Consider the following 140,637-nt stretch of genomic DNA (forward strand, 5'->3'; position numbering starts at 1 on the left):
CTAGGGCGCTGTCTGTATTGTGGTCAAGGAGGGCTCCAGCGGTGTCCGGCACTTCCTAATCCGGGATCCACAAGAGCAGAGGGACGGTCACGTGATCTTCCACCTCTTGGGGCAGGAGTGAGTATTCCATCTTCATCACTTTCTGCAAAGCTTTTTTTGGTGTCTATCACACTAGTTGACTGTCCCTAATGTACTGTGTCTATAGCGTTAGTGGATTCTGGTGCCGCGGGGAACTTTATTCACCAGACCCTTGCCTCTCTTAATTCTTAGGGCTAGGCGTCCCGTCAGCGGGACACCTGTCGACAACTTCCGATGAAATTGGAGGGCGCGCAATTCAAATAAATAATCATACAAATTATGGATATTAAACATTTAGGTACATACAAGTGTCTTATATCGGTTAAACACTTAGTCTTGTTCATCTAACGGCATTGTCCGATTTTATAATAGGCTTTACAGCAAAAGCACACCATGCGATTGTTTGAGGACGGCTCCCCACATAAAAAATATTTTTCAACCAGCACAAGCTTTATGAAATCACAAATAGCGATAAAATATTCACTTACTTTTTGAACATCTTCTTCTGATTTGCAATCCAAAGGGTCCCAGCTACAACATGCATGGTCATTTTGTTAGATAAAATCCTTCTTTATATACCAAAAAGTCTGTTTAGTTGGCGCCATCGATTTGAGTAATCCACTCATTCAACATGCAGAGAAAGGAATCCAAAAAGCGACCGCTAAACTTTGTTAAAACAAGTCAAAATATGTTTCTATGTAATCCTCAGGTACCCTAAACTGTAATTAAACTATAATATTTCATGCGGAAAGAAGTATGTTCAATCGAAAAGCAAAATAAGCAGGTGCGCGTCCTCTTCATCGCACACTGACTGCCAGTACCAAAACTCTAAATTCTTGTTTGGGAAGAAACAAGCCTGAAACCTTGAACAAAGACTGTTGACATCAATCAATCAATCAATTTTATTTTATATAGCCCTTCGTACATCAGCTAATATCTCGAAGTGCTGTACAGACACCCAGCCTAAAACCCCAAACAGCTAGTAATGCAGGTGTAGAAGCACGGTGGCTAGGAAAAACTCCCTAGAAAGGCCAAAACCTAGGAAGAAACCTAGAGAGGAACCAGGCTATGAGGGGTGGCCAGTCCTCTTCTGGCTGTGCCGGGTGGAGATTATAACAGAACTATGCCAAGATGTTCAAAAATGTTCATAAGTGACAAGCATGGTCAAATAATAATCATGAATAATTTTCAGTTGGCTTTTCATAGCCGATCATCAAGAGTTGAAAAACAACAGGTCTGGGACAGGTGGCGGTTCCATAACCGCAGGCAGAACAGCTGAAACTGGAATAGCAGCAAGGCCAGGCGGACTGGGGACAGCAAGGAGTCACCACGGGCGGCAGTCCCGACGCATGGTCCTAGGGCCCAGGTCCTCCGAGAGAAAGAAAGAGAGAAGGAGAAAATTAGAGAGAGCCAAGATTTTCAAAATTTCCATAAATGACAAGCATGGTCAAATAATAATCAGGAATAAATCTCAGTTGGCTTTTCATAGCCGATCATTAAGAGTTGAAAACAGCAGGTCTGGGACAGGTAGGGGTTCCATGACCGCAGGCAGAACAGTTGAAACTGGAATAGCAGCAAGGCCAGGCGGACTGGGGACAGCAAGGAGTCACCACGGCCGGTAGTCCCGACGTATGGTCCTAGGGCTCAGGTCCTCCGAGAGAAAGAAAGAGAGAAGGAGAAAATTAGAGAGAGCCAAGATTTTCAAAATGTTCATAAATGACAAGCATGGTCAAATAATAATCAGGAATAAATCTCAGTTGGCTTTTCATAGCATCTAGTGGAAGCCATAGGAATTTCAATCTGGGAGCTGGAATATGACCCATAGCTTTCAAATGTTTTTTTCTGGTTGGTTTTTCTTTGGATTTTCTCCTATAGTCTCATGCATTATTTCTACAAACTTCAAAGGGTTTTCTATCCAATGGTACCAATTATATGCATATCAAGGCTTCTGGGCCTGAGTAACAGGCAGTTTACTTTGGGCACGTCAGTCAGACAGGAAGTGGAGAAAAGTAGACCTCATACCCGCTCTCCTCTCCTTTCCCGGTTCAAGCCCTCAATAATCGGCCACTAGGATCCAGAACCATCACCCAACCACTCACCCTCACTGTGGAGTCCATTCATCAGGAGAACATCTCCTTCATCACCAGTTCACTAGATCATCCTTGGCCTCTTGGCTTCAACGCCATAAACCCACCATCTCATGGTCGATGATGAGAATCGCAGACTTGTCATCCGAATGCCGGAGGACCTGCTTCCCCATCTGCTGTGGTTCCACGTCAGTTGAGAGTCCTGTGGTTGCCCTCCAGCCAAACATCCCGGAGGAATATCAGGATCTGAGGGAGGTATTCTCCAACACCCGTGCCACCTGTCTTCCTCCTCATCGCCCCTGGGTCTGTACCATCAACCTGCTGGCAGGGTCTGCGCTTCCGCTGAGACCCAAGCCACGGAGGATTACATCCAAGCGGTGCTCCAACAAGGTTTCATCCGCACGTCTACTTCTGTGTCGGCTGGTTTCTTGTTCGTCGCCAAGAAGGATGGAGGGTTACATCCATGTATTGATTACAGAGGACTCGATGACATCACCACGAAGTACCGTTAACCTCTCCCGTTGGTGCCGGCAGCCATCGAACAGCACTGCGGGGCCCGGTTCTTTACCAAACTGGCCCTGCGGAGTGCATACAATCTCATCCGCATCTGGGAGGGGGATGAATGGAAGACTGCGTTTAGCATGATGTCTGGCATTTGGCTTAGCCAATGCTCCGTCAGTGTTCCAGGCATTCATTAACGAGGTGTTCAGAGACATGCTCGGACGCCAGGTGGTCGTGTATATCGATCCTGGAGGATCACATCACTCACGTTCGAGCAGTCCTGGAACGCCTCCTGGCTAACCACGTGTTCGTCAAGGCTGAGAGTGACACTTTCATCTGAAGGCTGTCTCCTTAGGCTACCAAATCAGCCCGCAGGGAGTGAGGAGGGATGACAAGAAGGTAGATGCCAACTTCTACCTCCGTTTCATCAGGAAATTCATCTCCGTCACCGCCTCTCCTCAAGGGTGGTCCCCGTAGGTTGGTGTGGATCCCAGCAGCTAAAGAGACCTTACGTCTACTCTAGGGACGTTTCACCTCCACCCCATTGCTCAAACACCCAGATCCCACAATATCGTTTGTGGTGGAGGTGGACGCTTCAGAGGTGAGCGTGGGGGCAATTCTGTCTCAGAAATTGTATCCATGTGCATATTACTCTAACTGTCCCCTGCAGAGAGGAATTACGACTTCGGTGATTGAGAGCTCTTGGCAGTGAAGTTGTCATTAGAGGAATGGATACACTGGCTGGAGGGCACCAAGAAACCATTCGTCATCCTCACCGACCATTGGAACCTGGAGTACATGCGGACAGCGAGGAGGCTGAATCCTCGCCAAGCAAGGTGAGCCCTTTTCTTCAAGGTTTGACTCCCTCAGACATATCGCCCAGGTTAAAAAAACACCAAGGCCGATGTCCCATCTCTACGATTCAGGAGAGGGTACTGTCCAGAATTCACCTATAATCCCATCCTCCCGAGTCGCAGCTCCTGTGGTCTGGGATGTAGATGTGGACGTTCGCCAGGCTTTGGAGAGGGAGCCCGCACCCACTAACTGTCCTCCTGAGCACATCTACAGTTGAAGTCAGAAGTTTACATACACCTTAGCCAAATACATTTAAACTCAGTTTTTCACAATTCCTGACATTTAATCCTAGTAAAAATTCCCTGTCTTAGGTCAGTTAGGATCACCACTTTATTTTAAGAATGTGAAATGTCAGAATAATAGTAGAGAACGATTTATTTCAGATTTTCTTTCTTTCATCACATTCCCAGTGGGTCAGAAGTTTACATACACTCTTGGGTCAAATGTTTCGGGTAGTCTTCAACAAGCTTCCCACAATAAATTGGGTGAATTCTGGCCCATTCCTCCTGACAGAGCTGGTGTAACTGAGTCAGGTTTGTAGGCCTCCTTGCTCGCACACGCTTTTTCAGTTCTGCCCACACATTTTCTACAGGATTGAGGTCAGGGCTTTGTGATGGCCACTTGTGATGGCCACTTTACTTTGTCCTTAAGCCATTTTGCCACAACTTTGGAAGTATGCTTGGGGTCATTGTCCATTTGGAAGTCCCATTTGCGACCAAGCTTTAACTTCCTGACTGATGTCTTGAGATGTTGCTTCAATATATCCACATAATTTTCCTCCTCATGATGCCTTCTATTTTGGGAAGTGCACCAGTCCCTCCTGCAGCAAAGCACCCCCACCACATGATGCTGCCACCCCCGTGCTTCACGGATGGTGTTCTTCGGCTTGCAAGCATCCCCCTTTTTCCTCCAAACATAACGATGGTCATTATGGCCAAACAGTTCTATTTTTGTTTCATCAGACTAGAGGACATTTCTCCAAAAGTACGATCTTTGTCCCCATGTGCAGTTGCAAACCGTAGTCTGGCTTTTTTATGGCGGTTTTGGAGCAGTGGCTTCTTCCTTGCTGAGCGGCCTTTCAGGTTATGTCGATATAGGACCCGTTTGACTGTGGATATAGCTACTTTTGTACCTGTTTCCTCCAGCATCTTCACAAGGGACTTTGCTCTTCTGGGATTGATTTGCACTTCTCGCACCAAAGTGCGTTCATCTCTAGGAGACAGAACACGTCTCCTTCCTGAGCGGTATGGCGGCTGCGTGGTCCCATGGTGTTTATACTTGCGTACTATTGTTTGTACAGATGAACGTGGTACTTTCAGGCGTTTGGAAAATGCTCCCAAGGATGAGCCAGACTTGTGGAGGTCTACAATTAATTTTTTTATTTTCTGAGGTCTTGGTTGATTAAAAAAAATATAAATTAACATGTTTTTTTTGGAGGGGGGGGGGGGCGGGTTCCCATGATGTCAAGCAAAGAGGCACTGAATTTGAAGGTAGGCCTTGAAATATATCCAGAGCTACCCCTCCAATTGACTCAAATTATATCAATTAGCCTATCAGAAGCTTCTAAAGCCATCGCATCATTTTCTGGAATTTTCCAAGCTGTTTAATAGCACAGTCAACTTAGTGTATGTGAACTTCTGACCCACTGGAATTGTGATACAGTGAAATAATCTGTCTGTAAACAATTGTTGGAAAAATTACTTGTGTCATGCACAAAGTAGCTGTCCTAACCGACTTGCCAAAACTATAGTTTGTTAACAAGAAATTTGTGGAGTGGTTGAAAAACGAGTTTTAATGACTCCAACCTAAGTGTATGTAAACTTCAACTGTACGTTCCCACTGGGATAAGGGATCGGTTGCTGACCTGGGCACACACAGCTATCGTTGCTGGACATCCAGGTATTTCTCGCAATACCTTACCTCTGAAAAGTAGTGGTGGCCCACCTTGGCGCAGGATGTCACTCGCTACGCCAACTCCTGTTCCTCTCCAGCAGGGAAACTCCTTCCCGTGCCTCAACGTCTCTGGTCCCATCTTTCCATTGACTTTGTTACTGATCTCCCCTCTGACGGTTTCACCACCATTTTGGTGGTTGTGGATAGATATTTTAAATCCTGTCGTTTTAATCCCTCTTTCTGGTCTCCCTACTGCTCTCCAGGTCACTGAGGCACTATTCCAGCAGGTCTACTGGCATTATGGCTTTCTGGAGGACATCGTCTCCGACCGTGGCCACCAATTCACATAATGGGTATTGAGAGCCTTTATGGAAAAGCTGGGGGTCACGGTCATCCTCACTTCCGGGTATAGGCCTCAGTCCAACGGGCAGGTGGCGAGGATGAACCAGGAGCTGGGGAGGTTCCTGAGGAGTCACTGTCAGGACCGGCAGGGAGAGTACCACCCTGGGGATCGTGTCTGGCTCTCTACCAAGAACCTCCCACTCCGCCTGCCCTGCAAGAAGCTGAGCCCCTGTGTTTGTGGGGCCGTTCAACGTACTCCGGAGGGTCAACGAGGTGACGTATAGGTTACAGCTTCCCAGTGACTACTGTATCTCCCTTCTCAGGCCAGTGGTTCCTGGTCCCCTAGCTGATGCTGTCCCCCACAGCACCCCTCCGCACCCTCTGGACATCCGGGGGTCCAGCCTATGCCATCAGATCTCTACTGGACTCCCGACGTCATGGGGGTCGGCTCCAGTACCTGGTGTACTGGGAGGTGTATGGCCCAGAGGAGCGTTGTTGGGTTCCAGTGGAGGACGTTCTGGATCCCAACATTTGTGATTTCCATTACCGACCGGGCCGTCCCTCTGGTCGGCGTTGCGCCGTGCAATCGGGGGGGGGGGGGGGGGGGGGGGGTTGTGTACTGTCACGTCTACTCCCGCTCCTCCCCTCCAGCGTTCGACGTCGCCGGTATACTAACCACCGGTCCTGGGATCAATCATCACGCACACCTGGCATCAATCATTACGCGCACCTGCACTCTAATGAGGTACACCTGGACTCCATTACCTCACTTACCTCCACTTTATGTGGCACTCCATTAGGTTCTTTCCCAAGTCAGTATTGTTCCTGTGTTTATACTGTTATGTTTCGTTCCATGTTTCATTCAACGTTTCACCTGCACCTCGACTCTCAGCGTCTCCGTTACACTTACAACCCAGTAAGCACGAGCTGATGTCTTTCTTTTGGTCCAGACCAGACATCTTTTTTTTTGTTTTACAAATGGTAAGCTTACCACATAGATGGGCATTCATAACATTTTTTGGTGTAGTTCAGACTGGCCTTGATTTCCACATCCACTGACATTGGTTCAGATTTGGTGCGGACCAAAAACCAATCATAGACATCTGTTTGCTTCAAGTTTTGTACGGTCTGGACCAGCCTTGATTTGGCCCAAATATAGATAAATAGAAAAGACATAATTTATAGACTTTTTTCTTTCTATTTTCATTCAGAACCAAAAATGTGCCTGATTTCAACATCCGGAAAATACGTATTATAGACATCTTTTCAAAGTCATTTTGCTTACTGAAATTATTCCAGTTTTGCAGGGTGGTATTTTTTGTCTCTCCTAGGGTGGCAGAACGGCAAGGACCGGCCCTGGTCTGATTATCAATGTAAATATGTTTTAGATGTTATGTAAATATTCTGACTTACTACAACTTAACCTGGAACCACTTTTACACTTAATAAAATGAACTCTATTTAGCACTTGATCCTGCTGCCTCCTGATACTACTCCAACAAACAGTCCCTACGACAGATCGATGTTTATCAGTCGGAGAACCCCATAGCATTAAAATACTGAGGGAGTGGTCTCCCTCAGTCTCATACATTATAGTGGTAATTTGCATTTCATTGGGAGTCACTAGGTCAAATATGTGATACTGCAGGTATAGGCTCATTTTTACTGGATACCTCATAGTATCAATCTCTTTATAAACTTTGTTCTCTCCAACCAGCAGTCAGTGAATTATTTGAATGTATTTGAAAAAAAAAGTGGACCTCTAGAATGATGGTAATAGTTACCATAGTTACTCATGGAATAATGTTGTCAACAACTTTTAAATAAATAATGGCGGGTTGGAATTTACAGTAATAACAAAATCATCATGCATTATTACAAATGGATTAAAGAGCAACGAGAGGACAAGAAGGAAAAATAGCATGACACTGGGCTACACACTTAAAGAGTTGGTGAGGCTGGTGGTAAAGTTCAGAAGCATCTGAAATGGTTTAGCAGGCAAGCCATGTGGGCTAGTGAAGAAGCATGGTGATTGATGGGCCATGAGAAGGCTGTGTGAGTTAAATCATTTCAAGATCGCCACGCGTGTTACTCTTTGATCTCTTGTGAAGAAAAGTTAGTACACCATGAAATCAGGAAGATAGAACTGTTTTGAAAGCCATGATGTGTTTTCAGTGTCACTAAATTGATTAAAACTACACAGTAGGCAAAAGGTTGCAAGGACATCTTCATGGTCAAGTTGTATACTGATTGTTAGAGGATATTTTGTCTGACTTTTTAGCAACCACAACATATTTCTTCATCTGGTTTTAACCTGGATATCTGACGAGAACATAGTATGACATCTTGATATTATCACAAAAAATATTCTCAAAAGCTGGAGAGAGGATTCAGCATGGCCTATCTATAATGTAGAATTGGAAATCCTATGGTTATTTAGAATTGATTTATTAATTTATTGAGAAAAGATGCACTGAGTACAAACCAGAGGATTCCACTTGTTTCCAATGGATGGAATACACACAATACAGACAAAATAATGATTCTAACCTGATCTATTCTATGGACCTCATTGGTTGCATTTACACAGGATGCCCAAATCTGATGTTTGGACCAATTATTGTTAAAAGATCTGATTGGTCATCAAAAGACCAATAATTGGGCAAAAGATCAGAATTGGGCTGCCTGTGAAAAGGCAGCCATAGAGATCATGGTAATTGTCAGAATTACATAAAGGGGATAAAATCAGCATTCAAAGCCCCACGCCTTCCTGGTTCTACACACTAATCGTTATCAGAAGGAAATCGCTCAGTTTTGACGAATTCCCAGGAATTCCAAACAGGAAAAGCACAGACGGGGAAGCTCAATGTTTTTTTTCTCTGAGTGTGTATTCCAAATATGTTAAAGATTCTTCATCCTGTTCCCACACGTTCCATATACATATTTCAGTGGGACAGGGACCTTGAAAAATACTCCTGAAATTCCTCAACAAGCATGTAAAGTGCGAAGCTGTACCTAGACACTGATCTTGGGTAAATTTTGCATTTCCCCCACTAATGGTTAAGGTTAAGTTGGGGGAGGGGAAGCTGATCCTAGATCTGTATCTAGTGGAATCTTCACCCCGGAGCCAACAAGCATCAATGTTTCTGAGAGTGAGGCTATTGCCATTAAAAAGACGCTGAAAAGACGTCACGTTAAAAAAAAGTCACGTTCATTTTCAGTTCTAAGTGAAAGTTGAAAATACATATTTTACGTATGTTGAAAAGATGACATTTAAAAACATGTATTTGTCTGACATTGAAGACAAGTTAATTTTCAGTTCTAAGTGAAAGTTGAAAAGTCAACATATGAACGTTGAAAATAAGTCTTTTTTGGTCGTTATTTCTACGGCTACATTTCAACCATACATCATTTCACTTACATCTATATGTACATTGAAAAGTCATTATGTTACATTCATACATTTTATTTTCAAATAAAATATACAATTAGAGTAAAATGGAGAACAGTTATTATTGCTACCATCTGTCACTTGCACTTACCTTAGCCTTTTCAAAAGCTTTAGAATTGGCAGTGAACATGTTCAAAGTTTTCTGACACCACCAACTGAACTCTTTAACTTCTCAGTATGGGTTACAGAAACATTTTACTTCCTACACTCTAAAAAGAAAAAGGTTCCTGGAGTGTCCTTTAGGGGTTCTTCAAATTAAAACTGTGGGAGTGCATGACTGTGATATGTAGTTGTTTAGCTACCTTAGTTGTATGGACTGTAAGTGGCTCTGGATAAGTGTCTGCTAAATGACCAAATTGTAAATGTAAAAATTAACACTTGCAAAGCACCCTGGGTATTATTCCAATGAGCTCTGCCCCCAAACCAGACCAAATTTGGCAGGTCCGGATTGACCTAATGTAGCACGGGTAAAAGAAACGCCTGAAACTAAATTACCCACATTCTGGTCAAATGTCGGGGAAGGTTCTCTTCTGCACTGTTCAACCAATCCAGTAAATGTGGAGGAGGAGTTAAGATGGAGTGTCGCCTTGTTACTATTCAGGATGGAAACAACTTCAGAGAGCAAATAGCAAGCGTGCCATAGCTAGCTGCTGGCCAGATATTAGCTAGCGTTATCTAGCATTAATGGAATCTCCGCCAAAGACGACATCAACAAAATTGGTATGTGGTGTCTGTTGACTTTGTGTCAAGAATTTCATCTCAAAGAAAAACAGGCAATATTATATTATATCAAGTTATATCTTTCATCTTTTCACAAATCCAAAAGCGGAAGTCGTTTCATAGTCTCTCTTCCTTTTCCACTGAAAACCATATGTCTCCAATTTTTGCCAAATGCTGAGGCTGGGTCCGGACTGGACCAAATTTGAACCAATCATAGTCTATGTTTGGGCTAAATAAAGACCGGTCCAGGTGGACCAAAAATCTAAGTCTGTAGACATTGAAATCAAGGCCATGGCGGACGGAACAAACATAAACCAATAGTCAATGTCCATGGATGTCCTGCGGCAGTCAGTGCTCACTGGGGTATATCATTTGGCCAAATCAAATAATTTTTGGGGCCAAACCTAGGCCGGTCCAGACAAGACTAAAAATCTAAGTCTGTGGACTTTGAAATCAAGGCTAGGGCGGACGAAACAAATATCAACCAATAATGCTCACTGGGGGTACGTCATTGTCTTTTTGTCTATCAAAAGTAGGCTATAACTCAAGTCAACTATTGTCTGATGAGTTCCATTTGTGAAAAGACAGAATGTTAGGCCAGGGTTTCCCAAACTCTGTCCTCGAGACCCCAAGGGGTGCATGTTTTGGTTTTCGCCCTAAAACTACACAGCTGGTTGAAATGCTCAAAGCTTGACGATTAGTTGATTATTTGAATCAACTGTGTAGTGCTAGGGCAAAAACCAAAACGTGCACCCTTTGGGGTCCCGAGGACCGAGTTTGGAAAACCCTGCTTTAGGCGATAGTAGGATAGCACCCTCCTCTTCGGAAGTGACTTAGTTTAATCACGACCACTTAATTCGAGACACAGGTCCTTTTAAGTCAACATTTGGGAAAGGACAGAAGTGGAATTTTTGATTTTAGGTCATAAGTCATTGACAAGTTGCCAACCATTACACAAACCACTACCAAACCAAACATGAAGCTTAAACTCTTTAAGGAATGAGCCAGTGAAAAATTGTGGGACCGTGACGTCTGATTTAAGATGTTTATGTTAAAGGGTCCTATGATAATCCATCATTTGAAGACTGTGAGAACTAAAAATGCTTCTATTCTAGTTTGGTTTGCGAAGTATAGGATATGTTAGACTTGTGAGAGAGCCAGTATCCACAATAATCCTTTTTATCTTGTCACTGTGTCGTGCCTGAATTCCAATGTCAGGCAAATTAGTACATGGAGATGTGTTAAGTACAGTCAGGTCCAAAATAATGGCAACCTTGATAAAGATGAGCAAAAAAGACTGTATAAAATAAACAATACAAATACTGAACCCTATTGTATGAAGGAAAAAAAATCGAATCATTATTTTATACTAATACAACTACTCAGAGAAAGACCTTTTTTTTGTAAAAAAACACATTTAAAAAAAGATAGGGGTCAAAATTATTGGCACTCCTGTTATCAATACTCCGGCGCCCTCGGCACTGAGCCTTTTTCTAAAATGTTTTATGAGATTGGTGAACACGTTTGGTGGGATCTTAGACTATTCCTCCATACAGCATCTTTCCAGAACATTGATATCCTCTGTCTGCGCTTATAGACTGCCTTCTTCAATTGTATTAATTTATTTTAGACAGTCTTTTTTGCTCATCTAGGCAACCTGCCTAAATGACTACAGACCCGTAGCACTCATGTCCGTAGCCATGAAGTGCTTTGAAAGGCTGGTATTGGCTCACATCAACACCATTATCCCAGAAACCCTAGACCCACTCCAATTTGCATACTGCCCAAACAGATCCACAGATGATGCAATCTCTATTGCACTCCACACTGCCCTTTCCCACCTAGACAAAAGGAACACTTATGTGAGAATGCTATTCGTTGACTACAGCTCAGCGTTCAACACCACAGTACCCTCAAAGCTCATCACTAAGCTAAGGATTCTGGGACTAAACACCTCCCTCTGCAACTCGATCCTGGACTTCCTGACGAGCCACCCCCAGGTGGTGAAGGTAGGTGGCAACACATCTGCCACGCTGATCCTCAACATTGGAGCCCCCCAGGGGTGCGTGCTCAGTCCCCTCCTGTACTCCCTGTTCACCTGAGAGCTTCAAGTTCCTTGGTGTCCACATCACCAACAAACTGGAATGGTCCAAACACACCAAGACAGTTGTGAAGAGGGCATGACAAAGCCTATTCCCCCTCAGGAAACTAAAAAGATTTGGCATGGGTCCTGAGATCCTCAAAGGTTCTACAGCTGCAACGTCGAGAGCATCCTGACTGGTTGCATCACTGCCTGGTATGGCAATTGCTCAGCCTCCGACCGCAAGGCACTACCAGAGGGTAGTGCGTACGGCCCAGTACATCACTGGGGCTAAGCTGCCTGCCATCCAGGACCTCTACACCAGGCGGTGTCAGAGGAAGGCCCTAAAAATTGTCAAAAACCCCAGCCACCCCAGTCAAAGACTGTTCTCTCTGCTACCGCATGGCAAGCGTTACCGGAGTGCCAAGTCTAGGACAAAAAGGCTTCTCAACAGTTTTTACCCCCAAGCCATAAGACTCCTGAACAGGTAATCGAATGGCTACCCCAACCCCTCTTTTTTACGCTGCTGCTACTCTCTGTTTATCATATATGCATAGTCACTTTAACTATACATTCATGTACACATGCACATACTACCTCAATTGGCACAACCAACCAGTGCTCCCGCACATTGGCTAACCGGGCTATCTGCATTGTGTCCCGCCACCCCCCACCCGCCAACCCCTCTTTACGCTACTGCTACTCTCTGTTCATCATATATGCATAGTCACTTTAACCATATCTACATGTACATACTACCTCAATCAGCCTGACTAACCGGTGTCTGTATGTAGCCTAGCTACTTTTATAGCCTCACTACTGTTTTTCACTGTCTTTTTACTGTTGTTTTTATTTCTTTACTTACCTATTGTTCACCTAATACCTTTTTTGCACTATTGGTTAGAGCCTGTAAGTAAGCATTTCACTGTAAGGTGAAACATTTTTGATTTGATTTGATCTCTATCAAGGGTAGCAATCATTTTGGACCTGATGGTATGTTATCTTATACTCACACACGCATGAACACACATTCACACACAGATATGTAATGGCTCATGTAAAATAATACAATTGTGAAAAGTACTTCTGGAAAAAGGTTTAAAAATCTTCACCCAATTCAAAAAGCAATGAGTAGTCACATTGAAATTTCAGCAATTGATGCAGTGCTCATCAGTCAGTCATAAGTACTATTGTATGTACTCATTATACTGTAAGTCACTTTGGAGAAAAGTGTTGGCTAAATGGCATACACAATATATATATATATACAAAAATATGTGGACACCCCTTCAAATTAGTGGATTCTGATATTTCAGCCACACTCATTGCTGACAGGTGTATAAAATCAGGCACACAGCCATGCAATCTCCATAAACAAACATTTGCAGCAGAATGGCCTTACTGTAGGGCTCAGTGACTTTCAACGTGGCACCGTCATAGTATGCCACCTTTCCAACAAGTCAGTTCGTCAAATGTCCGCCCTGCTAGAGCTGCCCCGGTCAACTGTAAGTGCTGTTATTGTGAAGTGGAAATGTCTAGGAGCAACAACGGCTCAGCCGCGAAGTGGTAGGCCACAAAAGCTCACAGAACAGGACCACCAAGTGCTGAAGCGCATAGCTCGTAAAAATCATCTGTCCTTGGTTGCAACACTCGCTACCGAGTTCCAAACTGCCTCTGGAAGCAACGTCAGCACAAGAACTGTTCGTCGGGAGCTTCATGAAATGCATTTCCATGGCCGGGCAGCCACACACAAGCCTAAGATCACCATGCGCAATGCCAAGCGTCTGCTGGCGTGGTGTTAAGCTCGCCGCCATTGGACTCTGGAGCAGTGGAGACGCGTTCTCTGGAGTGATGAATCACGCTTCACCATCGAGCAGTCCGACAGACAAATCTGGGTTAGGCCAATGCCAGGATAACACTACCTGCCCGAATGTACAGTTGATGTCGGAAGTTTACATACACCTTAGCCAAATACATTTAAACTCGGTTTTTCACAATTCCTGACATTTAATCTTAGTAAAAATTCCCTCTTAGGTCAGTTAAGATCACCACTTTATTTTAAGAATGCGAAATGTCAGAATAATAGTAGAGAGAATTATTTATTTCAGCTTTTATTTTTTTTCATCACATTCCCAGTGGGTCAGAAGTTTACCTACACTCAATTAGTATTTGGTAGCATTGCCTTTAAATTGTTTAACTTGTCAAACGTTTCAGGTAGCCTTCCACAAGCTTCCCACAATAAGTTGGGTGAATTTTGGCCCATTCCTCCTGACAAAGCTGGTGCAACTGAGTCAGGTTCGTAGGCCTCCTTGCTCGCACACGCTTTTTCAGTTCTGCCCACATATTTTCTATAGGATTGAGGTCAGGGCTTTGTGATGGCCACTCCAAGAACCTTGACTTTGTTGTCAATTTTGTAAGCCATTTTGCCACAACTTTGGAAGTATGCTTGGGGTCATTGTCCATTTGGAAGACCCATTTGCGACCAAGCTTTAACTTCCTGACTGATGTCTTGAGATGTTGCTTCAATATATCTACATCATTTTCCATCCTCATGATGCCATCTATTTTGTGAAGTGCACCAGTCTCTCCTGCAGCAAAGCACCCCCACAACATGATGCTGCCATTATGGCCAAACAGTTCTATTTTTGTTTCATCAGACCAGAGGACATTTCTCCAAAAAGTACAATCTTTGTCCCCATGTGCAATTGCAAACCGAAGTCTGGCTTTTTTATGACTGTTTTGGAGCAGTGGCTTCTCCCTTGCTGAGAGGCCTTTCAGGTTATGTCAATATAGGACTCGTTTTACTGTGGATATAGATACTTTTGTACCTGTTTCCTCCAACATCTTCACAAGGTCCTTTGCTGTTGTTCTGGGATTGATTTGCACTTTTCGCACCAAAGTACGTTCATCTCTAGGAGACAGAATGCGTCTCCTTCCTGAGTTGTATGATGGCTGCGTGGTCCGATGGTGTTTATATTTGCGTACTATTGTTTGTACAGATGAACGTGGTACCTTCAGGCGTTTGGAAATTGCTGCCAAGGATGAACCAGACTTGTGGAGGTCTACAATTATTTTTCTGAGGTCTTGGCTGATTTCTTTTCATTTACCCATGATGTCAAGGAAAGAGGCACTGAGTTTGGAGGTAGGCCTTGAAATACATCCACAGGTACGCCTCCAAATGACTCAAATTATGTCAATTAGCCTATCAGAAGCTAAAGCCATGACATAATTTTCGGGAATTTTCCAAGCTGTTTAAAGGCACAGTCAACTTAGTGTATGTAAACTTCTGACCCACTGGAATTGTGAAACAGTGAATGATAAGTGAAATAATCTGTCTATAAACAATTGTTGGAAAAATTACTTGTGTCATGCACAAAGTAGATGTCCTAACCGACTTGCCAAAACTATAATTTGTTAACAAGTTTTAATGAGTTTTAATGACTCCAACCTAAGTGTATGTAAACTTCTATAGTGCCAACTGTAGAGTTTATTGGAGGAGGAATATGGGTCAGGGGCTGTTTTTCATGGTTCGGGCTAGACCCCTTTGTACCATTGAAGGGAAATCTTAACGCTATAGCATACAATTACATTCTAGACGATTCTGTTCTTCCAAATTTGTGGCAACAGTTTGGGGAAGACCCTTTCCTGTTTCAGCATGACAATGCCCTCGTGCACAAAGCGAGGTCCATACAGAAATGGTTTGTCGTGGTCGGTGTGGAAGAACTTCCCTGGCCTGCACAGAGCCCTGACCTCAACCCCGTCCAACACCTTTGGGATGAATTGGAATACCGACTGCGAGTAAGGACTAATCGCCCAACATCAGTGCCAACTCCATATTAATGCCCATGATTTTGGAATGAGATGTTCGACGAGAAGGTTTCCACATTCTTTTAGTCATGTAGTGTATTAAGAATACAATGAAATGGCCTCTCGAGTGGCACAGCGATCTAAGAAACTGAATCGCAGTGATGCGGCATCACTACAGCCTGGGGTCATTACCGGTTGTAACCAGGAGTCCCATAGGGTAGCGTCGTCCGGGTTAGGGGAAGGTTTGGCCACGGGGGCTTTACTTGGCTCATCGCTCTCTAGCAACTCCTTGTGGTGGGCCAGGCGCCTGCAGGCCTACTTCCGGTTGTCAGTTGAACAGTGTTTCCTCCGACACATTGGTGCGGCTGGCTTCCGGGTTAAGCGAGCGGATGTTAAGAGGCGCGGTTTGGTGAGTCATGTTTCAGAGGACGCATGATTCAACCTTCGCCTCTCCCGAGCCCGTTGGGGAGTTTCAGCGATGAGACAAGATCGTAATCACGAAATTGGGGAGGAAAATGATGGCAAATTTTTTTTAATAAAAAATAATAGGATGTAGTACAATATCTACACATTTCTTGCTTTTAATTGGAAGTCATCCATACTCCCTCCATACTCCCTGCTCCCTAATACTGGTGTGGCAGCAGAGGCAAGTTGTGCCTCTCTTCCAGCAGGTCGCGGGGCTGCAGCATGTTGCGGCAGCCACTCCAGCTCCAGCTGTAGGTGGAAAATGTGTCAGAGAAGGCATTGTGGCCCAGAGAGGTGTGGTAGCTCTGCAGCGAGCCCCAGGAGTCCCAGGTGTCCCGCTGCTTGTACTGGCTCAGCGTCTCCAGGTAGGTGTTCAAGCCCTCTTTGGACTGGGGTGAGAGAGGGACGGAGGGAGGAGAGAGAGGGAAGTAGAGAGTAACTCACTTTAATCAGGCCTTTCCAAGCAGAGATATTGTTTGTACAGTAGCCCTACGTTGTAGTCACACGTATTACATAGCACATTGTTACATAAAAATGGCAGGGATGGAGAGAAGAGAGAGGCATCTTTGCTGAGAAGATTTGGAATAGATGGAAGGGGGATACAGAGACAGGAGGAAAGACGGGAAGACTCAAACATGGCCATTTCTAACTGAAATACTGCAAAGGTATTGACTAAAATGGCAAATGCATGATGTTGTTGTTATAGTGTGAGCTGGAGCACCTTGCGGTGTATTTGGTTGATGTTGTCATAGGTGAGATGTTCTCGGTCCTTCACTTGCAGGTCCACCTTGATCTTGACCGGAGTGATCATGTCCTTAGTCTCCTTTCCTGGGTACTTGATTGATAACTGTGGGAGGGACGGAAGGAAGTGGAGAGAGTGAGCCAGAGAGAGAGAGAGAGAGAGAGATAGAGAGATGAGTAACCCACAATCTCCTCCCTATAGGCTGTGTCATTGTCATCGGTGATTAGGCCTACCAGCATCGTGTCGTCGGCAAACTTAATGATGGTGTTGGAGTCTTGCGCGGCCACAGAGTAGTGGGTGAACAGGGAGTACAGGAGGGGACTAAGCACGCACCCCTGAAGGGCCCCCGTGTTGAGGGTAAGCATGGCGAATGTGTTGTTGCCTACCCTCACCACCTGGGGGCGGCCTGTCATGAAGTCCAGGATCCAGTTGCAGAGGGAGGTGATCAGTCCCAAGGACCTTAGCTTAGTGATGAGCTTCGAGGGCACTATGGTGTTGAATGCTGAGCTGTAGTCAATGAACAGCATTCTCACATAGGGACTATGGTTGTCTGCTGAAACATGTAGGTATTACAGACTGGGTCAGGGAGAGGTTGAAAATGTCAATGAAGTCACTTGCCAGCTGGTTAGCGCATGCTCTTAGTATGCGTCCTGCTAATCCATCTGGCTCTGCGGCCTTGTGAATGTTAACCTGTTTAAAGGTCTTACTCACATCGGCTAAGGAGAGCATGATTCCACATTCGTCCGGAACAGCTGGTGCTCTTATGCGTGGTTCACTGTTGCTTGCCTCGAAGCGAGCATAGAAGGCATTTAGCTCGTCTAGTAGGCTCGTGTCACTAGGTAGCTCGTGTTTGGGTTTCCCGTGTTTGGGTTTCCCTTTGTAATCCGTGATAGTTTGCAAGCCCTGACAAGCGTCAGACCGGTGTAGTAGGATTGGATCTTAGTCCTGTAGTGATACTTTTTGATGGTTCGTCGGAGGGTGTAGCCGGATTTCTTATAAGCGTTTGGATTAGTGTCCCACTTCTTGAAAATGGCAGCTCAAGCCTTTAGCTCAGTGCAGATGTTGACTGTAATCCATGGCTTCTGGTTGGAATATGTATGTCCGGTCTCTGTGGGGACAATGTCGTCAATGCACTTAATTAAGCCGATGACTCATGTGGTAAACTCCTCAATGCCATTGGATGAATCCCAGAACATATTCCAGCAAAACAGTCCTGTAGAGTAGCATCCGCTTCATCGGACCACTTCCTAATTGAGCGTGTCACTGGTACTTCCTGTTTGTTCTTGCTTGTAAGCAGGAATCAGGAGCATAGAGTAATGGTCAGATTTGCCAAATAGAGGGCGAGGGAGAGTGTTGTATGTGTCTCTTTGTGGAGTAAATGTGATCTAGAGTTTTTCCCCCCGCTAGTTGCATAGGTGACATGCTGGTAGAAACAAGGTAGAACGGATTTCAGTTTTCCTGCATTAATATCACCGGCCACTAGAAGTGCTACCTCTGGAGGAGTATTTTCTTGTTGGCTTATGGTCCTATATAGCTCATTGAGTGCGGTCTTAGTGCCAGCATCGGTTTGTGGTGGTAAATAGACAGCTACGAAAAATATAGATAAACTCTCTTGGTAAATAGTATGGTCTACACAGTGTATCATAAGGTATTCTAACTCAGGTGAGAAGAATTTCGAGACTTCCTTAATATTAGAGATTGCACACCAGCTGTTGTTAACAGAGAGACACGCCCTTGAGTTTACGAGACGCTGCCGTTCTGTCCTACTGATGCATAGAAAAATAATGTTGAATTTACATAAACCATGTCCTCGTTCAGCCATGACTCCGTGAAGCAGGATATTACAGTTCTTCAGGTCCCGTTGATAGGATAGTCTCGAACGGAGCTCGTCTAGTTTGTTCTTCAGTCATTGTACATTCGCCAATAGAACAGAGGGTAGAGGAGGTTTATTTAATCACTCCCGTAGTTTCGTCAGGGTGCCCCCACGTCGGCTTTTATATCGCCGTCTTTTCATATTTGGGGAAAATGTACTAAACTTCCCCTGCTATTATCCTTGTATTTTTAGATTCATAAATAGGGATAATAATTAATGAATTGCTGATTCAGAACTGAATTAAGATAAGAAGCCAGGGAAGACAACATCTAGATAAAGTTTGGTTACATAAATGAAAAAAGCTGTATACTTGACAATATTCAACACAGCATGCAATACAGCGGTGATCCAGATGCATTTTCAGTCAATTCAGGTCGTTATTGTAAAATATAATTGATTTATTCTCGATGACTTACCTGGCTAAATAAAGGCGCAAGTAAATAAAATAAAGTAAACCGAATTGGCTGAATTTACTGAATTTAAATGGAATTGTCTCCAACCCTTCTGTCATTTTAGCTCATACCTGTCTGATGCGCTCCTCGATCTCCACGGTCTTCCAGGTCTTGGCAGAGGGGACACTTCCCTGTGTCGCCACCCGCTTGCCCACCATGACCTTTGACTTGACGTTCAGGCTGGGCCGCTTAGAATATGGGCTGGTACTGGGAGCTGAGAGAGTCACACACACAACGCAGTGACTCGGATTCAATTCAATTCAGTAATCCAATGTTGCCAAAGAAGACAAAGGTTTGGGGTCACTTAGAAATGTGTTTGTTTTTGAAAGAAAAGCAAATTTTTTGTCCATTGAAATATCATAATTTTGATCAGAAATACAGTGTAGACATTGTTAACGTTGTAAATGACTATTGTAGCTGGAAACGGCAGATTTTTTTATGGAATATCTACACAGGTGTACAGAGGCCCATTATTAGCAACCATCACTCATGTGTTCCAATGACACGTTGAGTTAGCTAATCCAACTTTTTCATTTTAAAAGGCTAATTGATCCTTAGAAAACCCTTTTGCAATTATGTTAGCACAGCTGAAAACTGTTGTTTTGATTAAAGAAGCAATAAAATAGGCCTTCTTAAGACTAGTTGAGTATCTGGAGCATCCTCATTTGTGGGTTCAATTACAGGCTCAAAATGGCCAGAAACAAAGCACTTTCTTCTGAAACTCGTCAGTCTATTCTTGTTCTGAGAAATGAAGGCTATTCCATGTGAGAAATTGCCAAGAAACTGAAGATCTCGTACAACGCTGTGTACTACTCCCTTCACAGAACAGCACAAACTGGCTCTAACCAGAATAGAAAGAGGAGTGGGAGGCCCCGGTGCACAACTGAGCAAGAGGACAAGTACATTAGAGTGTCTAGTTTGAGAAACAGACGCTTCACAAGTCCTCAACTGGCAGCTTCATTAAATAGTACCCGCAAAACACCAGTCTCAACGTCAACAGTGAAGAGGCGACTCTGGGATGCTGGCCTTCTAGGCAAAGATACTCTGTCCAGTGTCTTAATCTTTTCTTTTTATTGGCCAGTCTGAGATATGGATTTTTCTTTGCAACTCTGCCTAGAAGGCCAGCATCCCGGAGTCGCCTCTTCACTGTTGAAGAGGCAACTATTCACATTAACAATGTCTACACTGTATTTCTGATCAATTTGATGTTATTTTAATAGACAAAAAAAATTGCTTTTCTTTCAAAAACAAGGAAATGTCTAAGTGACCCCAAACTTTTGAACGGTAGTGTACAGTGTAAAATTGAAAGATAGGTAAGGAGCACAGGAGGTTGCTGAGGGGAGGACGGCTCATAATAATGGTGGAACGGAGAAAATGGAATGGCTTCAAACACATGGAAACTATGTGTTTGATGTAGTTGATTCCGCTCCAGCCATTACCACGAGCCCGTCTTCCCCAATTAAGGTGCCACCAACCTCCTGTGCTTAGGAGGGGAAGTAATATACACAAAATTAAACCAGGAACTGAAATTATGTAGTTTAGATGTGTTTCTCAAACACTGGTCAAACGTTGTTGTTCAGACGTTACACAGACATTGCCCATACGTTGCTCACCGTTGGGTTTGATGTACTTCATCAGCTGCTTGGGCTGCAGGCCCACCAGATGGGCCCCCTTGGCGTAGTAGGTGATCACATGACCCCTGCTCTTGTCCTGATGCGGCGCCACCAGCAACACATGACGCAGCGACTTCTTATGGTAATAGCTGGGTGGAGACAGAAAGACTCAAAGAACGAGAACTTAAGCTGACAACATTTTATTTTGGGGGCTTTGTTCTTCATATTTTGTCATGAGCAACAGTTTACTCAAATGATTTACTCTAATATTTATTCTCATAATAAACCTCACAATTCTTGGGACCCCCCGAGGGGCGGCGCAGCTGTGTAGGGCACTACATTGCGGTGCTTGAGGCGTCACTACAGATCCCAGGCTGTGTCACAACCGGCCGTGACCGGGAGTCCCATAGGGCGGCGCAAAATTGTCCCAGCGTTGTATGGGTTAGGGGAGGGTTTGGCCAGGGGGGCTTTACTTGCCTCATCACGCTCTAGCGACTCCTTGTGGCGGGCCGGGCGCCTGCAGGCTGACTCTGGTCGTCAGTTGAACAGTGTTACCTCTGACACATTGGTGCGGCTGGCTTCCGGGTTAAGTGGGTGGGTGTTAAGGAGGGCGGTTTGGCGGGTCATGTTTCGGAGGACACATGACTCGACCTTCGCATCTCCTGAGCCTGTTGAGGAGTTGCAGCGAAGAGACGAGATAGTAATTGGATCGTAATTGGATATCACGAAATTGGGGAGAAAAGGGGGCTATATCTTTTTTAAATATATATAAAAAAAGAAAGAAAAGAATCTTGCATACATGTAGTGCCTGACCAGAAGTACTGCGAGTGTATATTTTCAGAGAAGGAACGTTTGTATTTTACCGAACTATCTCCCCAGTGGCACTGCTGGGAATGAGGCCCGCATTCAGCATCTGATTCAAGGCTTTGTAGAATACAGAGTCTGACTGATCCACACTCTGAGATGGGTCAGGGGACTCCGCTACAGGGAGAGAGAGGGAGGTTTGATGGAGAGGGAAATGGGAAGAACAGAGGGTGACAATGGAGAGAAATAGAAAGGGAGAGATTGAGGGAGGAGGAGTCGAGGGAGCAGTTGGCACCTGTTTCATGGCTTGAAAAAATAATGTAATTGTGAACATGTGCATGCCATCTAAAATCTGTCAAAACACACTTTTCTCTCTTACAGGCTTTTTACCTTTTATACACCTGGCGAACTTCTGGCTGTCTGTCATCACACACAGAAAGTCTTGAAAACCTACCTCACCATCTCCTAGAAACAAATCACATTTTAATTATTGTTCCTTACAATAAAATTACAGATAGCTTTCATATGTTCTACTAGGGATGGGCATTTGAAAGAACGTCTGTGTTGGAGTACTCTCATCGAAATAATTTTGAGTAATCAAGTTATTGCATGTTAGCGTGAAACGGGGCTGATGGCAAAAAAGTATCCCATTGGATCTTCCAATTAAGCCTGTGGTTGTTCTGATACACAACTGAAAATGTAATTTAACATAATTACTGCACTTGACATACTCCACACACATTTAAAAGTTTGAAATGTTCTCTGTGCTTATACATTTTACCTGATAAATAGCTGCATTTGTACATTTTGAGTATTTGTTAATAAGCAATTGAGTACAAACCTTGAATCGACTACTCACACCCACCCCATATTCTACCCGTCTTTGATTTCACAAACATCTGAAAGGCTAGTTTGGAGTTAATTTTTAGTTCCTAAATACATTTAAAATGTATTGGAAGCAGGTTATAAAGGCTTTTCACATTCAGTGGAACATGTTAGAATTGCAAACGGAATGTTTTCATCTTGTGAAATTTCCAATAGCGTAATTCCTTGATCCTGCATTGGGATACATTGCATGTGTATGTCCTTGTGAGTGACCTCACCGTCATAGTCGGCCCTATGTAGGGCAGCCTCAGTCTGCTCGGGGCTGAGTCTCATGTTTACTGTGTCCAATAGGGAGGAGAGACCCACTACGTCGATGCAGCCATGACTATCGGTGGCAAACAGCTCAAAGACAGCCTGGAACGCTATGGGATAGGATAGAACAGGAAAGGATTAACTTGATTGTCCCCGAGGAGAAAATAAAAACTCCTTCTGGTTGAAAATGGCTGGTTTGTACACTGATGAAGGTCCTATGACCAAAACTTAAGCTTGAGATCCCTTAAATACACCATTTGTCAAATTGTATTATTTTTCTCTTTGTGCTACTGGAAGTAACTAACCTTCTTTTCATTTTAAATTCTTCGACAGGCATGCATAGCGATTGACACTCATTTAAAGTATAGAAATGACAAGGTAATGTCATGTCACCTTCAACTTGAGCGTCCGATAGTGGCTCCTCTGCAACCATGGTTGCCAAGTCCTTGAGCTGACCCACACCCCTGTTGGTCAGAGCCATGGTGTGACATTGGTAAGAAGGGACATTGTCATCAAACAGTTCTAAAATTCTAAAACCTCTTTATATTCAATAATACTGACTCAGCACTGTTGGCATACTTGCTCAATTAATCTCTTCTAGATTCCTCGCCTCCTCTCTCCTCGTCGCCTTGTCAAAACGCTTTGGAGGAGAAGGTGCGAGAGGAGGTACCTTGGACCTTCTCCTCCAATACAATTGACAAGGAGGTGAGGAAATAGGATGTGGAAATTGCGGTAAGAGATGTAGTTTCAAAATCTTGGAATGATAAAACAGACTGCACTTTACACTAAGTGTACAAAACATTAAGGACACCGTCCTAATATTAAGGACACCTTCCTAATATTTTGTTCCCCCCCAGAAACTCCAGAAAGTTGAGTGAAATTCAGTCTCGTGCTTTTCTATGCGGGCTGATATTTCTTCAGCGCTACAGCTTAGAGGGAACATTGATGCTGGCCCATGTTGACTCCAATGCTTCCCACAGTTGTGTCAAGTTGGCTGGATGTCCTTTGGGTAGTGGACCATTCTTGATACACACAGGAAACTGTTGAGTGTGAAAACCCCAGCAGAGTTGCAGTTCTTGACACAAACCGGTGTACCTGGCACCTACTACCATACCCCGTTCAAAGGCACTTAAATATTTTGTCTTGCCTATTCACCCTCTGAATGGCACACATACACAATCCATGTCTCAAGGCTTAAAAATCCTACTTTAACATGCCTCCTCAACTTCATCTACACTGATTGAAGTGGATTGACATTGATAAGGGATCATAGCTTTCACCTGGATTCACCTGGTCAGTCTGTCATGAAAAGAGCAGGTGTCCTTAATGTTTTGTACGATCCATTAGGGGGGGGTAGGCCTAGTAGCATATAATGCTTGTCTGATTCATGTTGTTCTGATCAAACATCTGAAGAAGAAAACAACGCGTACTCACAGAGAATCTAGGACTTCCTTCAAGTCTGAGGTTATCCCGTTGGGGTCCATGTGTCTGCTGCCCTGACCCACAGGGTTTTGGGTGCCCTAGAAATACAAGTGATAGGTGAATTATTTAGGAAACGTTTTTTTATGAAAAATTTTGTAATTATTATTATATCAATAACCTATCTTTGTCTTACTTTTTACTTTTTCACCGATATAATAAAAAGGCTAAATAGTAGGAAATGTATGCTACTAGCCTAACCTTCATCCCGCCTGCTGGGGTCTCTCTCATTGTGACAGGTATGGGATGGTCCATGCTTCTCAGATAAGCTCACATAGGGTGTTGACCCTGCAGGAAGCACAATTGGAGAGTTTTAGTGCAGTGATGGGAGTATAAAATGACATCAAAACCATGATGTCACAACCAGACCTACATCATAGAGGTCCTATTAAATGATGTATTCTTGATCCTAATTCTATTACATAAAAAAATACGTTCAAAATAAGCTTACCATCTAAAATGAAAACGCTGAAATAAACGCTGAAATTATCCCATTGGTTACTTATAGGCCTTCTAAAGTTAACGATCAGAATTGCCCATTTTGTGTTCTCACGTTGAGAGTAAAAGGAATTGTTTCCAACATCAGTTCCCAAAGCACCTCTTATAGAAACGATCGATGGGACTCAGGTTCTCACAGCCATTTCATTTGCACTAATTTTGGGGACACACGTGTCATGGGTTACCTATGACGTACGCATCAGTGACGTTTCTTATTTATTCGACAAAGTTGTAGAAATCCCAATGACTCTGTCTCGCACCTGCCGTTTGATCTTGAACATATATTTCCTCAACAACAACAAAAAGTGTTACAAAAGCATAATACTGTATCTAATGTAGGTTCATTGTCCTGTCATGATAAAAGTCATTTTTTATAAAAACATTTTTTAACTAGGCTATAACACTTCATCGCTGTAGAACAAGTATCTCAGAGACCTTTGCATAAACCTTGTTCAATACCATTCATCAGATGCATAATTTGTTTAGGTCTGGCTCACAATTTCAGAAAAGGGGAATAGGATAATTCTCTATATTCAGTGGAGACATCACCATTTTCATCCTTTGTTGGCCGCTTATGCCCTTACATTTGGAATAATAATTTAGCCTACGGGGTAAGACTGCCTGAAATGAGACGCTTTCAATAGGCTATTTATTTTTACATTTCAGTTATTGATCAGAATTGAATAACCTTTTTTTGTGTCACCAAAATTATAAGAATAGGCTGCATTAAGTTCCTTTTCATTTTCTTCAATATGTTGTTCTGGGTAAGTAGAAAAGTATATTTGATTTTACAGTCTGTATATCAGAAGAATTGTACATATAGCCTACCATTAGTCTTTACCATTAATCTTAATAAAGCTGGTGAAAATGTTCTAATAACTCACCAAAAACGTAATTGAGAAATAATTTATTTACTGTACATATATGTAAGCCTATGTGTTATGGCATGAAGGATATATCATTTTACAGAGCACATTGCAAGGGCTAAATGGCAGATTGTTATGCCAAGGTAATTGCTCATTCATTGTAACAAAATGTAGCCTATACGTTTTATGATACACTCCATTTAAAAATAAAAAAGTTCCAAACACTTTGATAGGATATTTTGATATGATGATATGTCTTAAATATTGTCTTGCCAGAACTGAACGAAATGTATTGACTTTCATCACATCTTTCTTTTGAGGGTCAAAATATTAATATAGGCCTACACTCAACTATACTTAGACTTGTGTCTCAAATCACTTTTAAATGTTTTAATACAACATCTATTTGCAGTAATACTCACAGCTTTATTTCTAGGTGTCTGGCATTGCCTTTATTGCCATTGGGTCAATGTCGCTCACGACATACACAGAGATAGCGACTTTCACGGGTAGGGCTCTGTCCCGCACCTCCATGTTGCTTATTGCAGAGGGCATCATCGTAGTGGGCATCACCGTCTCGGTCATCTCCTTCCTTGGGTGCTTCGGGGCGCGGACCGACAGTCGCTCCCTTCGGGCCTCAGTGAGTAACATCCAATTCATTAGACCTACTGCATTTTTTGCCCTGTAACCCATGTTAGCATTATAGCCCCTTAAAGGTCCAGTGCAGTCAAACTTGATTTTCCTGTGTTTTATATATATTTCCACGCAATGAGGTTGGATTAATACTTTGGAATTGTGAAAATTATGATAATGCCGTTTTAGTGTAAGAGCTGTTAGAAAATACCTCGTAAAATTTCTGCCTGTTTTGGTGGGAGGGACTTTTGGCCTTTCACGATGACATCACCATGTGGTAAATTAGTTAATTGACCAATAAGAAAAAAAGTTCCAAACCTCTCTACCCATAACAGCAAATGTTCAGTTTCCCCTCCACAGTCAAACCCATCCCAGACAGTCCTAGCAAAATTCTTGATTGGGAAATAGCTTTTTGCTAAGAAGCTATTTAAAAAAAATTTTTGACTACTTTAATTGAAAGCAATCACAGTATGGTACTTAATTGTTACCCAGAAATAAATTGAGATTGAGATTTAAAAAAAGGCTGCATTGGACCGTTAAAGCTTATTCTTTTGGATGCCATGAGTGCAGGCTGAATCAGGTTGGAATTAACGCCTTCACACCTTGTGGTCACCAGGACCAGAATTAAAGAAAGCCCCATGAGCTTGCAATACTTATAAATACTTTGCAATAACACATTTTCTTTGCTCTGCCATTTAATAATGCATTTCACTTAGATCCTTGTCATGATCCTGACCATGGAGATTGTAGCAGGGATTTCCCTGTATGTCCTTCGAAGTAAGGTGAGACATGTCAATTGTGTGTTGTATTTTGCAAATGCTTTTCAGTATTGAAGATAAATATTTCACAATAAACAGCAGTGCTTCTCGAGTTCCTATGCATTTTGTTGGGCAGAAAGCTACGCCCCTCTGCCTAGCTCTGTTGCCCCCTACTTCAAAGCCCACAATAGTTTCAATGGGAAAGGTTACGGAATAGTGGGGAACTGATGAGCTGTTTTGGTGAATGTGCTGTATAATTGCAAATGTAATTAATTATGTCCTATACTGCCCTCTGCAGGTGGATGAGATAATCAAAAAGAAAGCACGCTCCGTGATCTCAGAGTACAGCGTGAAGAACAGACCTGTCATAGATGATGTTCAGGATGAGGTGACCCAGTTACCACAGCTTTATTCAACTATTGGCCTATCACTATTGACAATAACAATGATCACCTGTTGTATCCGTCAGTAACTTGCTGTGATGCATTATGAAAATGGAAATCCATCCATTGGAAGTTGTATATTACACCTAACTGCTGTAGTATAGTCTGACATTGGCTTGACCTGTGTGTGTGTGTGTGTGTGTGTGTGTGTGTGTGTGTGTGTGTGTGTGTGTGTGTGTGTGTGTGTGTGTGTGTGTGTGTGTGTGTGTGTGTGTCTGTTTTGCACATGTGTGTGTGTACTTCATATGTTGTCCTGTATGTTGCTCTGTTGCAGTTCCACTGCTGTGGTGCAGAGAACTACACCAACTGGTTCCGCAGTAAGGGCTGGGGCAACAGAAGCTCAGTACCAGACTCATGCTGCCTGGTGGAGTATGATTTCTGTGGCCACGTCATCAGTAAAACCACTGTATAACTGAAGGTCAGCAAACACACACACACACACACACACACACACACACACACACACACACACACACACACACACACACACACACACACACACACACACACACACACACACACACACACACACACACACACACACACACACACACAAATGCATGTCCCTTTACAAATAGACAGACTACACACATGTGCAGAACACACACACACACACACACACACACACACACACACACACACACACACACACACACACACACACACACACACACACACACACACACAGAGAGAACGAGAGAGCCATCATAGTGTCATCATATTGATTGATGATAGTGACTGTATGATCCGTAGAGTTGTGTCCAAACCATCAGACAATACCCGGGGAAGAACCTGGTATGGGTGGCTGCTGCCTGTATTGGTCTGGGGGTTGTGGAGGTAAACAAATGGCAATCTGTCCATCATGTTCTATTTTGACAGGATAAGACATGCATTATTGTGTCACATTCACACAAACAAGAGGCATATGTAGAACGTGTGTGTCAATACATTCACAGCTAACTGACTCATTTGTGGTGTCCTTTAGGTCTTTGGAGCCTTGCTTGGGATGTGTCTATTTCAAGACTTGAGACGAAGAAGCTACGAAAAAATGTACTTAAAATGATACTATCATGACAAATTCCACACACCTGCTACTGTTAGTAAGATGTTGATACTGTGTTTGCTTGGTGTGCTTTCTGGCCACATGTATTTTACCCTGTCATTGGAAGAAAAAAAATAGCTTGAAATGTATTATTTATTTAGGAATAAAGTTTATTTGATGATGTCATGCTTTATTTTTGTTTATTTACAGCCAACAACATAAACATAAACATAAAAAATATAAGTTAAAGCTGCCTAAAATACTGACCAATGAGTGTCAAAAATGAACTGCAACTCCCAGAAACCCTTACAGGAAATAAGTCCGTCTAGAATTTGCGTCTGATTCAGAACGAACTGAAGCGTTAATTCCGAGGTTGAGGCACGAGTTGAAGCATGCATTGTAACGTTTTACGAAAGTGTCTTGATAGGGAATGATAACCTTACTCATCAAAGCTACACGTCAAAGTAAAGGTAAAATATGTTGATATTATTGTGTCGTTTGTGCTGATGCAAGCTGAAACTATTTTCACTGTTGCCTCGTTCTTAGAATAAAGCTAGCTAACTAGCTAGCTAGCACTCGAAACCCTTTTTCTTATGCAGAAGGTTGGTGGCACCTTAATTGGGGAGGACGGGCTCGAGGTAATGGCTGGAGCGAAATAGGTGGAATGGTATCAAATACATCAAACACATTGGTTTCCATGTGTTTGATTCCATTCCAGCCATTATTATGGGCCGTCCTCCCCTCAGCAGCCTCCAACTGGGAAGCTAGGGTTTTCAGCCGTTACATTCGCCTGCATTTGGCTCCACATAAACTACAATTCCGACGCTGTGTTTTTACGTTTAGAAAAGTAAATCTTCGCTTTCAAACCGGTTTTCGGTTTGAACATATGCTGATATGCCTCATATCAGCGAGAAAATATTTCAAATAAAAATAGTTACTGTAGCAGTTTTGAACAGATACTCATGCCTTGTGTTCTTCCAGTTGACGAACCACATTATCACCCCAGTTATGCTTACACACAGGTGTTCAGAGCAGTTAGATAACGAATTAGCACATATGGCTACCTATGTCTTCCATCTGTCTAAAGTAAACAAGCAATGTAACATGGAGATATGGCAGTGTGGGAACAGTAAACCTAACCTTATAAAGGTGTGTAGTAACCTTTTGAAATTTAATTTTATTTGATCATTTCTTGCTGATATGAAAGATGTCTTCCTTATGTTTCCAAAAACGTATGTAGTGGAAATTCTAATCCAATAATGAGAGACAAGGTCAATCACCAATCGGGATATGACTTTATTCAAAACGTATTAATAAGGAAAGCATAGAGTAAGGAATTGCTTCTATAATAATGAGGCTGGTTGTCTCAACACTCCCAAGTGTTGTGGCGAGCAATTCTGACGTACAAAGAATACAAATATATTTTATAGTAAAGATAAGCTCTTTTAGTCTACATGAAAAACAGATGTATGGAATGGGTCACAAGGTGAAACTTGATATATAAGAAAGGAGTATCCCGGAGCCAGAGAGCATTTGCTATGAAGACTGTTCTTTTTGTTCAGTTTGACCCCTAAGACGAGGCTCTGATCTCATCCCTGTTACTTCATAACACAAACACAAACTCATTCTATGGCATAAATCCAATTGTCAACTCCAGATACTCCTATCTCAAGTAAAACCACTTCTTGACCACACGCCTGGACAAGCTCACTGAGGGGAGTCAGCCTCTAGGTCATACACTATCCCAGGATAGGTGCAACATCCGAGATGACATACAATGGTTCGAGACACTACCCCACACATCTTGTCTCAAACCTTATCTCCCCCAAGGCCAAAGGAGGGAGTGACTGGCGCACAGACATTGTGGAGACAAGTAATTGGTTCCCTATTAATTACACCATCCCTTCACATGGTTTAAAATAGTTAGACACATTCACATATGAAGACAATGTTCCCTCCTGTCCAGCTCTTTCTGATATTCTGCATAGCACCAGGGACATGTGATAGACAAGCCTGACTTCTCCCCTCTGGGCCCCAGGTGACTGAGGACCAGCTGAGGTAGGAAGTGCAACTGCTAACACCAGAGTCCGAAGGGATACATTCTAATAACGAGTTCAACCGTTCAATTATATGAGCATATGTAGTTAAGACATCTTAATTATCTATGTTACTTAACTAATTCTGATTCTTCCGCCACATGTACTGCCAGTAATCCGTGTTAATGTTTAGAGCAAGCGCCAGGGCTCTTAACAAAACTCCTCCGGTCAGAAGATACTATTGTCAATAGGCGCTAAAGCAGTTAGCATCTATGAATGGGGTAGCTAGCTAGCTAACATGCTAACTACATCTGAATCTAGGCTAGACGAATCAAATGTATCTATCTTTATACAGCTAGCAAGCTGACCTTCTGCAGCAGACACTTGTGTAGGTTAAGTTCGTATGTTAGATTTTTCACTCTCTGGTGACTAACTAAATCAGAAATACTCTAAAAAGGAATGTCTTAGTTACTAGCTACATTCAAACACAGTCCAACTCTTTGTCATTCTAACTTACTTTCCAGATAAGTTATTTTGCCGTTTGCAAAGCAACATGTCTGAGGAATTACTACAGAGAGTGAGAGACCTGGAAGGAGAGGTGGGGAGACTGAAAGCACAGCTGAGAGAGAAGGTCAAGGAAGGAACTGGGGATGAGATGGCGGTGTCAACCAACTCTGATGGAAAGAAGGATACCAGCAAGCCTGATGCTGGTGGCAGGAAAAAGGGCAAAAGAGTGAGTCGGGACCGACCGTTTGATTTCTCTGCCCATCCTCGGCGCCATGTTGCGCTACGCTTAGCCTACCTGGGCTGGGCCTATCAGGGCTTTGCTGTCCAGGAGAACACAGACAACACTGTGGAAGCCCGGCTCTTCGAGGCTCTTCTGAAGACTCGACTGATCCAGGATCGCCAGAGTTCTAACTATCACCGTTGTGGCCGCACTGACAAAGGAGTCAGTGCCTTTTCCCAGGTCAGATAACTTGGCCTACTACACCTCCAACAATAACATGCTAATAGTTCTTGAAAACATTGGAGCAATAGCGGGCAACCTCTCCCAACCCAACTATGTTACTTCAAATAATATGGACAAGTTTGTTATGCCTTAGATTAAGCTAGCAAGGCTATATGGTTGCTAGCTGTCCATGCATGGACATAAACATCTATATTGTAACAAATTCCCAACTCCCATTTGTTTTTTGCCCTCATGTAGCCTTAACAGTATATCTTTTTTTTTCTTGACATAGGTCATGTCCATAGACTTGCGCTCCACTCAGTTTTGTGAAGGCCTAGGAGTGACTCTCCCGTCCAATGTCGACGCTGGTGTCAAGAACAAAGTGGACGTGGCGGAGCTACCTTATGTGAAGATGCTGAACAGAGTCCTGCCCCAGGACATCAGGATTCTCGACTGGTCACCTGCTCCGCAGGGCTTCAGTGCGCGCTTCGACTGTCAGTCTAGAACCTACCGGTACTACTTCCCACGCGGGGCTCTGGATGTGACGTTGATGGCAGAGGCTGCCAAACGGTGAGTGGTGCCAAATTATCCGGCATGTAATTTGAAGACTGGTCAAATAAACAACAAGCCATATTGTCTTGTTTACCCTAGATTCTTTCTAGGGCAGATTGCAAAGCTTAGGCCTTCTAAACAATATTGGCTATTGAATCTAAAAATGTCAAATGATGCTGACAACCTAAATTATTTAGTCAGGTTGGCAGCAGCAGGGGTAAGCTGGGACAACCTGCCCTGCTAGATTAAAAAGCAGGGGAAACGCTTCCTGTATGTTCTCACCACCACAGTTTGAAACAATAGTCATTTTAGAAGCTGAACTGAAAGCCCCGCATCTTCTCCTTACTCATTGGTCTACAGCTACGAGGGCACTCACGACTTCCGCAACCTCTGCAAGATGGACGTGGGCAACGGTGTGCTGCAGTTCCAGAGGACCATCCTGTCTGCCACGGTCCAGCCTGTCCATCAAACTCCCCCTACTGCGCCCACTACCACAGACCCATACGACCTCTTCATATTTGAGATCAAAGGACTGGCCTTCCTCTATCACCAGGTCAGAGAATGCTCCCTGACTCATTGGACATACATGTTTTCATCTGTGGCTTATTGCATATGGATGTTTTGTCACTTGTTTTAGCACTTTGGGTTTTTGAACAGCGCGTTACAAATAAAATGTATTATTATATCACCCAGTACTACCTCCATGCTATGTTGTCTGTTGTTCTTCCCACCAGGTGCGGTGCATAATGGCAGTGCTGCTGCTGATTGGCCAGAAGCTGGAGCCCCCAGAGATAGTGGATCAACTCTTGGATGTGAAGAAGAATCCCAGGAAACCCCAATACAGGTGAGTTGGTCTAGGCATTGCTATCCAGAGACTCTTCCAAACACTCATTAGAAAAGCAAATAACATCTATTTTGGACAAGACAAGTCATTAGAAAAAATGTCCACCATAGTGCTTTGTCGTGTTCATTAGGCACCAAACGGAAGAAAACACTCAAACAGGGAGGTAATATCTGAACATGTCCAAAACTTGTCATTTATCCATTGTAAAAAAGAAAATGGCCTTAGTGTGCCCTAATGAACACAACCCAGTACAAAAGCGAGTGGTCTTTCTATTTTTCAATCAGCATGGCGGTGGACTTTCCCCTGGTGCTGTTCGACTGCCATTTTGAGGGGTTGAGCTGGCGCAGGGAGGCTGAGGAGTTGGAACACGCCCTTGCCACGCTGCAGCAACACTGGACCCAGACAGCAGTCAAGACCCAGGTCATCCACGGCATGATCCAAGGCCTAGACAGCACAGGTCTGTCAATCCTTTATTGAAATCAAATCCAACTTTATTTATCCCTATCCTATTGTCTACCACTGCATAGAGGGAGACTGTGTGGTCAAGAAGGAAACGCCAATATAGTGTCTTTAATAGGGCGTTGGGCCACCACGAGACAGAACGGCTTCAATGCATCTTGTCATAGATTCTACAAGTGTCTGGAACTCTATTGGAGGGATGCTTAACCATTCTTCATTGGGAAATTCCAGTGGTGGAGAACGCTGTCTCAGGCGCCACTTCTAAATCCTCCGTAAGTCTTCAATTGGATTGAGATCTGGTGAATGAGACTCCCATGGCATATGGTTTGCATCGTTTTCATGCTCATCAAACCATTCCGGGACCATTCATGCCCTGTGGATGGCGGCATAGCCATGGTATCCAAAATAATGGCCTGCCCAGCACTTTTTATCAGTGGAGGCTCATAATAATGGCCGGAGCGGAGCAAATGGAATGGCATCAAACACCTGGAACACGTGTGTTCTGATGTATTTGATACCATTCCACTGATTCCGCTCCAGTCAATACCACGAACCTGTATTCCCCAATTAAGGTGCCACCAACCTCCTGTGATTTTTATACATGACCCTAATCATGATGGAATGTTAATTAACTCAGGAACCATACCTGTGTGGAAGCACCCGCTTTCAATATGCTTTGTATCTCTCAGTTCCTCAAGACTTACCATTATTTTGGCAGTTGCCTGTATGATCACGTGCTAGTTGTATTATACTCGGGTTACATTGGGGTTTTGTATGGGGATGTGTAATGGAACAACCCATTTTCTCCATCAACAGGTGGGACCTCCTCTCCCCATTGCTGGCTGATGGAAGGTACCAAACAGCGGACCTATCGGCCCTTGCTTGAGCGTCCACGCTGCGAGAGCCTGGAGTCCAGGATAGAACACTTTGTTAAAAGAGGCAGGCTTGAACGAGAAGAAGGGGAAAATGGTGGCGAAACGGTACACAAGGGCAAAAGGTCAAAGCACTTGCACAATACCTCCATTTCGTCTGTCCTCCCCGATGTGTCGCCGTCCTTCTGACCCCAGGGCCAATCAGAAACCACAAGATTGACACCTGCTCGAGAAATTGGACTAATCATATAATATTGACTGAATTCTTAATGCTGTTATTTTACTTTTTAGATTTTTTTTAATGGAATGGAGAAACAATTGTAGGTTTTTGTTATTCTCTGGAATAAATCTATTTGAGATTCATCCGAAAGGGTTTAAAGTCTATTGGAGAACTTGGATAGGGGTTTAAAATAACCTTTCATCATTGAAGATTTGTCAAGTTACGTGGCCCACCCATATAATTAGAATTAATTATAGTAATTTAGTAGGATCTCTATGTTCCCACCAAGGAAGCTGAAGTCGAAACATTTGTCACAATCAGGCGGAACCTTTCGTAGAATTTGAGTGAATACCGGGAGCTTATTATCGATGCACTGAGCTAAACTAGCTAGTAAGCTAAAGAAAGTTGACTAGCTAACTTAGATGTTTCTTACCTAACCACAGATGGAACAATGAACTAGATGTTTCACCGGATGTATAAATCTGAAGCATCCGGTTGGCATTTCCAATCACCACCAAATATGTTGTTGAGAGGAAGCCCAGTGGCCGGCATTGGGAGAAGATGGCGCAAGATGGATTTTGGCCAACATTCTGCAAGTTTTCTCATCTATTAAACACTTGATTGCAATAGCTCTGCCTCCTTTCAACGCAGATGCGGAAGTGCGACATCGGCGGATGCAGTGGATTGAGACGCATCCAATGCAAAACCCAGATATCTCTAGCTTAAATTGACAGATTCTGATGGATTTTTTTCAAAATTATGTTATATAGATTGACACACCGGTAACATTCTCAAAACACCACCAATTGTGTGCTATTCTAGGTACCCAAGGCAGAACATCTATCCTCTCAGAACAAAGATGATGTAATTGTTGGCTTACAAAAGAAGCAGGGCACATCAACACAAAGTGATCCTCGAAATGAGATTTTACAAGTTCAAGGTACACATCAATTATGTTATCACTGAACCAATTTCCATTGCTTATTTTATCAATATTCTCAGCTGTGAATGAAGACCGTTTCCTCTGAGTTGGCTTAGTCGACTAACCTGTACCCCTGCACATTGACTCTGTATTTATTTTTATTTAACCAGGTAGGCTAGTTGAGAACAAGTTCTCATTTACAACTGCGACCTGGCCAAGATAAAGCAAAGCAGTGCGACACAAACAACAACATAGTTACACATGGAATAAACAAGCATACAGTCAATAACACAATAGAAAAAAAGAAAGTATATACAGTGTGTGTGTAAATGGCGTGAGGAGGTAAGGCAATAAATAGGCCGTAGTAGCGAAGTAATTACAATTTAGCTAGTGCAAGTAGAAATACTGGTGTGCAAAAGAGCAGAAGAGTAAATAAAAACAATATGGGGATGAGGTAGGTAGATTGGATGGTCTATTTACAGATGGGCTATGTACAGCTGCAGTGATCAGTTAGCTGCTCTGATAGCTGATGTTTAAAGTTAGTGAGGGAATATAAGTCTCCAGCTTCAGCGATATCTTTAAAATTGTATTATTAGTTTTTTTGGGGGGGGGCAATTCGTTCCAGTCATTGGCAGCAGAAAACTGGAAGGAAAGGCGGCCAAAGTATGTGTTGGCTTTGGGGATGACCAGTGAGATATACCTTCTGGAGCGCGTGCTACGGGTGGGTGTTGTTATCGTGACCAGTGAGCTGAGAAAAGGCGGAGCTTTACCTAGCATAGACTTATAGATGACCTGGAGCCAGTGGGTCTGGCGACAAATATGTAGCGAGTGCCAGCCAACTAGAGCATACAGGTCGCAGTGGTGGGTGGTATATGGGTACCGGTTCCCCCTGTATATAGCCTCGTTAATGTTATTTTATTGTTACATTTTATTTAGTAAATATTTTCTTAACTCTATTTCTTGAACTGCATTGTTGGTTAAGGGCTTGCAAGTAAGCATTTCACGGTAAGGTTGTATTCGGCGCATGTGACTTGAATGCCTTTTATGTTAAAGAATCACATTCCTTGCAGTTGACAGTGCATAAGTGAATGACTTCTTTCAGACCAAAGTGGAGAACCTCTACACTACTTATGTGGTCCCTTGTGGCTCAGTTTGTAGAGCATGGCATTTGCAATGCCAGGGTTGTGGGTTTGAATCCCACGGGGACCAGTACGATGGAAAATGTATGCACTCACTACTCTAAGTCGCTCTGGTTAAGAGTGTCTGTGCTACATTATCAAAATGTCAATTGCAACGAGACAACGTGTCTTTGTGCAGCTATTTGTTGAGTGATTCAAATCTATAGTCCACTGATGACTTATGTCTCAGTGCAGTTTACTTGCCAAAGATGGCGGTGACATGTATACAATTTCACAAATGGGTATTCATCTGAAAATGTGACTACTGGAAAAATTCTATGTATGTTTGCTAAATATGCAAGGTAGAGGAAAGCTACTAGGTAATTTGATCCTAGCCATGTCTGTTTTTACAAGCAAAGTCTGTGGGGCATGGGTTTCATAAAAGCTTGATTGTTGAGAGCCTTTTGAATTCTTAGATATATGACATGCTCTTTCTTCTCTGTTGATTTGAACCAACAAGGTACTTCTTGCTGCAGAAATGTCCCTGGGTTCTATCAGTTTTGTAGTCTGGCCATACACTGCCTGGGTATCACACTTACTGGAAGTGTTTAGACTGTGAATTTAGAACAGATCATTTGCGGGTGGAATTTCCTGAACACTAATGTTCAACTATGTCCTTTACACCACTGTAATGCAGTTGTTCTTGAACCGTGGGTTGTGAAAGTGTCGCTGAATTCAATGCTTCAAACTGGGAAATTTAGACTTTTTGAAGTGAGGAGACGGTTTCCCTTGGTTAGCTCTAAGTAATCTATTATGGCATCCAGAGAATTCTGATGCCGTATTGAGAACGATATAAATGGGTAAAATTATATCTACTGTGTGACTGGAAAGTATCCATACTGTGGAATTACAGAAATATATCATTCTGAATCAAGTTTTGTTTGTGTCTGAGGCTCATTTAAGTACTTCATAGAAATATATATAACCCTTCTGTACTCATGCCAACCCCTTCCCTAGTCGTGCCAACAGAAATGTGTACGTAAGTCATTTGCCTGTATCTTAAGTGTCCAAATCTAGCTCTGACCAGAAATGCCCCCTTGTTGATTTTGTGCCTGTGTGAAATATTACAGAACTCAATCTGTACATCTGTTTCTTGTTGCCAACAACTTGGATTTCAATTGTACTGGATGGAAACTGTAACATTTTCTGCTACACGGGTACAACAAGAACAATAGTATCTGGTGTGGTGATCCACTACACTGTAAATTCTGATCATTGTTCATCCCGGTCTTTTTATTAAGACTGAATGATTTAGAATGTATAGCTGGAGGAATTTGAAAATACCTTTGGAGATGCTTTATTTTCCTTTTCTCACAGCTTTCCTCAGGTTGGCAGCTTTGCGTTTTTGGGGGATTGGGAAGTTTGATTTTCCTCACGTCTCTGGCCAGCTTTTTGCACAGTATACCATTTGACATTACAATAGTCAATTCTATGTTTTTCATCAAGAAATAACACTTTGCATTTTATTTTTTACATTCCCTCACTAATTGCTGTACTTATTCTGTCTTGGATTTGACTTGTATAAGGCTGAAAACATCTGTAAATCTTCTGCCAAAAGGACAGATCAAATTGGTATTACAAGGAGAACGTTTTTTGAAAAGTATGTCCAACAGCCCTTGCTTACTTAACTTACTTGATCTGTGCATTGGACACTACTACTATTGTCTTTGATGCTCAATGAAAGGTGATTTTTGTTTCTTTCAGAACTTTGCCCAGTTGCTCAGATAATCTGCACCGCAGTTCATCCTTTGCATTGCATGGTTCACTTTTAGAATGGCTGTTTGACTGTCCTGCTTGGCTATTCACATTGACAAGGCTCTGCTCTACCAATGTGGAATTAGTTCTGCTCCCCAGGACAATGCAAATGTCATAGACTAAAGCGCAAATTTCCTGGCGATTTTTGTAATTCAACAACAACTGAACATGTACATGCCAACTACATCATCTTTACCACCAAATAGTTTTTTTTATGGAGTTCACTAGCCTGTCACATTAAGTAACTTTTACATGCTCGTATGATACAGAAGTCCAGATCTTTGCCGTGGCTTGTCCTGTGACTATTTTCCAGCAGCGCCGCAAATACGTCAACATACTGTCGCTATTGAACATTTTCATAGCTGTATTCAACAACACTATGGACCTACCACTATTCATTTGTACAGGTACCGTTTTACTGTCATGCACCAGCCTTTGTCGTTAATTGCATTAAAAAACTGCTCTATTACAATCTGTGTATGATCCTCGCTTACCATAACTACTACTGGGGCATAGTTGTTTGGTGCAGAAAGGCAAGCTACAACTATCATAGAGCAAAATCCTTATTTTTATTGACTCTAGACTTGATCCCACCACCAGTGGCTTCCCAGAAGGCTGCACTGTGCTTGGTCATATCATGCCAGAGTCTGATTTCCCCCCCCCCCTCAGTAAAACAAATAACCTTTTAATAGGATATACTTGTAAAACAAATAAACCCCTTGATAACTGTATTTTGGTCAACTTCATCTTCTTTCAGTAATTGCAGTGATTTGATTCCATCAGAATCCCAAAAGTTTTTTTGTGTGCGTTCAGATGTTATGTTTGTCAACACTGATGTATCTAATCCAATGCCATTTCTGTTCTGAGCGGCAAACATCTGAAGTCGGCATTGGCTATTAAATTCCTGTGCGCCTTATATCTGGCAGTATTATGTAATGACAATGTAAGTCGATCCCTCTGGAGCTCGAAATGGTCTTCATATCATCTTCATCTGAATGTATGATATCTCCTGAATATAAGACAAGGAAATCGAGTGCATTCGCAGTGTACACAACACATTTTAGCTCGCATGACGAAAGGCCACAGTATCCGTTTATAAAAAAAAATATATATATCCTTTTCTGAGCGACTGAAAATTGATATTGAAAATGCACTACATAGTAAGGATTTTAATCTTTCCTGGAAATAGGCCTATCCATGAGAACTTGTGGTAAAATTCATTTTAAGGGGGTCTTATTACACTAACAAGTATTGTAATAATTGTAATTATTCATAGTTACACTGTAATAACACAATGTAATTACGGGTGAAACAGCGAATGCTTGTTACAAATGTTAATGATTCCGATAGCATCCCAATGCACCATAAACAGGTCAACATTCACAAGGCTGCAGGGCCAGACGGATAACCAGGATGTGTACTCAGAGCATTCGCTGACCAACTGGCAAGTGTCTTCACTGACATTTTCAACCTGTCCCTGATCGAGTCTGTAATACCTACATGTTTCAAGCAGACCACCATAGTCCCTGTGCCCAAGAACGCCAATGTAACCTGCCTGAATGACTACCGACCCTTAGCACTTATGTCTGTAGCCATGAAGTGCTTCAAGGCATCATGTCAAGATCTGCCCATCTGCACAACACGCTTGAAATAAAGATGACCTCAAACATGTAACACAATGTTTTGGGTTTATTTTGTTGTGTGACCTATTCCTCACCATATTTATGTGTCGCCTCATTTCTCCTTCCCACTCTGTGTTTTTATGCCAATTAGTGTACTGTCTTTGACTGTGTTGCTCTGACTTAAGTTTATCTCCCATCTCCTTACATATGTGTGACAGGCTCAAAGGGTTGGTGAACTTAATCTGATTAAGAAGACTTTGAATGTTACTTCTATTCTTGTTCCACATATTCCTAAAAATGTTGACACTATTAGTGACAATGGTTGTTCCTGTTGGCTATTGCAAAGCTTTGGCGACTTCCTTCCAAAATTGGAAATCAAATATTTCATTATACTGCCATTGAAATAGCATGATAATCCAAACATGTATTTTTTCCCCTTTTCTTGGGCAAGTCTTAACTTTCTGGTGCTCCTCAACATCACGACCACCCCCATACAATGTATTTGTCAAATTTGTTTCAGCTGCGTTTTATAATCTGTTGTGTCAAATTATTCTGATCAATGGTCAAATTATCAGTACTGTCAACTCCACAGTTAAGTCTATCACCACAGACAACAGCATCACTATCCGTACAGTCTCCTACTATAGAACTAGGTCCACCCTTTACTACTCCTTCCTGTGACTCAATTAATTCAAGCACTTGATTACACCAGTGTTCGGCACAGACTCTGTACATAGTTCTTGCCTCACCACCTTACTCTGCTTAATCCTTCCTTTAGCTGCATAACACGAGCGCATGTATCACCATTCTCATCTTTCCACAGCCACTTAAGCTACCTGACACTAACCGTTTCTGTGTTTTTTGTAGCAGTTGGCCATTGCAGAATTTGGGAAACCTCCTTCCAAAATGCATTATCAATGTTTTCATTGTGCTGCAGAACAGAATGAATTGCAAATGAAATAGCAGGATTATCCATAGGTCTCTTGGTCCTCTCTTTCAGTGTCTGAGCATTCCCTGACCTGCTGCCTGCCCCCTTCTCCCCCTGACCACTCCCTGATCTTACCTGCTGCCTGCCCCCTTCTCCTCCTGACCACTCCCTGACCTTACCCTGCTGCCTGCCCCTTCTTCCCCTGACCTTACCCTGCTGCCTGCCCCTTCTCCCCCTGACCACTCCCTGACCTTACCCTGCTGCCTGCCCCTTCTCCCCCTGACCTTACTCTGCTGCCTGCCCCTTCTCCCCCTGACCACTCCCTGGGTTGGGTCTCTCTCTGAGGTTCCTTCTGAACTCTGTAGGACTTTGTGAAGCACAGAATGTCCACCTTTCAGGGTCAGCGTTTTTGCAATGATTAGGTTTTGCAGTGATTATTATACTTTCTAACATATGCACTTAAAAAAATGTGGATGAAATCTCAGCCAATAACAACAGTAAAAAACATACCCTATAGATGTCCTGAAAGTACTTTTTTGCACGCCACTTTTGCACAAAAAAACATCTTGCATCCACATGGCTGAACTGATGGAGAAGCAACAGGAGCATGTGGGCCATCAGGTGAGGCTCTACGCAGGGGTCCTAATGGGTGTCCTCTAGAAGAGGGGGCCCTGGAGATCTGGACAACCTTGCCTCCATCCCATCATGAAATCCTTAATTTTTATTTTATTTAACCTTTATTTAACTAGGCAAGTCGGTTAAGAACAAATTCTTATTTACAATGACGGCCTACCAAAAGGCAAAAGGCCTCCTGCGGGGACGGGACTGGGATTTAGATAAATATATACAATATAAATATAGGACAAAACACACATCACAACAACACAACACTACATGAAGAGAGACCTAAGACAACAACATAGCAAGGCAGCAACACATGACAACAACGCATTGTAGCAACACAACATAACAACATGGTACAAACATTATTGGGCACAGTCAACAGCACAAAGGTCAAGAAGGTATAGGATCATTGTGCTGGATTTAAAAACGTAATTTGGGATCTGGACAGTGCTGAGAAAATAAGGAAACGCTCTGTATTATTCAGAGCCCCATGAAATGACAGCATGTATACATTCTATAGGCCCTACTGAGTATTGCCTACTAGAATAGTGTTTGTTCTATAAGCCAATATGTATTTCATATACAGTGATTTGGATTGTGGCCAATGGAATGGGTGGAGTAAATGGCCAGCAACACTCCATATTATTCAGAGCCTCATGAAATGACACCATATACATTCTACAGACCCTATGGAGTATTTCCTACAATAATTAAACCAATATGTATTCCATATACAGTGATTTGCTTTGGGGGCATTCATTTGACCTTGGAACATGTTTAAAAACCCACATTTAATTCAAATGTCACTTAAATATGAAGAAATATGAATCATTGTTAATGTTTAGACAATTATTTTTCATTTATCATGAATACATACAGGCTATTGACACTTTTCTACTATTACGTGGGGGACTTTTATTTTGAATATTTTCTCAATTCTGTGACCCGGACGTACTTTTTTAGTGCTGCTGATGAGACAGCGATCTGATGTGGTCTATCGTGGGATAGTTATACAAATCTTTGACCTAACGTGACCAAACACTGTCAACTTTCGTCAAGCTGGGCTTATATTGCACTGAAATCGTCGACAACGGTATGCGTAATATCTGTGGCCGAGACGGCAGTGACTGTGCAGACTTATTGGAGCAAATAGGTATGGTTTTGAAAACGTGTTATCCAACAAGAACAAGACTAGTCAACAACTGACGTCAGCTAGCGAGCTAACGTTATAGCTAGCTGCAGTGCAGTCTCTTGGACCTGATTGCCCTAACGTTACCCCTGCATACCTTTTAATTGAAAGAAAGGACTCTTGAGGTCAGAAGTAAGTTAATAAAACATATGTTTACTGATTAATCAGGGTTATCACAAGTTGCCACAAAGTAATAGACCCCGCCTATTTCTACAATTGATCTTAAAGTGTGATTTTTAAACCTAACCACACTGCAAACCTTATGCCTAACTACTTGTATTTGTGAGAATTATTGACATGTTGAATACACCGAGCTGTCTGTTTGAACTACTGCCACAGCTCAGACACCCATGCATCCCCCACAAGACATGCCACCAGAGGTCTCTTCACAGTCCTCAAGAACAGACGATGGGAGGCGCACAGTACCACACGGAACTCTATGCTGATCCAAGCAGTAGAATCAGATTTTTTTTTTTTAAGATAAAAATGCACCTTATAGAACAGCGGGGACTGTGAAGAGTCACAGGCGCAGGCACAGACACATGCATACACACGATAACACACATACCAAACAGACAGTACACATGGATTTTGTGTTGTAGATATGTGGTAGTAGATTAGCGGCCTGAGGGCACACTTAATGTGTTGTGAAATCTGTTGTGAATGTATTGTAAGGTTTTTAAAATGGTATAACTTTCCTCAACTTTGCTGGACCCCAGGAAGAGTAGCTGATGCCTTGGCAGCAGCTAATGGGGATCCATAATAAGTACAAATACCTACTCTGACCTATCTTCGTGTTTCTGTAGGATGTTTTTGGTGGGGTTGACGGGAGGAATCGCCTCAGGGAAGAGCACTGTGTCCTCTCTGCTGCGAGAGCTTGGCTGCCCCATTATCGATGCCGATGTGGTGGCTAGAAAAGGTACAGGCTATGGGACTAAACGGGATTTTTCCCCCCCCTCTCTCGCGCACACACACACACACACACAAACACATACAATGTTGGGTCCATTTTGACATTCCACGCTCTTGTATTTGCATTCATTTTAAAACCATGGTGCAGTTTAAAGTCATTGCAAAATTTACTTGAGCGTGCCCCAATTATTTGTATTGATCACTATGCCATGCAGAGGAGGTTGGTGGGAGGAGATATGAGTATGGGCTCATTGTAAAGACTTGAATGGAATCAATGGAACGGTATGAAACATGGAAACCACATATTTGGCTCCGTTCCATTAATGCCATTCCAGCCAATCTTTCTATACAGTGGGTATAGAAAGTCACCACCCCCTTTCAAAATGTTCACCTTTTGTTGCCTTACAGTCTGAAATGAAAACGCATCAAATCTGACTTTATTTACACACAGTAATCCACAATATCCAAGTGAATTGTTTTAATACAAAAAAATCTGAAAATGAATTCAAACAGTAAAATAACATATTTGGATAAGTGAACACCACCCTGAGTTAATACTTGGTGGAACCGCCGTTTGCTTGAATTACAGCCATGAGTCTCTTTGAATACGTTTCTACTAACTTTGTACATATAGACTGTGCAATATTTGCCAGTTCTTCCTTACAGAATTGTTCAAGCTCAGTCAAATTGCATGGTGACCGCTCATGGACTGCACTCTTCAAGTCAGTCCACAGATTCTTGATGGGATTTAGGTTGGGGTTCTGACTAGGCCACTCAAGGACATTCACCTTCTTGTCCTTCAACCACTGTCAAATCTAATTTTATTTGTCACATACACATGGTTAGCAGATGTTAATGCGAGTGTAGTGAAATGCTTGTGCTTCTAGTTCCGACCATGCAGTAATATCTAACAAGTAATCTAACCTAACAATTTCACAACAACTACCTCATACACACAAGTGTAAAGGAATTAATAAGAATATGTACATAAAAATATATGAATGAGTGATGGCCGAACGGCATAGGCAAGATGCAGTAGATGGTGTAGAGTACAGTATATACAGTGGGGAGAACAAGTATTTGATACACTGCCGATTTTGCAGGATTTCCTACTTACAAAGCATGTAGAGGTCTGTAATTGTTATCATAGGTACACTTAAACTGTGAGAAACGGAATCTAAAACAAAAATCCAGAAAATCACATTGTATGATTTTTAAGTAATTAATTTGCATTTTATTGCATGACATAAGTATTTGATCACCTACCAACCAGTAAGAATTCCGGCTCTCACAGACCTGTTAGTTTTTCTTTAAGAAGCCCTCCTGTTCTCCACTCATTACCTGTATTAACTGCACCTGTTTGAACTCGTTACCTATATAAAAGACACCTGTCCACACACTCAATCAAACAGACTCCAACCTCTCCACAATGGCCAAGACCAGAGAGCTGTGTAAGGACATCAGGGATAAAATTGTAGACCTGCACAAGGCTGGGATGGGCTACAGGACAATAGGCAAGCAGCTTGGTGAGAAGGCAACAACTGTTGGCGCAATTATTAGAAAATGGAAGAAGTTGAAGATGACGGTCAATCACCCTCGGTCTGGGGCTCCATGCAAGATCTCACCTCGTGGGGCATCAATGATCATGAGGAAGGTGAGGGATCAGCCCAGAACTACACGGCAGGACCTGGTCAATGGCCTGAAGAGAGCTGGGACCACAGTCTCAAAGAAAACCATTAGTAACACACTACGCCGTCATGGATTAAAATCCTGTAGCGCACGCAAGGTCCCCCTGCTCAAGCCAGCGCATGTCCAAGCCCATCTGAAGTTTGCCAATGACCATCTGGATGATCCAGAGGAGGAATGGGAGAAGGTCATGTGGTCTGATGAGACAAAAATAGAGCTTTTTGGTCTAAACTCCACTCGCCGTGTTTGGAGGAAGAAGAAGGATGAGTACAACCCCAAGAACACCATCCCAACCGTGAAGCATGGAGGTGGAAACATCATTCTTTGGGGATGCTTTTCTGCAAAGGTGACAGGACGACTGCACCGTATTGAGGGGAGGATGGATGGGGCCATGTACCGCGAGATCTTGGCCAATAACCTTCCCTCAGTAAGAGCATTGAAGATGGGTCGTGGCTGGGTCTTCCAGCATGACAACGACCCGAAACACACAGCCAGGGCAACTAAGGAGTGGCTCCGTAAGAAGCATCTCAAGGTCCTGGAGTGGCCTAGCCAGTCTCCAGACCTGAACCCAATAGAAAATCTTTGGAGGGAGCTGAAAGTCCGTATTGCCCAGCAACAGCCCCGAAACCTGAATGATCTGGAGAAGGTCTGTATGAGGAGTGGGCCAAAATCCCTGCTGCAGTGTGTGCAAACCTGGTCAAGAACTACAGGAAACGTATGATCTCTGTAATTGCAAACAAAGGTTTCTGTACCAAATATTAAGTTCTGCTTTTCTGATGTATCAAATACTTATGTCATGCAATAAAATGCTAATTAATTACTTAAAAATCATACAATGTGATTTTCTGGATTTTTGTGTACCTATGATAAAAATTACAGACTTCTACATGCTTTGTAAGTAGGAAAACCTGCAAAATCGGCAGTGTATCAAATACTTGTTCTCTCCACTGTACATATGAGATGAGTAATGTAGGGTATGTAAATATTATATAAATTGTCATTGTTTAAAGTGGCTAGTGATACATTTATTACATCAATTGTTTTATTATTACAGTGGTTAGAGTTGAGTCAGTATGTTGGCAGCAGCCACTCAATGTTAGTGATGGCTGTTTAACAGTCTGATGGCCTTGAGATAGAAGCTGTTTTTCAGTCTCTTGGTCCCCGCTTTGATGCACCTGTACTGACCTCGCCTTCTGGATGATAGCGGGGTGAACAGGCAGTGGCTCGGGTGGTTGTTGTCCTTGATGATCTTTTTGGCCTTCCTGTGACATCGGGTGGTGTAGGTGTCCTGGGCGGCAGGTAGTTTGCCCCCGGTGATGCGTTGTGCAGACCTCACTACCCTCTGGAGAGCCTTACGGTTGTGGGCAGAGCAGTACCAGGCGGTGATACAGCCTGACAGGATGCTCTCGATTGTGCATCTGTAAAAGTTTGTGAGGGTTTTGCACTGTCCATTTTCCCTTCTTTCCTGACAAGTGCTCCTGTCCCTGCTGAAGAGAAACACCCCCACAACAGGATGCTGCCATGGACATACTTTACTGTAGACATGGTGTTCTTTGGGTGGAAAGATGTATTGGGTTTTCGCCAGACATATCTTTTTACGTTCAGCCCAAAAAGTTCAATTTTGGTCTCATCTGACCACAGCACCTTTTGCCACTTGGCCTTGGGAATCTTTTTGGCAAAGCTCAAACGAGACTTGATGTGTTTTTTTCCTTCTTTCTTTTCTTCTTGCCTCTCTGATCAGTTTCCTCCTTGCCCGGTCATCCAGTTTGGAGGGATGGCTTGATCTTTGCATGGTCTGGGTGGTGCCATTCGCCTTCCACTTCTTATTAATGGTCTTAACTGTGCTCCGAGGGATAGACAAAGCCTTTGGAATATTTTATATTCATCCCCTGACTTGTGCCTTTCCACAACTTTATCTCTTAGATCTTTTGAAATTACCTTTCCGCCCATAGTGGATTCTTTTCTTTGAATTTTTGAAAGGGGTGGTGACTTTCTATACCCGCTGTAGCTCCTCCCACCAGCTTTTTCTGATATGCCATCATGAATCCGGTCGTATTTAATCCAGACTCATTTTGAAAAAACTGTCCTGTTGACATATTTTAAGGGATTCCGTCTGTTTTGAGAACACTAGGGTTGAATAGCGGGAACCGGGTTACCGAGAATTACTGAGATTTACAGCCCAAACCCACTCCCTTTTCCCGGGATAAGTAACTGTGAGAAACTGGTATATTACACTGAACAAAAACCAACGCAACATGTAAAGTGTTGGTCCCATGTTTCACGAGCTGAAATAAAATATCCCCGAAATGTTCCATATGCACAAAAAGCTTATTTCTCAAAAATTTTGTGCACAAATTTGTTTACATTCCTGTTAGTGAGCATTTCTCCTTTGCCCAAATAATCCATCCATCTGACAGGTGTGGCATATCAAGAAGCTGATTAAACAGCATGATCATTACACAGGTGCACCTTGCGCTAGGGACAATAAAAGGCCACTCTAAAATGTGCAGTTTTGTCACACAAGTGAAGCACGGGGGTGGCAGCATCATGTTGTCGGGGTGCTTTGCTGCAGGAGGGACTGGTGCACTTCACAAAATAGATGACATCATGAGGTAGGATAATTATGTGGATATATTGAAGCAACATCTCAAGACATCAGTCAGAAAGTTAAAGCTTGGTCGCAAATGGGTCTTCCAAATGGACAATGACCCCAAACATATTTCCAAAGTTGTGGCAAAATGGCTTAAGGACAACAATGTCAAGGTATTGGAGTTCCCATCACAAAGCCCTGATCTCAATCCTATAGAAAATTTGTGGGCAGAACTGAAAAAGCGTGTGCGAGCAAGGAGGCGTACAAATCTGACTCAGTTATTCCAGCTCTGTCAGGAGGAATGGGCCAAAATTCACCCAACTTATTGTGGGAAGCTTGTGGAAGGCTAACCGAAATGTTTGACCCAAGTTAAACAATTTAAAGGCAATGCTACCAAATACTAATTGAGTGTATGTAAACTTCTGACCCACTGGGAATGTGATGAAAGAAAGAAAAGCTGAATTAAATAATTCTCTCTACTATTATTCTGACATTTCACATTCTTAAAATAAAGTGGTGATCCTAACTGACCTAAAACAGGGAATTTTTACTAGGATTAAATGTCAGGAACTGTGAAAAACTGATTTTAAATGTATTTGGCTAAGGTGTATGTAAACTTCCGACTTCAACTGTATATGCTTAAAATAAGCTCTATTATATTTCCCAATTTTAAATCAAATTCGCTAGCCTTTGTAGGCTGCATGTCCTGCACCAGCATCACATGGTTTGAACGCGGTGTGTAATTCCAGTCCATGTAATACAGCATAATACAGTCCACACTCAAAAAGATTAGCTTACTGGATGGAGCTTGTTTCATTCATTTACCCAAGAGAGCATAACTACGTCTATGGGCCTTTATGTTCTTCTGTCGTGCATAATGTGCTGTAGTCTATTTATCATGTAAATCATTGGTTAACGGCGAAATCGCTTGGGCTTTTTTAGGCATGGGCTCATAAAATATCCTTAATGTATGGGTCATCAGGCTCAGGTATCATCAGGCTTGAATTTTCTTGCCGTTAAAAGCTCTAATCAAATCCAGACATATTTATATGCTTTAGATTGAGACTTCCTGTTTTGGCGGGAAATACTGGGGTACCCAGAGAAAAATAGTTAAATCTTGGGATGGAACAACTATTCAACCCTAGACAACACAGGCGTCTTTATATTGGATGGCTGTGAGAAAGCCGCGACAAGGGTCGTCGTGTTCATTAGGCACCAAATAGGGGGAAGAATGTGACTGAAACAGAGAGGTACTACATGGACTTGTCAATTAAGAAATGCTCATTTTTGTTTTCCCGACGCAAATGTTTGAGGACACATTCTGTTGCATGCCTTAATGAACATGAACCATGTCTTTAATCAGGCTAACCTAACCGTGTCCTGTGTCTTTGCCAGTGGTGGAGCCCCACAGTCCGGCCTACTGCCGGATCGTGAAGCACTTTGGCCCCGAGATCCTGCTGGAAAATGGGGAGATCGACCGGCAGAAGCTGGGTGAGCTCATCTTCGCCAGCGAGGACAAGCGGCGCCTGCTTAACTCCATCACCCACCCCGAGATCCACAAGGCAATGCTCAAACAGATCGTCGTCTTCTTCCTCCGAGGTTAGCTAACTAAGTGTAAAAAATACAATTACAACAGTATGTTTTATTTAATTTTTTTTCTGGGGTGGTCTCCCCGTCTACAGTAAATGTATCATATATTGTAAAGCCACTGAATTACATATGTCATAATAATCAAATGAAAAAGTGTAAGGAATTCTTAATGGGACATATGGAGATTAAACCATGGAATACCTAACATTGTGGATTGGTAGGAGCCACAGTACAGTAGAGCAGTCCACGGCTCTGGTGTGAGGGCTCTGTTGTAGTGCTACTGCTCTTTCCCCTCCAGGTTATCGCTACGTGGTGCTAGATGTGCCCCTGCTCTTCGAGACGCGGCGTCTAACCCGTTTCCTCAACCACACTGTGGTGGTGTACTGGTAAGACCAACTACGGCTCTCCGACCTTTCATTTCTAAAAGTTTGAACCTGCTTTAAGATTTCAACCTAAAATACGATGTACTCTAGCTTGGAAAATAAACGTGACAATATCTGTTTGCTTGCTACCTTAGGACTGTTTTCCTCAAGAAATAGGTTCTGCCTCATGTTGACTTTCCTTCCCATGATACTTTGAGTTTCGTGATACTGAGTAACATGACAACTATTGCAGCACAGCGCTTTGGGGTAGTGCGCTGTGCTCAGAATTCAGGTAAATTGAATGATGACCTTGCGCTGCACACGACCAACCGGCACCTTATAGCTTTCCTAAACCTAGACCAGAGATAAGTTCAACAAGGGCAAGTACTGTTTCCAAGATACCATTTCCAAAGAGACCATTGTCAAACAGAACTTAACCAGAACGTGGTCACCATGACCTCAGAATATTCTATTTTAATGTTCTAAGACACGTTTCGTGAGAACGTTGCAAGAACATTTCTGTGTCCAGTTTTCCAAGGGTTATGAGAATATTCCGTCAAAGAATATTCCATGGATACAGTTCTTGCAGCCTTCCAATGAAACGTGTCTAGAACATTAATATAGAATATTCTGAGGTCACGGTGACCACGTTCTGGGTAAGTTCTGTTTAATATTTAGGGAATATTCTCCTAACTCTAATGCCAGAACTTGCTAAATAGGTTTCAGGAGGTGTTTGCTAACATACTTAGAATGTTCCCCTAACTAACTGAAAACTGAACACTCAAACATCTGGGGAACATTATGGGTCAAATAAAATGTTATTTGTCACATCCGCCTAATACAACAGGTGTAGACCATGAAATGCTTACTTACAAGCCCTTAACAAACAGTGCAGAGTGAGAAAATATTTTCTAAATAAACTAAAGTAAAATAACAATAATGAGGCTATATACAGGGGGTACCAGTACCGAGTCAATGTATGGGTTACTGGGCCATACGCACTACCCTCTGTAGCGCCTTGCGGTCGGATGCCGAGCAGTTTCCATACCAGGTGGTGATGCAACCAGTCAGGATGCTCTCGATGGTGCAGCTGTAGAACTTTTTGAGGATCTGGCGACCCATTTCGGCTCTTTTCAGTCTCCTGAGGGGGAATAGGCGTTGTCGTGACATCTTCAAAACTGTCTTGGTGTGTTTGGACCATGATAGTTTGTTGGTACATATGAGATGAGTAATGTAGGGTATGTAAACATTATATAAATTGGCATTGTTTAAAGTGGCTAGTGATACATTTATTACATTTTTTTTTTTATTATTACAGTGGTTAGAGTTGAGTCAGTATGTTGGCAGCAGCCACTCAATGTTAGTGATGGCTGTTTAACAGTCTGATGGCCTTGAGATAGAAGCAATTTTTCAGTCTCTCGGTCCCAGCTTTGATGCACCTGTACTGACTTCGCCTTCTGGATGGTAGCGGTGTGAACAGGCCGTGGCTCGGGTGGTTGATGTCCTTGATGATCTATTTGGCCTTCCTGTGACATCGGGTGCTGTTGGTGTCCTGGACGGCAGGCAGTGTGCCCCCTCTGGAGAGCCCTAAGGTTGCAGGCGGTTCAGTTGCCGTACCAGGCGGTGATACAACCCGACAGGATGCTCTCAATTGTGCATCTGTAAACGTTTGTGAGGGTTTTAGGGGCCAAGACAAATTTATTCAGCCTCCTGAGGTTGAAGAGGTACTGTTGCGCCTTCATCACCACACTGTCTGTGGGTGGACATTTTCAGATTGTCAGTGATGTGTATGCCAAGAAACTTGAACCTCTCCTCCTTCTCCACTGCGGTCCCGTCGATGTGGATAGAGGCGTGCTCCCTCTACTGTCGCCTGTAGTCCATGATCAGCTCCTTCGTTTTGTTGACATTGAGGGAGAGTTTTTTTCCCCTTTCACCACTCCGCCAGGGCCCTCACCACCTCCCTGTAGGCTGTCTCGTCATTGTTGGTAATCAGGTCTACTACTGTTGTGTCGTCTGCAACCTTGATGATTGAATTGGAGGCTTGCGTGGCCACGCAGTCATTGGTGAACAGGGAGTACAGGAGGGGTCTGAGCACGCACCCTTGTGGGGCCCCTGTGTTGAAGATCAGCGAAGTGGAGGTGTTGTTTCCAACAACGGTCCATTATAAATCGTAATCTGGGTCAGGTGGGCATACTTGTAAAGCTTGTTCTATTGCTAACATTACTAGCTAAATTATGAAATACTATTATAGAGTCAGGCTTTCACAAGGAAATTCACAGAAGCAGATCGTAATTTTGGTGGCCATAAAACGGAGTCACGAGTGCATTGTATGACATCAAATCAGTATTTATTATATTCCTCAAGTCTCATTTTTGTAATTTACAGCATTTTCCCTCACCCAGAGAACAAAAAAATTGCCAACGTTGCCCAATTAGCTGGAGGGATGGGTGCAACTTATTCTCCTGCAGTGCTCAAGTTTAGAACGGCTGTCAGTCAAAACCCTCTGATGTCATGTATATCATGTTACTGTACAGCCACTGCATTCCAATTTAGGCTCTTATCATTGTCCAAATCTGCCAGTGTAAAGGGTTAAGCATGTTCTCTTTTCCTGATCCAGTGACCCGGCCACCCAGCTGTCGCGCCTCATGAACCGGGACGGGCTGACCCAGGAGCAGGCGGAGCAGCGTGTGGCCGCCCAGATGCCCCTAAACGAGAAGCGGGGATTGGCCAGTCACGTGGTGGAAAACTCGGGCAGCCGCGAGGACACCCAGCGCCAGGTGCTGCGGCTGCACACCAAGCTCGAGGACTCTATGGAGTTCCTGCTGGCCAGGGCCATCGCCATAGCGACCGCTGCCGGCCTGGGCGGACTACTTCTATACGCCGCCAAATTGCTGGCGTCTTAGCGAATGGAGAGAGAGTTTGGCGAGAGTCGTCTTCCTATGGCAATGCAGTGTTGAATTGTGATTGAGACTGCGGCACTTTGAACTTAAGCCATAGCACATAACCGACCACTGGGCCCAGCACGTGTGGTGAGAGGTCCAATGGTCGGTTATGTGTTATGGCTTGAGTTGAAAGTTCGCAAGCAGTTTGTACTTAGAAAGTGGTCAAGTAACGTGAGATTGTTTCTTGTGTAAATTCCTTGTTGCTCTTTGAATGCTACAGGAAACAGTGAACACCTAGGTTTCCTTGGTTTGCGTTTTAAAAGCCAAGAAGTTATTTGGGGAAATATTTTTGGAGTCACTAGATTGCTTTTTTTTTAAGCAAGTATCTTTTCTGTATGAGATATCTGGACAGAATAGTTCAGCATGGGCTGAGAAGCAATGCTGGTGGTGTAAGAATGTTTTTAGCTCATTGTGCCGATTTGTTTTACATTTTAAAGGGATAGTTCACTAAAATTGCATATTTACCTTTAGTGAGTGGTCTATGGACCTGGAGAGTCAGCGCCTGAAGATTTTGATTTCTTAAAATGAAATGTTATTGGTTGCGTACACAGTTTAACAAGTGCTATAGTGGGTGCAGCGATATGCTTATGTTCCTATCGATCAGTGCAGTAAATTTCAACAAGCACACAATAATCGCAAATGTATTTTTTAAATGTTTTATGTAGTACAACAGTGGATGTATAAATAGTATGTAAATGTTATTAAAGTGACCAGTGGTCATTGACTATGTAGTAGTCCTTAAGGTGCAGGCTTGAGTACCCGGTGGTGGCCAGCTAGTGATAGTGACTGAGGGGCAGTGTAGGGTAGTGGGCAGATGGCACAGTACTGGGTGGAGGCCGTCTAGTGGTGGCTATTTAACAGTCTGATGGCCTGGGGATATAAGCTGTTTATCAGTCTCTCGGTCCCAGCTTTGATGTACTGTCTCTTCTAGATGGTAGCGGGGTGAACAGGCCGTGGCTCGGGTGGCTGAGGTCCTTGATGATGATCTTGGCCTTCCTGTGACACCGGGTGCTGTAGATATCCTGGAGGGCAGGCAGTGTGCCCCCGATGATGCGTTGGGCTGACCGTACCACCCTCTAGAGTGCCCTGCTGTTGCGGATGGTACAATTGCCATACCAGGCGGTAATACTGTCTGACAGGATGCTCTCAAGGGTACATCTGTACACGTTTGTGAGGGACTTAGGGGTTGAAGAGGCGCTGTTGCGCCTTCTTCACCACATTGTTGGTGTGAAGGGATCATTTCAGGTCTCTGTCAATTTGGATGGGGGTGTGCTCTCTCTGCTGTCTCCTGTAGTCCACGATCAGCTCCTTCGTTTTGTTGATGTTGAGGAAGAGGTATGGTCAGATTTCCCCAAAGGGAGGTCAGGGCCATGTAGCCATCCCGGAAGGGAGAGTAGCAATGAACAAGAAATTTCGCACCATGAGTAGCAAATATGTTGATAGCATTTTGGTAGTGTGTTCCTCAAATTTTCTTTATTAAAGTCCCCAGCTACAATAAATGTGCCTTCAGGATATGTGGTTTCTTGAGCTCCGTCGCAGTGTCGGCTTCTGAGGGAATGTATATGGCAGTGACTATAACCGAAGACAATTATCTTGGGAGGTAATGTGGTCGGCATTTGATGGAGGTATTCCAGATCGGGAGAACCAAAGGACTTGAGTTCCTGTACGTTACCCATAACACCATGAGTTGTTTGTCATGAAACATGCTCCTTACCTTTGTGTTTCCTGGATAGTTTATTGTTCCTGCCCTCACAATGAACGGAGGACCACGCTGGTTCTATGGACGGGGACAATGTATCCGGAGAGAGCCACGATTCTGTAAAGCAGAATATGTCTCTGTCTGGAAGATCCTTGCCCTGAGCTCATCTATTTTATTGTCCCCACTTCTCCTCCTTCGGCGGTTGTTTTGGAGTATCACCCGGGATGAATGGAGTTGCCTCGGCAGTTTAAACAAAGGGTCCAGGAGTGAATTTATGGTGAGTGACCGCCAATCTAATATCCCAAAGTGATTTTCGCCTGTAGGTAATAGAGAAAATAATGTAAGAAATAATACAAAAAAACTATAATACTGCAAAGTTGTCTAGGAGCTAGAAGCAGGGCGACCATGTCTGGTTGGCGCGATGTTGAAAGTTGTTTACTTAGTGTTAACGGTGTTGGATACTGTTAGATTCTGGGTTAAACTTGGAACATTGTTATACTCAGAAGTATAGTATCTAAGGAGTGAAAGAGACTGGTTTTTACATCCGAAGTTAATGGTTATCTGTAGGAGCCAGATGGCTTTGGAATGTCTTGGATGGACGGGAGGAAGTCACATGCTATAGGGGATACGGATGGACATCTGAGGATTAGGCAAATGAGGGGTTGAGGTCAGGTCAGATCCCCTTAAGGGAGAAATTATGGTTTATTACCCTATTACTTAGTCTTCCTGTTGAACCATAAAATATGTAAGGATTTGAGAGAAGGAGGAGTGGCTAAACTGGAGTTTATATACTTGTGGTGGTAGAAACATGTTTTGTCTGAATGCAGCTGTATTGACCCTCTGGGCTTTCATAATGTGTGTTTTACTCTGAGAATTAGAACCTAGCAACACAAAGCAATGGGAATGATAGGGAATTGGAATGAAGTGACTGAGTTGATTTGGGAATGCTTCGATCATGCAACCATGGCTCCTATAAGTCTTATTGTATTGCATGCAACAATGCTAATGCTAATCTGTGAGAAAGTGAACTCCCAGGTTCCATAGATTACGTCCTGTTTATCAATAAAATTAGGTACATTTGTAATTTAGGATAAATATATTTTAAGGATGGGGTAACTATGTAATATGGGTAAACTAATCAGTTTAAAAAATATTTGATTGACTGTGATGTCGCTAGAATGAAGACATAGGTGATGTATTTGACAATCCACTTTTCAAACTAAAGAGTTTTCTAAAAGGTCGAAGGAATGAAGATGAAGATTTCCTTGATGCCACTGTGTCTTTTCTAACACTTGAAGCTACAGTATCCTCTGTACTTTTTCAGTCAACTCTAGTTTTTTTTTTTTTTACATCTGCGCACACATGAGGAACTAAAAGATTTTATCTGTTTTATCAGCTGCTATAAAAAAAAGTCCAAGAAGAATATCAATGATCTCTTATCCATGTCTGAAAAAAAACACAGAACTATATACTACAATGTCCCAATCTACATTGTGTTTTGCATCCTTTCATAATATTGCATTCTCATACTCTTAAAGGGATACTTTGGGATTTTGGCAGTGAGGCCCTTTATCTACTTCTCCAGAGTCGGATGAACTTGTGGATAACATTTTTTATTTCTCTGCTTGCCATTTGAAGGAAGTTGCTAACTAGCGTTAGCGCAATGACCTGCTTTCAGATGACTATAGACTTCCAGTCATTGCGCTAATGCTAATTAGCTCATGAAACTTCCTTCATACTGGACACAGAGACATAAAAATGGTATCCAGAAGTAAATGTTTTATTTATTTAACCTTTATTTAACCAGGAGTTCATCTGACTCGGGAAGTAAAGAAAGGGCCATTATCCGGAAGTATCCCTTTAACATACTCACCTTCTTATGTAGGTATACTACATACTGTCATACTATTAGTCCTGTTTGAAAATCAACATGGAACTGCATACAACTTCCCATCCTTTGTAATATTGCATTCTCATACTCTCAAGATACTAACATTTTTATAGAGGCATACTACATTCTGTCATACTATAACAATAGTCCCATAAAGATAGTTCTAATAAAGTTAACGTTGCAGTTATTTGGTGGGCCAAGTAAACACAAAGTCTTTCTTTGACCGATTCACTTTAAAATAACTTAGAAAATATAAGGGCACCTCACAGACTTGTCGGACCTAATTATTTCATTTTGGGATGCAATGAGGATGACTAACTTGCCGACATTTATTGTTCACAGCCTTGAGAGGGGAGACCTCCGTTGGTCTGATCTTGCTGCCTGGCTGGGCCTTGTCTGTTTGTGTGTTGGCAGCAGTCAGGCTAGTGGGAGGGCGGCAGGGAATGACATCATCCACATGTGTCTGGTGCTGTGTGTCGTGGGTAATGGGTGTGGTGGGTACCAATTTTGTGTGTGTATACCAAGCACATGTGTGTGTAGTGGGTAGCAATTGTGTGTGTGTGTCACCCTTGCACTGCACTGGGTCTCTCCTCTGTATCAGGGGACTTGGGGTGGCCTGAGTGTACTGGCTACTTGGATTCCTTCGTACATCGCTGCTGGCCGACGCTCCTCTTTTATCAAGTGACTGCAGATTAATGCAAAGTGAAGGGGCTAAAGGGCAGTGAGCCACTGGGGACCCACAGTCACACACACACACACAAACAAAATATGCAGACACGCACACACACACACACTTGGTTCTGACACACACTCACTCATACGCAGACACGCACGCATACACATACACAGGCTGTACCAGAAATCACCTCTGAGCTGTCCGGTCCGTCGGCCACAGTAGAGGAATGAAGCACAGTCTATTTTTAATAGTGGTTTTCAGCTGTCAGTCCACAGGCCACTGTACTTACTGGTCTGGTCAGCCAGCTGTTTAGGGGAGATTATAAGTGTCCCCTTGTCAGTCCTCTGAAAGACAGACAAGGACCTGATGTAGAACTGATGAGGTTTTCGAGATGAGGTCTCTCTATCGGGAATCTGGACGCCAAAGTATCAACTCCTCAGGCAGAGCAGGGTGGAATTGAGCTCCCTTTAAAATTCTAATTCAGTAACTTTGCCACCAAGTGACAAGTTTATTTGACTAGAACCCATGCATAGTGCATATATGTGCGCCTACACACAGTGCACACACACAAACAATGTATACGTGTGCAGAACATGCACACGCACACAAATGCACGCATGTACAAACACAATTCACACACTTTTTTGTGTGAATTATAGAGGGGAAGATAGCGGATAATTGTTTCTTGGCAGGGGTTAGAGAGTTTACGGTGTCTTGTTGTTTTCATTTAGAGATTAGCCTCAGGCTCCACCAAAGTGTGGCGACATTTTGGAATCTCTTGTCCGAGTGATTTCCTATCTGTCTGCCACCCACTGTTGTCAGAGGAAGTCAAAGAGAGAGAAATACAAACACTTTGAATGCAATATATATTATATATATATATATTTTTTTTACCAACCATACTATGTTTCTTGTATTTCATATGGGATATTTAGTATGCACCTATACAAACAAACTCGGAGTGTGGCGTCTCACTCAATATCAACAAAACAAAGGAGATGATCATGGACTTAAGGAAACAGCAGAGGGAGCACCCCCCTATCCACATCGACGGGACAGCAGTGGAGAAGGTGGAAAGTTTTAAGTTCCTCGGCATAAACATCACAGACAAACTGAAATGGTCCACCCACACAGACAGTGTGGTGAAGAAGGCGCAACAGCGCCTCTTCAACCTCAGTAGGCTGAAGAAATGTGTCTTGTCACCTAAAACCCTCACAAACTTTTACAGATGCAAAATTGAGAGCATCCTGTCGGGTTGTATCACCGCCTGATACGGCAACTGCACCGCCCATAACCACAGGGCTTTCCAGAGGGTGGTGCGGGCTGCACAACGCATCACCGGGGGCAAACTACCTGTCCTCCAGGACACCTACAGCACCCGATGTCACAGGAAGGCCAAAAAGATCATCAAGGACAACAACCACCCGAGCCACTGCCTGTTCACCCTGCTACCATCCAGGAGGCGAGGTCAGTACAGGTGCGTCAAAGCTGGGACCAAGAGTCAGAAGCTATTTTTCAGTCTCAAGGCCATCAGACTGTTAAACATCCATCACTATCACAGTGAGGCTGCTGCCTTCATACAGACTTGAAATCAATGGCCACTTTAATAAATGGATCACTAGTCACTTTAATGCCACTTTAATAATGTTTACATATCTTGCATTACTCATCTCATATGTACAGTTGAAGTCAGAAGTTTACATACACCTTAGCCAAATTCATTTAAAATCAGTTTTTCACAATTCCTGACATTTAATCCTAGTAAAAATTCCCTGTCTTAGGTCAGTTAGGATCACCACTTTAAAGAATGTGAAATGTCAGAATAATAGTACAGAGACTGATTTATTTCAGCTTTTATTTCTTTCATCACTTTCCCAGTGGGTCAGAAGTTTACATACACTCAATTAGTATTTGGTAGCATTGCCTTTAAATTGTTTAACTTGGGTCAAACATTTCGGGGCCTCCCACAAGCAATAAGTTGGGTGGATTTTGGCCCATTCTTCCTGACAGAGCTGGTGTAACTGAGTCAGGTTTGTAGGCCTCCTTGCTCGCACACATTTTTACTGTTCTGCCCACACATTTTCTATGGAATTGAGGTCAAGGGGTTGTGATGGCCACTCCAATACCTTGACTTTGTTGTCCTTAAGCCATTTTGCCACAACTTTGGAAGTATGCTTGGGCTCATTATCCATTTGGAAGACCCATTTGCAACCAAGTTTTAACTTCCTGACTGATGTCTTCAAATGTTGCTTCAATATATCCACATAATTATCCTACCTCATGATGCCATCTATTTTGTGAAGTGCACCAGTCCCTCCTGCAGCAAAGCACCCCCACAACATGATGCTGCCACCCCCGTGCTTCACGGTTGGGATGGTGTTCTTCGGCTTACAAGCCTCCCCCTTTTTCCTCCAAACATAGCAATGGTTATATGGCCAAACAGTTCTATTTTTGTTTCATCAGACCAGAGGACATTTCTCCAAAAAGTATGATCTTTGTCCCCATGTGCAGTTGCAAACCGTAGTCTGGCTTTTTTATGGCGGTTTTGGAGCAGTGGCTTCTTCCTTGCTGAGCGGCCTTTTAGGTTGATATAGGACTCGTTTTACTGTGGATATAGCTACTTTTGTACCTGTTTCCTGCAGCATCTTCACAAGGTCCGTTGCTGTTGTTCTGGGATTGATTTGCACTTTTCGCACCAAAGTACGTTTATCTCTAGGAGACAGAGCGATACGACGGCTCCTTCCTGAGCGGTTTGACGGCTGCGTGGTCCCATGGTGTTTATACTTGTGTACTATTGTTTGTACAGATGAACGTGGTACCTTCAGGCATTTGGAAATTGCTTCCAAGGATGAACCAGACTTGTGGAGGTCTACAATTATTTTCTGAGGTCTTGGCTTATTTCTTTTGATTTTCGCATGATGTCAAGCAAAGAGGCACTGAGTTTGTCGGTAGGCCTTGAAATACATCCACAGGTACACCTCCAATTGACTCAAATTATGTCAATTAGCCTATCAGAAGCTTCTAAAGCCATGACATCATTTTCTGGAATTTTCCAAGCTGTTTAAAGGCACAGTCAACTTAGTGTATGTAAACTTCTGACCCACTGGAATTGTGATACAGTGAATTATAAGTGAAATAATCTGTCTGTAAACAATTGTTGACTTGTGTCTTGCACAAAGTAGATGTCCTAACCGACTTGCCAAAACTATAGTTTGTTAACAAGAAATTTGTGGAGTGGTTGAAAAACGAGTTTTAATGACTGCAACGTAAGTGTATGTAAACTTCTGACTTCAACTGTATATACACTCATTTTATACCATCTATTGCATCTTGCCTATGCTGCTCGGTCATTGCTCATCCATATATGTAGATATTATTATTCCATTCCTTTACTTATATTTGTGTGTATTAGGTAGTTGTTGTGGAATTGATAGATGACTTGTTAGATATTGCTGCACTGTCAGAACTAGCATTTAGCTACACTCACAATAACACCTGCTAAACATGTATACGTGACCAATAAAATGTGATTTGATTTACTGTCTGGCACCTAGCGGGTCACATATAGGCGCTGATAATGGTCTGGTCATTAAACATTACCAACACATTCACCCCAAACCTCAATTTCAATTCCCAACCCATGCTCATTATACTACAATAATCCAGCGTACTAGTGTAAATAGCTCTTCTTTGCTCCAGGTTTTTTTGTACTGTTTTTACAGAGAGTAAATTCACCATGGTAACAAATTAAACCCCATGTGTCTTCACGCGGTCAAAGGTTCTAATGTCAGCCCGAGGACAGTGGGTTTGCAGGGGCGAAAGAATATTGCTCAGAAGTCCTTTGACGGCCCATAGACACAACACGTGACTGTTGCGGGGGTGAGGAGACAGCCAACAAGGCAGCCTGTCCCACCCGATGACTCAAACTGTCCTTGCTCATTAGCCTGGGATGGGTCAGGGCTGTGGGAAAAAGCCTGTTAGGGTCTAGTCACTGACACACCGACCACCCCGGAGAAATCATGCATGTCAAAGGTATGTTATGGTCACTGACTCGAAAACGAAACGAGTGCATTGATCAGGTGGAAAGTAGGCTAGAGAGAGAGTGTGAGAGAAAACGGGATGGGGTACGCTGTGTGTGTGTTTGTGTGTGTGACTAAGAGAGAGAGTGAGCATGTGATTTAAAAGTAAGAGACAGTCAAATCATAGAACTGTGATTTGGGATCTTTATCTGTTGCCTGATGGGAAGGATACGTTGCTGTATGCTGAAGATATGATGCTGTATGCTGAAGATAACATATAAAGGCGCCATTGACATTGCATCAGACCTTTGAGTAGGACAGCTCTCACTAAGCCTATACTGGGAAACTGAGCTCCACTTACACCTCACACACAGTGCTATCCTGATAAGACCCAAGCCTCACCAGTTGCCAAGCCTCAAGATTTGGTAGCTGCAAATGTTAGCCCTATGCACTTGAGCGTTCTAAGCCTAAGGCATGGTAGCGAGAAGATAGTCGTTAGCATTGCTAATGCTAACTAGGGTTATTCGTGACCTTGCTAATGAGTTGGGATATACATTCCCACTGCAGTCTGATGGTTAAAGGATTGACCATGGTGTGATCCTCGGGGGATATCGTTGTGCTATTCACTGCCCCATAGTAAGGCACTGTATGGTCGGTATTTCAAGGAGTCCGGCTGTTGTCTATTAGCCATAGCAATAAAGCTATGTTCGCTGACGCAATGTCTGCACAACATCATAAGGTAAAATGCGGCATTGTACGAGATTTGTTCTGCGGGCGTTTTTACAGCGTAAAGACAACTCGATGTTAAATCTTGACAAGATTGGCTTCTAAGCCTAGCCGGACTTCCGACGTAGCTTCTTTCTAATCACGGCTCACAATTTAGCGCAGTGGAAGTTGTGAAAGTTAAAAGAGTTTTAAAAAGTACAGATGTTGCCACTTGCCACTGATGTTCAGTTCAGCGTGTTTGTAGAACAGAAGCTAGTTCTCTCAGAAGACGGAGGGGCTTTTGCCTTTGACATGGTGACATGAAGTCACTAATTTGACGATGTGCTCATATGCCCCCCCCCTCGCCCCCGGGATAAGTGACCTCTGCCTTGGAAAAGGACACTCAGTTCTAATTGTGTCCAGGGGATTTCTGCTGTCTCTGAGACTCTAAAGAGAAGCTGAAGCTTTGAACCTGGAGGCCTCTAAGCTCTCGGGAATCTCTGAGCGTACTGCAGTTGGGTAGACATGGAGAGAGCTGAAGCACAAGCATGGTATGCTAGTGGGCCACCCGCTTTCCAAGAATAGTGAATAATAAGGTTGAATTTTAATGTAGATGTATGTGTGCTTTTCACAATTCTTGAATTTATTCACTTATTCATTTTCAAGCAAACTGTAATTTAATATCCATCACTTTCATATCTATCATAAACGATGCTGCTTGAACAGTGTATTCAATTTTACATTTGAATAATCTAAATCTTTATATAAAATTACATTAGGTCAGTTGCATTTAATTGACTGTATTATGATTCATGCAGGATTCATGTTTTTCGTTGTTGTGTTTTGGTAGTCACCAGCAAGATAATCATATTTCAAACAAAGAAATATTACACCAAAGCAAACTCCTCACGCAAATGATTTGTCCAGTTAACAGCTATGTTGTCTTAACAACATACAGTATGGTCCTGTGTGGCTTAGTTGGTTGTGCATTGCGCTTGCAACATCAGAGACAGGTTCGAATCCCGCTGGGGCCACGCATGCGAAATTGTTTACACGCACTACTGTAAGTCGTTTTTCATAAAAGCGCCCACAAAATGGCATATATAAATAAGCCATTTGTATGCGCTTGGTTTTGTTATTGCGGAACCTAATTTCCCACTCCACCAGGCCTGATCTGATCTCGACCAGGATTTTTGTTCAAACAACACCCGTCCCTCCCTCTTCTTCCCCACTGTGCCTCCCGGCAACTCAACACGTATCTTCCTCACCCATTAGGAAAGGAACGATAGCTTCCCTTTGATTGTGATAGGCAATTATGTCTTTAGTTGTTTGGCATTTAACACAGCTGTGAGCTCCCCTCGCTTTCTCTCTCTCTTTATCTCTCTTTTGATCAGACTCTCGCTGTGCTGTTTTGATATGACTCAATCTCATCCTTCACCTTCTAGAGTGTGAGAATGCCAACAGCCGAGGTCTGCATGGGTTCTTGGAAGTGGGAAGCTGATCGGACGGACCAATTTCTGATAGATGAAAAAGGAGGAGAGCGTGAATAAAAGGAGTGACATTAACCAGGGGACGTGAGAGGAGAAGCAAAAAATCCCATTTATTACCAAAAGTCATGAACGATTAAAGCATGAAATAGAAAAAGCACACAAAAATCCCTTCCACTCCCTGCCATCAATTGCATTGCCATTGGCAGACATCTTAGCTAGCTTTCATTGGTTGAAACGGATAACATTGACTAGAAAACAAAACATGCATGCACTATCAGAATCAATGGCTTTTGGTAGATGGATGTGGTGAACATCAAAATGCAAGTACCACTCACTTGTGACATTTTACATCAATATCCTAAATGGCTGTATCATTTATTAGCCTGGGTACCAGTCTATTTGTACTATCATGCCTCTCCTTGTCACTCCTTTTCATGCCAAACAAGGAGTTGGCATGATACCACAAACAGATCTGGGAACAGGCGAATCATGTAATAAGGATATTTATATACACTGAGTGTACAAAACATTACATTTCCACGACATAGACTGACCAGGTGAAAGCTATGTTCCCTTATTGATATCACTTGTTAAATCTACTTCAATCAGTGTAGATGAAGGGGAGGAGACAGTTTAAAGAAGAATTTTTAAGCCTTGAGACAATTGAGAGATGGATTGTGTATGTGTGCCATTCAGAGCAAGACAATGGGCAAGACAAAATATTTAAGTGCCTTTGAACGGGGGTATGGTAGTAAGTGCCAGGTGCACCGGTTTGAGTGTGTCAAGAACTGCAACTCTGCTGGGTTTTTCACACTCAACAATTTGCCGTGTGTATCAAGAATGGTAGAATGTTCCACCACCCAAGGAACATCCAGCCAACTTGACACAACTGTGGGAAGCATTGGAGTCAACATGGGCCAAAATCCCTGTGGAACCCTTGACGCCATGTAAAGTCCATGCCCCGACGAATCGAAGCTGTTCTGAGAGCAAAAGGGGTTGTGACAAAATATTAGGAAGGTGTATGTCAAATACAGTGGGGTCCATAATTATTGACACCTTTGATAAAATTATGGGAAAAAAGACAGGGTAACGTAAATAATACAACTACTGAGCTATATTGTGTGCAAAAAAAGGACAATAATATTATTTTATACTAATACAATTTATCAGAGATTTTGCTTAAAAAGAGCTCTTTGGCCACAAGTGGTGGGTTTGGCATTTACAAACAGAAGCATATGCAGAAAAGTACCTCATTCCTACAAAAATAAATATGGTGGTGGATCTTTGATTTTAAGGGGCTAGTTAGCTTTTACTGTTCCTAAGGCCCTTGTTAAGGTCAAAGGCATCATGAACTTTACCAGAGAGGAAGAGACGAAGGTCAATGAGAGAGTGTCAAATTTGGTCAACAAAACATTGAATTGCTAATTTGCTAAGTGAGGCTTATTTGATCGAATAGAAATTAAGTAATGGTTAGGTTATTTACGAATGCACAAAATATAAGTGGATGTGGCATTTCGGCAACTTACCCAAATACGACTTTAAAATCGAACTTGTGCCTGTTGTCATATAGATAGATAGAGGATATAACCTATTTATAACCTAGGATATATATCATCATGGATATAACCTATTTTAGCATGAACATTGCCATTGAGGGCTTTCACCATTTTAAAGTAGTCAACTGGGTGGGGATTCCTATGAGTGAGCAAGCGGCCAATGAAGAAGAAAGCCTCTGCTGTCACAGATGCTATAATGGCACAGATACAAAGATGAGTCCTCTATCTATCTCAATGGCCTGTTATTCACACTCATATCTGCCCTGTCATTGGCTAGAATGGTCCCACCTGAGCACGCCTCCTACCGCCTGCCTTCCATCTTTGAGGACATGTATTTCCATTGTTTGAGCGGTCACTAGAATATTTTGTCAATGTAAAAGCAATCTTTGACTTTACCAAGTACTAGGACATTTTAGTCAAAATCCTGTTTGCATCTGCCAGGAGGCTGACACTAGGCCACAAGTGGATCTTCCAGCAAGACAATAAACTGAAGCACTAATCAAATTCCACAAATACATCATTAAAATGTACACAAAATCAACATTTTGCATTTCAGAAAAAGGCTCAGTGTCGTTATCGTCACAAGTGTATTGAGTTTTGAAGAGTATTGAAAACAGGTGCGTCAAAGAAATGTTACGCCTATCTTTTTCTATATTACTTGTTAAACAAAATCTCATTCTCTGAGCAATTGTATAAGTATAAAATAATGTAATTGTTCTCTTTTTTTTGGCATACAATATAGCTCAGTATTTGTATTAATAATTTTTTACAGTCTTTTTTGCTAATTTTTATCAAGGGTGTCAATAATTATGGACCCCAGTGTATATTGCATGCACTGAGTGTACAAACCAATAGGAACACCTTCCTAATATTGAGTTGCACCCCCTTTTGCCCTCAGAACAGCCTCAATTCGTTGGGGCATGGATTTACAAGGTGTCGAATGCGTTCTACAGGGATGCTGGCAAATGTTGACTCCAATGCTTTCCACAGTTGTATCAAGTTGGGTGGATATCCTTTTGGTGGTGGACCATTCTTGATACACATGAGAAACTGTTGAGCGTGAAAAACCCAGCAGCGTTACAGTTCTTAACACTCAAACCAGTGATTCTGGAAACTACTACCATACCTCGTTCAAAGGCACTTAAATATTTTGTCTTGCCCATTCACCCTCTGAATGGCACATATACACAATCCATATCTCAATGCTCTCAAAACTTAAAAATCCTTCTTTAACCTGTCTCCTCTCTTTCATCTACATTGACTGAAGTGGATTTAACAGGTGACATCAATAAGGGATCAGAACTTTCACCTGGATTCACCTGGTCTGTCTATGTACACTATAATTGAATTTATATACACACAGGGTTATAAGTGCAGTACAGGCACTGCTCCAATCAGTGTTGGGGTCAATTCGAATTGAAGGCACTCAATTCAGGAAGTGATTTGAATAAACAATTCTAGAACTTAATAACCACTTATGGAATAAATAGCTTCTACTTTTTAGTTTATTGAGAATTCAGTAAAAATAGAGGCCCTTTTTTCAATTATTGAATGGGAATTTCAGTTTAGTTTCTGTATCGAATGCCTTCAATTTGAATTGACCCGAACCCTGGCTCCAATGGTGTTTGCACATTGATATTTATTTACATAGAAATAAATGAATAATATTTAAAAATGTACTGGGTAATATTACAAGATCTCTTCTTCATCAGACAACACTGGGTTCAAAAACTCAGTCAGTTTAATGACACGTGTCTTAATTCCAAAATCGCTCGGACATAAAGAGACACAATGGACCTCAATTTTGACAACGTGAAAAAGCAATGCTAGTGTCAAAAAATACTATTTGTTTTTACCAAGCTAGCAGCATAATTCACCCAAAATATAAACGTGACTCCCTTACCCTGTAAACAGTCGTTGATTTGGATGATTTGGGCATGAAGTGTAAAACGTGCTAATTTGGCGGATTTTGACATGACATTAATTTGACATGTTTTTTTGGGACAAAAATACTAAAGGTAGCAATTGGTGATCGCAGCCTGGTAAACAAAACCAAAGCATGGATTGCTGTCTCCAGAGACTGCTTACAGGGAAAGGAAAAACATATGTATTTTGTAATTTGGTTGAACTATCCCTTTAATGTGGATTTACCATGTAACAATACCAGACCAGGGTTTAATTAATATTAGTATCTTTTGAAAAACTTTGAGCATTTGATTGAGACTGTCTTTAGTGACAGATTCACTTTTAGGATTATTCAATTCATTCCACTGTGCCAGGGGAGCTCAGGTTTTTGAAGGAAAACAGTACTATTTGAACCCAGGTCTGAACGATGGAGATTATTGATACACAATACAGTCACATAACCAACCATTGAATTCCAGACGTACATTTGAAGTGATGCAGGTTTAGGTTGACAACAGCGCTGCTTTTCTGCACTGTCAAAATGTCACCCTTACATCAGCGTCATAACTGAAAGAACAACCATAAGTGAACCAATATTGTTGATAGACCTCCCTGCATCTTCACAATGATAATAGGCACCCCATTTTTAAAAATGTAGCTATATATGGAGAATGAATGAGAGCGAGGAGTGAAAGACAGGAAGTGAATGCCCTGTAAACCATGACCTACGACCCCCTAATCAGTCAGCATAGAGGATGAACCCTGAGAAGGTGCTGTATTTGTTGCTGTTGCCCCCGTGGGCCTTGCCCCCGTCCAGTTTGATGAAGACCTCATCCCCGGCATCCAAATGAAGGATGACACTATTGCTGGCGTAGTCATAACTCTGGTCCTGGTCTTGGGCTATGGCACTGGCCCTGACCTGAAAAAGATACAGCGCATGTGTGAGAGAGGGGGAAAGAAAGAGAGAGAGTGAAGGAAGGAAGGAAGGAGAGAGTAGGAGAGAGAGGGGGAAAAGAGAGTGAAGGAGAGAGTAGGAGAGTAGGAGAGAGAGAAAGCAAGATTTTAACAATGACACAAACAGATCACATTCAATTGCACAAAAGAAGTCCTGGGTGTATTTAGTTTTGCTGTACTTTACAGGAGTAAAAAAAAAAGGTATCCATTGCCAAAAACGAATAACAATGACGTGCATGTAATTCAAACACCATTTATCAACAACAAACAACGAATTAGAAACGGCAAAAACAATGGTGGCATTGGTTTCCCAGTGAAGAACATCCAATGAAAAGTAATTAACTGACTGAAGCACGTCGACTAACGCCACACCTATTTACAATGAATGTCTTTACCAAGGACTACTACATAGTTTTGGGGAAGGGGTGGACTGATTGAATAAGAAGTCAAGTCATCAAGATGTTTGTGTAAAACTGTCCCCCACAGCAAATCCCTTGTTTTTATCCACCGTGAATAAGGCCTATGACTCAACTGGACAAATGTGCCCTATTTTCTCTACTATTACCCAGATTTACAGTCAGACCTCCGATATTTCAAGGTTGAAAGCAGAAAATTAGTGTCCGGTGCTCGAGAGAGAGAGTTTCAAAAGCAGCCTTGGAGATATTGCTCTTTGCTAAGAAGATATTTTTTTGGGACCAGTCACAGTAAGGTACTTAATTGTTACCCAGAAATGATCTAATATTGAGATAGAAATGTCTGCATTGGACCTTTAAATCACAACTGCGCTAAATCGGGAGCGAAGTGTGAACCGCTTTCACACATTTTGAGTCGACGTCGGAAAAATAGTGACACTGTGTGACTTCAAGGCGCTTTTCCAACACGGAAGAACATACAACTATTTTTTTTTTTAAAGCTATTAGCTAAGAGTTGGTGTTGCCAGGTTGGAGTGCGCTAAGATCTGCAACACTGTAGGCTAGGCAAGATAACTTCTCTGGACTGTTTTGCACTGTCTAATCCAACTAACCCTCCGGGTGCGACTGTCTTGCTGCCTGTTTCAGAGCGAGGACCAAAACAAAAGCATGGGGTTGTAATTAGTGCTGGCTGAACGAGGACGTAAAAAGCAAAATATCATGAGCCCTGGAGGCTCCTGGGAGATGGCTTGGTCAGAGTGACAGGACGATGACGGATGTCAGTGCATGGATGATTGGTGACATGACATGGCTGTACCCTTCCCTCCCTGTCATCAAGAATATAAACACTTGGCAAGATAATCTACTGCAAGGTTCCAAACTGGCGGCCCATGAGCCGAATTTGTCCCGCGGGTGGTTTTATTTGGCCCCTCAAGTTTTCTGAGCAAACAATGATATATGGTTGGACATAAAATACTGTAAAAACACCAGGAAATCAGCTCCAATTTCTTTTAATTTGGGAAATCTGTTCCCAGGTATTCACACACATAATAGAGACGTGAGGCTTGAAATGATTATAATTTAGTCAAATATTATATCTGTTTGGGCTTCTTGAGGTCAATTTGCAGTCTACAGATTATTATTCAGCCCACGGCTGAATCTAGTTGATGATCCCTGATATACAGTACTGTATTACGATAAGGTTTGTGTAATATAAAAGGCTCCTTACAATATTTTCCAAAGGAAGTAAACCTATTGGAGTAGTGGTTAGCAAGTTTGCCTATGGGCTGGGAGACCAAGGTTTGTGATCTGCAAGGGGAATTGCACTGTCTCTGTCCACTACAATGTATTTATGTTCTTCACAATAATGAATCATCATAAGGACTCTGGCAACAGCAGTAACACATAATTACACAATTAATGATACATTGTAAAAGTATGACAATTACATAAGAACGATTGGCCTAGCTATAATAAAAAATATTAGAATAATTTTGTAAATGGGCTCCCGAGTGGCGTAGCGGTCTAAGGCACTGCATCTCAGTGCAAGAGGTGTCACTAGAGTACCTGTTTCGAATCCGGCCGTGATTGGGAGTCCCATAGGGCGGCGCACAATTGGCCCTGTGTCGTCGGGGTTTTGCTGGAGTAGGCCGTCATTGTAAATAAGAATTTGTTCTTAATTGACTTGCCTAGTTTAAATAAAGGTTTAAATAAAAATAAATTAAAAGTATGACAATTACATAAGAAATATTGGCCTAGCTATATATATGTGCCCTTGAGCAAGTCACTTAACCCTCATTTTTCCTGTAAATCGCTCTGGATATGAGCGTCCGCTAAATTACTCAAATGTAATGCTAATCTATAATATAAAGTGTGTCCTATAAAGCTTATGGTGGACTGCACCGGCAAGGTTTCCCTCTGTGTCAGTTACATTTACAATGTCAATGTCTGTGACATGTCTGCACTCAGAGCAATAAAAACAGAACATTATCAGGTAACTTATACAAGCAGTAAAATCAGACTTGAAAAAACTACACCATGTGGAACAGTGCGGACTGTGAAGAGACACACAGGCGCAGACACACACATACACAAACACATGCTAAAACACACACTACACACACGTACATATAGATTTTGTGTTGTAGATATGTTGCAATAGTGTGTAATAATGTGTTGTGAAGTGTAATGTTTAATTGTATGCAAATTGCCTTAATATTGCTGAACGCCAGGAAGCAGATCCGTAAAATAATACAAATACAAAACACTCATCTAAAAGCCCATGTTCAATATCTACTAGCCTACACGTTGAACGGGTTGATATACAACATAACAGTTATGCACACTGGCAATGCATCATTGATTATGGTCTGTTTTAATTGAACTATGTCCAGGGGCTGTATTTTTGTGTGTGTGTGTGTGTGTGTGTGTGTGTGTGTGTGTGTGTGTGTGTGTGTGTGTGTGTGTGTGTGTGTGTGTGTGTGTGTGTGTGTGTGTGTGTGTGTGTGTGTGTGTGTGTGTGTGTGTGTGTGTGTGTGTGTGTGTGTGTGTGTGGAACTGAGATATTTATATCCTGTTGACATGTCTCAGGAAGCATCATTCAACGATAATCATGTTCCTACAGCTCTGGGGTGAAGTTTAGGATCAGCTGATCTGGGATCAGCTTCCTCTCCCCTATTATTACTTTAACCATTAATGGCAGAAATGCAACTGACCCAAGATCAGCGTCTAGGGGCAACTTCACCCAATACTCCGTTCCTACAGTACATGAAGATACACACGCTCTCTTTCACAATTTCCCACCGCGGTTTCCCACCCTCTTCTAGTGATTAACGGACCATGCCACTGCCAGCCTATGATCACGACACCCATGTAGATCAATTCATCATATTAGGCACTGAGACCCCCATTAAACTGCAAGTAAATGCGAGGCCCATGTTCGGAATGTAATCTGATCATGGCTGTTCCGATAGGGATAATGAAAGGTGCGAGCAATTTTGCGAGCAATTTTGTTAGGCTACATTGTATCGTTGTTTCTTCTTCAGAGCTCACTGTTGAGCAAGTTGACGCGTTTTTAAGTTTAGCACTGTATCCACACATTGTTCTGGTGTTCCTAAATGTTGTATGATACAATTGGAATCACCTTCACAATTATTTAATAAATTAACTGTATTTTCTCGAGATTTGTATAAAAAAAATGACGTGTAGGCTACACTAGATGTCATTGGAGCGCTATACATTTGTCTTATGTGAACTGTTTTGCATTTTCCTTCATCCCTTTGACCGTCATTATTCAAATACATTGATTCAAATACATTACATTCAATGCATCATCTTATTTTGGAAAGAACATGCTGATATTTTTTGTTGGCATAAATTCTGCACAGTTTTGTTGCATGTTATGATGAGTGTGAATGGGCTAGCTGATATGGAAGGTAGGCGCAGTGCACAGCTGATGGTGCTGGAATAGCAAGGCTCCGCTGCTGTTTTCTTTGCGCCGACTTGCGTAACAGTTCGTGTTCCTGAAACCATACTGGTGGGCACCGTTTTAAGGGTTACCACAGGTTAGTGAAAAGCATGAGCTCGCGCACACCCCAAAATGGTTAGTAGAGGTGCTGGCTAAAGGAGCGTAAACTGTACACTATAAACTACTGGGCGCTTATATATGTTATAGATAGAGTGTAGGACTCGCTTTATTTTATATAGTATATGGTTACATCAGGCTAACGTCAGTATTATGGGGCCTTCTCCCTATTTTTAGCTTACAATATGTCAAAGTTGAAGTGCATTGCGGTTGTATTCCCCATTATTGTAATCTTGCTGCTTCAGAAACATTTTAGTGAGGACTAGGCCTATTATACAAGTTGAGCAAACCGAGAGTGACATTTTGACCAACTAACATGAACTTTCATTTGATCATGCTGTGTGGGTAATGTAACAGTTACATTCAAAATGTGTTTTGTGGTTTTAGGCTAGCTAGCCTATGTGGCCTACCAATTGTCTTCTGGAAATGTGTATGTTAAACAATGTATGGCTACAGTGGCGTATGAACGCAATTATAACGGGTTATAGGCCTAGAGCAAACAAAGCCATTATCACAACATACAGTTGTAGTTTGTAATATGGCTTTTTCCTGGTTTGGCGCCCCTAGTGATTTTACCCACGCACGCTACTGCCTTCAAAACGCAGGGCTCACGGTTATTCAAATGACATATTCACTGCAGTTTACAGACTAGAGTTTTGTACTCACTTGAAAACAAAAATACAATTCATTGTATTGTTGGATAGGGCGTATACTTGGAGAGTCTGGAGAGCGCACACAGTGCACCTGTCTTTTGATAATCTGATGTTTTTTTTAAATTTGCGAATAGATTCTCTGCAATAGCCTCGTCTACCGTATGTAGGCCCACTTTTTCAAAAAGATATAGCAAAATAGCCTATCTCAAATAACATGTAGCCTACCGGATAATGTGAAGACACAATGTATGAAATGAATTGAAGAAGAAAGTCTGAAGTGATGATATGCCATCTGTCCTGTAGCCTATAAATAATGATCCGCCATTTATACATTTTTGTAAAGCAGGTGGTTAAATGCTGACACCATTTGATTGCGATAGTATGCTCTGCCCTCGCTCTTAATCTTTTTTTTTAACATTTAATTTGTGGAACGTGGAAGCAGAGTTTAAATAACGCGGGAATATTTTTAGGAGAAGGACTGATAATGTTTCCCACTGAATTTGGTCAGGCTGACCTGATTGCATTTACATGGAGCTGGAACACAATGCAAATCTGCTTACATTCTGAACACGCGCATTGTGCGCATATAGACCTGGCATTAACATGTGTTTCTTGTTATGCGAATACAAATGCGCATACAGCTTGCATTTTTTATGCAAGGTTTAAATGGGGTGTGAGTGTGCGCACACTTGTGATTATTTCATGTGCATGTCCACATGAATCATACTTTTAATCGTGCCTACTGTAACCAGCCCCTCGTGGAGAACACCGAATGTCTGACACCCTCACACCTACCAGTCTGTTTGAGTTATACTGTCACTCCTTGTCATGGTAAACATATTGTGTACAGGGAATGGAATGTTAGCAAAACAGGTTCTGGATTTCACACTACACCAGGGTTAGGGTGAATTTGAATAGAAGTCAGTCAATGAAGGAAGTTATTTGAATAAAACATTAAAAAGTGGAAAAACATATACTTAAATAAATAGCTTCCCCTTTTCAGTTTATTGAAAAGTCATTGAAAATGGATGCCCTTTTTGCCTCTCATGGATGACTGACTTTCGTAATTGTCAGAAGAATCATGTGTGCCACTGTATTTTCAGAGAGAAAAGAGGGAAAAGGCAAGTAAAAAAGAGTAGGCCTAAAAGTAAAAGAGTTAAAGTGTGACAGTGTCACCCACCAGACCGTTCTTCAGCAGGTCCGCCCACATGCTGGTGCCATCCCCTCCCCTCATCAGCACATTGTAGATGAAGAAGTAGGTGCCGGGGATCTTGCACGTGAACTTGCCAAGCGAGCCGTCGTAGTTATCCCCCAGGTTGGTGACCACATCGTCAAACTTCAGGACCTCGTAACCCTCCTGGGGGTTCCGGAGTCCCGCAGAGAAAGCCACCCGTGGCGTGGTGCTGTAGGTGGCTGTGGCGATGGCTCCTTGGCCCCCCAGACCCAGTATCCCTGTCTTCAAAGTGTCCCCTCTGTCCCCTGGGGGTCCTTTGGGCCCAGGCGGACCGGGCTCTCCGGGTGGTCCCGGGGGTCCGGGTTTCCCGGGCCGTCCGGGCTTTCCCTGTGGACCGTGGCCACCATAGGTGGGCAGCGGCGGGCCGATGCTGTGGTCAATCAGCTCCTCAGCCTCTGCTTCTGCCTGGAGGCCCGTGGTGGAGGTAGCTTTCCCTGTGCCCCCTGAGTCCAGATAGGGGTCGCACACCATGCGGCAGGTGCCTAGCATCTCAAAGCGGCTGGCGTCGTCTGCGCCCACTGAGCTGACCAGCACGGGGATGAGGACCACCAGCACCAGGACTAGCATGACCCCCACGGCGGCTGCCACCAGGGTCTTCCTCCCAATGCTGAGCCGCGGAAGGGGCTGCGCTGCCAGCGTGGAGCTCTCCGGGGCGGGAATGGTGGATCCTGGGTAGTGGGCCGCCGTCCACCTGCGAGACCAGGGATGCGCTTAGGATTCCCGGGAGAGACGCAAGACAGCGCGTGAGTGAGAGCGCAGAGGGAGAAGAGGAGGACGAGAGTGAAAAATTTTGTGGGAAGGGGTAGACAGAGATCAAAATCAGAGGGAGAAGAGAGAGAAGGATGGAGAAAGAGAGACAGAGGAAGACAGATATAAAAAGAAGAGGAAGCAAGAGGAAGAGAAGGAGCAAAATGCACTCACACTCACCGCTGACTCAAATGTATATGACTCAGGGTTGGGGGAAAACAAGAGGTGGGGCCTCATTCCTGGGAGAGAGAGAGAGAGAGAGAGAGAGAGAGAGAGATGAGAATCCTCTTTATGTTGCTGAACTGTCACTTTACTGAGTAGCTCTGCGGGTGAAACACAGAGAGAGAGAGAGAGAGAGAGAGAATCTTATTTACTGAGCAGCTTTGGGGGCTTCCCTGAGGTGAGAGGATTGAAAAACACAGGCACAAATTTTTCGTCCAATCAAACAAAACACCTATTCGTCTGTACATATCTTGGGGTCACTGTGCTTCATTGAAATATAAACTGTAACAGATTATTGTGAAATAGACACAAATTACTTATTAAATCATTTGTGACAGGCACACCTGTATTACACGATTTTTATCACAAAGCATTTCATGTGTATTAAACTATTTTCTTTCTTCATAACATTTGAGTACGTTACACAAATTCTAATTTGTTGTGGCTAACATTAGCTAGGCTAGCTAGGTGGCTAATTCTAAGGTTAGGGTTAGAGGTTAAGGTTAGGGTTAAGTTTAGGGGTTAGGATTAGGGGTTAAGGTTAGGGTTATGTCTAGGGGTTAGGTTTAGGGGTTAAGGTTAGGTAACATGCAAGCTAAGTAGTTAAAGGGTTGGGGTTAAGGTTAAGGTTACGTTAAAGGGTTAAGGTTAAGAGAAGGGTTAGCTAACATGCTAAGTAGTTGCAAAGTAGTGAAAAGTAGTAAGTTGTTGCAAAGTTGCTAATTAGTTATAATGCTTAAAAGTTGTCCTTGATGAGATTGGAACACGCAACCTTTGGGTTACTAGACTTTCTGTTTTATGCCCACCCATCCTCTACGACTAACCACCATTCTATTGTTTCTGTATCCTACTGTCTTTACCTGTGATTGAAATGCACTGTATACAAAATTGTGTACTGCACACAAAGAAATACACTTTTTTGTGTGCCTGTCACGAATTTCCAAGAAGCAATTTGTGTCTATTTCACAATAACCTGTGATACTGGGTTGTAAAACTCATAATCTCGGGGGGCAGCAGGAAGTGCATCTGTGTAAATATTAAAGATGCACTATGCAGAAATCACTCCACCATGTCTTGATCTGTGGTTAGGCTATTAGCTGGCCAAAATTAGGCTACATGAAAAGTGCAATACTATTAATTTAACCGTGTGTTAGTGCGGGTTTTCAGTGAATTAATGTCAATCATGAAGCTCATTTGCATTTCCCTTCTGCGCAGGAAAAATTCTCAGCAACAACAGAGTGATCAAATTTAGATCGGCATCTATAGGACTTAACATAAGTTAACATAAGTTACTGTATCGGAGGACCTGAGCCCGAGGACCATGCCTCAGGACTACCTGGCATGATGAATCGTTGCTGTCCCCAGTCCACCTGGCCGTGCTGCTGCTCCAGTTTCAACTGTTCTGCCTGCGGCTATGGAACGCTGACCTGTTCACCGGACGTGCTACCTGTCCCAGACCTGCTGTTTTCAAGTCTCTAGAGACAGCAGGAGCGGTAGAGATACTCTTAATGATCGGCTATGAAAAGCCAACTGACATTTACTCCTGAGGTGCTGACTTGCTGCACCCTCGACAACTACTGTGATTATTATTATTTGACCATGCTGGTCATTTATGAACATTTGAACATCTTGGCCATGTTCTGTTATAATCTCCACCCGGCACAGCCAGAAGAGGACTGGCCACCCCTCATAGCCTGGTTCCTCTCTAGGTTTCTTCCTAGGTTTTGGCCTTTCTAGGGAGTTTTTCCTTGCCACCGTGCTTCTACACCTGCATTGCTTGCTGTTTGGGGTTTTAGGCTGGGTTTCTGTACAGCACTTTGAGATATCAGCTGATGTAAGAAGGGCTATTTAAATACATTTGATTTGATTTGATTTGAACTTTTGCCTTAGTAGAGTATAGGGGTGCTATTGTGCCAAAAGGAGTAAATGGATAGAAATATTTTCCAGAAACGACTTTGTTGAACAGAAAGGGGTACACCTCCACACACCCACGAACAAAAGTATATTGTTTGACTAAAACTAAGGATTTGTGTGGTGTTCATTAGATAAGAAATTTAAAAAAGCCAAAATTGGATGTGAAAAATTGACTTCCATACTGGATCTTAAACAGCATGTCTAGCTTCTTGGCCATTTATTATTAACACGCTGTCCTTTGTGTAAAATGTTTAGTCTAAAGTTTTAAAAAACATGGGAATTTTTATTTTATTTAGTATTCTTTTATTTCTCCCTATATAGGCTAATTAGACATTGAAGCAATTCCAGCCAAAGGGTGTTTCAGATGTCAGACAGAGCAAAGCCAGCGGATAGTTACTCAATAATGCTGTCATGGCCTCCGACAGTATAGCCTCATAAATGTGGGGGCATAGCAAAGATGATTCCTGTTTTTCCTATTGGAACATGACATTATGAAATGTTTGTAATGGTTGTAATGGTGTGTGTCTGTGCATACATGCGTGTGTGTTGTTATTAATGAATAAATTACAAAAAGTTTAGATGAAACTGTGATGGTGTTTTGTGTTGCACAGATAATACATGATCAAATGTATCTTATATACAAAAGAGGTCAAGGAGGAAAAGGGTGGTGTTATGGCCTAGTTGACTAAATTCCTTACAGTCATGTTTTGGTTAAATTTATAGACGTTTAAATTCTGCAAAATGTGCTCTCAAACAAGTTGTATATATTGCTACATTAGACAAGGACTCCCCCTAGTGGTCAAAAGTATACTAGATTAATGTGTGTTACTGCTTGGCTGGAGCAAAGGCCTGCACCCAAAGTGGCTCCCGTAAGGTGAAATGCCAAAACCTGACCTAGGTTCGTGGAAGAGAAACAAGCATCACTGCTCACAGACATGCATATAACTTAAGGACAAAAAGAGGACATCAATGTCTTAGGTTTGATATCTGCCTTCTGGTCTGTTAGACCATTTATTTTGCCCCAAAATATTGGCATATCACCAAGTATATAAGGGCAAGGGGTCGATTTGGAATGGGCGTTAGACAGAATTATTCCGTCTACCATTGGCAATATTGTCCTCAATTGCACTGTCAGTTCTACTGTGATAAAATGTTTCTCACCCAACCACAGATGTATCTCATACGAGCACAGGGGATATGGAAATGTTTTTTGTGGCTCAAGGAGCATTGTGTCATCAACCGGAGGGTGTTTGAGACACAACAGAGAGAGAGACAGTAAAGCCAAGGGACGGTGACTCAATAATGCTGTCATGGCCCCCCGACAGTATAGCCTCAGAAACGTTGGGGAGTAGAGAGGAGGATTCCTCTTTCCCATTGGCAAAGAACAACATAGTCCCTAAGCTAAGGACATCCCCTTAAAAGATGCCCTAGCTAAACATGATGAGCATGCAGTATAGCTTTGTCTATGGGACAAATTGAATGAGATAGTTTTTTTCCCTTCTTGCATAAAATGGTAACTGCTGGACTTTTTCTGAGGCACCTTTAGGTATGCAATTGATATTTTAATGGTAATAATGCATAATCATGTACAAAATGATGTATAATAATGTGATAATGCCTCAGACTTTGAATGGGCTCATTTTGTGTGGAAACAGAGCAAGCTGCTAATTCAGACTGAAGAGGCAAATAGAACTACTACGCACACATGAAATGTCTCCTTGTCAATCAATCTTTCCCTAGGTAAGAATTATATGTATTGCAAAATAAAAATACTTCAGCCATTACTAAGAGTCTGCTAGTAGGTGGATACCATAATGTGTCCCAAGAGATAATGTATGTCCAATACAGGTAATTTATGTGTCTTTTTATAAATAAATAAATATATGTCCTCTGTTTCACAGGCACACAGAGTAGGCCTACAGGTTGACATATGCGCAAGACAATGGATGCATTCTCCTTTCATAGGAACTAGTCCATGAAGTTGAATCCACCTACAGTGACTCAGGGGTAGAGGTCTAACAGCACAGCCCTAGAAGTGCATGGTACTATCAACTCACACTTGCCAGATACCACATTCTATTAAAGGTCCAATACGCAGAAATGGCTACGCCATTTCCTGGTTGCTAAAATTCTAATAGTTTGTCTAATTTCGGTTTATGTGACAAAACAAGCAATGTATAGCGTAGAGAATCATTGTACCATCTAAACTGCTGTGAAATATATTTTTAATAACCAAACATATTGTAATTGGAGCTTTTTGAAGATGCAAAAATTAAACTTAAGAATGGGTGGCATAGAAATAGCACAACTAGAACAGCTCTACTGACTTTCTTTCAATGAGAATGACGGATCTATGACTCACATTTCTGTGTGAATTTAGTCGTAAAAGTTTTTTTGTTTTTTTTAAAGAATTTACCTAAAAAGTTACATAGTGCACCTTTAAACAACAGCCAGCCAAGTATGTGTTGCCTTTCTGGTTTCATACCTGGCAACCCGAAGCCACAGAACCTGTGCTGTGCACAAACAGTACTGATAGCCAAGTATGTCTGTAAAGGCTTTATGTTTCTGAACAAACCCACCTGGCAACCCTCAGCTACTGAACCTGCTTCATGCACTAACAGTGACTGGCTGTTTGGGATGTTTGTACACTTACCTTAATTGTACTTTATGTACCCTGTGATGAACCTGACTATTTTGGCTGTAGAGTATATGGCATTTTGCATTGGGGTTTTTCTGATACATAAAACAAGAGTAAAACAACATATACATTTAGAAATAGAAATAGGAATGTAAAGGATTCTATCCAATCATTCTGAATAATTTTATTGATAAACAATTAGTTATTTAATTCAGTTTTGTTATTTGAAGAATGTATTTGTATTTTACTATTAGTTCTGTGGTATATTCTTTTTGAAATGTGTAGTGATGACAAAAAATATAATTCACAATACAAATGTACCAATGTACAAATTATTTTCTGCAAAAAGCAGAATTTATCTGGAAAACACTAGTTCCCTCATTACTTCATAATTACTTCACTGCCTTGATGTCATTGTTTGATGAAACAACATTTACAACATTTGTGAGTGGAATTTGTGTGTTGAACTGGCAAAAAATTCCCTAGAGTATAGCCAAAGTAATATAATTAAGCAATAAGGCAAAAGGAGGTGTGGTATATGGCCAATATACCATGGGTAAGGAATATTCTTAAGCACGACGCAACGCAGAGTGCCTGGACACAGCCCACACAGCCCTTAGCCGTGGTATATTGGCCATATATCACAAACCCAGAGGTGCCTTATTGCTATTATATACTGGTTACAGTACCAACTGTAAAAATGTATGTTTTGTCATACCTGTGGTATATGGTGTGATATACCATGGCTGTCAGCCAATCAGCATTCAGTGCTCGAACCACCCAGTTTATAATAAACCTTAGAAAATTGCAGAAATGTGTTACAATATATTAAAGAGCCAGTTGCGGACCCAACCCTATGTGTCATTTCCTCACCTGTACAGGTTGTCAGAGAACTTACTCCAGTCATCATTCACCATTCCGTTACTATTTCACAACCAAAACAAACTGTGAATGTATCCAATGAGTTTGCAGGGTCACACGCTTATGTAGTTATTGTGTGCTAGGAAAATGAAACCAAATACTAAACTTTTGATTACTTGAATAAATTGTGGGCTATATTTTAACAAACCTAATGCAGCAGGGGGGGGGGGGGGGGGGGGGGTAGAAACATTGTTGCTATTTTCACAACTGGGCACAGTAGCAGGCAGTGGTGCGAAAGGGCTGGGTTTTGTGTTGAGGCTTGACATCTCACTGGCCAATCAGAACGTGCTCCATGGCCAAATACGTGGAGGCTTCAAGTTGTGTTTTTATGGTCTTTTATGTATTGCATTGTCATCAACTCCAAAATTAATGTTAGTCCTTTATAGCCTAATTCGTTAAATAGCCTGCCCCATATTTGCTAAATATGTTGAATATCTTTGCAGTACACATTTTACATTTTAGTCATTTAGCAGACGCTCTTATCCAGAGCGACTTACAGTAGAGTGCATACATTTTATTACATACTGAGACAAGGATATCCCTACCGGCCAAACCCTCCCTAACCCAGACGACGCTATGCCAACTGTGCGTCGCCCCACGGACCTCCCGGTTGCGGCCGGCTGCGACAGAGCCTGGGCGCGAACCCAGAGACTCTGGTGGCGCAGCTAGCACTGTGATGCGGTGCCCTAGACCACTGCGCCACCCGGGTAGCCTCCCGCAGTACGCGCAGTACACATTGTTCTAGTTGCATTGCTTCAATATGGAAATACATAGTTAAACATAGGCTATAGCATTTGCACTGATATAGGGGCTATCAGCAGACTGTAAATTGCAGTCTGGAAATGGACATGCCAAACGCCAATATTGCCATAAGCAATATTCAATTCACTAAACTGTTGATAAAGCCTAAAAAGACAGTTTATAATTCTAATCAAATTCTATTAAAAAACGAAACAACTTGTTTTAAATAGGCTATGTCTAAGTACAGTTACAGGCACCATGATTGCTCCCCGTGGGTTTATAGCCTAACAAGGATAAGCCAACTTATTTTCACAGGAGCTGTACAAAGATCCAATATAAAGAAAAAGGGGGAATGTCCACTCACCAATATACTGCTCCCAAATGTAAAGTTTTATAAACATCATGGATCCATCTTACGTATCGTATTTGCACTTCTCCAGAAATAGCAGACGAAATTGCATTGCCTTCCAACCATGTACCTTCTCAACATAAACCCAAGTTTGGTTTTATTAAATTAAACGAAAAACGAATAATCTGTTTTTTAAAACAACAACAATATTTCTGAATTGGATTGAGTCAGAAGCATGGTGTCATAAATAGCATCTTTTGTTCCATGAGCATAAGGCAATGTGTGCACACGTAGGCCTCTTCGGCAGGAGGCACTGCAACTCTCGCCTCTCGCATCTCCAAAATAGTTTTTTAGGAGCATATACCCATGTGGGTGATTGAAAGATGAACTGAGGTCCAATATACCAAATTATTAGGGTGAGGCACATGGGCTACAGTGGCGGTCAGTGCCATTTAAGATGAGGGAGGACCATTGTTTTTTCATGAGCATGGCCTTATTTCTATTACAGTGTATTGGATGACTCTCATTCATATTCCATTCACCCAGTTCAATGTTACAGCGATAGGTTTAGGCTACTACATGATACTCAAATTTTCCCTATACCCATCATGAGGTTGCTACAACCTATGAATGAAAGTTTACAACGTAGATGCACACAGGTCAAGAGACAAATTTAAGGTGACAGAGTGACATTCAATACCGAGAGTTTCTATTGGACAAATTCAGGTATGTTTATCCCCGTTTGTTCTGTTTGCTTCTGTTTAAAAAATGTTTTTCAACAGAGTCGGCAGAATGAATATACCCCTGATCACACATTAACAGAGTTCACTCTCATAACAGCCACGTTGTATTCCTTCTCTTCCCTTCGCTTGAGGACTTCAATTTACCACAAATCTGCCGTATATGAAGTTTGTGGAAAACACGTTCCAAGCCAAACCTCTACAAACAGCCTACATCGCTGTCACCATATTAGCTAAAGTAACGTCATAGTCAACATAGCTAATAGAACTAATGAGCTAGTAAACCCGCTATAATCAGCTAAAGCTCAATGAAATAATTTCACCAATTTAGTAATGGGCAGTTTTTTCACAAATAGTTACATAGCCTACATGGAAATTACCTATAAGATACATTTTTATTTTGCCTGTTCTACCAACTCACCATTGCCCATTCTAAACAGGGTTAAATATCTAGTTCTAGTAAAGTTCAGCGTCAGTCCACGGGGGGGCACTGTGTCACTGTCAGAAGATATGTACCTCAGAAAAACTTTCTCTTATCTCTTTGGTCTCATCTTTTCTCTTATCTCTCGGTATCTACCGAATTGACTAGCCAGCCAAGCTAGCTACAGAAATGAAACCCATCAAATACACTTGTTGGAAATCAACACTTTTCCAAATATCATGACTTATATCAACATCCTTAGTTTGCCCATTCACTAAATACACTGTTGAACAACTCTGACTGACACCCAATAACTTAAGGATGCTGAGCGCTATATTCAAATGCCAGTATGCATTCTACAAACAGTGGAATAGCAAGCAACGCTAAAGAGATTGAAAACGGGTTAGCATAACTCTAGCCAAACAAACAAAAAACATTTTTCTTAATATTAGCTCGCTGGCAAGTATTTATGAGGCCAGCAAACACCTTCCTTACACGCTAGGAACGTATTTCCTCCAACTGTATAATGATAAGGTGCCTCTCGGTCCCAAAACACAAGTTTTCTGGAGATTTGTGGAAGAAGTGCTGATGACGTCGCCCACTGAATGCGCTTTCGGTAACCTGATTGTGCCCAGACTGAGAAGAAATCCGCACACAATACATCCCTGACCACCACCTGAAGTGTTCGGCCAGATCTGAACTTAATCAGACCACAATGCGACTTTTGTGCATCTTAGACCCGTCTTTTCAATGCGATCTTCGTATTCTGATCGCAGAAGTCGAATGTAAGTGACAAGTGTAGACACAACCTCAGTTACTGTTCGATTGAACGTTAGAATGGGTAAAATGAGTGACCTAAGCGACTTTGAGTGTGGTATATTGTCGGTCCCAGGCCTGCCGGTTCCAGTATCTCAGAAACAGACGGCCTTCTGGGCTTTTCACGCATGACAGTGTCTAGGGTTTACTGAGAATGGTGCGACAAACAAAAAACATCCAGTCAGCGACAGTGCTTTGGGCAAAAACAGCTCGTTGATGCGAGAGGTCGAAGGAGAATGGCAAGAATCGTGCAAGCTAACAGGCGGGCCACAAACAGGGAAACTACAGCGCAGTACAACAGTGGTGTGCAGAACAGCATCCCGGAACGCACAACTTGTCGGTCGTTGTCACTGGATAGGCTATTGCATCAGATGACCACACCGGGTTCCACTCCTATCAGCTAAAATTAAGAAGAAGCAGCTCCATTGAGCACGCGATCACCAACCCTGGACAATTGAGGTGTGGAAAAATATTGCCTGGTCCAACGAATCCCCGGTTGCGTCATGCTCATGGCAGAGTTTTGGCATAAGCAGCATGAGTCCATTGCCCCATCCTACCTGGTGTCAACGGTACAGGCTTGTGACAGTGGTGTAATGGTGTGGGGAATGTTTCCCTGGCACACGTAGTTCCTTGATACCAATTGAGCAATATTTGAACGTCACACCTTCTAGAATCCATGCCCTGAAGAATTCAGGCTGTTCTGGAGGCAAATGGGCATCCAATCTGATACTAGAGGGGTGTACCTAATTAACTGGCAACTGAGTGTATGTCATAACTGTTTCCAATGCTTCAAAATGAGACTCTTGTAGTTTGACTTTCAGTGACATTTTATTATGACATTTGGGACACATTTCATGCGTATTACATTATTTTGACACTGTTATATATAAAGTGTTACCATATTTTTGATGTCCATGATTTACTTCTTACCTAGACTGTTGAGCAAACTAGACCATTTTAAGAGCACGTGTGCTAAAATTGAGGACATACTACTTGTGATGTTAGTGCCAAATTAATTGAAAAAAAATGTAATTTTGCTGTCTATGCACACATGATCCATTACAATACACCCCCCTTAGAACATGAACTTGATAATCTATTAGATATGCATATGGTAGATATGGTCATTGTAACCCAGAGCATTGTTCATAAAACACACTGATGACGGTCCCAAATCGCTCCTTCAGGTACATCTCCAACGTATCCAGAGGCATACGCCTTACATCGTAACCCCAGAACCTTTTGTGACTGCTTTTGTCAATGGGCACAATCTCTTCTGTGCTGTTTGGGTCATTGCGTCCAATAGCAGCATACGTGGGGAAAACCTTGCTAAGATTAACCTTGTTAAGTAGACTCTTGTTGTACTTAGGGCAGCAGTAGGCTGACCACATGTACTCCGGCACTGCCACTCGATGACCCTTGATCCAGTGCTTGTTGTCCAGGTAGGGAATAACCCCCGTCACAACGTAGGCCACACCGAGGCAGTAGGAGCCCAGAGTGTGGTTGACCTGGTTCTCCAGTGTCTCCCAGGGCCCGTTGTTGGAGCCAACCTTCTGAGGGACCACGTTGGTCAGGGTGAAGGTGGACGAGCGGCCCTCCTGGGTCCGGTGGTGAAGGCTGGGGTTGAGGTGCCCCCGAGTGTAGGAGGAGTTGGTATAGTCCAGCTGGACGGCCTGGCTGTTCACCACATTCGGGTCCAGCTCACCTATTGGGAAGGGGGTCATGTTGCCATCCGCTGTGGCGTTGGCTAACTGGAAAGGGGAAATGTTGAGGGTCAACAAAGCGTTAAGGGTTCGAAAATGGGAGTTTTTGAAGAAGCTATCTTGTGTTGAATGTTGCAGTAAGTGGGGGCTTTCCCAACAAGACAAACCATGGCACAGTACATTTTGGCTTCAGTGAACTGAGAAACATAATTGTCTGCAGATGATGAGGCTCTATGCCAACCACAAATGTGTCTGTTCTCGTTTTTTTAAATGAGCATTTCCTCTTTTTAAATCTAGTACAGAACACTCCAGTCATGCTTGTTATTTACAAATAGCATAACAATTTCTTATTTTCAAAATTCAGTGTCATGCGTAAACCAAAAATTGTGATGGCTGTTTAATCACCCTCTGAATCCCAATTTCATTAAAGGGATATTACACTCTAAAATCTAATTTTGTCAGATGTTTTTATAACTCCAAAGTAGTCTAATGTAAATATGAGAGAATCTGGAAATGATATGGTGTTTACCTGTTCAATTCATTTTAGATTATAGAGTATAGCTGGATCTACAAAACAGATTCCTCTTGTCAATAGAATACTTTGTAGTCTGAAAACCTCTAACAAAGTTTGATTATGGGGTGTAATGTCCCTTCAAAGGGGAAGTTCAGAATTTTACAATTGAAAGTGATACTTGGGATTTTGGCAATGAGGCCATTTATGTACTTCGCTAGAGTCAGATGACCTTGTGGATACCATTTTATGTATCTGTGTCCAGTATGTAGGAAGTTAGAGGTAGTTTTGCGAGCCAATGCTAACCAGCGCAGTGACTGGAAGTCAGATATGGTAGCAGATGCCCATATACTTCCAGTCATTGCTCTAACGCTAGTTAGCATTGGCTCGCGAAACTACCTCTTAACTTCCTTCCTACTGGACACAGAGACATACAAATGGTATTCACGAGTTTATCTGACTCTGGGGAAATAAATAAAGGGCCTCATTGCCAAAATCCCGGAGTATCCCTTTAACTTTTAACAGCCACTACAAACACCAGCTAACTTTTGGCACTGCTAGCTAAAAATCAATAGGAGTGATTGGAGCAACCGTGTGTTTTCCAAAATGTCATGGCCAAATCAAATGATATCTGCTCAATTATTTGGTTAGACATACTTAACGGTGATAGACTACTTTCAGGGTAAGGAAACATCTAACATCAAGTTTTAAAATACTTAACTTTCCCTTTTAGTAATTTGTTACCTGTGGCTCAAACTTCCAGTTTGCTGGGGGCCTTTTCCCTTCTGGCGGGCTGAACATGTAGGCAGAGAACCTTGGCGAGCGTCGTGGGCGGCTGTACAGCGAGGCGAAGTGGTACTGGTTCTCATAGCGCTGACAGATGGAGGTCCCCGACAGACCCTTGGGGGGCCACGACCTGTAGAAGAAGTTCAGACATGGGGCAAAGTCCCCCACATCAGCAGCACACAGGGACCACCAGCCTGCCAGAGCTAGAAGGGCCAAACCCACAGAATGAAGATATGCCTTTCTGGTTGACATGCTGGAGCTGTTGCTGTAGTCTTCCAAAAATGTAAAAGATAGCAACACCCCAAAAAATGGACTACGACTAGATGTATTCTTTTCGATTCATGGTGCCCTGTGATTCAAAGCTGATGCCTTTCAATACAAAGGTCTTTCTTGCAGCTTCAGAGGAAAGTGTTCAGAAACTGTCCGCAAAGCCACAGAAAAACAACTAGCGAGGAGACATACGTATCTGCTATAGGTTCTCAATGCGCCACCCCTGTCTCATGCTGTCACACACTCGTGATACTTGGGGATTGGGAGGTTAGGGGTGGATTCATGGTTGACTAAGCGTTTGACTATTAACACTTATGCAAGGAGAGCGAGGGGGTGTTACGAAAGCAGCTTACTTATTAATGGAACATGAATCTCACTGAAACAGGAAGGATGGCTGGCCGCCTGGCCTCTTATGCACTACGTCTCTTACTAGAGAACGAGAAGAGCTGAACCAGCAAAGAGTGACATTTTTTTTTGTATGCACTCACTTCACTAAAGTGAGTCCGCTAAATGGAATATATTATTCATATTTTGTCGAGTTCGATTATGTTGATTTCCTCTAGGATTCAATCAAAGAAGTATTGTCGACAATGGGTCTTCAAAAAGGGAATTTCCCTGATGTTCTTGGATCACATTCATGGTAAACTCTACGTATGTCGGCTCAAACGTAAATTACCTTTAGAAATCAAGTACAATGTCGACAATGCGTCTTTAACTGAATCACAGGCCTTAGTTAACACAGGTGTTAATCATTAGACAAAAGTTGACATCATTGCAGAGCTGCGTTGTTGTTGAAGGTAAATCCACAATAGCATGTTATCTCATGGTTAAACATTGGCTTGCACTTTTGAGTTAGTTAAAAGTCCAGTGCAGTCAAAAACAGGATTTTCTTGTGATTTATATACACTGGGTGTATAAACATTAAGAACACCTGCTCTTTCCATGACATAGACTGACCAGGTAAATCCAGGTGAAAGCTATGATCCCTTATTGATGTCACTTGTTAAATCCACTTCAAATCAAATCAAATCAAATCAAATTTTATTAGTCACATACACATGGTTAGCAGATGTTAATGCGAGTGTAGCGAAATGCTTGTGCTTCTAGTTCCGACAATGCAGTAATAACCAACAAGTAATCTAACCTAACAATTCCACAACTACTACCTTATACACACACACAAGTGTAAAGGGATAAAGAATATGTACATAAAGATATATGATTGAGTGGTGGTACAGAACGGCATGGCAAGATGCAGTAGATGGTATAGAGTACGGTATATACATATGAGATGAGTACTGTAGGGTATGTAAACATAAAGTGGCATAGTTTAAAGTGGCTAGTGGTACATGTATTACATAAAGATGGCAAGATGCAGTAGATGATATAGAGTACAGTATATACATATGAGATGGGTAATGTAGGGTATGTAAACATTATATTAAGTGGCATTGTTTAAAGTGGCTAGTGGTACATTTTTACATAATTTCCATCAATTCCCATTTTTAAAGTGGCTGGAGTTGAGTCAGTATGTTGGCAGCGGCCGCTAAATGTTAGTGGTGGCTGTTTAACAGTCTGATGGCCTTGAGATAGAAGCTGTTTTTCAGTCTCTCGGTCCCTGCTTTGATGCACCTGTACTGACCTCGCCTTCTGGATGATAGCGGGGTGAACAGGCAGTGGCTTGGGTGGTTGTTGTCCTTGATGATCTTTATGGCCTTCCTGTGACATCGGGTGGTGTAGGTGTCCTGGAGGGCAGGTAGTTTGCCCCCGGTGATGCGTTCTGCAGACCTCACTACCCTCTGGAGAGCCTTACGGTTGTGGGCGGAGCAGTTGCCGTACCAGGCGGTGATACAGCCCGACAGGATACTCTCGATTGTGCATCTGTAGAAGTTTGTGAGTGCTTTTGGTGACAAGCCGAATTTCTTCAGCCTCCTGAGGTTGAAGAGGCGCTGCTGCGCCTTCTTCACAACGCTGTCTGTGTGGGTGGACCAATTCAGTTTGTCCGTGATGTGTACACCGAGGAACTTAAAACTTTCCACCTTCTCCACTACTGACCCGTCGATGTGGATAGGGGGGTGCTCCCTCTGCTGTTTCCTGAAGTCCACAATCATCTCCTTTGTTTTGTTGACGTTGAGTGTGAGGTTATTTTCCTGACACCACACTCCGAGGGCCCTCACCTCCTCCCTGTAGGCCGTCTCGTCGTTGTTGGTAATCAAGCCTACCACTGTAGTGTCATCCGCAAACTTGATGATTGAGTTGGAGGCGTGCATGGCCACGCAGTCGTGGGTGAACAGGGAGTACAGGAGAGGGCTCAGAACGCACCCTTGTGGGGCCCCAGTGTTGAGGATCAGCGGGGTGGAGATGTTGTTACCTACCCTCACCACCTGGGGGCGGCCCGTCAGGAAGTCCAGGACCCAGTTGCACAGGGCGGGGTCGAGACCCAGGGTCTCGAGCTTGATGACGAGTTTGGAGGGTACTATGGTGTTAAATGCTGAGCTGTAATCGATGAACAGCATTCTCACATGGGTATTCCTCTTGTCCAGATGGGTTAGGGCAGTGTGCAGTGTGGTTGCGATTGCGTCGTCTGTGGACCTATTGGGTCGGTAAGCAAATTGGAGTGGGTCTAGGGTGTCCGGTAGGGTGGAGGTGATATGGTCCTTGACTAGTCTCTCAAAGCACTTCATGATGACGGAAGTGAGTGCTACGGGGCGGTAGTCGTTTAGCTCAGTTACCTTAGCTTTCTTGGGAACAGGAACAATGGTGGCCCTCTTGAAGCATGTGGGAACAGCAGACTGGGATAAGGATTGATTGAATATGTCCGTAAACACACCAGCCAGCTGGTCTGCGCATGCTCTGAGGACGCGGCTGGGAATGCCGTCTGGGCCTGCAGCCTTGCGAGGGTTAACACGTTTAAATGTTTTACTCACCTCGGCTGCAGTGAAGGAGAGCCCGCAGGTTTTGGTAGGGGGCCGTGTCAGTGGCACTGTATTGTCCTCAAAGCGGGCAAAAAAGTTGTTTAGCCTGTCTGGGAGCAAGACATCCTGGTCCGCGACGGGGCTGGTTTTCTTTTTGTAATCCGTGATTGACTGTAGACCCTGCCACATACCTCTTGTGTCTGAGCTGTTGAATTGCGACTCGATTTTGTCTCTGTACTGGGACTTAGCCTGTTTGATTGCCTTGCGGAGAGAATAGCTACACTGTTTGTATTCGGTCATGCTTCCGGTCACCTTGCCCTGGTTAAAAGCAGTGGTTCGCGCTTTCAGTTTCACGCGAATGCTGCCGTCAATCCACGGTTTCTGGTTTGGGAATGTTTTAATCGTTGCTGTGGGTACGACATCGTCAATGCACTTCCTAATGAACTCGCTCACCGAATCAGCATATTCGTCAATATTGTTGTTGGACGCAATGCGGAACATATTCCAATCCGCGTGATCGAAGCAGTGTAAGCAGCAACCAGTGTAGATGAACCAGTGTAGATGAAGGGGAGAAAACAGGTTGAATAAGGATTTTCAAGCCTTGAGATAATTGAGACATGGATTGTGTATGTGTGTCATTCAGAGGGTGAATGGGCAAGACAAAATATTGAAGTGCCTTTGAACGGTGTGCCAGGTGCACCGGTTTGAGTGTGTCAAGATCTGCAACGCTGCTGGGTTTTTCACGCTCAACAGTTTCCCGTCTGTATAAAGAATGGTCCACCACCCAAAGGCCATCCAGCCAACTTGACATAACTGAGTCAACATGGGCCAGCATCCCTGTGGAACGATTTCGACACCTTGTAGAGTCCATGCCCCAATGAATTGAGGCTGTTCTGATGGCAAAAGGGGGTGCAACTCAATATTAGGAAGGTGTTCCTAATGTTTTGTACACTCAGTATATATCTTCACACTATGAGGTTGAAATAATACTGTGAAATTATGAAAAATGTTAATAATGCCCTTTTAGTGTAAGAGCTGATTAAAAAGGCCGCCTGAAAGTTCAGCCTATATAGGTAGGATGGAGTTTTGACCTGCCTGGTTACATCACAGGGCAGTAAATTAGTTAAAAGACCAATAAAAGAGAGTTCCAAACGTCTCTGACAATAACAGCTAGTTTTCATTTCCCCCTTCCCTCTGGGCACAATTGGGTAACATTTTAGTGAGTGCAATTGATTGATCTTGAGTGCTTTTTCAGTGACACACAACACAAGTATTTGTATTTTTTTTTCAACTCTGATTTAATTAACCAAGATTACAGTGTTCACACACCATATTACATAATGAGACACTTAAGCATGCATGCACGTGAGATAAAGGGCTTTCACACCAAATTGGCTTGGAGTGGTTTTTCCTATGTCTGGCACGTTTCCACCTTAGTTTAGTTAGTTTGGACTGGTGTGAACACTATGGGCACTCGGGAGCGTACCTAACAACGCACCACGGTTCGCTCAAAAAGACTGGTCTTGGTCCGATTCCATTTGAACCGTGGTGCGGTTCAATGCAGGTGAGAACGCAGTCCAGACCAAACACAGGAAAGAACCAGAGGCGCGCAATATTATTAGTTGTTTGACGGTGAGCATTTGATGAAATAGACACAGTACCATAACTTTATATCTCTCAAACATTATGTGAGTAGCAGCATATTTATGAGCGCATCCAATGCAGATTAGGGGAGATGTGGGCTATTCTGGGTATATAGAATAGCCTACTGAATATAGGCTATTCACGTTGCAGTTAGAGCGGCTATTGATCTGTTTCCTCCCGCATGTTATTCGAAGACCAATTGAAACAAAAATAAAGTTTGGGACACACAAGTGATGCTTCATGATAATCATAGATGGATTAAACGTGAACATGTTTCTCCAATAAACAAACTACTTGCATGGACATGTGGTTTTGTTTAGGCATTTTAGTTCTTGAGACATTGTGAAACCAAGCGGGCCAAATAAGAATAGAATACAACTCTGATTCGAACTATTGATGAGAACTACAGTGCATTTGGAAATTATTCAGACCCCTTCCCTTTTTTACACAGTTTCTTACGTTACAGTCTTATTCTAAAATGGATTAAATACATGTTTTCCCTCATCAATCTACACACAATACCCCATAATTTCAAGGCGAAAACAGGTTTTTAGAAATTTTGGCAAATGTATTAAATATAAAAAACAGAAATTCCTTGTTTACATAAGTATTCAGACCCTTTGCTATGAGACTCGAAATTCAGCTCAGGTCCATCTTGTTTCCTTTGATCATCCTTGCGATGTTTCTACAAATTGATTGGAGCCCACGTGGTACATTCAATTGATTGGACAAGATTTGGAAAGGCACACACCTGTCTATATAGGGTCCCACAGTTGACAGTGCATGTCAGAGCAAAAATCAAGCCATGGAGTCGAAGGAAATATCCATAGAGCTCCGAGATAGGATTGAGTAGAGGCACAGATCTGTGGAAGGGTACCAAAACATTTCTGCAGCATTGAAGGTCCCAAAGAACACAGCGGCCTCCATCTTTCTTAAATGGAAGAAGTTTGGAACCACCAAGACTCTTCCTAGAGCTGGCTGCCCGGCCAAACTGAGAAATCAGGGGAGAAGGGCCTTGGTCAGGGAGGTAACCAAGAACCCAATGATCACTCTGACTGAGTTCCTCTGTGGAGATGGGAGAAACTTCCAGAAGGACAACCATCTCTGCAGCAATCCACCGATCAGGCCTTTATGTTAGAGTGGCCAGACGGAAGCCACTCCTCAGTAAAAGGCACGTGACAGCCCGCTTGGAGTTTACCAAAAGGCACCTAAAGGACTCCCAGACCATGAGAAACAAGATTCTCTGGTTTGATGAAACCAAGATTGAACTCTTTGGCCTGAATGCCAAGCGTCACGTCTGGAGGAAACCTGGCACCATCCCTACGGTGAAGCATGGTGGTGGCAGCAACATGTTGTGGGGATGTTTTTCAGCAGCAGGGACTGGGAGACTAGTCAGGATCGAGGGAAAGATGAACGGAGCAAAGTACAGAGAGATCTTTGATGAAAACCTGCTCCAGAGAGCTCAGGACCTCCGACTGGGGTGAATGTTCTCCTTCCAACAGGAAAACGACCCTAAGCACACAGCCAAGACAATGCATGAGTGGCTTCGAGACAAGTCTCTGAATGTCCTTGAGTGGCCCAGCTAGAGCCCAGACTTGAACCCGATCGAACATCTCTGGAGAGACCTGAAAATAGCTGTGCAGCGACACTGCCCATCCAACCTGACAGTGCTTGAGAGGAACTGCAGAGAAGAATGTGAGAAACTCCCCAAATACAGGTGTGCCAAGCTTATAGCTTCATACCCAAGAATACTCGAGGCTGTCATCACTGCCAAAGGTACTTCAACAAAGTAAAGGGTCTGGATACTTATGTAAATGTGACATTTCAGTTGTTGTTTTTTTATATCAATTTGCAAACATTTCTAAAAACCTATTTTTGCTTTGTCATTATTGGGTATTGTGTGTAGGTTGATGAGGAAAAAAACAAATGTAATACATTTTAGAATAAGGCTGTAATGTAACAAAACGGGGAAAGGTCAAGGGGTCTGAATACTTTCGAATGCACTGTATGTGTGAAAACACCCTTCAGTGGGGCCTATTGATTGATCTTGAGAGTTTTTTGTCAGTGACACACAAGTGTGTTAGTATTTTTCTGAACTCTGATCTGTGCATTTGTGTGTCTGTGTATGTCCTTTGTGAAATGTTGTCATCTTGGTTGATTAAATCAGATCAGAGTTGAGAAAAATACTAAACACTTGTGTTTTGTGTCACTGATAAAGCACTCAAGATCAATCAATTGCCCTCACTAAAATTCTTGCAGGTTCAATGCAGCCCTTAACTCAATATCAAATCATTTCTGGGTAACACTTAAGTAACTTACTGTGATTGTTTTCATTTAAAATGGTCAAAAAGGAACAAAAATGGCTTCTTTGCAAAGAGGAATTTCTCAAACAAGAATTTACCTCGGACTGTCGAGAGTGCAAGCCAATCTTTAAACGGATACTTTTATTGCGCTAGCGTTAGTGCAATATAGACTTCCAGTCATTGCGCTAACGCTAGTTAGCATTGGCTTGTGAAACCATCTCTAACTTCCTTCATACTGGACACAGAGACATAAAATGGTATCCACGAGTTCATCTGACTCTGGGGAAGTAGAGTTGCCAAAATCCCTAAGTATCAATGAGATGACATGCTATTGTGATTTACCTTCGACAAAAATGCAGCTCTGCAATTTCAACATTTGTCCAATGATTAACTCCTGTGTTAACTAAGGCCGGGATTCAATTAAATAAGCATTTTTGACACTGTACGTCCACACAAACACACAGACTCAGACACACACGCAATGCACCAGCGTGTGTAAATAAAGATTCTTAGTACAAGGGTTATTCCTGATGTGTGTCAAATATGTCTCTTTATTACATTTAGCAAAATTCTCTCTATTGCTTTGTTTATAGAATGTTGTTTCCCTGAGAATGCCTCAGTCTGCATTTTATCTCAGTCACAGCAGGCTATGTTTTTCTATATACCTTGAGGTGGGAAACATTGTTCAGTGCATGGAAGGAAATTGAGGGGGTGGAGTCGGGAAGGGGTGGAAATATTGTTGCAGTGGGGAAGAGAGGCTGCATAGTTGTTCCCCCCCCACTCTTTCTCTCTCGCTCTCTCACACACACACACAAATCTGCTGTCCCGTGTGAATAGACATTATTTTCTCCCCTGACTTTAACCTCTCCCACATTATACAACATCCCGAGACTGCCAGCTCCAGTAAGCCAGAAGGGGCTCAAAGTACGCAGCTGCTCAGAGTTTGTGAAGTAAGGTAGGCTACAATGTTCTCTTCCTTCTCTAATCTAGACAATAACTCAATATTCTTTGCATACAATATTTGATATAGCCACTGGAACACTTAGGTATTTTTATTTCCTATTTGTGGACTGTTGGATTGTCTCTTCTTTATACATTTACTGTATTATTTTCATGTGCTGCAGGACAATTTGAATAGGTAGTGTTGTCTTTTAAATGCTTAGTTCTCTGAGTTAAATGTTGAGGTTTACCCCTTTCCCCCCATGGGACTTTGGTGAAGAGGATATGTGCTCGACCATAGTGGTCATTTGGAGACCATGCTCTTGTATGCACATGGTGGTGTTAAGTCCCCCCTCTGCTGCAGTGTATGCCCTAGAGAATAGTGAATGTGTGTGTGTTTGCATAGGAGACTAGCCACAATATGCATTTCATCAGGCCTTTAAACTCAGTCCATCAGGACTTTAAACTCAGTTCATCTCTTGACAAAAGTACATAGCCTACTAAGGCTGAAAAGTGTAAACCACAGTTCCAATGTTTTGCTAAATTGCGTAAGACGAGCACATCACTAAGTGCACATTCTCTGCCAGTTACATTTTTCCCCTTCTCTTTCTTTTCTTTTTACAAGAAAGAGTCATGTTTTTCCCCAATCTGAGCATTGTAGCTTTACCATCAGCAGTATAAGGATTACTTATGGACCATGACTGTGTCATGAAATGAAATAATAATTTCAGCGCTTAAAAGACTGCTATATTAAATGAAGTGCCCTTTAATATAGACCACATGTAAAATTCAATAAATCCGATTTTTTTAACATGAATAAAGACTTGCTAAAGTGCCAAAGTTTAACATTTTGGCATGTCCCCCTGTGCCTCCCCTCCCCCCATGACTTTATACTTATTTTGTTGCTTTGACAGAGTGATTAATTTTAAGGTAAAAAAAATCAACAACCTGTCCCTCATTTGAAGGTCAACGCTATTACGTGAACTTAACTTTTTCGAAAATATGGTGAAACTATTCCTTTTCAAATATTTTTTTCAAAACAAACATTGCACATCTACTAGTAAAATCATAGAGTAAAAGCAGGTCAGCTGGTTCTACCCTTTTGTCCATTTTCTGGTGTTTTGTGGTGGAACTGAGCGGGTCAAGCATAACACGTCAACCTTGTTACCCAAAGATAGACAAGCTAGAAATGTTTTAAGATAATTATTTGGGTGAAGCTTGCATTCAATTGCCCCTCCTTGTTGCAGACAACAATCTTCCATTCCTCTTGGCTGATTATGGCTGATTTAAAAGGACATCGTCAACCCTGTTACTTTCTTTGGAACTTAATAGGCACTTACTATAGTTTTATTTTATAAGATGTGAAAAGTTTTTTAAAATTAAGTTGAACATGTGCTCTTTCTGACAGAATGTTAAAATTATGTGAAATAAAAAGTATACTTTTTTTCACAAAGTTGTACTACCCAAAAGGGACTAATTTCATGCAATGACCCTTATACATTCTGACATCATTCCTCTCATTCTTCCCAGAGTAGAACAATGAGTGGCCTGAACGGGGTGACCGGTTTCGTCCTTGCGGTTTCGGTGGCCTTCCTCGGTGGCCCTCCAGGGGCTCTTGGGGGCAACATCCTCGTCTTCCCCTTGGATGGCAGCCACTGGGTCAACATGAACCTCCTGATCGAGGGACTCCACGCCCGGGGTCACCAGGTCACTGTGGTGCGCTCGGCCAGCAGTTGGTACATCAAGGAGTCGTCGCCCCACTACCGCTCTATCTCCATCACTGTGCCTGGGGGCATGGACATTGAAAAACAAGACTTCTTTGAGTCCTTCCTCGTCAAAATGCTGGAGATCCAAAGGGAAGGCAATTCGCCTTTGGCTTTTGTGTCCTTCTACTCGTACATGCTGTCGGCGTTGTCAGGAATGCACCAGCAGGCCAGTCAGTTTGTGGTGGAGATGTTTGAGAACAAGGCTTTGATGCAGAGCCTGAGGGATAGCCAGTACGACGTGGTACTCTTGGACCCGGGGCTGCCCGTCGGGGTCCTGGTCGCCCATAAGCTTGGGCTACCCACTGTCTTCAATGTTCGCTGGATCACCAGCGGAGAGGGGCATTTCGTGGTGGCCCCCTCGCCCGTGTCCTATGTCCCCACCGCTGGTTATGCCACTTCAGACCAAATGACCTTCGGCCAGCGAGTTGGGAATGTGTTCCTCTACCTCCTCAACATGATCATTGATATGCTCGTGATCAGCCCACACTACGATAGGCTGGTGAAGAGATACTTTGAGCCTGGTACAAACTTCTACCACCTTCTGCAGGGAACGGACATCTGGCTCATGCGGGTGGACTTTGTGTTTGAGTTCCCCCGGCCCACCATGCCCAACATTGTCTACATTGGAGGCTTCCAATGTAAACCCTCCAAACCTCTACCGACAGAGCTGGAGGAGTTTGTACAGAGCTCGGGAGAACACGGGGTTATCTTGATGTCACTGGGAACTCTTGTCAAAGGCTTGCCCGTGGAGATCACCTCGGAGATCGCCGCCGCTTTCGCCCAACTTCCCCAGAAGGTCATCTGGAGGCACATGGGCAAGCAACCCATCGGCCTGGGCAACAACACCCTGCTGGTCAAGTGGATGCCCCAAAACGACCTCCTGGGCCACCCCAAGGTCAAGGCCTTTGTGGCCCACGGTGGCACCAATGGCCTTTACGAAGCCATGTACCACGGGGTGCCGGTGGTGGGGCTTCCGCTGCTCTTCGACCAGTTCGAGAATGTCTTACGCCTGGAGGTGCGTGGAGCGGCCAAGGTGCTTGAAGTCACCAAGATCTCCAGCCAGAGCTTCTTGGAGGCTGTACAGGAAGTCCTCCACGATCCGTCCTACAGGACCAGTATGGAGCGGCTCTCAAGCCTGCACCGGGACAAGCCCACGCATCCTCTGGACACCGCCCTCTTCTGGATCGAATTTGTCATGAGACACAAAGGGGCCGCCCACCTGCGAACAGAGTCTTACAAGATGCCCTGGTACTCCTATCATTCACTGGATGTGATTGGAGTCCTACTGGCTGTTTTGTTTGTGCTGGTAGCCATTACTGTGGGTTCAATCCACTTCCTGTGCCTCAGACTATGCAGGAAGCGTAAACCCAAACAGGAGTAAGGATTGGCTCTTGAATACAACAGGAAGTGACCTAACTTCTTACCATATGACTGTAAACAAATAAGTTCCACTTTTTCCTCTCAAACATGTCTGTTGGTACTCAACAAGATAACAACAGGATATCTTCATAAAGTACCAGTGTTTTCTTTTTTGTTACACTGTATAGGTTAACATGTATAAAGAGAGCTCACTTTGATTTTTAGCATATATTTTGTATTACCATTGTGCTTTAGCCTTATAACTTTTTAACTCGTATAGTGACTGGGATGACTATGAGCACTACAGTTTGATTCTTTATAATTAAATAAAATGGTTATAAATAACGATATCTGGCACCTTTATTGTGGTCTACCATTTGCTGGGAGATTTTAAGTTACTGGTGTCTTAGACCTAGGACAGAAACAATTCTAACCTGAGATATACACATATGATATCAATGCATGATTTATGAAAAGTTCTCAAGTTCAAGAATCCAGCCCATTTGGAATAGCATTAAAATATATATATATACATACACATGGATGCATACACATGGACTAATGGTTGTGTCAAAATAGTTGAAAATATTGGTGGGATATTTACATTAGGATGAAATTGGAGACTATAAAAGTTCATGGGAGTTTTTTCAAATACTTCTTTCACAGATCCATCTGTAGGGGGAGTCACATGATCCATCCTGCCAGGAGTTAAGCTCTCTCTCTCTCTCTCTATGGTGTCAATGTGTCCACAATCCTCCCCCAAAGGGTTGTCTAACTTCCAGTAATCTGTCTCTCTTCCTCCCCCAGGTCTGCTCAACCAGTACCTATAGGAGTTGATGATACAATTCAGTTATTTGGTAACACTTTATAGTGACTCTCATAAATAAGCTTTAACCGTAAGATGTATTTACATTTACATTTAAGTCATTTAGCAGACGCTCTTATCCAGAGCGACTTACAATGTAAGTTCATACATATTAATCCTGGTCCCCCCGTGGGGAATGAACCCACAACCCTGGCGTTGCAAGCGCCATGCTCTACCAACTGAGCCACACGGGACCTGTATTGTATGTATTGTAAACATGGCGCCCCATGAATGCATATGCCGGGTCAAAATGACCCGATAATGTAATATCTGTATTTTATTTATATGGGTCTAAAATATTATCAATTTTGTGTAACATAATTATTTTGAGTGATGATTTGCACATTTCAATAAATATTTTATTGTTTGACATTTTTTTGTGTCACTCTTCAACAGTTTGATACACATTTCAATGATAACATATTATGAAAATTCATAACAGCTATTTAAAATATTAGCATATTTTTCTTACAATCAAAGTTTCACATTCAACCTTTTGGTGTGAAGAACAAAAGAAAACCAACATAAGCATGTTTTATTATATTTCAAAAAATGTATTTGAAAATCCAAAGTTCATCATCAATATTAACGACTACATTAACAACTGTGAATTTAGAAAACATGAACACTAAAAGGAACAAAGTGTGCGTGTGTGTGATGCTTACTTATGCTGTGTTGTTGTAGCATTTGCTGTCATTAAATGTGAAGGACTGTATGTTATCAAATCAATTCTCTATGTGTAATTGAATTATGCGATTAAACTAATCATGTAACTTTAATTAACTAGGAAGTTGGAGCACCACGGGAAAATGTTTAAAGAGTCTCTATTTCCTAAATTCACTCTTCAGATATTTTCATATCTTATCGATTACAGTCACTTATTAATGTATTATTACCTCATCAGTCATATTCTGAATGTTGCAAACCCTTGGATATCTGCACGAACTGTAGCATAGATCATGAATCAGCGATATACAAATTGGCTTAATTATTGATGAAGTTAGTTAGTAAATAAATCGCAGAATTACATAAACACACACACACAATAGGTCATACATTGGTTACTACGTGATACAAATAAAAAGTCCCTAGTGGACGGAACCAATATGACGGCTTGGTAGACAAAGGAAAGGAGTGGGGACCGCTCAAGAGCAGGAAACTCAGAGCTCATAACTACACTCATAGATATTGCTAATACTATGAACATGAACAACCGCTCATTCGAAAATAAATTGCAATTGACATGTTTACGAGTGTATGCCTTTGCTGTCCCTCTGCGATCGCCGGTCCGTCTGCTGGATAGGCAGTCGACAGAAAGCCTCTGGTTTGTCCATCAAAGATCAAAGTCTGTTGTAGGTTGTTAATATGGATACTTCAGAGTACCATTCGGAAATGTTCTTACATTTACATTACATTTAAGTCATTTAGCAGACGCTCTTATCCAGAGCGACTTACAAATTGGAAAGTTCATACATATTCATCCTGGTCCCCCCGTGGGGAATGAACCCACAACCCTGGCGTTGCAAGCGCCATGCTCTACCAACTGAGCCACACTTAGGATGCGGTTACCAGACTAAAGTATTTAAATAGCTGCAGCCTGAATAACTGGTCTTTAACTGGGATGACCTCCACGTTCTCTGATCTTGTCCTTTGGTAGAGTTGCCAAGCATTTCAACATGTAGCGACAGCTCCAGGTTTTCTGATCTAATGTACATTTTGTTGGGAGTCCTTTATAAGCACTCACCTTGGAGGGCGGTTCCATGACGTTTGGGTATAATGTCTGTGCTCACGGGGGCATGGCCACTGGCTAGTTAAAACTTTATATGAAAAACCATACTCTCATTTAGAAGGCTAACATCACATTTCATATTTTCAAAAGCATTCCTATACTCAATAATTTATTTCATACAACATTCAGATGCAAACACCATAATTGAGAAGCGTATACAAACAAAGATACAGTAATGTGTGTCTCCTGTCCTTCATGAGGTCACCAGATGAAACAAACTGGACATGACTGTCCCTTAACCACGGACCATTTCAACTGCTTGGAATACAGAAATACTGTTAAATTATTCAACCTTTTAATGTCAAAGTGTCTCTCTGTGTTCCACAGTTACATTCCAATCTCGAACACTACAGAGCATAGTCTCCCTCTCCCTCTGCGGGAGAGAGAGAGGGCGCTGTAGAGCGCCTTCAGATCTTCACAGGAGAGTCTTAGTCTTAGTCCAAGCATGTGACGGTGCTCTTTGCAGACGGGTGTGTTGCACTGAGAACACCAGAAGCTCAAATCAAATCAAATTGTATTGGTCACATGGTTAGCAGATGTTATTGCGAGTGTAATAAAATGCTTGTGCTTCTCGTTCCGACAGTGCAGTAATATCTAACAAGTAATCTAACAATTCCACAACAACTACCTAATACACCCAAATCTAAGTAAAAGGATGGAATAAGAATATATACATATGGATGAGCGATGACCGAGCGGCATAGGCTAAGATGGAATAGATGGTATAAAATACAGTATATACATATGAGATGAGTAATGCAAGATATGTAAACATTATTGAAGTGGCATTATTAAAGTGACTAGTGATCCATTTTTTTAAGTGGCCAATGATTTCAAGTCTGTATGTAGGCAGCAGTCTCTCTGTGTTAGTGATGGCTGTTTAACAGTGTGATGGCCTTGAGATAGAAGCTGTTTTTCAGTCTCTCTGTCCCAGCTTTGATGCACCTGTACTGACCTCGCCTTCTGGATGGTAGCGAGGTGAACAGGCAGTGGCAGATGTCACAGGAAGGCCAAAAAGATAATCAAGAACAACAACCACCCGGTTATTGTTCTTGATTATCTTTTTGGCCTTCCTGTGACATCGGGTGCTGTAGGTGACCTGGATGGCAGGTAGTTTGCCCCCGGTGATGCGTTGTGCAGACCGCACCACCCTCTGGAGAGCCTTGCCATTGTGGGCGGTGCAGTTTCCGTACCAGGCAGTAATACAGCCCAACAGGATGCTCTCAATTATGCATCTGTAAAAGTTTGTGAGGGTTTTAGGTGACAAGCCGAATTTCTTCAGCCCTTGAGGTTGAAGAGGCGCTGTTGCGCATTCTTCACCACACTGTCTGTGTGGGTTGTCACACTGGTATAAAGGATTTGGAGATGGGTGCGGGAATACCCAACAGGGATTTTTAATACACCCAAAACAAACACGTATACAAAACACTGGGCTGTACCCAAACAAAAGAGCGAGGGTAAACCTCGTTGAACGACACGGGATGATACCCGTAATACACAGTATATAAAGCACAAATAACAGCTGCACCAACGCATAGGTACTCACACGACCAATTGACATGGGAACAATAACCGACAAGGACAGAGGGAACAGAGGGCACAGACAGTTAAAGTCGGAAGTTTACATACACCTTAGCCAAATATTTTGTGAAGTGCACCAGTCCCTCCTGCAGCAAAGCACCCCGACAACATGATGCTGCCACCCCCGTGCTTAACGGTTGGGATGGTGTTTTTCAGCTTGCAAGCCTCCCACTTTTTCCCTCCGAACATAATAATGGTCGTTATGGCCAAACAGTTCTAACACCGCAGGAACCTGCCCACCTCCTCGTTGACCCTCTCCACCTGCCCATTAGCTTGAGACCGATACCCAGAGGTGAGACTGACCGTGACCCCCAGGCGTTCCATGAACGCTTTCCATACCCGTGAGGTAAACTGAGGGCCACGATCTGACACAATATCCTCAGGAATACTGTAGTGCCAGAAGACGTGCGTAAAAAGATTCTCCGGGGTTTGCATGGCCGACGGAAGCCCAGGCAGAGGAAGGAGGCGACAAGCTTTGGAGAACCGGTCCACAAAGACGAGAATGGTGGTGTTTCCCTGGGAAGGAGGAAGGTCAGGGGCAAAGTCCACCGAGAGGTGAGTCCAGGGTCATTGTGGAACCGGCAGGGGAAGGAGCTTTCCGTAAGGGAGGTGTCTGGGTATCTTAGACTGAGCACAGATGGAGCAGGAAGAGACGTAAACCCGGACGTCCCTAGCCAAGGTGGGCCACCAGTACTTCTCTGTTAGGCAGGCGATGGTACGGCCTATCCCGGGATGACTCGACACAGGTGCCGTGTGCGCCCAGGAAAGGAGGTGGTCCCGCACGCCTGTGGGCACATAGACACGGTTCTCCGGGCACTGTGCAGGTGCGTGTTCCGTACGCAGGGCCTGCCGTATGTCGGCGTCCACGTCCCATACCACTGGCGCGATGATGCAGAACGGAGGGATGATGGGGGTCTCCTCTCTCTGACTCTCCTCTGCAAGACAGGGTGTCCGCCTTCACATTATTCGAGCCTGGCCTATAGGAAATTGTGAATTGGAACCTGGCGAAGAATAGAGCCCACCTAGCCTGTCTTGGGTTTAGCATCTTCGCTGCCCTGATGTACTCCAGGTTGCAGTGGTCCGTCCACACCAGGAAAGGGTGTTTGAACCCCTCCAGCCAGTGCCTCCACGCTTTCAGAGCCTTCTTGACCACCAAGTGTTCCCGGTCCCCTACGTCGTAGTTCCTCTGGACGGGACTCAGCTGCTTAGAATAGAAAGCGCAAAGCCGCAACTTTAGAGGGGTTCTGTTACCCTGGGACAGCACTGCCCCGACTCCTACTTCGGAGGCAACCACCTCGACGATGAAGGGGAGTGAGGGGTCAGGATGTGCCAACACGGGAGCTGTGGTGAAACGTTCCTTCAGCGTTTCGAATGCCGTCTCCGCCTCCGCTGTCCAACGAAGCCGCTGGGGACCTCCTCTCTGCAGGGAGGTAAGAGGCGCGACCACTCCCTGATGTCTCTCTGGAAAGCAACCCTTTCCATAATTTAGTCTACCTTGTTATCTAGAGACTGGACATTGGCGAGTAATATACTCGGAAGCGGTGGGTGGTGGGCACGCCTCCGAAGTCTGACTAGGAGGCCGCTCCGTTTACCTCTTCTGCAGTGACGCTGTTTTGGGTCGGCCTCTGGAATCAGATCAAATGCCCTGGGTGGTGGTGTGAACAAAGGATCCGCTTCGGGCAGAGCTTGCATCTCTTCTGGCCCTGGCGGCTCTGAGTGGTGGTGGCATGGCTCTCTTTCACCACCCCACATCTTTCCATTGACTCAATGCTTCTGTGGAGATGGGAGAACCTTCCAGAAGGACAACCATCTCTGCAGCACTCCAATAATCAAGCCTTTATGGTAGAGGCCAGATGGAAGCCACTCCTCAGTAAAAGGCACATGGCAGCCCGCTTGAAGTTTGCCAAAAGGCACCTAAAGGACTCTCAGACTATGAGAAACAAGATTCTCTGGTCTGATGAAACCAAGATTGAACGGACGGAATACCAAGCATCACGTCTGGAGGAAAGCTGCTCATCCACTGTGACGCAGTTGCTGGGGATGAACCTTCCTCTACAGTTTGCTAGGAAAACGTCCCACACATACGGGAATGTTGCCAGGTGGTCCGTTGCCTCTCTGAACACTCTGGTCCTCTTGTCATCAAGCCTCAGGTAGTGTCGGACATCCTCATTTCTTCCGACCGAGATGGTGGCCTTATACATTGGATTCTGCAGTGGATCCAAAAATAGCTTCTATTTGGAGACATCCCACCTTTTCTCCATGCCGGCGAGGAGGGTTAAACCAATAAAGGCCTTTAGTTCCTCTTTGTTGACCTCTCTCCACTCTGTCCCTTTTACTGTCGCTATTCTCCGTCCTTCTAAATTTGTACACTTTAGGACCTCCTCAATGATGTTGTCACTAATGAACAGCTCGCAGGCAACTTTTGGTGACACAACTGTTGACCCTGGCACAGGCCCTGGGCAGCTCCTCAGGATGTTAATGCTTCTGGTCCTGCCTTTAGTGTGGGGGGGTGTTCACTCCAGTAAGACCCCTTTTTACTCAGTTGGACTACCAGGTGCATCCACAACTCCAACTTGACCCACAGGCACGTAGTCTGTGTCATCTGAATTGGATACCTCATATTCTGAGTCAGAGGCACCAATGGCTTCCTCATCCAGCATCTGTAAAACCATTTTGGTTGTATAGCTGGCAACATTCTTATGAGCCTCCTTATGAAACTCCTTATACTCAATGAGTTAAAAAGGAGAAAAGAAAACAGTGGTTAATGAACATTTAAAAACAAGATATTTAATACATATTTTATTAATTACTTTGATTTTATTGTTGTAGCAAAAAGAAAGGTCAGTTTGACGAGTGCAATGCAGTGAATTCCATAGGAAATACATATGGGTCATATTTTGCCCACATATGAAAACTTGGGGGTAGTGATGCAAAAACTTCTATTTTTTTGATTAAAAAACAAAACTAGGATGTTAGAACATTAAAGACATATTATTTAAGGAATTTCTGGAATTTTAGATGATGACATTTAAGGTGGGGGATCAATACAGCAACAATTTTTTTTTAAGTGAGACTCAGCGATATTACGTTGCCACGGGTAGCACCGCAGATATTCACTTTGTGCTCACACAGTCACACAGAGTACCTGTGCATGTGACCGGGTGTGCTTCATGCTGCTACAACATGATTGTTACAGGGACAACATTTCAGAGAACTTTAGCTTCGCGCTTCAACAGTCTCTTTGGAGGACAAAAATGTACTTTGCTTTTACAGCTTTTTCTTTTTTTGTTACATGTACATTCTACACATTTTACATACATGGCATTTCTCTTTCTTTTCTGCACAGGCAGAAACATGGCAAGAATATAGTTACTGATACATCACATCCAGATAGACAGTACCCAAACACATATATCGTGTTTTTTTTGTCATAACTATTATAGAACATGAGCTTTTAAACCCACCCCTACCATAAACTGCCCTCATGATTTCCATGTGTCATATACAGTGGGGAGAACAAGTATTTGTTACACTGCCGATTTTGGATGTTTTCCTACTTACAAAGCATGTAGAGGTCTGTAATTTTTATCATAGGTACACTTCAACTGTGAGAGACGGAATCTAAAACAAAAATCCAGAAAATCACATTGTATGATTTTTAAGTAATTAATTTGCATTTCGTTGCATGATACAAGTATTTGATCACCTACCAACCAGTAAGAATTCCGGCTCTCACAGACCTGTTCGTTTTTCTTTAAGAAGCCCTCCTGTTCTCCACTTATTACCTGTATTAACTGCACCTGTTTGAACTCGTTACCTGTATAAAAGACACCTGTCCACACACTCAATCAAACAGACTTCAACCTCTCCACAATGGCCAAGACCAGAGAGCTGTGTAAGGACATCATGGATAAAATTGTAGACCTGCACAAGGCTGGGATGGGCTACAGGGTGATCACCGAGGGTGATTAACAAGTATCAAATACTTGTTCTCCCCACTGTATTTTTCAACTGTGCTGTGATGTTTCACATACATTCTGAACCTTTCTAATCGCGTAGTATCTACATTGTAAGATGTAGAGATAAAGATTAATATTTGTACTAAAAACATTATTATATTGTTGATTGATTGACTTTCCAAATCTCCCTAGGGTTCATTTTAGGTAAATGTTGGGATTTTTCAGCCATTCCTGAACCTGTGATCAGAAATAAGCTTCATAAGGGCAATACCAGAATAAGTGATATAATGATTCTGTCTCTTCATAGCAAAATCTGCAAAGCTGAGATGGTGGTATGCCCCATATACATAACAATAATTTTAATTGAAAAACTCAAAGTTTGAATCAAGCATTGTTTTGTGTATCAGGTGGCACATTGAAAGTCTCTCCCCAACTATTTTGCAACTTGCATGGCGCAGCTTTCAACATTTTGGTCCTCAAATGAAACTGGTATATTTGTAAATATATGACTGTATATTTATGACTTTTTTTGTGGCAATTTTGGTCTTTCATAAGTAATAATGTTTCTTCTCCCCCTTTCACCTGCCTCCTCCATTTTTGCGGTAAAGCTGCAATGAGTTGGTTGTAAATTTGGATAGAGCAAACATTTACATATATTTTTGTTAGCTGCACATGTGACATAACTCGGCCTGTCCTATTCATAATATCATTAAGAAAGATAATTCATTAAAAATACAGAAATAATGTTTTTTTTAATCAATTAGTGTTTTTGACTTTAACCATAATATCTGTTGTAAGATTTGTTCAATTTTTTCTGGAAGATGAAACTGGAATTGCAACCAGCTTTGTATGGCTTGTTTTGAAAATACTTTTGGAAAACTTTAAATTAACTGAAAGTGAGTGGTCGCTTCAACCGAGCTGGTTGTTGCAGAAATTGGCCCAATATCGCTGTTTACTTCAGGCATTTTGTATTTATTTAATTTAACTGAGAACACATTTTCATTTACAGCAACAATCTGGGGTATAGTTACAGTGGAGAGGAGTGAGCCAATTGGAAACTGGGGATGATTCAGTGGCCATGATGGTATGAGGGCCAGATTGGGAATTTAGCCAGGAGGACACCCCAACTATTACAATAAGTACCATATGATCTTTAATGATCACAGAGAGTCAGGACACCTGTTTAACATCCCTTCTGAAAGACAGCACCCTATACAGTGTAATGTCCCCAATCGCTGGGGAATGGGGATATGATATTTTTTAGACCAGAGGAAAGAGTGCCACCTACTGGCCCTTCAACACAACTTCCAGCAGCATCTGGTATCCCACTGAGGGACTGACCAGGACCAACCCTGCTTAGCTTCAGAGGCCAGCCTGCAGTGGGATGCAGGGTGGTATGCTGCATCATTAACTCAACCTTTAATACATATGTGACCTGATTCATGAAACTAGGGATATGTCTCAAGTCACGACTTCACAGGACAGCTGTTTGAATGTAAAAAATATTATTTTCAATCAAAATGCTCTTTTTGACAGAAATGCCTTCTCGAACATGTGAACATTCATGTGCCTTAATATCAAACTTGTATGCCATCTGTAAATATGAATAAAATGGTTAAATTATGAGTCTAGTTGGTTTAGCCATAGAAAAAGTGGGCAACCTTCCCGCTAGCCATGATTGGCTGAGATAATGAGTGGGCTGGACATGCCGAGAGATGAGTTTGGATTGGTCTGCCATATAGCACGCGTCTCTCTATTGGAGCTGGTCTAGGTAATCCTGTCAAACGCCGTTTAAAAATAAATGTATTGTCTATTAAAACGGCATAAACCTAATGTCAAGTTAAAGTGTACTGTTAGCTAGCTAACATTAGCTGGCTGGCTCACTAGCAAACATTATGTGTATGTTCTCCACTTTCTGGAGGACCGAGTTTTGAAATCAGTGGAATTCGAGTATGATAGCTAAGGAGATGGGGAAAACACCAGTCTGGATTACATAGTCAAACTAAGGGAAACAATGCATGACATCAGACAGGAGACGTGTCCAACCATGACGTATACTGGTAAAATAGTCTAGCTAGCTACATTTTCAGATAATACACGCTTCTAATTTTGACAGAAAGTGGTTTAATTTCAAGTGTACTGTTAGCTAGCTAACGTGAGTTAGCTGGGTCACTTGCTAACGTTATGTGCATGATCTTATTCTTCGTATCTCAGACACATTTGCTTGACTAGTTATAGCCATAGAACCTGGTTGCTTAGCTACCTACAGATTCATGCAGGGTAGTAACATGAGTTGTGATTATGGTCCATTGTTTAGCTAGCTAGCTACATGTCTTAACAAAAGACTCCACTCTAATTTTGACAAAGTATTTTCAAGTTAAAGTGTACTGTCAGCGAGCCAGCCAGCTAACGTTAGCTGGCTGACTCGCTAACTATCATTACGTCATGCGTTGGGATTCATTGTTTACCTAGCTAGCTATCTAGCTACATTTCAAAAGACTCTCATCTTAGTGTGCCAGAGCGCAGAATAACTGATGCATTTTTGAACCCTCAACACCCGTTGAATATGTCCGGTGTCAGTAAACGTCGGCAACAAAGTGTCATTCAATTGTTGCCAGCAGCACAGTTAGTCACCAATCCTCTGGATAACATGAAAAAAAACAGCTCTGCTAGGGGGAGTAAAATGGTCAGAGCGGGGTGTTCTCTCATTATGTGTCTAGAAGTAGCTAGCCAATGTTTTTTAATTTTAATTTTATTTGACTAGGCAAGTCAGTTAAGAACAAATTCTTATCTACAATGACAGCCTAGGAACAGTGGGTTAATTGCCTTGTTCAGGGGCAGAATGACAGATTTTTACCTTGTCAGCTCAAGGATTCGATCTAGCAACCTTTCGGTTACTTGCCCAACGCTCTAACGACTAGGCTTCCTGCCGCCCCAGTTAGCTTGGGTGCTTGACTGTCGTTGTGAGGTCAGGGCTTTCGGAAACAGCCCTACTTATTGGCCAGAGCGTCCAGTGTGCGCTCTGAACGCGAAACGCTCTGAATTTACAAACGGACAATCTAACAGCACAGTTGCAGTCACCAACACCCTGGATAACATACTGTAACAGCCTAACCAGCTCTGCTAGGGCGAGTAATGTTCAGTGAGCTGTTCTCTCTCTCTTAGATGTCTGGAAGTAGCTGTCAAGTTAGCACAGAACGCACGGATCAACCCTTAAAGAGATGGGTGGGGCGAAGGCTTAAGAGGGTGTGAACAATGCTGAATGGGTGTAGACAAAGAAGTATGTGGTCAATTTCACGCCATATGTACTGATTTCAAAAACAACAAAAAAATCGTGAACATGAAAAATAAAGTTGAGAATGTACAAATAAACAGGATTGGTTTCTGGGAAAATTTAACTGAAAAAGATTTTTGCATTCGTTTTCAAGTATATTTTTGAATAATTTGTCATATAGTTTTGCTCTCGCTTTAAAATTATTTGCTTACAATTTTTGGGGTTTTGCTTTTGATGTCTTAATTTTCTTTACAATTCCATACATTTTGCTTTCAATTGTTTGGTTTTTGATTTCAACATCCATTATTTCACCCGCCCTCGAAAATATAATGTTTACATTCTCAACTTTATTTTTCATGTTCATAATTTATTTTATTTTGAATTCAATACATATGGCGTGAAATTGACCGCAAAAAGAAGGGCTCTCCAATATTAGTACCAAAACATTGAAAGACGGTTTTCTCAAAAGTGAGTTTACAAGTTGATTGACTTTCAAAGCAGAATTACTTTCCCATTGTTTCCTCAAATGCAGTGTACATGTATGATATACCATTTTGTAACTCTGAGTCTCTACTTTTCTCCAATGTAAAAAACAGAAATTCAAATGTTGCTGCATGAGACCGACTCCAGGTGGTGAGTCACATATTTGTATAACATTTATAAACATTTATAAACATTCATTTATAAAGACTTTTCATGAACGTTATTAAAAATTGTTAGCAGTTATTTTAATTTGTACAAATTTTTAATTATAACAGTTTATTAATTTATGAAGAATCTATAAATATTAGCTCAACAGTCGTTGTATAAGCCCTTTTTAAATCCTTTATCCACTTGTACAACACATTGTTACAGTGCACCTCACTACTGCCCAGACTAAAACCTCATATCATGCCAATGACAAGTGCTTTCATATCAAATTCATTTCATACATAATCGGTCTCATATACCGGTTAGCGGGAAACACCTCATTTTCAAAATGGCAAATCTCGAGTTCAAGTTTGAGGACCAAATAACTAAATATATTCTGGAACAAGAATTGGCAACGTCACAAATTCATGACATTGAGAAAGTACAAAAGTTTTGAGCAAAAGGGCAAGTTGTCTTTTCTTTTTTTTGTTGAAAACTAGTAGGTAACTTTTGATTCTCTCATCTAAAACTAGCTAGCTCGCATAAGGGATTCCATTCCAAGCACAGAGGAGTTATTCTATTTGATAGAGCAATGTTAGATTCCCTACAAGCCTTTCATTTAAATAGTAATATACAGTGCCTTGCAAAAGTATTCACCCCCTTGGCATTTTTCCTACTTTGTTACACAAAACAGTCCAAATTGGTGAAGCGAAATGAAAAAAATGACTTGTTTCAGAAAATTATGCAAAATAAAAAATGGAAAAATGGTGAGTGCATATGTATTCAAAAAATGGTGTGTGCATATGTATTTAGTTAAGTAAAGTCCACCTGTGCAAAATCTAAGTGTCACATGATCTGTCACATGATCTCAGTATATACTATATACACCTGTTCTGAAAGGCCCCAGAGTCTGCAACACCACTAAGCAAGGGGCACCACCAAGCAAGTGGCATTATGAAGACCAAGTGTCACGCCCTGACCGTAGAGAGCTTTTTATGTCTCTATTTTGGTTTGGTCAGGGTGTGATTTGGGTGGGCATTCTATGTTATTTTTTCTATGTTTTGTATTTCTTTGTTTTGGCCGGGTATGGTTCTCAATCAGGGACAGCTGTCTAGCGTTGTCTCTGATTGGGAACCATACTTAGGTAGCTTTTTCCCACATGGTTTTTGTGGGTAGTTTATTTCTGTTTAGTGTTTTCACCTTACAGGACTGTTTTGGTTATTCTCTTGTTTATTTTTGTTATAGTGTTCAGTTTTAATAAAACAAGCATGAACACTTACCACGCTGCGCTTTGGTTCACACCTTCTTCAACAGACTACCGTTACACCAAGGAGCTCTCTAAACAGGTCATGGACAACGTTGTGGAGAAGTACAGCTCAGGGTGGGGTTATAAAAATATCTAAAACTTTGAACATCCCATGGAGCACCATTAAATCCATTATTAAGAAATTGAAAGTATATGGCACCACAACAAACCTGCCAAAAAAGGTCCGCCCACTAAAACTCACGGACCAGGCAAAGAGGGCAATAATCAGAGAGGCAAGAAAGAGACCAAAGATAACCCTGAAGGAGTTGCAAAGCTCCACAGCGGAGATTGGAGTATCTGTCCATAGGACCACTTTAAACCGTACACTCCACAGAGCTGGGCTTTATGGAAGAATGGACAGAGAAAATAAGCAAACACGTTTGTTGTTCGCCAAATGTGGGAGACTCCCCAAACATATGGAAGAAGGTACTCTGGTCAGATGAGACTAAAATTTAGATTTTTGGCTATCAAGGAAAACGCTATGTCTGGAGCTAACCCAACACCTCTCATCACCCCGAGAATACCATCCCCACAGTGAAGCATGGTGGTGGCAGCATCATGCTATGGGGATGGTTTTCATCAGCAGGGACTGGGAAACAGAATTGAAGGAATGATGGATGGTGCTAAATACAGGGAAATTCTTGAGGGGAACCTGTTTCAGTCTTCCAGAGATTTGAGACTGGGACGGAGGTTCACCTTCCAGCAGGACAATGAGCCCAAGCATAGTGCTAAAGCAACAGTTGACTGGTTTAACTTCTCTGCGCTACGGATCCTTTTTACGGGATCATTTTCCTAAACAACCGCTGAATTGCAGGGCGCAAAATATTACTAAAAATATTTATAATCATGCAATCACAAGTGAAATATACCAAAACACAGCTTAGCTTGTTGTTAATCCACCTATCGTGTCAGATTTTGAAAATATGCTTTGCAGCGAAAGCAATCTAAGCTTTTGTGAGTGTATCGATCAATGCTAGAACAGCTAGCCCCAAATTAGCATGGTCATGAAAGTCAGAAAAGCAATAAAATTAATCGCTTACCTTTGATAATCTTCGGATGTTTGCACTCACGAGACTCCCAGTTACACAACAAATGTTCTTTTTGTTCGATAAATCTTACTTTTATAACAAAAAAACGCCATTTGGGTTGCGCGTTATGTTCAGAAAACCAAAGCCTCGTTCCGTTCGACGAAAATTCCCAAAAGTATCCGTAATGGTCGTAGAAACATGTCAAATGTGTTTTATAATCAATCCTCAGGTTGTTTTTAACAAACATAATCGATAATATTTCAACCGGACCGAAACCTATTCAATAAGAGAGAAAAAGAAAATGGAGAGCTACCCTCTCACGCGCAGGAACTAATCAGAGGACACCTGACTAGTTTTGAAAAATCTCGCTCATTTTTCAAAATAAAAGCCTGAAACTATGTCTAAAGCCTGGTCACAGCCCGATGAAGCCATTGGAAAAGGAATCTGGTTGATACCCCTTTAAATGGAAGAAAGACAGGCCAGGAAACACAGATAAAAAACTAAAAAATCACTTCCGGGTTAGATTTTCTCAGGTATTCGCCTGCAGAATCAGTTTCGTTATACTCACAGACAATATTTTGACAGTTTTGGAAACTCTGGAGTGTTTTCTATCCTAATCTGTAAATTATATGCATATTCTACGATCTGGACCTGAGAAATAGTCAGTTTACCTTGGGAACGATATTTAAAAAAGAAATAAAATCTGACCCCTAGCGTCAAGAGGTTTTAAGGGGAAACATTTAAATGTATTGTAATGGCCTAGTCAAAGCCCAGAGCTCAATCCAATTGAGAATCTGTGGTATGACTAAATATTGCTGTACACCAGAGGAACCCATCCAACTTGAAAGGAGCTGCAGCCGTTTTGCCTTGAAGAATGGGCAAAAATCCCAGTGGCTAGATGTGCCAAGCTTATAGAGACCTACACCAAGAGACTTACAGTTGTAAATGCTGCATAAGGTGGCTCTACAAAGTATTGACATTGAGGGGGTGAATAGTTATGCACACTCAAGTTCAGTTTTTTTGTCTTATTTCTTGTTTGTTTCACGGTAAAAAAGTATTTTGCATCTTCAAAGTGGTAGGCATGTTGTGTAAATCAAATGATACAAACCCCCCAAAAAATCTATTTTAATTCCAGGTTGTAAGGCTACAAAATAGGAAAAATGGCAAGGGGTCAATACTTTCGCAAGCCACTGTATTATATTCTTGACCTTCAAATGTTTCTGTATTTAACAAAAAAATACACTACATGACCAAAAGTATGTGGACACCTGGTTGTCGAGCATCTCATTACAAAATCATGGGCATTAACCTTTTCACGTGTGAGTTCCAAATATCTCTAACCGTTGCCCCTCCATGAGTTTTTTTCATGTGCGTTATGTCAGAATGCACTCACTGTTCCAAAAAGTGATTGTTACGCAACAGGACAGTTACCCGCGCTGCCCTCAAACCAAGGCACGCTGCCTGCTAATTATCTATAGGCTATGTTTCAACTTGTCCATTTCTAATTATTTTATAACAAGTTTAATTTTCTAACAACAGTTTGAGTTGAGGTGTGTTCCACCTCCTCGTTAATTCACATAAGAAGTAGCCCGTTTCACTGTTGCGAACAATTTATGTTTGAGGCTTTACTGACAAGCTTCTCTCTTCAACAAGAGCCCAAGCACTTCCCTATTTTTTCCCCAGATCAAGTATGAAGACATTGTGCATCTCTAGTCAGAACAGGCCTTGCACAAACGTTTTCTGACAGCACATTTTCTGGCTGGCGCCCGCATTGCCTTCGTGATTGTTTTCCTTACAAGTTGGACTTTGGACATGTGTGCGTTCCTATCAAAGTAAGTGGCTTATTTTCTGTATATCGTGTTGTCGTTTCTGCAGTAGTAGCACACCGCATGTATGTATGGATCTTAAAACCTCTTGACACTACAGGGGGTGCTGTTTCAACTTGGACATTTATCGTTCCCAAATTAAACTGCCTCGTACTCAATTCTTGCTCGTACAATATGCATATTATTATTACTATTGGATAGGAAACAATCTCTAGTTTCTAAAACCGTTTGAATTATGTCTGTGGGTGAACCAGAACTCTTTCTGCAGCGAAATTCATGACAGGAACTGCGAAGGTCTGAAAACGAGGCTCTGTTCTCAGATCAGTTTAAAGCTCTGTATGTATCCTATGGGTCGACATGAACTGCACCCGCCTTCCCCTGGATGTCAGTAACCAATGAGAAGTGGAATGGAGTTTCTACGTAGATCTCCAACCTTATAAAAGGCCATGGAACGAAGGGAGCTCTCTTTTCGACATTCGTCATTACGCAAAGCAAGACCTCAGGATGGCATTTTGAAACGCTCAGTTATCAGCCTTAGATATATCCGTCTGTAATTTAATTCGATATACAGTGGGGAGAACAAGTATTTGATACACTGCCGATTTTGCAGGTTTTCCTACTTACAAAGCATGTAGAGGTCTGTAATTATTATCATAGGTACACTTCAACTATGAGAGACGGAATCTAAAACAAAAATCCAGAAAATCACATTGTATGATTTTTAAGTAATTAATTTGCATTTTATTGCATGACATAAGTATTTGATACATCAGAAAAGCAGAACTTAATATTTGGTACAGAAACCTTTGTTTGCAATTACAGAGATCATACGTTTCCTGTAGTTCTTGACTAGGTTTGCACACACTGCAGCAGGGATTTTGGCCCACTCCTCCCTACAGATCTTCTCCAGATCCTTCAGGTTTCGGGGCTGTCGCTGGGCAATACGGACTTTCAGCTCCCTCCAAAGATTTTCTATTGGGTTCAGGTCTGGAGACTGGCTAGGCCACTCCAGGACCTTGAGATGCTTCTTACGGAGCCACTCCTTAGTTGCCATGGCTGTGTGCTTCGTGTTGTTGTCATGCTGGAAGACCCAGCCACGACCCATCTTCAATGCTCTTACTGAGGGAAGGAGGTTGTTGGCCAAGATCTCGCGATACATGGCCCCATCCATCCTCCCCTCAATACGGTGCAGTCGTCCTGTCCCCTTTGCAGAAAAGCATCCCCAAAGAATGATGTTTCCACCTCCATGCTTCACGGTTGGGATGGTGTTCTTGGGGTTGTACTCATACTTCTTCTTCCTCCAAACACGGCGAGTGGAGTTAGACCAAAAAGCTCTATTTTTGTCTCATCAGACCACATGACCTTCTCCCATTCCTCCTCTGGATCATCCAGATGGTCATTGGCAAACTTCAGACAGGCCTGGACATGCACTGGCTTAAGCAGGGGGACCTTGCGTGCGCTGCAGGATTTTAATCCATGACGGCGTAGTGTGTTACTAATGGTTTTCTTTGAGACTGTGGTCCCAGCTCTCTTCAGGTCATTGACCAGGTCCTGCCGTGTAGTTCTGGGCTGATCCCTCACCTTCCTCATGATCATTGATGCCCCACGAGGTGAAATCTTGCATGGAGCCCCAGACCGAGGGTGATTGACCGTCATCTTGAACTTCTTCCATTTTCTAATAATTGCGCCAACAGTTGTTTCCTTCTCACCAAGCTGCTTGCCTATTGTCCTGTAGCCCATCCCAGCCTTGTGCAGGTCTACAATTTTATCCCTGATGTCCTTACACAGCTCTCTGGTCTTGGCCATTGTGGAGAGGTTGGAATCTGTTTGATTGTGTGTGGACAGGTGTCTTTTATACAGGTAACGAGTTCAAACAGGTGCAGTTAATACAGGTAATGAGTGGAGAACAGGAGGGCTTCTTAAAGAAAAACTAACAGGTCTGTGAGAGCCGGAATTCTTACTGGTTGGTAGGTGATCAAATACTTATGTCATGCAATAAAATGCAAATTAATTATTTAAAAATCATACAATGTGATTTTCTGGATTTTTGTTTTAGATTCCGTCTCTCACAGTTGAAGTGTACCTATGATAAAAATTACAGACCTCTACATGCTTTGTAAGTAGGAAAACCTGCAAAATCGGCAGTGTATCAAATACTTGTTCTCCCCACTGTAGGTGTTAGAAACATCATAACGAAGTTATTTTAAACCGAGTTATATCAGTTTATGCGAGTATATTGCTATTTTCGGAATTTCCTTAGTATTGCGTTTTGAACATTTGGGCATGTTGTGGCCACATAGCTATTGTTAGCTGCTAATTCCGAAGTTGAAGACGACGTTTTACAACCAAGCAACGATTATTTTGGACAAAGGACACCTTGCCCAAGATTCTGATGGAAGCTCGTCCAAAAGTAAGAGCTATTTATGATGTTATTCCGTATTTATGTGGAAAAATGTAAACGGATTTGTCCGCCATTATTGCGGCACTAGTCTGGCTGTAACGCACACTGTATGTCTAGTAACGTTAATTTTAAAAATCTAACTCAGCGGTTGCATTAATAACTAATGCATCTTTCATTTGCTGTCCAACCTGTATTTTTTAGTCAAGTTTACGATTATTTATTGATTAGATTAGGTGCCTTTCCAAGATGGCGCCGGCCAGAATGCATGACCTGTTGCCACTGATCACATTGTATAACCACGATTTGTGCTGCTAAATATGCACATTTTCGAACAAAACCTATATGCATTGTGTAATATGATGTTACAGGACTGTCATCTGATGAAGTATATCAAGGTTAGTCCAAAATTATATATCTTTTGCTGTATTGTTACGATCGCTAACCTGTGCTGCTGGTAAATTGCTTGTGTTTCTGGCTATTGTGCTAAGCTAATATAATGCTATATTGTGTTTTCGCTGTAAAACACTTAAAAAATCTGACATATTGGCTGGATTCACAAGATGTTGGGCTTTCATTTGCTGTACGCTGTGTATTTTTCAGAAATGTTTTAAGATGAGTAATTAGGTATTTGACGTTGGTCTCTGTAATTATTCTGGCAGCTTCGGCACTATTTCAGATTGCAGCTGCAATGTAGAACTGTGATTTATACCTGAAATATGCACATTTCTCTAAAAAAACATATGCTATACAATAAATATGTTATCAGACTGTCATCTTATGAAGTTGTTTCTTGGTTAGTGGCTATATATATCTTTATTTGGTCAAAATTGTGATAGCTACCCATGCAGGAAAAAAATGGTGGAAAAAAAAGGTTGTGTCTTTTGCTATCGTGGTTAGCTAATAGATTTACATATTGTGTCTTCCCTGTAAAACATTTTAAAAATCAGAAATGATGGCTGGATTCACAAGATGTGTATCTTTCATCTGGTGTCTTGGACTTGTGATTTAATGATATTTAGATGCTAATATTTACTTGTGACGCTATGCTAGGCTATGCTAGTCAGCTTTTTTACTGTGGGGGGTGCTCCCGGATCCGGGTTTGGGAGGAATTAGAGGTTAATGTATTTATTGTTTTCTTCACTTTTTCAAGTACTGGTTACAAATCATGCATTACGATTCTTGCATAGATTGTAATGGACACATATGATGTGTGTTAAATACTTTTTTTGAAAGTTGTACTGATTATGATGAGCTAATGCTAAGCTATTTTCCGGCTACGTGTGGCGCAATTTTTGTTGACATTATACAATGCATTCTGGTTGTCATGTAAGCTTCAGTCAGACCAAAGATGTTATAACAAGGGATAGTTCACTCGACTGATTTATGGTGCTTTCAAGACAACTATGAACTTGGAAAAATACTAGGTAAAATCATGACATCAATGATTTTCAGGTTAGTAAGTCGGAGCTCTAGAAATAGGCCCTAGGTCCCGAGTTGGAATTCCGAGCTGGATGACCATTTAAAACGATTTTTCCCAGTCGGAACTAGTTGGTTTGCCAGAGTTGCCAGTTGTCTTGAACGCACTAAAGTTGGAAGTCAGAGATTTCCCAGTTCCCAGCTGTTTTGAACGCGGCATCAGATTGTAACTTTGGTACCTCAGGGTTGCCAGCTCAGACCCCCCTTTCCAGGTTAAATTTTTTTATTTAGTGTATAAACTTCTCTTGTGTTTGCCCCCCATTTATTGATAAATCCCCCATCATAGTAATATTTCCTGCATCTTATCCCCCCACGATACCTTCCCCCATGGACTTGAAAACCCCCCACAAATTAAATGAACCCCCCCACAATCCCCCATAAAATGATTTCATCCCTGTTTAGCTTTTGCGCTACGGTTAGGCTAGGCAGTAGGCTTATATTTGGTGTGATGATCTGAGGTGAAAACATTTTATTTGCTTTGTGATTTGTTGAAAAAACGATAAACGACTTGTCAAGTCATGTGCTCCGGTTCGTGTATACACTGTAACAAGTACATTGACGATTTGTAATATGCTGAAAAGTGGCTAAACTAAGTTCATATTTTTCAGGCTATGAGCGCAGCCATCTTTGACTTTGTTTATTTGCATCTTATAGTGAATGGAATTCTGGGATTAGGTTTTCGCTAAGTCAAACATAAACAAACATGGCTTCCATCATAAAGAATTGATCTGCTGCTAGATTAGCTGACACGCATTTCATGGCAGCAAGCTTTACACCACTCCAGCCGACGGTTGGCATTGCGCATAGTGAGCTTAGACTTGTGTGTGGCTGCTCCGCCATGGAAACCCACTTCATGAAGCTCCAGACAAACAGTTCTTGTGCTGAAGTTGCTTTCAGAGGCAGTTTGGAACTCGGTAGTGAGTGTTGCAGCCAAGGACAGACGATTTTTACAAGCTATGCGCTTCGTCACTCGGCGGTTCCGTTCTGTGAGCTTGTGTGGCCTACCACTTTGTGGCTGAATTGTTTCCACTTAAAAATAACACAATATCCTTGCCTGTGATGCCCTTTTTGTGCAACGCAATGATGACGGCACGTGTTTCCTTGCAGGAAACCATGGTTGACAGAGGAAGAACAATGATTCCAAGCACCACCCTCCTTTTGAAGCTTCCAGTCTGTTATTCGAACTCAATCAGCATGACAGAGTTATCTCCAGCCTTGTCCTCCTCAACACTCACACCTGTGTTAACGAGAGAATCACTGACATGATGTCAGCTGGTACATTTGTGGCAGGGCTGTAATGCAGTGGAAATGTTTTTTGGGGATTCAGTTCATTTGCATGGCAAAGAGGGACTTTGCAATTAATTGCAATTCATCTGATCACTCTTCATAAAATTTTGGAGTATATGCAAATTGCCATCATACAAACTGTTATTATTACCATTATTCTGACATTTCACATTCTTAAAATAAAGTGGTGATCCTAACTGACAGGGAATTTTTACTAGGATTAAATGTCAGGAATTGTGAAAAACTAAGTTTAAATGTATTTGGCTAAGCTGTATTTAAACTTCCAGGCTTCAACTGTATATTAATTGCAGATACAGGAGAAGTATCAGGAACAGTCATGTTAACAGTAGCCTATACTTCAGCATGTTGGTCTATCCACAAGAAAACACATCAGTTACCGTGTGTTCGTGGGTCTTTGGTTCTGTCTTCATATTGTGTTGAAGGGATAGATATTCAGTACATATGGAGAAATATTCAATAAATATAGAGGGATCTGAGAATAAACATCCACAAACTGGAGGGGAAACACAGAAGATCCTTGTAGACAGTTAAAAGGTACCTCAGACTAATGTTACACTGAACGGTCCAGTTTGGAGGTGTGAGACATTTATAATGTTGTTTATTACCCCCCATTGCTCTCCCTCAAACAGGACGGGGAGACTTGTTAATGGACTGGTATTTGGTTACTCTCTTATTTTTCTCTGTAAGCTGGTGTATTTACTATGTTTTACACTGACATCCTCATTTACACTCCATGTTATACATGTAGGCTATCATAGTTTGGGTTTCATATATTTAGTAAGTCAGTTATACTTATGTAAGATATGGAGATTTCATCCATGGTGGGCATAACCAAAGGTATCTACATTCAAAGACACTTTTATCTTATTTGACATGTTTCCTTTTCTTGCATTTTCCTCATTCTAATAAAATAATAAAATAAAATTGAGAAAAATATATTGTAAACCCAAGGTCGTTACAATATGTTAATACAGTAGACCCAAAACTTACTCCAACAATGACAAACTATTTGTATTTGAGTTGAAACTTGGTAGAATGAAATATGTATAGATAACTGCCAAAATAATGGAAAGTCTTGAGTAAATGAGAGATAAAAAGTATATTGACAGCAGGTGCTTTCACACAGGTGTGGTTCCTGAGTTAATTAAGCAATTAACATCCCATCAGTATTTTGGCCATTTTGGCTACCATGGCTATGCCCCCACAGGATGACAATGCCCCCAACCACAGGGCACGAGTGGACACTGAATGGTTTGATGATCATGAAAATGAAAATATATATATTTAAAAAAAATATTATTAATAATGAATAATAATATGCCATGTTCGTCTCAGTCACCAGATCTCAACCCAATTGAAGACTTATGGGAGATTCTGGAGCGGAGCCTGGTACAGCGTTTTCCACCATCGTCAACAAAACACCAATTTATGGAAGTTCTCGTGGAAGAAGTGTCACAGCCCTCCAATAGAGTTCCAGACACTTGTAGACTATATGCCATTGTGCATTGAAGCTGTTCTGTCTCGTGGTGGATGGCCCAATGCACCAAGACACTTTATGTTGGTGTTTCCTCTATTTTGGCAGTTACCTGTATGTGTATACTGTACCAAACTGCATATGGTTGACTGGAGTCGTCTTTACAGCTTTGAGACAGTAGGTGGCGCCTTATGCCATCTCGACATAGCCTCACCGTACAACTGTGAAATGTCAAACGGCTGATTGTCAGCAGTGCATCTAACCACAACAGTGGGTGAAACGGTGAGTTTAGATAAGAGAGAGAATGCTCTTTCTCTAAGGTTTAATCACCCAAAATAATTTGCCCTGTTCCAAGCAGTCCGCATTTCCCCACTGAACTAATAAGCATGTGAAAGTTAACAAGGCTATCGTTATTCAAACAACCACTTAATCTTTCTCTCTCTCGACAATGCAACTGGATTGGCCCATGGTGAGCCACTGTATTCATTCGGGAAAACGGTGAGAACTAGCTTCTTGATTATTCAAATAATAAGTTACCCCTCTCTGTAACTCAAGTTACTTGATATACTCGCCTCTTCACAACCACACCAGCACAGGAAACATCATACAACAGTTGTCTTAGCATTGAAAGTAGAGGTACATTTGCTATTGCACTAAATTGTAGTGTAATAAAAGGATAGTATGTGCAGGTACCACAGCACTAGTAGTCCCGATCCAGGACTGGACTACTGCCTAAAGATCTTGGGTATCAACAACTGGCTGTATGACATGATTGAGTTGGATGCACTTCATTGATTCCCAGTGTTAGGCAGTGCTCCAACAGAGATATTTAGCAGCACACAATGAACACTCCAACAGACCAATAGCATGTTTGGTTGGCTGAGCACAGTATGTTATATTATTCACTGACTATATGACAGTCACCCAGGGGGGTTCAGTAGGAAATTGGGCTGGCTGAAGCTGACCTCTGACCTAATTACCGGACCTGGGTCAAATACTTTCATTTGATTAAGCTTGGGGTTTGCTCTTTTGGGACTATTCCATTGGTCCCATTGTAAACTCAATCAAGTGCATCTCAAGTATTTAAAAGTATTTGACTCATATGTATGACCCAGGTCTGGTGATACTACAATGTATCTGCCAAGCATTCACTCTCATGCATAAGGTAAACATTGTAAACATTGAAGACATTGTCTTCTGAAAGATTGATTCAGTGTTAATGGCTGCTATATATATACCTTATCTGAATCATTCCCTAGAACCTCCAAGCAGGAGACCAAGGGAAGACAATGTATAGGTATAGCACGAGCTATAGTGACACTGGGATTAGGGGAGGGTCCAAAAAGGGTCCAGAAAACATGATGTCCCTGTAGTTGCAGTTGATATCCGGCCCCCTTTTCACTTTTATACTATGGGACTGTTGTGGATATTATTTCTGTCCATTTGTTTTGTGGTTCAGTTTTATTTCAGTGTACATGACAGCTAAATGTGGGGGACCCCTTTTGAAGAGCAACCCCAGTGGCTTAAATTACATATAGTAAAAAGTAAATATGTTAATAGAATATGTTAAAAGTAAATATAAATATGACCACAGACCATCTACAGTGAATTAATTCTAGGTACTTATTGCCCTTATACTGTATTACAATATAAATATATTGACATGGGAATGTTTCAGAATAGACACAATTATAATAATTTTTTGTGAAAGAAATAAGTCAATGTATTTTGCAACATTACAAATATACAAATAGAAACAATCTTAATATACATACAATAAAAATATTTTAAAAATAAACACATTATAAGAAAATACTTAGAGGGAATTATTGTTAGGGGCTGTTTCAGGAAGGGACCTAAGACACACACATTCAAAAAGCACATATTCAACATTTCCAACTTAGTCGCAGATCTTGCTCTTCCAGACCACTAGGAAAACCAAGATGGGGATGAGACTGACTGGAATGAGGGTAAGGGTAAGCACAACACCGGAGGGGGCATCAGGAAATAACTGCTCCTCCTCCGGACATGCCTGGAAGAAGCTGGAATGGATCTGGATGAAGAGGTCTTGCACCACTTGGTTCGGGAAGTAACATCCTAAGATGGTGGTGCAGCTCTCGATACATTTGGTCAGCTCATTGTATGGTCTGCCGTGGAGAGATCAAGTCAAGTTTTACAGTAAATGCAGAGTAACTCTGTTAGCTAATACATTTTACAGTAATTATAGGTTTTTACTCAATGAAGACTATTGGAGACTTGAGTTATTCTTTATTTTTTGGGGCAAGATTAAATTGGTTATGTATTATCAGATATTTCTACTATCATGGTAATTCTCGTAATATTTGAGAGTTGAAGATTGGTAGAGTGTGCATGCACACCTGCCTGTGTGCCTGCCTGTGTGCAAGCCCGTGTGTGTTGCAGAGTGTGTATAGCCTCTACACACGCTCTATCGCATGCTCTCCACTGTTACTTGCCGACAAAGTGTGACTGAATGCTTTTCCTCTGCCCATGCTTTAGAGGCACTTACTTCAACTATTCTATTTCATGTAACTCCATGTGCTGTTATTGTTTACGTTGAAAGAGGAAGAGGTCTAACGAGAGAGGTCCAAGCTTAGAGATGAAACGATTTGTTCTATGAGTCCAAGTATGAAACTACTTCAGCACCAATGGAACCGAAGAGAGCGATGTAAGTAGTAAAGTCTGTGCAGGTTGTTTTAACCAGTTATAACTAATGTAAGGAGATTGAACCAACAATCTAACAGTTTGATGTGATTCAACCAATATGGTGATGTAGATTACATCTAAAACAGGAAGTCAAACAATGAATTTGCGATGGAACTATATATGTAATGTAAAAATTAACCAGATCTGATCACATTTGGTATTAAGATGCATTTTAGTTATTTGGTTCTGTATTCTGGATGTAGATCGCATTTTAATACTAAGTGTAAATAAGGTCAAAGAGTAGTAAGCATATAATGTTTGAAAGCAACATTTAGTCAGAAAGCAACATTTAGGTATACCTGATGACTTGGTCCCATTCACACCAGAGTTCCTTGTTGATGTCTTTCATTTCAGAGAGAAACTGTTCCCTGCACATGAAGTAGATGACTTCTTCTAGGAGGCTCTCATTGCAGTGGCGAAAAACATGGAAATGCTCCTGATCCTGAAAACTTTCTAGGGGTACAGCCAGAGAGAATATATATCTTACACCATTATGACACATTGTACCCCATTTATAATCCACCCATCCAATTTATTGCCTACGCATAGATGAAATCAGGTATCTATACATTATTGTTGCAATGTTGGGCTGACACTATCTGGCCAGGATTAAAGAATAGAAGTGTGTCACATTCTTACACCTAGTACCTTATCAAATAATGTATTTTAAAAATATATGTATATATAAATATATATAAATATATATATATATTTGTGTATTTGAACTGTTGATTCGGAAAACAAATCCAACCGCAAGGTACAATACAATACAAATTGATTAGGAAGATACATCATGCATTTGAATTAGGTACTATTATTATTAGTAAAATGCATTAAAGATCCTTTGAGCACTTACCATTATCTTCAAATGTTACATTGGATGAGACATTGCTTTGTAATTGATTTTCACCTGGAAATTAAGAGGTGTTTAACATTATTGTGTTAAAAGACCGGGGTAGTGCATTGTCATGTGTGGTCAAATATGCCTTCAAATATGTCTTCTTACTCCCACCAACATACAGCGTTTGGCTTAATTACACCTTTGATTACACCACCGTGACAAGGCAGCTACGCAACAAGAAGAAGCACCAACAAGAAACCACCAATACCATTATATCAGAAGTCTTGTCTTATCACTCACACACCGCCCAGACAACAGACACTTAATAGCAAAAAGTTTAAAACATTATAATACATCAATAATGTATCGTAAGACTTGTCATAAACATGCTTGACCCCTTTATAATGTCTTATGATCTTCTTATAATGATTTTGACTAAATAACAGCTCCCCATACAGTATATTAGCCACATAAAAATACATAACACATTATAAAGGGCTTGAACATGCCTGTTAACTTTCAGTAAAGTGTTACCATAGGATACATACCTAAGACGAGGACAGGGAAGAGCAGTAGGAAGATCATGGTGGAGAGAGGACACTGGAGAGGAGCCTCAGAGCCAAATTAAACTCAAGGACTAGTGAGTAGCAGCCAAGAGTGTCAATACGCTGTTCTCCGGAATGAACAGGAGTGGGTTAAAGCGCGAGACCTAAGCCCACCCATGTCTTTCCAGCCATTGTTCACAGAAAAGTGCTGACGAAACATCCTACTGTTCTGTTGATGTTGATTTCATGGCTCGATGGACACCGACTTTTGGGTGGCATTTCCCCTAGGTGCAGATCTATGATAAGCTTCCCCTTCCTCAATCCCAACCTTAACCATTAGCAGGGGAAATGCAAAGCTGACCCAAGACCAGCGTCTAGGGGCAACTTCAACCTACACCAAGAAGTTTGCCCAAAAAGTTTGCCCACCCCTGCTCTAAAAGCACATAGCAATCTCTGTCTTTAACCCTTCCCACATCCACTCCCCTCTGACTCCTTACTGGCAGCTTCATTAAATAGTACCCTCAAAACCCCAGTCTCAACGTCAACAGTGAAGAGGCAACTCCGGGATGCTGGCCTTCTAGGCAGAATTCCTCTGTCCAGTGTCTGTGTTCTTTTGCCCATCTTAATCTTTTCTTTTTATTGCCAATCTGAGATATGGCTTTTTCTTTGCAACTCTGCCTAGAAGGCCAACATCCCGGAGTCGCCTCTTCACTGTTGACGTTGAGACTGGGGTTTTGCGGGTACTATTTAATGAAACTGCCAGTTGAGGACTTGTGAGGCGTCTGTTTCTCAAACTAGACATTCTAATGTACTTGTGCTCTTGCTCAGTTGTGCACCGGGGCTTCCCACTCCTCTTTCTATTCTGGTTAGAGCCAGTTTATGCTGTTCTGTGAAGGAAGTAGTACACAGTATTGTACGAGATCTTCAGTTTCTTGGCAATTTCTCGCAAGGAATAGCCTTCATTTCTCAGAACAAGAATAGATTGATGAGTTTGAGAAAAGTTTTTTGTTTCTAGCCATTTTGAGCCTGTAATCGAACCCACAAATGATGATGCTCTAGATACTCAATTAGTCTAAAGAAGGCAAGTATTATTGCTTCTTTAATCAGAACAACAGTTTTCAGCTGTGCTAACATAATTTCAAAAGGGTTTTCTCATGACCAATTAGCCTTTTAAAATGATCAACTTGGATTAGCTAACACAACGTGCCATTGGAACACAGGAGTGATGGTTGCTGATAATGGGCCTCTGTACGCCTATGTAGATATTCCATAAAGAATCTGTCGTTTCCACCTTCAATAGTCATTTACAACATTAACAATGTCTACACTGTATTTCTGATCAATTTGAGGTTATTTTAATGGACAAAAAAATAGCTTTTATTTAAAAAACAAGGGCATTGCTAAGTGACTCCAAACTTTTGAACGGTAGTGTATATTATTATAATTTAAAAAAATGTAATGTCTCGTGGGCCGGATACGGCCCACAGCCCATACTTTGCTCCCCTTGCTTTAGAGAGACAGGCCTCTCTTGAATCAGATAATCCACAAGGAATTAATTATTTGTATACACTTGTGGGAACAAATATAGCAATTTTGCAAGCTGTTACTCTACGGTGCTCTGTACTGGGTCCAACATTTTTTAGCGGAGTCACAGTACAAAGTAAGGAAAATAAAAAATTGCAGTTTTAGGGATATAATTTCAAAAGGCAAAAATGTGTGTGTGTCTGTCAGCCTTTGCGAGTGCAGGAGTGAGTATGTGTGTGTGTGTCCACATGTGTGTGCGTGGGTGTGCGTGTCTGCATCATTCTGCTAGTGCACCAGTATGTGTGTGTCCTCATGTTCCTGCGAGTATACAAGTGAGTGTGTGTGACGAGAGCCAGTTGCTACGGGGTCCATTTGGGCGTAGGAGCCACTCGGGCTAGTTTCCTGCCGTCTGATTGCCAGGGCTCTTGAGAGATTTCCCCGAAGCTCAACGGCTCAGAAGACGACTCGCCCAATGGAAACAGGAAGTTGGATGGACATGAAAGATAGCCGTGCTTGTTAAAACAAAGACAAATAAAACATACAAGAACAACACAACCAGGCAAACACGCATGCACTGCTGGGGCGTACACTCACTCACATGCAAATGGATGCACGTATAGTATGCTTGCACACGCACACACACACACACACACACACACACACACACACACACACACACACACACACACACACACACACACACACACACACACACACACACACACACACACACACACACACACACACACACACACACACACACACACACACACACGAAATCAGGAGTAAAAATTTGCTTAACAAGTCACATAATAAGTTGCATTGACTCACTCTGTGTGCAATAATAGTGTTAACATTTTATTTAGGACCTCCTCATCTTTGTACCCCGCACATACAGTACAATTACCTGTAAGGTCCCTCAGTCGAGCAGTAAATTTCAAACACAGATTTAACCACAAAGACCAGGAAGGTTTTCCAATGCCTCGCAAAGTGGGGCACATATTGGTAGATGGCAAAAAAGCAGACATTGAATATCCCTTTGATCATGGTGAAATTATTAGTTACACTTTAGAGGTTGTATCAATACACCCAGTCATTGCAATGATACAGGCGTCCTTCCTAACTCAGTTGCCGGAGAAGAGGGGCACCATTCAGGGATTTCACAACGAGGCCAATGGTGACTTTAAAACAGCTACAGAGTTTAATGACTGTGATAGGAGAAAACTGAGGATGGATCAACAACATTGTAGTTACTCCACAATACTAACCTAATTTACAGAGTGAAAAGAAGGAACCCTGTACAGAATAAAAAGTAATACTGCACTAAAGTAATACAGGCACTAAAGTAATACTGCAAAAAATTTGGGCAAGCAATTTACTTTTTGTCCTCAATACAAAGTGTATGTTTGGGCCAAATCCAATCCAATACATTACTGACTATTTTCTCTACATTTTCATGTTATGGCTATACTGGCAATCATGGGCAGAAACTTTGGTTTTAGAAGTGTGGGGGACATTGATATATACAGTATATATATTATATTTTTAAATCCAGTCGAATAAACACTCCAAACAGCCTACCTGGCCACTCGGAGGCTTCCGCATGGTCCTAAAGCACACCGATGCCTTGTTTTGTATCACATTCCAATGATACAACTGGAGGGAGACAAAAATGCATATCCCCGTCCCCAGTGAAAGTTGCTCCCCTGCTGGTAATCGTTAAGGACTGGGGAGTTTTTCAGGATAAACAATTAAAGGAATGGAGCTGAGCACAAGCAAAATCCTAGAAGAAAAGCTGGTTCAGTCAGCTTTCCACCAGACACTGGGAGATTAATTCACCTTTCAGCAGGACAATAACCTAAAACATAAGGGCAAATCTACACTGGAGTTGCTTAGCAAGAAGACAGTGAATGTTCCTGAGTGGCCGAGTTACAGTTTTGACTCAAATCTATGGCAAGCCTTGAAAATGGTTGTCTAACAATGATTAGCAACCAATTCGACAGAGGTTGAAGAATTTTGAAATTAATAATGGACAAATATTGTACAATCCATTTGTGAAAAACTCTTAGAGACTTACCCAGAAAGACTCAGGGCTGTAATCGCTGCCAAAGATGATTCTACCATGTATTGACTCAGTGGTGTGAATACTTATGTAAATGAGATATTTCTGTATTTCATTTTCAATACATTTGCAAACATTTAAAAAAATATGTTTTCACTTTGTCATTATGGGGTACTGTGTGTAGAATAAATCAAGGGGTTTGAATACTTTCTGAAGGCACTGTAAGTTACTGTGCATATTCACAGTAACTTACTTTCCACATTATAAAAAGTAACTGCCTAAGGCATTAAAGAAATTGAGTAGTGGCTACTCAGACATCTCCAATGGGCAGTTGAACTCAAATCATAAAAGTTGTACTAACTCATATCAATAAGATTTCTTATCACTTAATATTTTTGAGTACTGTTAACAAATATTAAGTTATTGAGTAAATATAACTTTGTGTTGTGCTAATCTAAAGGTATTGAGTTTTTACAGTTTATGATAATTATGTATTTTTATTACTTACTTCTTACTTGTTTTAAGTATTTACTTAAAAGAATAAAGTAGTAGTCAGACACATTGATATTTGAGTAAAAAACACTTTATTTATCTGTATTGTGCTGATAATTATTACATCTGTGCAAGTTATTAATTCTTAATTGTGCCACCTGGCTCTGTTTTTAGAGGATTGTGTGTAATTCAACATTTTTAGATTTGATTATACTTTTGCACAATGTTGTATGCTAGTTTGAAGAAAGAAACGGATGTTTCTAAAATAGTACGAAGCAGTTTGATGTGCTATGAGGTGCAATTGATCATGACGAACGGATATCACAATAATGAGACAAGCCACTCCCACCATCAACAAGGTCATGTGCACCACTCTTAATGACAGCGGCTAATGCGGCATCATGTAATAATTACAGCTCTACCTCCAGTTACTGCAAGAGAATGAGCACTGTGCTCAACAATGCCTGCTAAGGTGGGCTAAAATGACAAATTGTTTAAATACATAAAACAATGTTAAACATTAATACACGACCACTGAAAATTAATAAGCAGAACTACTTAGTAGTTACATTTGAAAAACGTGTAATGAAGGTTAATACTTTAAGCAGAAGGGACCCTACATTTTTTGTTCTCAGCTAACATATGGATTTTTTTTAAGCTGGTCATACCAAAGATTATTTTGCAATTTGATTATGAATTTTAAGACCCCTTAAGGTATCTTTTTTTATTTTTATGTATTGGATGAAACATGGAATTTGGCATTACTGCTATTAGCCAATAGAAACACATTGAATAACAGATTCACTACATGGACAACAGATAGTCCCACAAAGAATCTAAAGGAAGTTTGTTCTGAAGTGTCTGTCCTATAGCTGAGCGATATAAGACAGGAAAGTGTTTAAAAAAAAATCTAAATTTATTTATTCCCTTATTTTAGGCACTAAACTATCTCCATATATACTGTACATCCATTACATTTTTAACTGGTACCGGGGACCTAAGACGAGTCTTGTGAGGCTTGTTGGCATCCTAGAGCAAAACGGAGAACATTGTGTTTGTGAGTCTCATCTTTCAGTAGGGTGGTCATGATAGTTTGTAGGCCAAACCGTTCGGACGCTACATACGTTTATGTGAGAAGACCCATTTTTGTGATGTCTCATGGTCTGACAAACACTACTCTATCTCTGCCACCTTTCACCGCAGATGAGGAAGGGCGAATATTGGCGCATGAGGTGGATTGAGACGCAGCCCATGCAAAAAAACAGATATCTCTAGCTTAAACAGACAAATTATTATGTTAACTAGACTTTCACGAGGCGCAGAAATTGTAGGCCAAGGGCCCTAACTTGCAGGATGTCAGGAGAGTTCAGTGTGGGCACAGTCTACACCTTTGTCTTCCTTCGCAGGAAACACAACAGCCCTCTGGCACTCAGGAGCAGGTTGAGTCAGTCAACGTTGAAAGACATTGTTTAGGAACCCCTCTCGAAAAGGAGGGCCTGGAAAGACAGTTAAGGGTGCATAGCAAGTGGCGTCATTGTGTCTACTTCCTGCATGGGAGAACTCATAAGGGTATGATGACTGATGTGGTATGTTGCTCTACAGTGAGGTAGTTAACATCAAACATAGAGAATTGGAGTGGGATAAATTATAGGTTTGAGTGCAACCAATGGGTAAGTTTGACCATCTCCCCATCAAGAGTTTAAGAATGCAGGTGCAATACTCCTGAGACCTGAAATAAATAGTAAATTCATAGCAGTAAAGTTTCCAAAACAGAGCACCTTCAGCACAAACCGAAAAAGTGTGATGATGATGCAAAACGCATCACACCTTTAGATTTTTAATGAAAGTACTCTATCGTGAAACCTTGTTGCTGACATGCACCATGTTTTGGGACCATGTCAACATTGCACTGATTAACAATATACGAAACAATGTTTTTGAGTAAAATATCCCTTTAGTCATTCAGAGACATTGACGTTTGGAGTAAACAATACATGTAGGTAAGATTGGCGCTCAAAACAGCTTGTAGACCAAATGAAGGTCGCTAGTTGGTTCCCATCAACTAGACAACCACAGAGTACAGAAAAAAAACAAGGGAAATCAGTGGGGCCAGAGCCTAACGAGAAACCACATCTCACACCTCGGTGAACTTGAAAAACATTTCCCATTTGCAAAAAAAAAGAAAAACACAACACAACACTTTGGTGTCTAACCCTATCAGCAAATGGCAAGCTGCAGTAGTGAAACATTAGCTTGCTGTTCTATGCCCGCAGTAAAGTAGCGGGCATGGTAATTATGTATTTCAGTGCAGTGGTGAATTTGTTGCACAGCTCCCGTGGGTAATTTGGAAGTGCACAATACATATTCTATCCATTTTATCGGGCAAAAACATCAGATAACATTTTCTGCTGTTGACATTTCAATAAGCTGTCAAAAAAAACTTGAATTCGACTTGAAATAAAAGAAGCTTTGAAACCCTGTTGTTGATTTGTGGTTAAAACAGGGTTAAAATGTGACAAAAACAGTACAAACTGATGAACTAAGTTCTGCATGTTTTTTTCAACAGGGAATTGAACATTGGGGACAGATCAAAGGTATAAAATGAAAGTTCAGATAAAGGTAATTAAGGTCAAGCGTAAATCAAGACAGTTTATTTGTTTTTTTTTATACCTTTCTAAAAAAATGGCTGCAAACCAGGCAAATATTTAGTAAATCTGGCGCAATGTTGACTCAACCAATTTTTGCCCATAGAGTTGCTTACTGTATATACTATCACTTGCATAGTTCAGTGTAAGATTTGTCCTTAGGGTGTTCCCTTAGGGGAACACTGTTCATAGGGGTCAGGCAGATTAGCGAAAGGTTGTGAACTGTCATGCTCACAACTACCAGGTAACACCCATGTCCTAAACCTCCCATGCACTCTAAACCCTCAACCCCAGTGCACCAAGTTAAACCAGTATGACCTAAACATGACCACAGACCTTGAACACCATACAACAAACAATACAAATATTTGTTGTTGTGAGCATGCATTATAATGCATTATACATGCATTATAACACATATTTCATAGGCACTTCTAAGGAACCATTAGCTTTAATGAATGTTTATAGAATTTTTCATCGTGCTTATCTTTGACATTTCTGCTGGATATAAAAATGATAAACATGATAGAGTTTCTGGATTGAGTTAACAATAGTACTCTTTTGTGAAATTATGTCTAAAATAGATAGTAAAATCATAAAGATTCATCTCTGTATTACATTATGTGACTATATGAAACGTTTACATAGATTTCTACTGTAAAGATGAATAATAGCATAACCATACGCAACCAATTGAGGAAATAACCTTTGCCAAGCAACTTTTGACCCCCAAAAAACAAATTTGAATGACAAACATCCTTTTAGCTGACATTGTGGTGCATGTCTTCAGTGTCATGAAAAGTTTGAGGGGCATGGGGTCAGCAACATCTTCTTTGATAGGCTAAAGACGAACATATCGTAAAGGTGTGTGTCCTAGAGATTGGCATCTCCCAAGCAAGTCACTGCTACAGAGGAGGGCTTCAGGACATATCTGTCACTGTAGACAGCAGAAGTAAGTTTTGAAATGAATGGAAACTAAGACATGGGTATTACATTGTTCAAATATAGTTGATTATCTTTATGGGTAATGCAATCTTTAAATACATGCATCGTTCTGCAGAAATAAGTAAGTATATTCGGAAAAAGTTACGTGATGCAATACAATAAATGTACCAAGTGTTCCGTGGGATATTTGAGTGACAAAATAATATCACATTACTCTTACTTTGAAAAGCACTTATTATTAGTATTATCATTAATATCGTAACTGTATTTGTTGATAATCCTTGCTGTTATTCGAGTGCATGCAAAAGTAGTGATGATTATGGTCACACCTTTACAACTATGAAAGAAGGTGGTGTGGTTGATTCTCCGGTACGCTTCATTGTCTGACTAATCCATAGACTTGAGGAGGGTTATTGTTTTAGTACCAAATTCACTCAGCTGCCAACGTAATCGCTCTGAAATGTTCAAGTTAGAATGAATTTGATTTGATTGATTTGATAATTGAATTAGTTAAATTCCCCTTTTTAAGTCTGACTTTTCACAACAATTTTAAACTGTACTATCTAAAATTGATATTATAACAGTTAGTAGATTAGTATAACGTTGTATTTGTTGCAAAATAGGTGGACACAATATCAATACATTGAGTAATGCATAGGCTAAATTGAAGTAGGCTACTTCTTAATTGAAGTTCAATCATGCACACTTGGGGGAGATTCTGAAAAATCTTCCACTTAAATCGAGTTTTCACTTAGCCATGCATTGACGTGAATGTGGGACTACCGTACATGAAAGTTTCACTAAAGAGGAAGTTAGGATTCGCCCCTTAGGCCCTTGACTCAGAGTTTATTTGACAGCAGTGAACATCTAGCATAATGTTTAAGGGTGTAATAATAAATCCTCTTAATCTGTTTAATAACACACTTTGTAAGCATCCTAATTTTAAGTTAAAAAAAGTAAAGTACAGATCAGGTGGAGCAAATACATGTTTATTGATTTAATGTTAGGATATAGATAATCTTATCCTCCTGATTCAATCTCAATGTCTCATAAAATAATTCACAAGCAAAACAATTCTACAACAACAAACCAGCCATTAGTTTTTCAACAAAAAAGTTGATTATTCTTGTCATAATTTGCTCTCTCAGTTTCCTCTTACCTTTCTTTGATGTCGACTATGCCCGTTTCCACTAGAAGCTCAAGTCATGAATGCAATAAATAAGAAATATTATCTACGACTAAAACACAGCTAATTGCAGTTATCAGATACATGTATCAGAGATGTCATGGAACATGGTGGTGGCAGAAAGCAAATTTAAAGACTTTTAGCACGCGACAGTGACTGATTTCTATACATTTAGTCAACCCACGGTTTCCCTTTCACCAACGAACTGCATCTGGTGGCACGCAACCTATTCTCTTATGACTGAAATATAAGGCTGCTTACTCAAACCACACAAAATTATCAGGGTGTTCGTGACAATGTTTCAGCTTTAGGGTATTGAAATAGGAATATTTACAGTATATTTGTGGGGCCATATTTGTGTATATAATACAGTGTCCCTATGCCTTTGTGTCGCTACGGCTTATGGACAAGTGTGTGAGAATGGTAACTTACAGTGGGGCAAAAAAGTATTTAGTCAGCCACCAATTGTGCAAGTTCTCCCACTTAAAAAGATGAGAGAGGACTGTAATTTTCATCATAGGTACACTTCAACTATGACAGACAAAATGAGAAAAAAAAATCCAGAAAATCACATTGTAGGATTTTTAATGAATTTATTTGCAAATTATGGTGGAAAATAAGTATTTGGTCACCTACAAACAAGCAAGATTTCTGGCTCTCACAGACCTGTAACTTCTTCTTTAAGAGGCTCCTCTGTCCTCCACTCGTTACCTGTATTAATGGCACCTGTTTGAAAATGTTATCAGTATAAAAGACACCTGTCCACAACCTCAAACAGTCACACTCCAAACTCCACTATAGCCAAGACCAAAGAGCTGTCAAAGGACACCAGAAACAAAATTGTAGACCTGCACCAGGCTGGGAAGACTGAATCTGCAATAGGTAAGCAGCTTGGTTTGAAGAAATCAACTGTGGGAGAAATTATTAGGAAATGGAAGACATACAAGACCACTGATAATCTCCCTCGATCTGGGGCTCCACGCAAGATCTCACCCCGTGGGGTCAAAATGATCACAAGAACGGTGAGCAAAAATCCCAGAACCACACAGGGGGACCTAGTGAATGACCTGCAGAGAGCTGGGACCAAAGTAACAAAGCCTACCATCAGTAACACACTACGCCGCCAGGGACTCAAATCCTGCAGTGCCAGACGTGTCCCCCTGCTTAAGCCAGTACATGTCCAGGCCCGTCTGAAGTTTGCTAGAGAGCATTTGGATGATCCAGAAGAAGATTGGGAGAATGTCATATGGTCAGATGAAACCAAAATATAACTTTTTGGTAAAAACTCAACTCGTCGTGTTTGGAGGACAAAGAATGCTGAGTTGCATCCAAAGAACACCATACCTACTGTGAAGCATGGGGGTGGAAACATTATGCTTTGGGGCTGTCTTTCTGCAAAGGGACCAGGACGACTGATCCGTGTAAAGGAAAGAATGAATGGGGCCATGTATCGTGAGATTTTGAGTGAAAACCTCCTTCCATCAGCAAGGGCATTGAAGATGAAACGTGGCTGGGTCTTTCAGCATGACAATGATCCCAAACACACCGCCCGGGCAACAAAGGAGTGGCTTCGTAAGAAGCATTTCAAGGTCCTGGAGTGGCCTAGCCAGGCTCCAGATCTCAACCCCATAGAAAATCTTTGGAGGGAGTTGAAAGTCTGTGTTGCCCAGCAACAGCCCCAAAACATCACTGCTCTAGAGGAGATCTGCATGGAGGAATGGGCCAAAATACCAGCAACAGTGTGTGAAAACCTTGTGAAGACTTACAGAAAACGTTTGACCTCTGTCATTGCCAACAAAGGGTATATAACAAAGTATTGAGATAAACTTTTGTTATTGACCAAATACTTATTTTCCACCATAATTTGCAAATAAATTCATTAAAAATCCTACAATGTGATTTTCTGGATTTATTTTTCTCATTTTGTCTGTCATAGTTGAAGTGTACCTATGATGAAAATTACAGGCCTCTCTCATCTTTTTAAGTGGGAGAACTTGCACAATTGGTGGCTGACTAAATACTTTTTTGCCCCACTGTACCTAAGTTGTCAATGGTACGGATAGAAAACAGCACTCAACTCTTTGGGACTAATTTGTATTGGTATATATGTATAATGACTCATTTGTTTATTTGCTTAATTTGATTATGCAAACACACATTTGTAAGATGTAGAAGAAATATGTACTCGAAAGGACTTGTAGTTGGACTAGGTTGTCACATCTTCAAATGGGTTACACAGCATAACCCATTTGAAGATGAATCCTAACTTCTTTTTTTTAATGTGTGGAAGTTAGATCTGAAACTTGTCATTATCTTACAAATATCAATAGCCTACAAAGCTTATGGATAGGCTAACTCTGTGCTGCTGTGACTGATTTGTCATTATGTTACCCAGATATGGATCTCACAAGCTTTTTTGACATGGATTATGATCACAGCCTGGTGACAGGGGACTACTTTGACTACAACGAGACTTCCACCGGAGGCTACAAGCTCATTGAGCGTTGCGAAGCCAGCGAGCAACAGCTGACCATCAAGGTCTTCCAGACCTGTGTCTTCCTCGTGGTTTTTCTCCTGGGCCTGCTCGGCAACTCCCTGGTCATCGCCACCTTTGTTCTCTACCGCCGCATGCGTCTCCGCTCCATGACTGACATCTTCCTCTTCCAGCTGGCCATAGCCGACCTCCTCCTACTCCTTACCCTGCCCATCCAGGCTGGGGACACCCTCCTGGGCCACTGGGCCTTCGGCGATACCCTGTGCAAGGCAACGCATGCTAGCTACGCTGTCAACACCTACAGCGGGCTGCTGCTGTTAGCCTGCATTAGCGTAGACCGCTACATGGTGGTGGCTCGAACCCAGGAGGTGCTGAGGCTACGTAGCCGCATGCTAACGGGTGGCAAGCTGGCCTCGCTGGGCGTGTGGCTAACCGCCCTGCTCCTTAGCCTGCCCGAGATCCTCTTCTCCGGGGTGGAAAGAGAACAGGAGGGGGAGGCGCACTGCGGCATGAACGTGTGGGTGGAGGAGAGCTGGCGGGTCAAGACGGCCACCCGCTGCGCCCAGATTGCCGGCTTCTGCCTGCCCTTCCTTGTCATGGTAGCCTGCTACTCGCTGATTGGCCGAGTGCTGTGTGAGGGGCGGGGACGGGGGGGCTGGCGGCGCCAGCGGACCCTGAGGCTGATGGTGGTGCTGGTGGCCGTCTTCCTGCTCTTCCAGCTGCCCTACACCGTGGTGCTCTCCCTCAAGGTGGCAGGGCCAGGGGCTGCCAGTCAGACCTGCGATCAGTGGGCTGCCACACTGCTGAGGGAGTACGTGACTTGCACCCTGGCATATACACGCTGCTGTCTCAACCCCCTCCTCTATGCCCTGGTGGGTGTCCGCTTCAGGAGCGACGTTCTGAAGCTGCTCCACGGCGTTAGCTGCCTGTGCTGGGCCGTGTCTGGGCCTCATCTGGAGAGCTGTACCTCGGGGTCACCCTCCTCCCTGGGCTTAACCACCCTCTCCCCCCTGCCGCCCACCTCACCTCTGCTCCTACCCCCCGACACCCTGCCACACAGCGTCAAATATCAGCCTCCAACAGCAAGCCACCCCTCTGGCCCGACCAAGGTGTTTCTCTTCCCTAGTAGGCCTACCCTGCCCTCAGATGGCCTGCTTCAGTCCACTGTCTCCAAAACCAAACCGGTCTAAACCAATCTTTGTATAGCTTGTGCGATCCTTATCAGGACTCACTTTTATAATTCATATTAAGATTTGCATTAATCGATAATTGATTCTATTCAATTGTATTTCATTATAGTGTCCACTTTTATAATATATCTTATGTGCATTAATTGTGTATTACTGTAATCAAGCAGTGCTTGTGGGACTGTGACTGTATGTTTCCACTTGTGAAAGCTCTACCTGAAATTATGCTATAAAAAAATATAAAAATATGAATATGCTTCATGTGATATATTGGCCCGAATTTCTATTTTTTAAAGCATCACCACATTCATCTTTGCCTCACTTATCTTTGTAACAGAAACATATCATTTCGAAAATAGTACATACACTAATACTACAAATACTAAATATAGTATGCATGTATGTACTACAATTTTACAACACAAGGTTGTTTAATGTACCTATTATTAATGCCAATTTAATATCCAATGGTTGATGGAACATGTCTGAAATAAGTATTATGTGAAGATATAACGACCCTGGGTTTATAAGCGCGGGAAATCGATGCTTTTGCGGCACAGTTGATAACGCGCCGGACCTCGAGCTAGAAGGCCGAGGGTTCGAGACCTGCTCCCTGCCTGTTTCATTACAATATGTTCAAACAAAGTGCAATATAGACAGATATGTAATGTATCTATCTGTACGTCTGTCCTCATATATTATAGAATCATGTAGTTATGGTGTGTCTTTAAGGTCAACTGTTTTAACAAAATGTATAGCATGGCTTTGCTGAATACTTGTTTCTGATTGGCTTCACGGGCATTCTATTTCGTTATAACACACCACGGTAGAATTGAATGGCTATAGTTGATTCTTACATGTTGTATGTTTGAGCTGCTTTTGAAAGCAAAATTCGAATTGAAAACATTATTGGCATTGTTGAATTCGACTTTCATAACAGCAATCTAGGACTGATTGGTTTTGTTTGATAAACCAGCAAGTCTGTTTGTTTAGTTACCAAGGCAACTACTGTAAACGTGCTGGCTGCTTCAGTATGGAACGCCGTTTGGGTCTTTGCGTGTCAAAAAACACTATTTGACACGTTAAATAAGTTTTTTATTTGACACGTCAAATAACACAGTTTAATTGTAGAATGTTGTGTTGGACCGCAACTTTTGAGGTAGCTAGCCAGTGATGTACTGGGCCGTTCGCACTACCCTCTGTAGTGCATTGCGGTCAGAGGCCGAGCAGTTGCTATACCAGGCAGCGATGCAACCAGTCAGCATGCTCTCGATGGTGCAGCTGTAGAACTTTTTTGTGCCCTCTTCACGACTGTCTTGGTGTGCTTGGACCATGTTAGTTTGTTGGTAATGTGGACACCAAGGAACTTGAAGCTCTCAACCTTCTCCACTGCAGCCCCGTCGATGAGAATGGGGGTGTGCTGGGTCCTCTTTTTCCTGTAGTCCACAATCATCTCCTTTGTCTTGAAAAAAAAACACCTACTTTTCCAAAACCCTATTTGTTTGATGAATAAATTAAAGCTATAGTAGTCACTAGACTTACCAAACCACAAAGGCTGAATTAAAATGTTTTCTAAAAAGGAATTTATAAACGGGTACAGAGGCAGTGGAGGAAGGACCAGGGTGTACAACATTTGAGATAAATAAGCTTCTTGTGCGTATGGAAAATGTCTGAGATCTTTTATTTCAGCTCATGAAACATGAGACCAACACTTTACATGTTGCATTTATATTTTTGTTCAGTGTATATACGTCCATCTGAAAATGTGGTGCACACTGAGACGTCACCGCTTAAATTGGTAATCCAATGTTTTGAAAATAGCTGGCTAGCAGTCTGTCTAGTACATAACGTGCACATACCTAATGTTATCTTAAGGCTACCTCTGCACTGTTTCTTTTGTCATTGATAGGTTGTACATTTACCTACTTATTCCCTGACATTGTCCAAGTTCTGATTTCTCATTAATTCTCCGTTCCTCCTCCAATGTATTCCATATTGCCCACATCCTCACCAGACAGTAGCAACAAACTATTAAAAACGGTGCTAATTTCATTCATCAACAACATTTTAAAAAGGGTAGTAGACATTTACCCTATCATATTCTAGCTCAAAACTAATGAGACTGTTTCAGCATGTAAAAAGTAACCGTACAAAATAAGTGAGTTGACTGAATAGATATTTAATAAACATTTCAAAACAATACATTATACTATAGACCTGCTAAATTACTCACATCCAGCATAAAAAACATTAGAAACAGAATAAACTAAAAATAATTCTGTATTTATTTCAGATGTAACAATTGTCCATGAAGCAAACATTGTATGACTTTGTGAAGGTGTGGTGATGCTCGTTCAACATATGTGAACATCAACAGTCATAAACATGTCATTCTGAACAGCAACATCTTCCTAACAAGAATTTAGACCAGTTGACAATTCAACGGAATTCAGTCTTGTTCATATTGATGAGCGGTACAAAATGAGACAGATAGCAAGCCATGGTATATATCAGACCGTATATCACGGGTATGAGTCAATATTACTTGTTCACTGTTGTAATTATGTTGGCAACCAGTTTTTAATAGCAAGAAGGCACCTCGGGGGTTTGTGGTATATGGCCAATATACCACGGCTATGGGCTGTATCCAGGCACTCTACGTTGCGTCGTGCAGAAGAACAGCCCTAAGCCGTGGTATATTGTCCATATACCACAAACCCTGAGGTGCCTTATTGCTTAATTATAACACAGATACATGCGTATGTGAGGTTTCAAATAATAATGTTACTACTACCAGCTTGCTCTCTCCCTGCTTTTCCTGAACATGTTTATCTAGTTGTTATTGTTCTTCCTTGTTCATCCAAAGCAGGCATTTCTCCTTCTCGCTAGTATTCATATGCTTGACTACATGATCATCATGTTGTGGCTGTAACATGGACATTGCATTAGAACTAGATACACTCTTAGAAAAAAGGATTCTTCAGCTGTCCCCGTAGTATAACCCTTTTTGGTTCCAGGTAGAACCCTTTTGGGTTTCATGTAGAACCCCCTTTCCACAGAGGGTTCTACCTGGAACCAACAAGGGTTCTTCAAAAAGTTATCCTATGGGGACAGCTGAATAACTTTTCAAGTTCTAGATAGAAAAAAAGGTGCTAAAAGTGTAGCTTTATCAGATAGACATTTTCCGGAAAAGCAGCTTATTTAGCAATACCTAGTAATTCTTGTTCTATAGGCTTTCCTCCTCCTCCTCGCTGGTCTGCAGATGCTTGAGTACTTGACATTTCCTGGACATTGCATAAGAAAAACAATAACTAGAACTAACAACTTTATCAGGTAACCGAGGTAAAGACAGTTTCAGGTTGGATATTCGTGTTTTCAAACCACTTGAGCCACAGACTCCAAATAAGTGTCATGATGTTGGAAAAATTGTGCACAACATTGCACAGGTGTTATTTTTACGATTTGGACATTAGTTCGCTTTGCAAAGCTAATAAACATGTGGAAATGTTAGCAGCATTTTGTATTAGTTAGGGAGTGTAAACAAAGTACAAACTTTTTTTACATTCAATAGCTCCTTAGTCATGTGACCTACTGACTTCAAACAATGTTCAGAATGTACACTCAGTGGGCCTACACATTGCACACCCTTTAGTTTGTCCATTTTCATCTCACACGATTTTACATAAATTTGCCTGCTCTGCCCCCTTGAAGGACAGTGTCACTCACACACCTATTCACTCAGGC

At 42.0% G+C, this 140,637-nt stretch overlaps 9 protein-coding genes and 1 long non-coding RNA gene across 15 annotated transcripts in view; 5 read left to right on the top strand and 5 right to left on the bottom strand.

Moving 5' to 3' along the window:
• Positions 1 to 16,437: 16,437 nt before the first annotated feature.
• LOC139569794 (EF-hand calcium-binding domain-containing protein 3-like) lies at positions 16,438 to 24,384 on the bottom strand. The gene is made up of 9 exons (XM_071391152.1): positions 24,335 to 24,384; positions 23,294 to 23,364; positions 22,867 to 23,010; positions 22,157 to 22,228; positions 21,823 to 21,946; positions 20,960 to 21,108; positions 19,418 to 19,560; positions 17,001 to 17,126; positions 16,438 to 16,668 (listed from the first exon to the last, which is right to left on the bottom strand). The coding sequence occupies exons 1-9, from the start codon at positions 24,382 to 24,384 to the stop codon at positions 16,438 to 16,440; spliced, it is 1,110 nt and encodes a 369-aa protein (XP_071247253.1).
• Positions 24,385 to 26,203: 1,819 nt separating this feature from the next.
• Positions 26,204 to 28,805, top strand: LOC139569712 (CD63 antigen-like). Its single transcript, XM_071391110.1, has 5 exons — positions 26,204 to 26,383; positions 27,093 to 27,158; positions 27,433 to 27,522; positions 27,852 to 27,995; positions 28,563 to 28,805. The coding sequence occupies exons 1-4, from the start codon at positions 26,213 to 26,215 to the stop codon at positions 27,987 to 27,989; spliced, it is 465 nt and encodes a 154-aa protein (XP_071247211.1). The 5' UTR covers positions 26,204 to 26,212; the 3' UTR covers positions 27,990 to 27,995; positions 28,563 to 28,805.
• An 89-nt stretch (positions 28,806 to 28,894) lies between these two features.
• pus3 (pseudouridylate synthase 3) lies at positions 28,895 to 34,694 on the top strand. The gene is made up of 7 exons (XM_071392411.1): positions 28,895 to 29,089; positions 31,180 to 31,622; positions 31,897 to 32,174; positions 32,517 to 32,709; positions 32,891 to 33,000; positions 33,285 to 33,457; positions 34,276 to 34,694. The coding sequence occupies exons 1-7, from the start codon at positions 29,050 to 29,052 to the stop codon at positions 34,518 to 34,520; spliced, it is 1,482 nt and encodes a 493-aa protein (XP_071248512.1). The 5' UTR covers positions 28,895 to 29,049; the 3' UTR covers positions 34,521 to 34,694.
• A 7,842-nt stretch (positions 34,695 to 42,536) lies between these two features.
• On the top strand, positions 42,537 to 53,575 carry dcakd (dephospho-CoA kinase domain containing). 3 transcript variants are annotated; one of them, XM_071392397.1, is made up of 5 exons: positions 42,537 to 42,901; positions 43,576 to 43,688; positions 49,353 to 49,556; positions 49,846 to 49,933; positions 52,527 to 53,575. In XM_071392397.1, the coding sequence occupies exons 2-5, from the start codon at positions 43,577 to 43,579 to the stop codon at positions 52,810 to 52,812; spliced, it is 690 nt and encodes a 229-aa protein (XP_071248498.1). In that variant the 5' UTR covers positions 42,537 to 42,901; position 43,576; the 3' UTR covers positions 52,813 to 53,575. The 3 variants fall into 3 exon arrangements, with proteins under 3 accessions (XP_071248498.1, XP_071248499.1, XP_071248500.1); XM_071392398.1 differs by having other exon boundaries at positions 42,567 to 42,894; XM_071392399.1 differs by having other exon boundaries at positions 42,616 to 42,733.
• A 9,837-nt stretch (positions 53,576 to 63,412) lies between these two features.
• LOC139570494 (C1q-related factor-like) lies at positions 63,413 to 74,552 on the bottom strand. Its single transcript, XM_071392400.1, has 2 exons — positions 73,573 to 74,552; positions 63,413 to 67,711 (listed from the first exon to the last, which is right to left on the bottom strand). Exons 1-2 carry the CDS (start codon positions 74,191 to 74,193, stop codon positions 67,532 to 67,534), a joined length of 801 nt encoding a protein of 266 aa, XP_071248501.1. The 5' UTR covers positions 74,194 to 74,552; the 3' UTR covers positions 63,413 to 67,531.
• Positions 74,553 to 83,944: 9,392 nt separating this feature from the next.
• Positions 83,945 to 86,698, bottom strand: LOC139570495 (endonuclease domain-containing 1 protein-like). Its single transcript, XM_071392402.1, has 2 exons — positions 86,094 to 86,698; positions 83,945 to 84,886 (listed from the first exon to the last, which is right to left on the bottom strand). Exons 1-2 carry the CDS (start codon positions 86,385 to 86,387, stop codon positions 84,260 to 84,262), a joined length of 921 nt encoding a protein of 306 aa, XP_071248503.1. The 5' UTR covers positions 86,388 to 86,698; the 3' UTR covers positions 83,945 to 84,259.
• A 7,348-nt stretch (positions 86,699 to 94,046) lies between these two features.
• On the top strand, positions 94,047 to 97,679 carry LOC139570496 (UDP-glucuronosyltransferase 2A2-like). 4 transcript variants are annotated; one of them, XM_071392403.1, is made up of 2 exons: positions 94,047 to 94,222; positions 95,737 to 97,679. In XM_071392403.1, the coding sequence occupies exon 2, from the start codon at positions 95,746 to 95,748 to the stop codon at positions 97,351 to 97,353; it is 1,608 nt and encodes a 535-aa protein (XP_071248504.1). In that variant the 5' UTR covers positions 94,047 to 94,222; positions 95,737 to 95,745; the 3' UTR covers positions 97,354 to 97,679. The 4 variants fall into 4 exon arrangements, with proteins under 4 accessions (XP_071248504.1, XP_071248505.1, XP_071248507.1 ...); XM_071392404.1 differs by having other exon boundaries at positions 95,742 to 97,679; XM_071392406.1 differs by having other exon boundaries at positions 94,047 to 94,217; positions 95,742 to 97,679.
• A 24,011-nt stretch (positions 97,680 to 121,690) lies between these two features.
• On the bottom strand, positions 121,691 to 124,793 carry LOC139570497 (receptor activity-modifying protein 1). The gene is made up of 4 exons (XM_071392407.1): positions 124,362 to 124,793; positions 123,829 to 123,882; positions 123,272 to 123,425; positions 121,691 to 122,395 (listed from the first exon to the last, which is right to left on the bottom strand). Exons 1-4 carry the CDS (start codon positions 124,396 to 124,398, stop codon positions 122,149 to 122,151), a joined length of 492 nt encoding a protein of 163 aa, XP_071248508.1. The 5' UTR covers positions 124,399 to 124,793; the 3' UTR covers positions 121,691 to 122,148.
• Positions 124,794 to 135,614: 10,821 nt separating this feature from the next.
• Positions 135,615 to 137,110, top strand: ccr10 (chemokine (C-C motif) receptor 10). Its single transcript, XM_071391111.1, has one exon. It carries the CDS (start codon positions 135,634 to 135,636, stop codon positions 136,894 to 136,896), a length of 1,263 nt encoding a protein of 420 aa, XP_071247212.1. The 5' UTR covers positions 135,615 to 135,633; the 3' UTR covers positions 136,897 to 137,110.
• A 1,942-nt stretch (positions 137,111 to 139,052) lies between these two features.
• LOC139570498 (uncharacterized) overlaps positions 139,053 to 140,637 on the bottom strand; it is a 6,988-nt gene continuing 5,403 nt past the window's right edge. Inside the window, exon 4 of the long non-coding RNA XR_011674084.1 lies at positions 139,053 to 140,177. This is a non-coding gene — a long non-coding RNA (uncharacterized lncRNA). The remainder of the gene's footprint in view (positions 140,178 to 140,637) is intronic.

The sequence above is a fragment of the Salvelinus alpinus genome, chromosome 3, assembly GCF_045679555.1.
Source record: "Salvelinus alpinus chromosome 3, SLU_Salpinus.1, whole genome shotgun sequence".
NCBI classification, from domain to species: domain Eukaryota; kingdom Metazoa; phylum Chordata; class Actinopteri; order Salmoniformes; family Salmonidae; genus Salvelinus; species Salvelinus alpinus.

What these genes read in the sequence shown, in the direction of transcription:
- LOC139569794 (XM_071391152.1), bottom strand. Translation starts at nt 24,384, where the DNA reads ATGGACCCCAACGGGATAACCTCAGACTTGAAGGAAGTCCTAGATTCT. An exon ending in AAGGAAGTCCTAGATTCTCT is followed by an intron (nt 23,365 to 24,334) that starts GTGAGTACGCGT and finishes TCTGACCAACAG; the next exon opens with GGGTGTGGGTCAGCTCAAGG. An exon ending in GCCACTGGGGAGATAGTTCG is followed by an intron (nt 21,109 to 21,822) that starts GTAAAATACAAA and finishes GTCTCCACCCAG; the next exon opens with CTATTACCATAAGAAGTCGC.
- LOC139569712 (XM_071391110.1), top strand. Translation starts at nt 26,213, where the DNA reads ATGTCGCTCACGACATACACAGAGATAGCGACTTTCACGGGTAGGGCT. An exon ending in TGTATGTCCTTCGAAGTAAG is followed by an intron (nt 27,159 to 27,432) that starts GTGAGACATGTC and finishes TGCCCTCTGCAG; the next exon opens with GTGGATGAGATAATCAAAAA. An exon ending in TAGATGATGTTCAGGATGAG is followed by an intron (nt 27,523 to 27,851) that starts GTGACCCAGTTA and finishes GCTCTGTTGCAG; the next exon opens with TTCCACTGCTGTGGTGCAGA.
- pus3 (XM_071392411.1), top strand. Translation starts at nt 29,050, where the DNA reads ATGATAACCTTACTCATCAAAGCTACACGTCAAAGTAAAG. An exon ending in GAGTCAGTGCCTTTTCCCAG is followed by an intron (nt 31,623 to 31,896) that starts GTCAGATAACTT and finishes TTCTTGACATAG; the next exon opens with GTCATGTCCATAGACTTGCG. An exon ending in CCCAGGAAACCCCAATACAG is followed by an intron (nt 33,001 to 33,284) that starts GTGAGTTGGTCT and finishes TTTTTCAATCAG; the next exon opens with CATGGCGGTGGACTTTCCCC.
- dcakd (XM_071392397.1), top strand. Translation starts at nt 43,577, where the DNA reads ATGTTTTTGGTGGGGTTGACGGGAGGAATCGCCTCAGGGAAGAGCACT. An exon ending in CGATGTGGTGGCTAGAAAAG is followed by an intron (nt 43,689 to 49,352) that starts GTACAGGCTATG and finishes TGTCTTTGCCAG; the next exon opens with TGGTGGAGCCCCACAGTCCG. An exon ending in CGTCGTCTTCTTCCTCCGAG is followed by an intron (nt 49,557 to 49,845) that starts GTTAGCTAACTA and finishes TTTCCCCTCCAG; the next exon opens with GTTATCGCTACGTGGTGCTA.
- LOC139570494 (XM_071392400.1), bottom strand. Translation starts at nt 74,193, where the DNA reads ATGCTAGTCCTGGTGCTGGTGGTCCTCATCCCCGTGCTGGTCAGCTCA. An exon ending in ACCTGCTGAAGAACGGTCTG is followed by an intron (nt 67,712 to 73,572) that starts GTGGGTGACACT and finishes TATCTTTTTCAG; the next exon opens with GTCAGGGCCAGTGCCATAGC.
- LOC139570495 (XM_071392402.1), bottom strand. Translation starts at nt 86,387, where the DNA reads ATGTCAACCAGAAAGGCATATCTTCATTCTGTGGGTTTGGCCCTTCTA. An exon ending in ACTGGAAGTTTGAGCCACAG is followed by an intron (nt 84,887 to 86,093) that starts GTAACAAATTAC and finishes TCCCCTTTCCAG; the next exon opens with TTAGCCAACGCCACAGCGGA.
- LOC139570496 (XM_071392403.1), top strand. Translation starts at nt 95,746, where the DNA reads ATGAGTGGCCTGAACGGGGTGACCGGTTTCGTCCTTGCGGTTTCGGTG.
- LOC139570497 (XM_071392407.1), bottom strand. Translation starts at nt 124,398, where the DNA reads ATGATCTTCCTACTGCTCTTCCCTGTCCTCGTCTTAG. An exon ending in CTTCCCTGTCCTCGTCTTAG is followed by an intron (nt 123,883 to 124,361) that starts GTATGTATCCTA and finishes CTTAATTTCCAG; the next exon opens with GTGAAAATCAATTACAAAGC. An exon ending in GAATGGGACCAAGTCATCAG is followed by an intron (nt 122,396 to 123,271) that starts GTATACCTAAAT and finishes TCTCCACGGCAG; the next exon opens with ACCATACAATGAGCTGACCA.
- ccr10 (XM_071391111.1), top strand. Translation starts at nt 135,634, where the DNA reads ATGGATTATGATCACAGCCTGGTGACAGGGGACTACTTTGACTACAAC.